This window comes from Malania oleifera, chromosome 8, assembly GCF_029873635.1.
Source record: "Malania oleifera isolate guangnan ecotype guangnan chromosome 8, ASM2987363v1, whole genome shotgun sequence".
NCBI classification, from domain to species: domain Eukaryota; kingdom Viridiplantae; phylum Streptophyta; class Magnoliopsida; order Santalales; family Ximeniaceae; genus Malania; species Malania oleifera.
In genome coordinates, this window is record NC_080424.1 from 1,475,925 (window position 1) to 1,620,103 (window position 144,179).

At 35.9% G+C, this 144,179-nt stretch overlaps 4 protein-coding genes across 7 annotated transcripts in view; 3 read left to right on the forward strand and 1 right to left on the reverse strand.

Moving 5' to 3' along the window:
• Positions 1 to 4,035: 4,035 nt before the first annotated feature.
• Positions 4,036 to 31,705, forward strand: LOC131162093 (probable LRR receptor-like serine/threonine-protein kinase At3g47570). Its single transcript, XM_058118242.1, has 4 exons — positions 4,036 to 5,226; positions 5,545 to 5,907; positions 29,120 to 31,114; positions 31,217 to 31,705. The coding sequence occupies exons 1-4, from the start codon at positions 4,314 to 4,316 to the stop codon at positions 31,594 to 31,596; spliced, it is 3,651 nt and encodes a 1,216-aa protein (XP_057974225.1). The 5' UTR covers positions 4,036 to 4,313; the 3' UTR covers positions 31,597 to 31,705.
• Positions 31,706 to 32,646: 941 nt separating this feature from the next.
• LOC131162094 (snRNA-activating protein complex subunit) lies at positions 32,647 to 93,940 on the reverse strand. Of its 3 annotated transcripts, none has more exons than XM_058118246.1 (12): positions 93,572 to 93,940; positions 93,269 to 93,430; positions 93,096 to 93,151; positions 69,615 to 69,681; positions 69,484 to 69,539; positions 63,456 to 63,633; positions 55,567 to 55,655; positions 55,388 to 55,466; positions 54,347 to 54,442; positions 34,011 to 34,136; positions 33,669 to 33,929; positions 32,647 to 33,016 (listed from the first exon to the last, which is right to left on the reverse strand). In XM_058118246.1, the coding sequence occupies exons 2-12, from the start codon at positions 93,407 to 93,409 to the stop codon at positions 32,732 to 32,734; spliced, it is 1,434 nt and encodes a 477-aa protein (XP_057974229.1). In that variant the 5' UTR covers positions 93,410 to 93,430; positions 93,572 to 93,940; the 3' UTR covers positions 32,647 to 32,731. The 3 variants fall into 3 exon arrangements, with proteins under 3 accessions (XP_057974229.1, XP_057974227.1, XP_057974226.1); XM_058118244.1 differs by having other exon boundaries at positions 54,347 to 54,481; positions 63,456 to 63,615; positions 93,572 to 93,919; XM_058118243.1 differs by having other exon boundaries at positions 54,347 to 54,481; positions 93,572 to 93,919.
• A 26,149-nt stretch (positions 93,941 to 120,089) lies between these two features.
• Positions 120,090 to 133,496, forward strand: LOC131161347 (single-stranded DNA-binding protein WHY2, mitochondrial). 2 transcript variants are annotated; one of them, XR_009138403.1, is made up of 9 exons: positions 120,183 to 120,373; positions 121,030 to 121,151; positions 121,263 to 121,360; positions 121,455 to 121,550; positions 121,750 to 121,844; positions 122,029 to 122,102; positions 132,231 to 132,319; positions 132,958 to 133,192; positions 133,283 to 133,496. XR_009138403.1 is itself a non-coding variant. In XM_058117052.1 (8 exons), the coding sequence occupies exons 1-8, from the start codon at positions 120,342 to 120,344 to the stop codon at positions 133,072 to 133,074; spliced, it is 723 nt and encodes a 240-aa protein (XP_057973035.1). In that variant the 5' UTR covers positions 120,090 to 120,341; the 3' UTR covers positions 133,075 to 133,496. The 2 variants fall into 2 exon arrangements, 1 of the variants encoding a protein (XP_057973035.1); XM_058117052.1 differs by having other exon boundaries at positions 120,090 to 120,373; positions 132,958 to 133,496.
• A 5,484-nt stretch (positions 133,497 to 138,980) lies between these two features.
• LOC131161348 (DEAD-box ATP-dependent RNA helicase 10) overlaps positions 138,981 to 144,179 on the forward strand; it is a 40,964-nt gene continuing 35,765 nt past the window's right edge. The window contains exons 1-5 of the mRNA XM_058117053.1: positions 138,981 to 139,117; positions 139,294 to 139,443; positions 139,866 to 139,995; positions 140,161 to 140,230; positions 143,006 to 143,068. Coding sequence (XP_057973036.1) covers positions 139,308 to 139,443; positions 139,866 to 139,995; positions 140,161 to 140,230; positions 143,006 to 143,068 — 399 coding nt within the window. The 5' untranslated portion in view covers positions 138,981 to 139,117; positions 139,294 to 139,307. The remainder of the gene's footprint in view (positions 139,118 to 139,293; positions 139,444 to 139,865; positions 139,996 to 140,160; positions 140,231 to 143,005; positions 143,069 to 144,179) is intronic.

A 144,179-nucleotide genomic window follows, 5' to 3' on the forward strand; every position in this document is an offset into this window, starting at 1 on the left:
AAAAAAACAAGGTATCGTATTACCAAAAAAAAATATCTTAAATACTCTTGAGAAAAGATAATTAAATATCAAAAGGGTTCTTAACTCCTCTTATAGGAGGAATAAAGCATTAGCCAAAACAGATGTCGGTTTGGTGAAAGGAGTTGTCAAGCTAAGTGAGATAGAACAACAAGTTTTGACAAAGGCTAGTCGATCAGTTCTCTAGCAATAAGTAAGTAAATTTTCATAAAGCAATGCTAATAGTAGCCAATCGGTACACCTCTACGGCAACTGCACTAAATTCAACTAGGAGTCATGTGATTGGCGACTCAAACATGAATCAACTGTATTTGTGTTAGTTAAACAACAAATCAATGCACCAAATACGCTTAATGTAACCTTTTATGTCATATATTATTTATTTTGGTTCATTTAGTATCATCGTGACCTTATCATTCGAATATAGACAGATAGTCAGAGCAAGTCATTCATATATTGAAGAAAATTCCCGAGCTCGTGCATTAGATTTGCGTGTGCTACCAACATGTGTGATGGAAAAGGCTAACTCAGAATTAGAGGCGTAGATGCAATGCGTGCACCCAAGTTTGTTCAAGTACGGTGTGTTAAATTTTTATGATGAAATTCCTTAAATAGGAAGATGTGATGCTCGATGTGGAAAAGTATAGTAAAATAATTTTCTGCAAGATTTATTTTTGGTATGATTTTATTATTTGATTAAGTGCATAATTATTATAATTGTAGTCGTCTTTATTTGTACGAATTTGTTAATCGGGGTTAAAGTATGAAATGTAATTAATGCATACCCTATTTTCTTCAAACATTTCACATTTAATTAAGCTTGTCAGCTTCAAATCAACAATTTTCATTTCAGTAGAAACCCACTCTCTTCTAAAGATGCAAATGCTCGAATAGAAACCTCAAAAGATCCCATATGTATTAAATAAATTCTATTTTTTTATGCCAAATCAAGCATCAACCTAATATATTTGTTATGAAATCTAGACGATGCACAAATTCTCATTCATTCTATTACTAGGAATAAACTAAATAATTAAAAACAATTCTTTTAAAGATTGATTTGGGAGATTAACATACAAGTTTTCATCAAAAGAAAAATTGAAATAGTTGCAACAAATCTAATATTTTATATTATCTTTTCTAGCAACTGTTCATCGCTGAGACGAATACATTCTTAAAACAAAAATTACTAGGTTGTGAGATTTGATACCAATAATTTTGAAAGGGGGTTGGGCTGAGTCAAAATCCATTTCGAATTAACTCGGTGAACTGATCCGTCGAGGTGACCCCACATCCTTCCTTTATTAATGCACCCCCCACACCACCTCCAACTTCTTAATCGCCGGCCTCTGTGCTTAGTGCTTGTGCTCGTCTGTGCCCGCCACTGGTAGAGCATGCATGAAGAAATTTCACCGCTGCGACCCCACTCCACTCCACTTCGTATTTCATTCTTCATCCACAGGTGGCGTCAATCATTCGACGAGCGTGCGCTGTGTTCCACTATATGTTGATTGAGTGAAAGAGACCGCGAGAGAGCATGCAACGATATTGGCTGCTTGCTTTATCGGGTGCAATCAGCAAAGGTTTGTTTTCTGTTTGGTTCCCGAGATTTCAATAGTGTTGTTGCTGAGTGTCTTTGTTTGCTCATGTGATTCCGAATGAAATATTGTTTTCTTTTATTTTTGGGTTGCTCTCAATTGCTTCTTCTGTGTTATATTGTCCTCGCAATATAGTTTTTTTTAATTATTGGTTTGTCAAATGAGATTTTGCACTTGACCTTAATTTTTAGCTCATTTAGCATCTTACATTACGTAAATCTAAATTCGAGGTTTTTTTTAAAAAAAAAAAAAAAATAGCAGTCCATTTGAAGCCCATACAGATAAATTTCATTTCTATTTTTACTTTAAAAATAATTATTCGTATCTATTTTATGATATTTCAGATCTTTTATTTCGATTGATTGCATTTGACCTTCAATGGACCAATTAAATGAAGTATCCAGCTCCGTTTATAAAAAAAAAACCCGGTTGGTATATCATCCATATAATTTTAATTTACTGTTGGAGATGATATGCCTGAATATTTAGATATCTAAACAAGTTGAATAGGATTCGCTTCACCCAGTCGGGGTGAAACACGCTCAATAGAACTGCCTTTGAGCATATATTCCTTTCCTCAATGGAAATTTTAATGTGGAAATTAAGGAGGGGAACAAGTATTGACATATGGGAGGATAGATTGATTTTCCATGAGCCTGTTACTTTTAAGTACTTGTTGTAAAGGTTCTTCATTTAAGCTAGTTGAAACTCATTACAAGTGGGCGAACAGAAGTAACTTCTTTCCCAATCATAGTAAAGGGGTTCTGTCATTTGGATTAAATGCACTCTTCTTCCTGGTTGATATAAACAGCAGTTGGTTGAAACCCATGACTTTATTTGTCTATTTACCATTGGAAACTTTTCGGGCATACTGCTATGACTCCCGGAAAAGGATGTTTGCTTTAATACAAAGTCCGCATAGGATGTTATCAGAGTTAAAGCTCCAAAGTTTGATTGGACAAAATGAGTTTGGAATAAATGGTTACCGAAAAAAAATTTATCTGCATGTGGAAGGCCGTTTTTAAGTGCTTAAGTGTTGATAAAAAGGTGAGAAGGATGGGGGTTTCGCTTGCTTCTGCGTATAATTGTTGTGAGATGAAGCAGTCAGAAGATATGGAGCATGTGTTAAATAAGGGAGACCTTACTACTGAGGTTTGGAGGAAGGTTTCGGTGGAGGTAAGTGTTCCTTTCCTTAGACAACAAAGTTGGAAAGAAAGAGTCTAAATGTGGTTTAATAGGGCTTCTAGATTTTCTCAATTGGGATCTTTGATGGGTTTGATTCCTTGTTTAGTTGTTTGGAGGCTGTGGAGAAGGTGATGTGCTACTAGAATGGAGGGGAAATTGAAGAGTAGTACAGATATGTGGCTGTCCATTAAGTATTGGGAGGGGGTTTTGAGCAAGAACATGACAGGAATGGCTTAGTTAAAGGATGCTGATTTTCGGATATTGCAGAATCTGGAAGTGCAAATTGTGAATAAAAGAATTAAAACAATGCAATATGTGAGATGGCTAAAACCGGGGCAAGGGAGGTTGAAACTAAATTTGGACGAGAGCGGCTTTGGAAACTCAGGGCCGACAGGTGGTGGTGGCATCCTTAAAGACCATACGGGTTCTTTTGTTTTTGGTTTTTCAAAATATTTTGATTCTTGTTCAAATAATGAAGCTGAATTGAGAGTTGTGTTGGAGGGAATAAAAATTTACAAATATTTGGATCATACTAGTATTGATATTGAATGTGATTCGAATATTGTTGTAAATTGGATAAGATCTAGTAGGCGCTCCTTGTGGTATTTGTGGAATTTTTGAGAGCAGCTGATTAGTTTATTGGAGGGAGTAGACTTTTGATAAAGCATTGGTATAAAGAAGGGAATAAAGTGGCAGATGCCTTGACTCGTCAAGGTGCTATAGGGAGGAATAGTTTGTTTACAAATAGTAATCAACTCCCTAGAGTTGTCAATGGGTTGTATAAACTGAAGAAGATGGGTACGACTTATATGAGGTATGTTTTGCTAATTTCATGTTAGTTTTGGTTTATGCTTTATGTTATTTATCTTTTGTTTGTTTTGTTACGTGAGATTTGTTTTGTAGGTCCTTGTTTTTTTTTGTTTTGCTTGGACTTGTAATCCTGTTTTGACTGGATGTTGGTATTGTTTTTTGGGAGATAATTAAAACTTTGTCTTTTGTTTCTCCCTTTGATTGTCTTGTAATCACGGTATTCTTCCGCCAAAAATGAGGGTTTATCAATAAATAAATGGAAGTGCCGCCCTTCTTTGGAAAAAAAAATCCCAAGCTCAAGGCTTTAATTTTTCTTGCGTTGGGGCAATTGTTCACTTGGCATCGTGTATTTAGTTTCATGCTTTTCTAATAATTAAATTAACATGTTTGGTATAAATTAAGTTGAACCCTTCGTCCTAATTTATTTCGAAAACTTCTTTCCAATTTTAAAGCTTGAGGCATTTATGCTTTAGGAAGCTGTTCATTGTTGACTCAAGAGTCTTCTTCAATTTTATAGTACTTTTAACTTTGAAAGAATATCAGGTGATTCTACAGAGGAATACAAAAAGCTAGGTGAGATGATGAATATAGAAACATGATGGAATCTTTTAGGTGATCTGAATTTCTAAATTTTTCTATAAACTCCTTTGTTCTTGTTTTCACAGATCACCTCAAAGAGCAATCTGAAATCTAAAGCCACATATGCTCATGGAGAAAACCCCCCCTTTCTTTTCTCTATTTATGATGTTGGTGCAATTACTTGTGACTAATGCAGTTACGAAAAATATTGCCACAGACCAATCTGCTCTCCTAGCCTTCAAAGACTCAATTACTTATGACCCTCAAGAACTCTTGGCAACCAATTGGTCCACCACCAACTCAGTATGCAGCTGGATTGGCATAACCTGCAGTGCTCGCCACCTCAGAGTCACAGCCTTGAACCTTGCTTACATGGGTCTTATTGGCACCATTCCTCAAGAGCTGGGAAATATGTCATTCCTCGTTGAGCTAGAAATGAAAAGAAACAGATTTCATGGCTCTCTGCCCAGAGAGTTGGTCCATTTGCGCAGACTAAATTATATTAACTTTGGATTCAACAACTTGACTGGAAAGATTCCATCATGGGTTGGGTCATTACCAAAACTTCAGTTCTTGAATCTATATGGTAATTGGTTTTCAGGTCCCATTCCTGGTGCCATATTCAACATATCTTCGTTACAAGTACTTGATCTCAGTGAAAATCATCTTTCTGGGGGCATTCCTTCCATAGTCAATGCAACCTCACTGCAATATTTGATTCTATATGATAATGATCTTTCAGGTTCCTTGACTTTCGGCAATCTTGGCATGTCTAATACTTTGGAATTCATTGATCTCACATACAATAGCCTATCTGGTAGCATCCCAGATGGTATGTTTAGGCTGCTTCCGAAATTAGAAGGGCTTTATCTATCTTCAAATCAGTTTTCTGGTAAACTTCCATCAAGTTTATTCTTCTGCAAACGGCTACAAATTCTGCAGCTCGCAATCAACAATTTCACTGGAAGTTTGCCTACACAAATGGGGAACTTAACCTTGCTCAGACGGTTGACTTTTGACAAGAACAATTTACAAGGTATGTTCTTTTGGCCTTGTGTTTTAAAAAATGTTAATGTACTCTTCTAGTCAGAACATAAAATGCTAAGTAGCAATAAAGGATTCATATAAACTGTATTAGTCCTCACCCCAAGTTTGGTCAAGGAGCTGTAAGTGTAATTATTTTCGTAATTTTCTTTATGATAAAGTGATGGATTATATGTTGTGTAAAAGTTCATTTTTGAAACAGGAAGCTTGTTTTTGTCTTAATGCTATGCTAATTCTTTCCTTCATTTTAATTTTTTCACAGTAACCCATCCTGAGTTACGATGAATTTTTTATGAAACTTATTCTGTAGGCACAATTCCATATGAGGTTGGTAATCTTACAAATTTGGAATTTTTGAGCCTGCAATCCAATAATTTAACGGGTACCATTCCTGCTTCTCTGTTCAATGTCACTTCTCTACAATTCATGTACTTCATGGAGAACAGTCTCTTAGGTGGCCTCCCAGACAATGTGTGTCGGCATCTTCCCGTTCTGGAATTAATAGAATTAAGTAGCAATCTACTCAGTGGTCAGCTGCCTTCTAATCTACACCAATGTAGAAAGCTTCGTTCTATCTCGCTTGATTCAAACAGACTCAGTGGAAGCTTGCCAAGAACCATTGGGAATTTGACTCATTTGACACAGCTTTATCTTAATGACAACAACTTGACTGGTATTATTTGGAATTTCCTTAATTTTGATTAATTTGTTGCTAATGATTTCTTACTCCATTTTGTATATTGCAAGGGAGTGTGATTTATGAAAATCATGTGATAAAGTTCTTACGTGAGTCATTAATCTGAACTGTTGAAATACCACTTCACCTTAAAGCTTAAGCTATTAGATTGTGGACCAATAATATATACCTTAAGACCTCCGCATGTGCAGCCCGATTGCACATGGAAATTGTGACGCCTCGATTTCCGTACAATTTTTTCTTTTATAAACAGTAAGAAATAAATATTCACTCGTCATCCATAACATTCATAAATCGGCCACGTCAACCACCCTATTACCATTCCTACAACTCGACCTGCATTGGGTACGGGGTTAAAAGTTATTTCATCATACAATCTAACAGCGGAAGACAGTATATACATATCAATCAGAATATAATACCCAGAGTATCAATATACATACATATATACATCACCATCGCATACCCAAAACAACACAATTTTAGGGAAATTACACCTCCCTAGTCCAAAAACTCACCCTGTGTGTCAGGGTCCCAGCTCCCTATGATCACAGAGCTCTACCACCAGGCCTATCTCTGTTCTCTGAAAAATTTAGATAATTTGAATGAGACACATCTCACTAAGAAGAAATAAATTATTTACAGTGTATTGCCATATGAGTTTAGTCATAACACACTTTACTTATCAAATGAACATTTCATCTGAGAAAAATATACTGATAAACATATTCTCATAATCATATAGATATACAACACAAGCTTTTATAAGCTTTAAAATCATTCCTCAAGTTTATTCGTTTCCAACACACATATTTACCCGCGAAGTTCTTGAGAATAGGGAAGATTGCCCGCCCATACAGGTAGCTTCCCTCTGCCCTAACACTTTATGCTGCTAGGAATGACCATATCTGATACCTATCAGGGCACTCACCTTACTCAATAAACCCTCAGGCAAAGAGTTTCACTTTGCCTCAATTATTTATTTTATAACACACACTCTTTCATTTTTCATAATCATTTCTCATTCTAACGCATTACATATCTATGTATACATAAATTCACATTTATGTACTTTACATAATACAATAGATCACATAATTTCAATTCTCAACACATTCACAATTTTCATACTGAGCCTACCTCCCCAACTGCATCAGTAGGAACCTCACAACACGATTTCCATACTGAACATACCTCCCCAACGGCATCAGTAGGAACTTCACCACACAATTTTCATACTAAGCATATCTCCTCAATGACATCAGTAGGAACTTTACCACACAATTTCCATATTGAGCATACCTCCCCAACAGTATCAGTAGGAACTTCACCACATAATTTTCATACTGAGCATACCTCCCCAACGGCATCAATAGGAACTTCACCACACAATTTCCATAATGAGCATACCTCCCCGACGGCATCAGTAGGAACTTCACACACACACAATCTCCATACTGAGCATACATCCCCAACGGCATTAGTAGGAAAGGAATACCACTTACCCGCAATTATTATGCGGTATTGGCATATCATCAATCATATATCACTATATCTCAATTCATTTCAATATAAATGTTCTCATCATTTTCTATACACATTTTATCATCTCATAATAATATATATCATGTTTCACGTATTTCAACGTTTCTCAAAGTACTCATATCAGTAATTCAAAAAATCTCATTTTTCAGGCAAAATATTTCTACTCACATATAAATATCATATTTCATTATTTTTCACTAATCACATCAATAATTCTCATTACAATATTTTCTCAGAAAATACTCATCGTTATATTTCATATTTTTCAACATACATCGTATGCCACACAGTTTTCATCTATTATTCATAAAATATTAATTTCACACTCCAAAATATCACAATTTAAAATTACTCAAATGTCACACAGTTTATCTTATATTTATATCATAATAATTTCCAGACAAAATATCATATGCTCATGTTCACATATTAATTGAAACAGTAATTCTAAAAATACTGCTATAATATATTCCTCTTACTTGGCTTACTAAGAGTCTCGTTAACACCGAGATCCTACGCCCTTGATGCCCGAAACTCTAATCCTGCAATTCGCATTTTTCCTAGATTAATTAACTTATTTCCCCCAAAATAATACTCAACTAACCTTCCCTAGGCTCCATACACCCCAAATTAACATTTAAACTAATATTTAACACCCCCACTTAATTTCCTAAATTATGCCTACGGGACCAAAAATTACACACGCAGTGCTCACCCGGACCCTAAATTTTAGAAATCCTACTTCAACCCAGATGCTCAATATTTTAGAATTTCTAAATTAATACTAATTAATTAAAAATAAGTCCCTTAATAACCCCCATATCCCAAATTTGGGATTTTGCTCACGACGATCCCACGAGAAATCCGTCCCGCTAGACTTGTAGAGAATCATCCCTAGATTCTCGTGGTGGTGTCCGATCGTCAATCAGACTTATAATTTGTAAGAAATTGAGAAAAAAGGGAAATTTTCTTACCCTAGGAGATACGCCTACGCGGCTCCTACCACCGATCCGCTCTGGTAGAAATGACGGTAGCGGAGAATGGAGTTCAGCGGTATCTTTTGATTTTCAATCGGGCGAAAATCCGTCATGAAACTGATGAGAGAATAAGAGAGAATGAGAGGAGAAAGAGAGACTGCGCAGGTCTCCTGCACAGAATGAAATAGAAAGGGTCTGCTTTGCCTTCTTGAAGGATCCTTCAGGAAGGTTTATAATAATAATAATAATAATAATAATAATAATAATAATAATAAAAATAATATTTAATTAATAATAATATATTTTTTATTAAAAATAAAAATAAAAAAATTAATTATTTTAATTTTTTTCTTTTTTAAAAATTTAATTAATATATATATATATATATATATTTAGAATCACTCCACTAATCTTGTATAGTCATTTCTAGGGTTATTACATTCTCCCCTCCTTATAAAAATTTCGTTCTCAAAATTTGCTATTCGTCTGCTTCTCATCCTTAAAGAGAAACACCTCAATTTTATTAATTACCTTCCCTTATGGTGGAGGAACACCATGGTTACAAAGAGGGTTCTGTGAGATTACAACTATTCAAAATTCTCCCAAAACCATTCATGTCCCAAAACTAGAAACTCTATCTATCCTACGTTACACTATACGAATAAAAATACACAATCTTATTTGCTTTACTCTAACTGGCTCAACTCTAAATGCCACTGAATAAGTGTGGATACCTCTGGCATATCTGATCCTCTAGTTCCCAGGAAGCCTCCTCAATGGCATGGTTACACCATAAAACTTTCACCAGTGGAATCCTCTTCGTGCGTAACTCATGTTCCGTCCAGTCAAGAATCTGCACTGGCACTTCCTCATAAGCTAAAGTATCTCCCAACTGCAGTGCTTCATAGCTAATCACATGATAGGGGTCTGGGACGTATTTCCTCAACATAGAAACGTGGAATACGTAGTGGATCCTAGATAGGACGAGTGGTAATGCCAATTGATAGGCAATTGGACCCACTCTTTCAAGAATCTCAAATGGTCTAATATACCTAGGGCTCAGCTTATCCTTCCTCCCGAACCTTATAACTCCCTCCATTGGCGCCACTTTCAAGAACATGTGATCTCCTACGTCAAACTCTAATTCTCACCAACGAGTATCTGCATAACTCTTCTACAAGCTCTGTGCTATTCTAATCCTGTCTCTAATGAGTCTGACTTTATCCTAAGTCTACTGTATCAGCTTTGGCCCCAATATCTGTCTCTCCCCGATCTCATCCTAGTACAACGGGGATCGGCACCTCCTGCCATACAGCGCCTTATACGGTATCATCCCAATGCTAGCCTGATAGCTGTTGTTATATGCAAACTCGACCAGTGACAAATATCATATCCAACGACCTCCAAAGTCCAACACACATGCTCGCAGCATATTTTCCAGAATCTATATCGTCCTCTCCGTTTTCCCATCTATCTGAGGATGAAAAGTTGTACTGAATGACAACTGAGAACCCATGGCCCCTTGCAGACTCTTCCAAGAACAAGATGTGAACCATAGGTTTCTGTCTGAAACTATGGATATTAGGACGCCATGGAGTCTAACTACCTCCTAGATATACAACTCGGTCAATCTTTCGATAGAGTAACTAACTTTGATCGGCAAAAAGTGAGCAATCTTTGTCAATCGATCCACCACTACCCAAATAGCGTCCTGTCCATGCAATGCCGGCGGCAATTCTGTGACGAAATCCATCACTATATGCTCCCACTTCCACTCAGGAATGTGGAGTGGCTGCAATGATCCCACCGGTCTCTGGTGCTCAGCCTTCACTTGCTGGCTCATCAAACACTGATCCACAAACTAAGCTATTTCCCTCTTCATGTTGCTCCACCAGAAGGACTCTCAAAGATCCATGTACATTTTAGTACTACTTGGATAAAAAGTATACAAGGACCAATGTGCTTCCTCCATAATGACCTTTTTGATCTTAGGATCGGCAGGAATGCATAATCTGGTACGGAACCTCAAGGCTCCATTATCTGAGATTCTAAACTCGATTTCCTGATCATCATGTACCTTCCCCATAAGCTCTACCAATTCTGCATCATTCCTCTGAGCTACTTTAATTCTCTCCTGTAGAGTGGGCTGCAAAACCAAATCAGCAATAAACGCCTGATAATCGCCCTCTACCAGCTTCACACCAAGCCTCTTTAGATCCATCTGAATCGGATGTCGAATCTCCATTGCAGACACAGATGAATCCACTGATTTCCGGCTCAAAGCATCAGCGACCACATTAGCCTTTCCTGGGTGATAGCTGATAGTGCAATCGTAATCATTTATTAGTTTCAGCCATCTCCTTTGCCTCATATTTAATTCCGTCTGCGTGAAGAAATATTTTAAACTCTTATGGTCAGTAAATATCTCACACCTACCCCTATATAGATAATGCCTCCAAATCTTTAGCGCGTAAACCACTGCCGCCAATTCTAGATCGTGGGTAGGGTAGTTCTTCTCATATTCTTTCAACTATCGTGAGGCATAGGCTATCACTCTCCCTCGCTACATCAACACGCAGCTAAGCCTCTTATGGGACGCATCACTATAAATTAGGAATCCATCTTTTCCTGAAGGAATCGTCAACACAGGCGCAATGATGAGTTGATGTTTCAATTCCTGGAAGCTCTGTTCACATTCATCAGACCACTCAAACTTCACTCCCTTCTTGGTCAATTTGGTCAGTAGGCCTGACAATCTAGAGAAGCCCTCAACAAACCTGCGATAGTACCCAGCCAATCACAGGAAACTCCTAATTTCGTGCACATTTTTTGGTCATACCCAATCTACTACCGCTTTAATCTTATTCGGATCAACAGAAATACCATCCTTGGATATAACGTGTCCAAGGAAGGTAACATGTTCCAACCAGAACTCACACTTCTTGAGCTTTGCATATAGCTTCTTCTCTCGCAACACCTGAAGCACTATCCTCAGATGTTCCTCATGCTCCACTAGCCTCTTCGAATACACCAGTATATCATCAATAAATACTATGACAAACTGATCCAAATACTGGTAAAAGACCCTGTTCATCAAATCCATAAACACTGCAGGAGCATTTGTTAACCCAAACGGCATAACCAGAAATTCATAGTGTCCATACCGTGTTCTAAATGTTGTCTTTGGAACATTTTCAGCCCTGACTTTCACCTGATGGTACCTAGAGCACAAGCCTATCTTCGAAAACATCTGTGTCCCTTGTAACTGATCAAACAAATCATCGATACACAGGAGCGAGTATTTATTCTTGATAGTTGCTTTATTTATTTCCCGGTAGTCGATGCACAATTTCATTGACTCATCCTTCTTCCTCACAAATAAAACCGATGCTCCTCAAGGCGACACACTGGGCCGAATAAACCCCTTATCTAATAGTTCCTGCAACTGCTCTTTCAATTCTTTCAACTCTACTGGTGTCATTCTATACGGTGCCTTTGAAATCAGTGTTGTCTCCAGAACCAGATCAATAACAAACTCTACCTCACGATCAAGAGGTAGTCCCTACAAATCCTTGGGGAATACATCAATAAAATCCCTCACCACTGGGATATCCTCCACCCTCAAATCCACTTCTGATACTGCCTTCACATAGGTTAAATATCCCTAACAACCTTCTAATAGCAATCCACGTGCCTGAATAGCAGAGAGTAACTAAGGTTGGGTGCACACACATTATCCCACGATCCTGTGCTCCTGTCCCTCTGGAGGTCTGAACACTACCTCTCTCTTATGGCAATCAATGCTGGCATAGTGGGCAGCTAGTCAGTCCATTCCCAAGATTACCTCAAACTCATGCATATCTAAAACCACCAAATTAGCTGACAAGGACCTCCCTTGAATACTCACTGGACAGTCTCTGAGTACCTTTCTACATATCCCTACAGCCTTAGTCGACATAGCAACAGACAGACTAATATCTAACTGGTGAGGTTCAAATTCACACAACTTTACATAATCTCGAGCGATAAAAGAATGTGTCGCCCCAGAATCAAACAGGACAGTAGCTTTAAATGACAGTATTGAAACAGTACCCATCACCACATCTCCTGCCGCCTCAGCATCTCCCGGCGTTAGTGCATACACTCGTGCCGAAGCAGTATTCCTCTGTTGTCCACCTTAAGGTGCCCGATAGCCTCCTCCGTATGGTCGAGGAACAGCTACTACCGCTTGCAGTGCCTGACAGTTCCTCGCGATATGCCTAGACTAGTGGCACTGATAGCAGACACCTCCCTCGCTCGGCACTCTATTGGGTGCCTCCTCAAACATTTAGGACAAGGAGGGGGCACCTTTCTGCCCTGTACTGCTCCATCTCCTCCTCCTCCTCCTCGTCCACCTCTGCTATCAAATCTCCTCCATGACCCCTACTGGACCCTACCTGAAAATCAAAAGGCGCGGGCCTCTTCCTCTGGCCTTGTGCTGTTGTGCCTCTATGTATGCTGCTCTCAATCACCGCAGCCCTGTCCACTATCTCTGAGAAGGTTTAAGCTCGAAAGCCTACCACCTGCTTATACAGATTCTGTCTCAGGCCCTCCTCAAACTTTCTCGCCTTCCTCTCCTCATCTGGCACCATATACGGGACAAATCGGGACAGCTCAACAAATCTCGTTGCGTACTGCTGCACCATCATAGACCCCTATGTTAGATATAGAAACTCTGATGTATTTGCGCTTTTGATCATAGTGGGAAAGTACCACTCGAAGAAAATCTCCCTGAAGCAACTCCACATCATCGCTACAGGGTCAGGCCTCTGCTCCTCAAGTAATCTCACTGACCTTCACCAGCGCTTTGCTTCCTCCGTCAACTTAAACATGGCAAATAACATCCTCTGCTCGTCTGTACATGAGAGGACTGTCAATAGATCCTCTATATCCTGAACGTAGTTCTCTGCTACTAGTGGGTCCACTCCTCCATCAAAAGATGGGGGTCGCATACACGCAACTACTCGATTGTGCAACTCCGCTCCCCCGAACTCCTAGTCATCACAACCATCACCTACTGAGTGACGCTACGCAACACTGCGTTAGGGTCTGCACCACCCATACTGGAAGGCCCTACTCCATCATCTCCCGCATTCATGTTGTTGTTTCTTGGATCCATCATGCAAAGGGAGCAACTAATCTCAGCATACAATTACTATCATGTAACTCATACACTGCAATAATTCATAAATTACCCTTCTACAACCATTTATCTCCACATCCTTAATCTCCATTTAAGATTTAGTCCTACCACTTAGAAACAAGACCCAGCGATAGTATCCATGATTTTCCTGAAATCATCACCCTAGGAAAAACACAGAAACAACCCCAGTACTCCTGCCTCTAGGCCGCAAGATAAAATCCTAAATTCTCACCTCATCCTCAAACAATCACTAACTCACATTTCATTCTACCCATCACCCATTTCCTCAAAAACCAGTCATATACTCTGGTATTGTATTCCACTATCTACTAAAGTCTACAGAACCTAGCAACCTAAGCACTGATACCAAACTGTGATGCCCCGATTTTCGTACAAATTTTTCTTTTATAAACAATAATAAATAAATATTCACTCATTATCCATAACATTCATAAATCGGTCACGTCAACCACCCTATTACCATTCCTACGACCCGACCTGCATTGGGTACTGGGTTAAAAGTTATTTCGTTATACAACCTAATAGCGGAAGACAGTATATACATATCAGTCAGAATACAATACCCAGAGTATCAACATACATACATATATACATCCCCATTGCAACCCAAAACAACATAATCCTAGGGAAATTACACCTCCCTAGTCCAAAAACTCACCCTGTGTGTCAGGGTTCTAGCTCCTATGATCACGAAACTCTATCACCTGGCCTATCCCTATTCCCTGAAAAATTTAGATAATTTGGGTGAGACACATCAGTAAGAAGGAATAAATTATTTACAGTGTGTGGTCATATGAGTTTAGTCATAACACACTTTACTTATCAAATCAACATTTCATCTGAGAAAAATATACTGATAAACATATTCTTATAATCATATAAATATACAACACAAGCTTTTATAAACTTTAAAACCATTCCTCAAGTTTATTCGTTTCCAACACACATATTTACCTGTGAAGTTCCTGAGAATAGGGAAGATTGCCCACCCATACAGGTAGCTTCCCTCTGCCCCAACACGTTATGCTGTCAGAAATGGCCACATCTAATACCTATCAGGGCACTCACCTTACTCAGTAAGCCCTCAGGTGGAAAGGTTAACTTCGCCTCAATTATTTATTTTATAACACACACTCTTTCATTTCTCATAATCATTTCTCATTCTAACTCATTACATATCTATGTATACATAAATTCACATTTATGTACTTCACATAATACAATAGATTACATAATTCCAATTCTCAACACATTCACGATTTCCATACTGAGCATACCTCCTCAATGGCATCAGTAGGAACCTCACAACACGATTTCCATACTGAGCATACCTCCCCAACGGAGTAGGAACTTCACCACACAATTTCCATATTGAGCATACCTCCCCAACGGCATCAGTAGGAACTTCACCACACAATTTCCATACTGAGCATACCTCCCCAACGTCATCAGTAGGAACTTCACACACACAATCTCCCTACTGAGCATACCTCCCCAACGACATCAGTAGGAACTTCACACACACACAATCTCCATACTGAGCATACCTCCCCAACGGCATCAGTAGGAAAGGAATACCACCTACCCGCAATTATTATGCGGTATTGGCATATCATCAATCATATATCAGTATATCTCAATTCATTTCAACATAAATGTTCTCATCATTTTCTGTGCACATTTCATCATCTCATAATAATATATATCGTGTTTCACGTATTTCAACATTTCTTAAAATACTCATATCAGTAATTCACAAAATCTCATTTTTCAGGCAAAATATTTCTACTCACATATAAATATCATATTTCATTATTTTTCACTAATTACATCAATATTTCTCATTTCAATATTTTCTCAGAAAATACTCATCGTTATATTTCATATTTTTCAACATACATCATATGCTACATAGTTTTCATCTATTATTCATAAAATATTAATTTCACACTTCAAAATATTACAATTTAAAATTACTCAAATGTCACACAGTTTATTTGATATTTATATCATAATAATTTCCAGACAAAATTCCATATGTTCATATTCACATATTAATTGAAACAGTAATTCTAAAAATACTGCTATAATTTATTTCTCTTACTTGGCTTACTAAGAGTCTCGTTAACACCGAAATCCTACGCCCTTGGCGCCCGAAACTCAAATCCTGCAATTCGCATTTTTCCTATATTAATTAACTCATTTCTCCTAAAATAATACTCAACTAACCTTCCCTAGGCTCCATACACCCCAAATTAACATTTAAACTAATATTTAACACTCCTACTTAATTTCTTAAATTATGCCTGCGGGACCCAAAATTACATCTGCGGCGCTCACCCTGATCCTAACTTTCAAAAATCCTACTTCAGCCCTAGATGCTTAATATTTTAGCATTTCTAAATTAATACTAATTAATTAAAAATAAGTCCCTTAATAACTTCCATATCCCAAATTTGGGGTTTTACCCACGACGATCCCATAAGAAATCTGTCCTACTAGACTTATAGAGAATCATTCATAGATTTTCGTGGTGGTGTCCGATCGTCAATCGTACTTATAATTTGTAAGAAATTGAGAAAAAAAGGAAAAATTTGCTTACCCCAGGAGATACGCCTACGCTGCTCCTACCACAGATCCGCTCTGGTAGAAATGAAGGCAGTAAAGAATGGAGTCCAACGGTATCTTCTGATTTTCAATGGGACGAAAATTCATCACGAAACTAAGGAGTGAAAGAGAGAGAATGAGAGGAGAGAGAGAGAGAGACTGCACAGGTCTCCTGCGCAGAATGAAATAGAAAGGGTCTGCTTTACCTTCCTAAAGGATCCTTCAGGAAGGTTTATAATAATAATAATAATAATAATAATATATTTTATTATTAAAAATAAAAATAAAAATAAATTTTAATTATTTTATTTTTTATTTTTAAATTTAATTAATTAATTAATAATTTTTAAAAAATTTTAATTTTTTTTCTTTTTAGAATCACTCCACTAATCTTGTATAGTCATTTCTAGGGTTATTACAGAAATGCTAGGGATTTAGGAATAATAATCACACACAAGCAAAATAAGCACACAAAATAAGAACACCAAATTTACGTGGTTCGGTGTAATCTTACGTACGTCCATGGAGCACACCAAATATACTATAACCTGAGAAAAAAATAAGAGGAGGAGACACACACTCAACTCAACTCTTCTCACACTTTTCTCTCTCTCACCTTCAGCACTCTCACACTCCTTGCTCACTCACTTCACTTACACACTTCACACAGCACAAATGTTCTTATTTATAGATACATAGGATAGATATAGAAGGAAAGGGGTTATCTAATGGGATAATGGGCACGTGGTATTTAATGGATTATTTTACCACGTGATAATTGTGTTTTTGATGGAATGAATTTGGTACGCGGCTGCAGCTCATCCATTTTCTCAGTTTCCATATTTTCTTCGTTTCCATTTCAGCTTAACAATCTCCCACTTGGAGACGGAGATACTATCTCAATCAGTATATGGATAATGATGTGTTCAAATCTGTTTTCAAGCATGAAGACCAACTGAAGTTGAGCACAACTTTAGCTTCTCTGTAGTCACCACCTTTGTCAACATATCTGTCGGATTCCTACTACCTTGGATTTTTTCCCGTGTCAACACTCCATCCTCTAACAAAGATTTGACGAAATGATAACGTAATCCATTTTGTTTGGTTCTGGAATGAAATGTAGAGTTCTTTGCCATATGTATATCACTCTGACTGTCGCTGTGCAAAACATTTCTTTCCTGCTTTATTTCGAGCTCTGTTAACAAACCTTGAAGTCAAATCATCTCTTTACTGGCTTCTGTCACTACTACATACTCTGCTTCTGTAGTGGATAAAATAATAATCTTCTGTATCTGTGACATCCAACTAACAGCTGTTGTACCAACAGTGAACACATATCTAGTGGTGCTTCTACGATGATCAATTTCACCTGCAAAATCGGCATCAACATATCCTCAAATTTTCAAAACATAGACACTTATCAATAGTGCCACGTAGATATCTCAAAATTCACTTCATTGCTTCCCAGTGAGTCTTCCCTTGATTTGACATAAACCTGCTGACAACTCCCACTACTTGACTAGTGTCTGGTCTGGTACCAACCATAACGTACATGAGACTTCCAATTACTGAAGCATAAGGTACCTTAGCTATAAAGTCCTTCTCTTCATTTGTCTGGGGAGCCTGATCCTTGGAGAGATGAAAGTGACTGGCCAATGGCGTATTTACTACCTTGGCGCTGCTCATGTTGAATCTCGATAAAACACAGCTAATATACTCTGACTGAGATAACCACAACGTTCCCTGTTGCTTATCTCGAGAGATCTGCATCCCAAGTATCTGCTTGGTTGAACCCAATTCCTTCATGTCAAACTCCTCTGACATTTGTTGCTTCAATTTCTTGATTTCTCCTATATTTCGTCCTGCAACTAACATGTCATCGACATATAGGAATAGTATGATATAGCTAGAATGATACCTCTTAAAGTAGTAACAATGGTTGGCATTACACTTATGAAAATCTTTTATGCGCATAAAGCTGTCAAATTTTCTGTACCATTGCCTGGGAGCTTGTTTGAGAACACACAAGCTCTTCTTCAATCTGTACACAAGATCTTCTTTACCTTTTACTGAGAATACTTCTAGTTGGCATGTAAATCTCCTCATCAAGATCACCGTGAAGAAATGTTGTCTTCACATCCAACTACTTGAGATGTAAACCCTCTGAGGCAACAATACTCAAGACTGATATGATGGTTGTTAACTTCACAACCGGGGCAAAAATGTCAGTGTAGTCAATTCCTTCATTCTGCTCGAAGCCTTTAACTACCAATCGAGCTTTGTATTTCCTGGATCCGTCATGCTCCTCTTTGATCTTGTACACCCACTTGTTGTGAAGAGTCTTTTTACCTTTGGGCAACTTAGCTAGTTCCCACATTTTGTTGGAGTTGAGTGACTTCATCTCATCCTTCATTGCAAGCTCCCACTTGCTCAAATCTCCCGTCTAACATGCTTCATCATAGCATTCGGGTTCTCCTCCATCTATAGAAGTAAATAATTCATATACCTCTTATTTGGTACATGCTACCGAGAAGATCTCCTAAGTTTCAGAGCTAGAGTAGGAGACGGTGGTGTGACAATCTGCTCCACAAGATCCTCTACCTGAGGAATCTTGGCATTTTGCTGTTGTGTCTCCTCTTCCTGAGGATTATCGGTGTTTTGTTGTTGTGTCCTGACACCTTCTAGGACATCATCCAAGTTTACATAGGTTGTTTCATTTTGAACTGGTTCTACTGGTTCTGTTGTGTGTCTGTCTTTGTACATCACATTTTCATTAAAGATCACATCTCTGCTTCTAATCACCTTCTTGTTTTCATCATCCCAAATGTGATACCCATACTCATCTTCACCATAACCGACGAAGGTGCATTTCCGAGACTTTGGATCAAGCTTGTTTCTAACATGATCATTAACATGCACATATGCTACATAACCAAAAACTTTCAAATGTAAAAGTCTCACCTCTTTTTCGCTCCATACCTCTTCTATTAGATTGTTGTCCAATGGTATTGATGGACTCCTGTTAATCAAGTATGATTTTGTATTGACTGCTTCTGCCCAGAACTACTTTGGTAAGCTTGACTGCATACACATGCTTCTGGCTCTTTAGTCATCCGCTGTGCTGAGGCATACCTGGCACAGTATTTTCCATCTTGATACCATGCTCATAGTAGAATTTCTTGAACCCAGTGTCATCATACTCACCACCGTTGTCGGTTCTCAATTTCTTAATTTTCAAACCAGTTTCATTTTCAACCATTGCTTTCCAAATCTTAAAAGCATTAAAGACATCAGATTTGTATTTCAGGAAGTAAACCCATACCTTCCGAGAATGATCGTCAATAAAGGTCACAAAGTAATTCCTTCCACCTAGGGATGAAACGGTCGTTGGTCCCTATAAATCTGAGTGGACTAGTTCAAGTCTCTCCTTCTTTGGGGTACTGGTGTATGTATGGAAACTTACTCTCTTTAGTTTCCTGAGTATACAATCCTTGCACATATCAATCTCTACTGAACGTAGATCACTCAACTTTCTCATTGAGTGCATCACCCCGAGTCCCTTCTCACTGATGTGACCAAGTCGTTGATGCCAAATGTTGCTATCGACATTTCCTATAGCAACTGAAATAGACATACATGCATTAGAAGTCACATAAAGCGTTCCACTTTTCTTACCTCATGCAATCGACAGTGCACCCTTTGAAATCTTCCATTCATCGCCAATGAATGTTGTGATGTATCCCTCATCTTCCAGTTGACCAACTGAGATCAAGTTCTTTCTCAGGTCTAGAATATATATGACATCCTTCAGCTTCCATATTGACCCGTGTTGAGCTTTGTGGAGCCTAGTTATGTTTAATCCATTGAGTGGCCCAGGCCTGGCCAAAAATACTAAGAGTCTCGCCCAAATGCTCGACCAGGAAGACCCTGAAGGGCGACCAAGTCGAGATTCTGAGATTTCCTGAAGGACGAGATCGTGCAAGTCTCGACCATCATCTCGACCAGCAAGACTTAATGGTGCGACTAGGTCGAGGATGCTGAAGTTCAAGATTCCTGATTTCCTATGAAGCTCGACCAGGTCGCAACCATGGGGAACAAAGGTAAGACTAGGTCGATGACAACGATCTTCTGTGTGAGATTTCGGCAGAACTTTCCTATTTCGAAAGTTATGATCTTGTAAACCCTAAGATATATATATTTCTAATGTTCATCTATGTGTGTAAAGCGGTATAGAGAGGTGTAGCAGCGTGGAGAGAGTGTGAGACTCTTCTATGCACGATCCAAAGGTGTTCGCTTTGGTGTTTAGGGTGTGTGCACGTTGTTTCTTCCTTGTTGAGAGTGAGAGAAACTGTAATTGCTGCACTCTGTATACTTCCCTGATAATAGTGAATTCCCTGCAACTTCGTGGACGTAGGAAAAATTGCCGAACCACGTAAATATTGTCTTGTGCGTACGTGTGATTATTTTCTTTGGCATGTGCTTGTCTCCATCTTGTTTCTCACAAGTTTTGTGTTCTAGGAATTTTTCGAGTGTTTTTTTATTCCCCCTTACAACTGGTATTAGAGCCTACGGTTAAGATTGAGTGGGAACAATGGTAGAGGAAGCGGGAAAGGTGCCTGGGATAGAAAATTTCGACAGCACAAATTTTGGATTCTGGAGAATGCAAATCAAGGATTATCTCTATGGGAAGAAGTTGCATCTACCGCTTCTAGGAGAAAAACTTGCGACTATAAAGGACGAGGAATGGACTCTCCTTGACAGATAGGTACTTGGAGTTATCAAATTAACTATGTCTAGGTCCGTTGCACACAACATTGTAAAGGAGAAGACCTCAATAGATCTGATGAAAGCTTTGTCAGGTATGTATGAAAAGCCATCTGGAAATAACAAGGTACACCTGATGAAGAAATTATTTAATTTAAAGATGGCTGAGAATGCATCGATTGCACAACATCTGAACGATTTTAACTCAATCACAAATCAATTGTCGTCTATAGAAATTGATTTTGATGATGAGATACGTGCACTGATCGTTTTGACTTCATTGCCAAATAGTTGGGAGGCCATAAGGATGGCTGTAAGTAACTTCAAGGGAAAAGAAAAACTAAAGTACAATGACATACGAGATTTAGTTTTGGCTGAGGAGATTCGTAGAAAGGATGCTGGTTTCAAGATCTAGTTCTGCCCTAAACCTTGAGACAAGAGGCAGAGGTAATGATAGAAATTCAAATAAGGGCATATCAAAATCCAGAAATTCTAATTGGAACATAAGTAAATCGAGATCTGGCCAAAAAGGACAATGTTGGAACTGTGGGAAAACGGGTCACTTTAGGAGGCAATACAAAAGTCTCAAGAAGAAGAATGAAGATGACTCTACTAATGCCGTAACAAAAGAGGTACAGGATGCATTACTTCTTGCGGTAGACAATCCACTTAATGATTGGGTTTTGGACTCTAGAGCTTCGTTTCATACCACTTCACACTAAAAAATCATACAGAACTACATTGCAAGTGATTTCAGCAAGGTGTATATGACTAATGGTACAACCTTGGATGTTGTGGGTATAGGAAACTTTTGGATGTCGTTGCCCAATGGGTCTGTTTGGTTACTAGAGAAGGTACGACATATTCCTGACCTAAGAAGGAATATGATTTCTATTGGACAACTTGATGATGAAGGGCATGCAATGTCATTTTCTGGTGGTATTTGGAAGGTTACAAAGGAACCAGAGTATTGGCTCGTGGAAAGAAGTCTGGTACTCTATACATGACTTCAAGTCCAAGAGACATGATTGCAGTTGCTGAAACAAGTATTGATACAAGTTTATGGCACCACAGACTTGGTCACATGAGTAAGAAAGTGATAAAGATGTCGCTGTCAAAAGGGAAACTACCAGAATTGAAGTCAGTTGATTTTGACTTGTGCGAAAGCTGCATCTTAGGAAAGCAAAAAATGGTGAGTTTCTTAAAAACTGGCCGGACATCAAAAGCTGAAAAATTGGATTTGGTTCACACTGATTTGTGGGGACCTTCTCCGATTTCATCCCTTGGAGGATTAAGGTATTACATCACTTTCATTGATGACTCAACTAGAAAGGTATAGGTTTGTTTTCTGAAAAATAAATATAATGTGTTTGACACTTTTAAGAAGTGGAAGGCTATGGTTGAGACTGAGACAGATTTCAAAGTAAAATGTTTGAGGTTAGACAATGGTGGAGAATACATAGATGGAGGGTTCAGAGAGTATTGTGTTGCACATGGGATCAGAAAGGAAAAGATCATTCCTGGGACACCACAACATAATGGTGTGGCTGAGGGATGAACAAAACTCTCAATGAGCGTGCTAGGAGTATGAGTTTGCATGCTGAACTACCAAAAACTTTCTGGGCTGATGCTGTTAGCACTGCAGCTTACCTAATAAACTGAGGACCTTCGGTTCCCATGCATTTCAGACTTCTTGAAGAGTTTTGGAGCAGTAAAGAGGTAAAGCTTTCTCATTTAAAAGTTTTTGATTGTGTTTCTTATGCTTATATTGATTCCGATGCTCATAGTAAACTTGATGCAAAGTCTAAAATTTGTTTTTTCATTGGCTATGGTGATGAGAAATTCGGCTATCAGTTTTAGGATGACCAAAATAAGAAAATCATCAGAAGTAGAAATGTGATATTTAACGAACAGGTTGTTTACAAGGCAGGTCAACTGTAATGTCTGATGTCACGAAAATAGATCAGAAGAAATCTGAGTTTGTTAACTTAGATGAGTTGGCTGAAAGCAATGTCCAAGAAAGGGGTGAAGAAGATAAGGAGAACGTAGAATCACAGGTAAATCAGAGTACATTTATAGCTGCGGTCCGTAGATCTTCCAGGACTATTAGACCTCCACAACATTATTCACCCGCTTTAAATTATCTCCTATTGACTGATGGTGGTGAGCCAGAGTCTTGCGATGAAGCCTTGCAGGATGAAAATTCAAGCAAGTGGGAGTTAGCCATGAAGGATGAGATGGATTCCTTGTTTGGGAACCAGATATGGGAACTGACTGAATTGTCAATAGGGAAGAAGGCTTTGCACAACAAGTGGGTATTCAGAATAAAAAATGAACATGATGGTAGCAAGCGCTACAAAGCTAGATTAGTTGTTAAAGGTTTCAGCAAATGCAGGGCATTGACTTCACAAAAATATTTTCTCCAGTAGTGAAGATGTCTACAATTAGATTGGTACTAGGAATGGTGGCTGCTGAAAGCCTACATCTTGAACAATTAGATATGAAGACGGCATTCCTTCATGGTGACTTGGAGGAAGATATTTACATGATTCAGCCGAAAGGGTTCATTATCCAAAGACAAGAGAATCTAGTCTGCAAACTAAGAAAGAGCTTGTATGGCCTAAAACAAGCTCCAAGACAGTGGTACAAGAAATTTGATAGTTTTATGCATAGAATTGAGTTTAAGATATGTGAAGCTGATCACTATTGTTATGATAAGTTCTTTGGCAATTCTGAAAACATTCTACTGTTGTATGTAGATGATATGCTCATTACAAGGTCTAGCATTAAGGAGATTAAAAATCTGAAGAAGCAATTGTCAAAGCAGTTTGCAATGAAGGATTTGGGAGCTGCAAAGCAAATCCTTGGAATGAGGATCATTAGAGACAAGCCTAACGGTACATTGAAGCTTTCACAGTTAGAGTATGTGAAAAAAGTTCTTAGCAGATTCAACATGAATGAGGCTAAACCAATGAGCACACCTTTGGGTAGCTAATTCAAACTAAGCAAAGAACAGTCATTGAAGACAGAAGAAGAAAGGGACCACATGAGCAAGGTGCCTTATGCCTCAGCTATTGGTAGCTTGATGTATGCCATGGTGTGTACAAGGCCAGACATTTCACATACAGTGGGAGTTGTGAGCAGATTCATGAGTAGGCCTAGAAAGTAGCATTGGGAGGCAGTCAAGTGGATTCTAAGATATCTTGGAGGTACATCAAATACATGTCTGTGCTTCATAGGTGCAAGTTTGAAACTGTAGGGTTATGTAGATGCTGATTTTTTTGGTGACACTGACAGTAGCAAGAGGACTACTGGGTTTGTATTTATTCTAGGTGGTACAGCTATATCTTGGGTTTCAAATCTACAAAAGATTGTTACCTTGTCTACTATAAAATCTAAGTATGTTGCAGCAATTGAAGCAAGAAAGGAAATGATTTGGCTACATGGTTTCTTAAATGAATTGGGTAAAAAGTAGAAAATGGGCATTCTACACAATGATAGTTAGAGTGTAATCTTTCTTACTAAAAATTCAGCTTTTCATTCAAAGTCGAAGCATATACAGACAAAATACCACTTTATTCGTTACCTTGTTGAAGATAAGCTGGTAATACTTGAGAAGATCTGTGGATCTAAAAACCCGGCAGACATGTTGACTAAGGGTGTCACTATTGAGAAGCTAAAGCTGTGTGCAGCTTCAGTTGGCCTTCTAACTTGAGGACAGGAGGATGAGTTGTAGGGATGAGTGATTATTCTTTCGGAGAATTGCGGTTGATGTTGGTGATTGAACTAGTCTCCAAGTGGGAGATTTGTTGGGCTTTGTGGAGCCTAGTTATGTTTAATCCATTGAGTGAAGGCCTAGCCAGAAATACTAAGAACCTCACCAAGTGCTTGACTAGGAAGACCCTAAAGGGCGACTAAGTCGAGATTATGAGATTTCTTGAAGGACGAGATCCTGCAAGTCTCGACCAGCAAGACTTAATGGTGCAACAAGGTCGAGGATGCTAAAGTTCAAGATTCTTGATTTCCCGCGAGGCTTGACTAGGTCGCAACCATGGGGAACAGGGGTGCGACTAGGTTGACGGTGACGATCTTTTGTGCGAGATTTTGGCAGAACTTTCCTATTTCAAAAGTTGTGATCTTGTAAACCCTAAGATATATATTTCTAATGTTCGTCTATGTGTGTAGAGTGGTATAGAGAGGTGTAGCAACATGAAGAGAGTGTGAGACTCTTGTGTGCACGATCCAAATATGTTCGCTTTGGTGTTTAGGGTGTGTGCACGTTGTTTCTTCCTTGTTGAGAGTGAGAGAAACTGTCATTGTTGCACTCTGTATACTTCCTTGATAATAGTGAAATCCCTGCAATTCTATGGACGTAGGCAAAATTGTCGAACCACGTAAATATTAACTTGTGTGCACGTGTGATTATTTTCTTTGGTGTGTGCTTGTCTCCATCTTGTTTCTCACAGGTTTTGTGTTCTACAAATTTTTTGCGTGGTTGTTTATTCCCCCTTACAACCCGTTCATCTTGATCTTCACAATTCTCTTGCCAATTATGTTGCAAGGTTGATCATTGTCAAGGCATACCTTACGAAGTCACCTGGTATATACTCCTCTAGGGAATCTTTACTGCAAGTGGCATGAAATGAGGCTTCAAAGTCTAAGACCCAAGACTCCTTCTTGCTTTCCAAAGAGCATATCAACATATCACCTTCTTCTGAAACAACATTTGCTTATGTCTTCGCCTCATATTCCTTTCTTTGACCTTTGCACTGGTTTTTGAAATGACCAAACTTTCCACAGTTCCAGCACTCAATGTTCTTTGTGCCCTGGGAACCTTTGGGATCGTCTGGACCTAGATCTGCCGCAATTGTTTGATCAGCCATGCCCGCTTCCTTTCCATGAATCTCTCCCTCGGCTTTCCACATTCAATGCTGAACTTGAAGTGGAAGCAGTGTTTGAGATCCTGATCTCTTCCGTCAAAATCATGTTGACGACTTCATCAAAATTCAGTTTTGATTTTCCTGCGGAACTACTAATCGCAATGACAATACCTTTCCAACTCTCAGGAAACTGACTAAGAATCAGTAATGCATGGATTTCACTATCAAACTTGATTTCAACTGAGGCGAGTTGATCCGATAGCTTGTTAAAATTATTTAGATGTCTACTAAAACTTTCACCTTCGGACATGTTCATGGTAAATAATTTCTTCATTAAGTGTACCTTATTGGCGGCTGATGGTTGCTCATACATGTTGGAGAGCGCATCCATAAGAGACTTGGTGGTCATCATATGCTTGATATTAAAGGCAACAAACTTTGCCAGTGTCATCCTGATAGCTCCGAGAGCTTTTCGATCAAACAACTTCCATTTGTCCTCCTTCATGGAATCTGGCTTTCCTTTCAATGGTAAGTGCAACTCTTTGCCACACAAGTAGTCTTCAATCTGCATCTTCTTGAAACCGAAGTTGGTGCCGTTAAACATCTCGATCTTTGAGCTATTTTCGTTCGATATCTCGATTCGTCGATCTAGAGATGGAATCAGCTCAAATGGACAGCACAAATGGATTTGGAATGACTGAAAACTTTAGAAATGGTTCAAGTCGTTCAAAACGAACTTGAAATGACTCTGCAAATCTGGTCAAAAGTTCTGGTCAAAATCGGCCAACTTTTCGTTAAACTTAACGGAATATACTCCCACTTAACAGAATATTCTATCGCCATTACTGACGACATTAATTAACACCGTTAACTAACTACTGATGTGACAGGTGGGACCTGATGATGACGTGGCACTAACGTGGCCCAATGATGATGTGGCAGTGGGACCTATTCGGACATGTTTGCTAAAGTGGCAGTGGAGCCCAGTGATGATTGTGTTAAATTACACCAGTTAAATTTTCAAGGAAGTGTGGGGTTACAATGGACCGCTTGAGTCCCACTTTCCTAGATTGAATTTTCCTTAGAGATGTAATTAGCACAATATAGCTCTTGGGACCTCCGATCTGCTCCAATTTGGAAATTTTGCTCTGATCTAGCGACTTTACTCCAACCTGGCTCTGATACTACTTGTTAGGGATCTAGGAACAATAATCACACACATAAGTAAAATAAGCACACAAAATAAGAACATCATATTTACGTGATTCGGTCTAATCTGACCTACGTTCACGGAGTACACCGAATATACTATAACCTAGGAGAAAAACAAGAGGATGAGAAACACATTCAACTTAACTCTTCTCACACTTTTCTCTCTCTCACCTTCAGCACTCTCACACTCCTCGCTCATTCACTTCACTTACACACTTCACACAACACAAATGTTCTTATTTATAGATACATAGGATAGACATAGAAGAAAATGAGTTATCTAATGGGATAATGAGCACGTGGTATTTAATGGATTATTTTAGCACATGATAATTGTCTTTTTTATGGAATGAATTTGGTACGCGGCTGCAGCTCATCCTCTTTAAAGCGTTTTCATTTCAGCTTAACAGGAGAGATAAAACAAATAATAAGCAACACACATTCCAAGGAACAATATAGGCAACCATAGTTCTAAATGTCATAATACCTCTTTATTTAAAAACTTAAGTTGTTAGGCTGTGGGCCAATAATGTACATCTAGTCGTAACATAAACAATAAATTTTCTTTTATGAAAAATCTAAAATAAAATTTCTTTTTTTTTTTCCTTCAAATTATTTTTGAAGTGGATGTCCTTTTCGTCTTATGCATAGGTTGGCAAATCAATAAAATTGTACTACTTCTTCTTGCATAATAAATGAAAATGGAAAAATGTTCTACTTTTTGCACATGCTGACTGTGATTAATATTTTCTCGAAAATAGACCTATGTTTCAAATCACTCACGAACTAGGTCTTTTTTTGAAGGGAAAAAAAAAAAAAAAACCAAATTTGTGCCACATTCTCCTTGATAAGACAAGTGGCAAATTAGTCTGACATTTTTTATTACTGCCAAATATGAATTAAAGATATTAAGAGAAGAGCCAGATCCTGAATGTTAATGATGTTAGGCAAAAAGCGGGGCTTCTGGAATAACTAGTAATTAATATTATTTTAAATATGTTGCATTTAATAGACTGAATATCATCATATTCAAGGTCAATCACTAAATTAAATATAGGAATGTTTGGTGAAGTAGCAACAAAATCCTTAAAAGATGGGCGGCCCAACTCCCAAGTACACGTTACTCTTGCTGTCCATTCCCCATCTCTTCATCCTTATCTCTATTCTTCTTCTTCTTCTTCTTCTTCTCTCTCTCTCTCTCTCACGATCACACACTCCTTAATTTTTTTTCCATTTTAGAAGTTCATTTCATTGAGTCATCATAAAAACTCGCGCTATGATTTCAACTTTAATAAATTTGATACAACTTAGGGTCTCATCTAGAGAGTTTAATATGTTTTCTACTTGAACCCACTTCATTGAAATTGCCGAAATGAAGAGGTATTAGTTCTTAGAATCTGATATAATCCATGTTTAATTTTCATTTTCACTTTTTGTCATCAATAATCCTGCTAGGATGTTCTCCTTTCGATTTTCTTGAAAATTGGCTAGAAAGAAATTTTCATATATTTGGCCTAGTTTTACATCCAACTACTTCCACAACTATCGGTGCCAATTTCATACGCTCGTCTATTAAATGCATCTTCCTCCTTCAGTGATGTCTCAAATTTCAATGGGTGCCATCCCCAAGGCTCTCCTTTTGTCCGATTATTAATTGCCGAGCTTTTGATTCCAGTGATACGTTGTCAGGGATTTCTGTCAATTGTGTTCTCTTGCTTGTTTTCATTATTTATTGTTATATATATGTTGTCCTTAAAAAGAAAATTAGATTTAGGTTGACTTTTTCATACTTAATACTTTTTGGCATATCATATATAGTTTGTAAATTTCTTCAACATTATTATTTCATTTTTTTTTTTTTTTTTTTTTTTTTTTGTGATTGATAAATCTGAGTTTGTTTTTTCATTGCTTGACATGGTATAGGAGAATTGATAATTTTTTAATCTACATTCTTTAGATTTAGCTTGTGAATGACAACTCGGGTGCTCCTATTGTGGCAGGTACAATACCAAATGAGGTCGGAGATCTTCGTAAACTGAAGCGTTTGTCACTCTCAATAAATCACTTCAATGGCCTCGTTCCGTCAAAAATTTTCAATATATCCACATTAAAATTAATTGATCTTACTGATAACCGTCTCTCAGGTGGCCTCCCAGTAAGCGTAGGCCTTGGGATTCCAAATCTAGAGTGGCTTTCTGTTGGAGGAAATAGACTTGATGGAATAATACCTCACACCATCTCCAATGCCTCCAGGCTCACAAACCTAGACATGGCTGACAACTTGTTTTCTGGCTCCATTCCCTGCTCAATCAGCACCCTACGTCACCTCCAGTGGCTCAATCTGATGTCTAACAATTTGACCATGGAGTGTCCCGCTGAAGGAGGGAGCATGCTCCCTTTCTTGGCTAACCTTAAGTATTTGAGGAACTTTATGCTATCAAATAATCCATTAAATTCAATGCTTCCCACTTCCATTGAGAACGTCTCTACTTCTCTTCAATCTCTTGAACTAAGCAATTGCAAGATATGGGGTAACATTCCCAAAGATATCGGGAACTTAAGTAGACTGGTGATTGTAAACTTATCATACAATGGATTAAGTGGATCAATTCCAGCAACAGTGGGAAGATTACATGAGCTCCAAGGTTTGTATTTCAATGACAATGACTTGCAAGGATCCATTCCGCATGAACTGTGTCAACTAGATATGGTGACTGAATTATTATTGAATAACAATCATCTCTTTGGATCTCTACCTCCGTGCTTGGGGAATCTTTCAGCCTTACGAAGTCTATCAGTTGGTTTCAACGAATTGTCTTCAACTATACCTTCTACCTTGTGGAGCCTTAAATACATCTTGCATACGAATTTGTCATCGAATTCATTCTCTGGATCTCTCCCAGACAATATTGGAAATTTAAAGGTAGCAATAAATTTAGATTTTTCGAGTAATCAGTTATCTGGCAGTGTCCCGAGCACAATAGGTGGCCTGCAAAATTTGGTCACTCTTTCCTTGGCAAACAATGCATTTCAAGGTTCTATTCCTGACACATTTGGCAACTTGCTAAGCATAGAATCCTTGGATTTGTCTAATAACAGTTTTTCTGGAGTGATTCCAAAGTCTTTGAACGTGCTCTTGCACCTCAGACATCTAAATTTATCATTCAATAGGCTAGAAGGTGAAATTCCAACCGGTGGACCTTTCACAAACTTCTCTGCTCAATCATTCATGCAGAATAGTGAACTTTGCGGAGCACCACGACTACGAGTCCCCCCATGTAGAACCAGCGGTCATCACCGACTAGCAACAATCTTGAAAATTGTCCTACCACTGGGAGTATCACTAGTGGTATTTTCAGTGGCACTTATTTTCATTTTGAAAAAACACACAGATAATGTGGAACCTGCAGAAGTGAATAGCCCTTTATCACCACTGCTAATATGGAGAAGAGTTTCATATGAAGAACTACAACAGGCCACGAATGGATTTCACGAAAACAACTTACTTGGTCGTGGGGCCTTTGGTTCGGTGTATGGAGGAACACTATTTGACGGGATTAATGTTGCAATAAAGGTTTTCAATTTGCAAGTTGAAGCAGCGTACCGGAGTTTTGATACTGAAATTGAAGTAATGGGCAACATACGCCATAGGAACCTCGTCAAAATTATCAGTTGCTGTTGTAATATTGACTTCAAAGCGTTGGTATTGGACTACATGCCTCAAGGAAGCCTTGAGAATTGGTTATATTCTCGCAACTCTTGCCTGAATTTCCTGCAACGGTTAAACATTATGATGGATGTTGTGTCAGCATTAGAATACCTTCATTACGGTTGCACAGTACCTGTTGTTCACTGTGATTTAAAGCCCAGTAATGTGCTGCTAGATGGGGACATGGTCGCACACGTCACTGACTTTGGCATTGCAAAGCTCTTGGGTGAAAATGCGTCTACGAGACAAACGATGACAGTTGCCACAGTGGGATATATGGCTCCAGGTAAAATAAATGTCATTATGTTTGAACTCATCTTTTTCCGTGGAAACGAATTAAGCCGCTGTTTTTTTCCCCAATTTATAACTGTAAAAACCTTCTGTCCAGAGTATGGATCGGAGGGAATTGTTTCGGTACGAGGAGACGTGTACAGCTTCGGTATTTTGCTAATGGAAACTTTCACAAGAAAGAAGCCAACTGATGAAATGTTCCATGAGGGGAACTCCATAAAGCAATGGGTTGCAAATTCATTGCCAAATGCTGTGATTGAAGTGATGGATGCCAGTTTACTAAGAACAGAGGAAGAAGAACAACATATAGTGATGAAGGATTGTTTGTCATCCATTATGGAATTGGCTCTAACTTGCTCTGCAGACTCACCTGAGGACAGGGCTAATACCAAAAAAATTCCCGGGGCGCTTGACAAAATCAGAAAAAAGTTTCTAGTCAAGCATAGTCAGTTCACCCCAAGTTTGGCAATACGGTAAAGGTCTGAAGGGCCCCAGCCACCCCAGGTTCATGCTCATATAAAATAAATAAATAAATAATTTTACCATGTGTAACTGCGTATTTTAGTTGGTCGTAATTTTTTTCTCATTATGCTGTGTTTGTGTGGATTGCTTTCCATTTATTTTATTCTCGTTTGTCATTGTGTGGGTCCATCCTTCTGAGATAAAGCAGCTGCGGACCATGAGAAGTCCTTTATGTCAGTCTAACCCAACTGCTTCAGTTTTAAGTTTACGTTCTATTCTCTAATTATTCATTACCACCAAATTAACCTTTATTTTCAGTTCCTATTACAACTTACTTTTACTTAAGAAAAATAAAACTGAAAAGACCACAAATTCTATTTTAGAACACCTACAGTAAAGTAGCAAATGTGCTTTTGAAATGAATGGTAGAGGGTCTGTTAAGAGAATTGAATGGGTTGAAGGTGAAGTACAAACCATTAAACGGAAGCTTAAGCACGTCTAATCAAGAATTTTATGGGATCAGGGAAAGAAGTTTAGAGTAACAAATGTCATATTATGCATGAGACTAGGAACAAGACCAATAAAAGTTGTCTATAAGGTATAGGATAAGAGCCTAATATGATGATAAACAAGAGACAAAGTGGTTAACAGCAAAAATAAATTGAAGCTGAAAAAAAAAAAAGTAACAAATAACTATCTGCCAGATGCAAATAATGTTGTGTGGAGAGAGATTAACCAAGAGAGAAGGGAGATGGGTTCAGAATGGGGCTTGGGAGGTGTCCAAAACCCAAATGCGAGGAAAGGGGAGATTTTGATTGCTGGGGTTCAAAAAGCTGTTTTTGAAATGAAGGGAAAAATTAGGGACAGCATTGGTAGGTACCAAAGAAAAATTTTTGGTTTGAGGCGTTGCCCAGTATATGCGTGAATTTTACAATCCAAATGCGTGAATCGAGAATAGTTCATCCAGGGTCCAGGAATTTCTAGGATCGATTCCAGGCACCCAAACACTAGACATTCCCACGCTTTGGGCACATCAATATCAAACAGAAATATTATGGCAAGCAGTTCCAGCTAACACTGCACACATTCTTTATAAATCAACCTAAATAACAACAGAGACCCATGTATATATATAAATACATTAGAGCAATTAGTCGTGAAAATAATCATATACTGAAAACTCATTATACAGCAGAGACCCGTCTTCCGAGTAGTGGAGGAGGAAGTAGCAATTTTCACAAAAATAACAGGGGTTCTCCCGAGCCCACTTATCATTTACTGTCACCTTTTTAGCTCTGAAAATTTTGCAAACAGAGCATTTCCGGAACCTTGATTTTTGCTGAAATGTTGCTATTGGATAAGCTGCCTGGTTGTTCACGTCCTCTGGATGAATCAACCTCATGTCTCTAATAACGATCATGTGTTTGCAGTCTCCCTGCAGAAAACAATCATTCCCGTTCAAACACCAAAACCCACCAAAATAAATAAATAAATAAGCACAAAAAAAAAAAAAAAAAACCTTCCACAAAATACAAAACAGGACAAATGTTATCCATGCGCCAAGAGTTTGAGTAATAGGGTGCTAGAGTGAGAAAATGCAAGGCAGAATAATGACCTCATGCCAATACAAATTCGGCTAGAATTTTTTATCTTTTGTTTTTTAAAACAGGACTCATAGGAAGGTTAGAACAGATTGGGAAAAATTTTACTTCACGAGGTAATGAAAGCTTTTTATATTTTTTTTTTCAGTCATAGTTGCTTGAAATGGGAATGGCATGGAGCATGAGCAAGCCAAAAAGTGGGGTGGGGGTGTTTGTCAAAGAGAGAATGATTTAAAACAAAATGAAAACACGCGGGAATTTTGAATGACGAGCATCAATAAAAAAAAATATGAAACTAAAGAAATCAACTGAGAAACTGAACCTTCAGGGTACAATTAAAGAAATTTCTAAGAGATATCAATGATTCATTATTGGGGGGAAAAGAAATAAAATTAATCAAGAATCTATGAAAAACGTGCTTGCCTAAAGCAATATCCAGCTCTCATAATTTGTTTGTAAATAAAGTGAAAATCAAGGATCAAGTACCTGGTGACAATATAGATATCCAGCACCAAGTCGAAATCTCAAGTCACAAAACCGTGTCTTCTGCATGTCAACAGATTTGAAGGAAGGCAACTGTGAGACTCTTGGTTCACCTAATATTCCCTTTTGCTTCTCTTGCAATTCACCAGTCACAATGCATCCCCATTTTGCAAGTGCTTCATCCTTGGAGTTTGTAAGCCAATCAAATATTGGTTCACTGTAGTCTATGGCAGTGGGATCTCTCAAATCATTGCAAAACACATTCTACAGAGAGCATTCAATTAGATATATTTAAAAATTATCTTTCCTTTAAAAAGGAATAGATGGATGAATTTAGACATTTACTTCAATGAGGAAATATCCAGAAGGATCATATTGCCCAGCTCTCCGCATAATCTCATCCGTTAAACAATAGATGCTGTCCCTCAGTTCAGTCAAGTTCTGCCGTCCCAAGACAAGAAACTCCTGGATCTACAAACAATTTAAAAAGAAATATCAATTGCAGGCATGTAACTGATATAGAGGGGATAAAAGATCAGGATAAAGCACAAGTGGAAGGCACACAATAATATCAGTTTTCTGTACAACAACAAAACCAAGCCTTATTCCTACTAACTGGGGTCGGCTATAATCATTTTCTGCACATTTATGCGATCATGAACCATTTCTTTTGATAGATTCAAGGATATTAAATCCTTACTCACTATCTCCTCTCAAGTTATTTTTAGTCTACCCCTACCCATCTACTGCCCCCCACAGTAACTATGTCACTCTTCCTCACAGGTGCACTATAAGGCCTACGTTACAAGTGTCCATACCATCTGAGTCGTCCCTCCTTTATCTTATCTTCTATAGAAGCTACAGCTAACTTACCACGAATATGTTCATTACTTAATTTATCTTTCAATGTTATACCACTCATCCATCTAAGCATCCTCATCTCAACAACTTTTACTTTTTGAATATTATGTTTCTTCGTCGCCCAACATTCCGATCCATATAGCATAGCTGGTCTTACAGCTGTCCTATAAAACTTCCCTTTCAATTTTAAGGGTATTCTACGATCACATAGCACACTTAAAGCACTTTTCCATTTTACCCAACCTGCTTTAACTCTATGCATAACATCATTTTCAATTTCTCTTTCAGCTTGCATAATGGATCCAAGGTATCAAAATCTGCAAGTGCTATTTATTTCTTCATCATCAAGTTTAACTTTGTCTGCAATATTCCTCCTATCATTACTAAAATTACATTTTATATATTCTGTTTTATTTCTACTTATCTTAAAGCTTCTAGATTCCAAAGCTTCTCTCCGTAATTCTAACTCAGCCTCTACTTCATCCCTAATTTCATCAATTAATACAATATCATCTGCAAACAACATACACCACAGAACCTCTTTTTGAATACTCTTAGTCAATTGGTCCATCACTAAAGAAAAAAGATAAGGGTATTCTACGATCACATAGCACACTTGAAGCACTTCTCCATTTTACCCAACCTACTTTAACTCTATGCATTACATCATTTTCAATTTCTCCTTCAGCTTGCATAATAGATCCAAGGTATCGAAATCTGTAAGTTCTATTTATTTCTTCATCATCAAGTTTAACTTTGTCTCCAATATTCCTCCTATCATTACTAAAATTACATTTCATATATTCTGTTTTATTTCTACATATCTTAAAGTTTCTAGATTCCAAAGCTTCTCTCCATAATTCTAACTCAGCCTCTACTTTGTCCCTAATTTCATCAATTAATACAATATCATCTGCAAACAACATACACCACGGAACCTCCTTTTGAGTACTCTTAGTCAATTGGTCCATCACTAAAGAAAAAAGATAAGAATATTCTACGATCACATAGCACACTTGAAGCACTTCTCCATTTTACCCAACCTGCTTTAACTCTATGCATTACATCATTTTCAATTTCTCCTTCAGCTTGCATAATAAATCCAAGGTATCGAAATCTGTAAGTGCTATTTATTTCTTCATCATCAAGTTTAACTTTGTCTCCAATATTCCTCCTATCATTACTAAAATTACATTTCATATATTCTGTTTTATTTATACATATCTTAAAGTTTCTAGATTCCAAAGCTTCTCTCCATAATTCTAACTCAGCCTCTATTTCGTCCCTAGTTTCATCAATTAATACAATATCATCTGCAAACAACATATACCACGGAACCTCCTTTTGAATACTCTTAGTCAATTGGTCCATCACTAAAGAAAAAAGATAAGGGTATTCTACGATCACATAGCACACTTGAAGCACTTCTCCATTTTACCCAACCTACTTTAACTCTATGCATTACATCATTTTCAATTTCTCCTTCAGCTTGCATAATAGATCCAAGGTATCGAAATCTGCAAGTGCTATTTATTTCTTCATCATCAAGTTTAACTTTGTCTCCAATATTCCTCCTATCATTACTAAAATTACATTTCATATATTCTGTTTTATTTCTACTTATCTTAAAGCTTCTAGATTCCAAAGCTTCTCTCCATAATTCTAACTCAGCCTCTACTTCGTCCATAGTTTCATCAATTAATACAATATCATCTGCAAACAACATACACCATGGAACCTCTTTTTGAATACTCTTAGTCAATTAGTCCATCACTAAAGCAAAAAGATAAGGACTCAAAGCAGATCCTTGATGTACACCTATGGTGATTGGAAAATATCTAGTGACTCCATCTATAGTCCTTACTCTAGTCATTACTCCATCGTACATATCCTTAATGACATCAGTATACCTACTACATGCACCCTTTTTTTCTAAAACCCATCATAGAACTTCCCTAGGCATCCTATCATATGCTTTCTCAAGGTCAATAAATATCATATGCAAATCCTTCTTTTTTTCCCTAAACTTTTCCATTAATCTTCTTAAAAGATATATAGCTTTTGTGGTAGATCTCCTAGGCATAAAACCAAATTGATTTTCTGAGACCTTCGTTTCTAACCTTAATCTTTGTTCAACTAATCTTTCTCATAGTTTCATCGTATGACTCATAAGTTTAATTCCACGATAGTTATTACAATTTTGAATATCTCCTTTATTTTTCTATATGGGTATTAAAGTGCTTTTCCTCCATTCATCTGGCATTTTTTAAATTTTTATAATTGTATTAAATAAATTAATTAACCATATAATTCCGTTATCACCTAAGCATTTCCAAACTTCATTTGGGATGTTATCTGATCCCAAAGCTTTCCCATTTTTCATCTTTTTTAGTGCAAACTTAACTTCGTTAACTCTAATTTTACGAATAAATCTCATATTTTTAATCTTTTCCTCATTTGACAATTCTAAGTTTAAGCCTTCTATTTGGTTTTCATTAAACAACTTACTAAAGTAACTTCGCCATCTTTCTTTAATATCTTCGTCCTTAACCAAGACAATATCATCCTCACTTTTTATACATTTTACATTTTCCAAGTCCTTGCTCTTCCTTTCTCTAGCTTTAGCAAGTTTAAATATATCTCTTTCCTCTTCTTTTGTATCTAATCTATCATACAAACTATTAAATGATCTATATTTAGCTTCACTAACGGCCCTTTTTGCATCTTTTCTTGCCTCCTTATATTTTTCGAAGTTATCTCTGTTTCTACATTTTTGTCACGTTTTATACCAAATTCTTTTTGTCTTTATGATTTTTTGTACATCTTTATCCCACCACCAACTTTCTTTGCTATTCGAAAATCTTCCCCTTGATTCACCTAAAATCTCTTTTGCTATCTTTTTAATAGAGCTAGCTAATCTATTCCAAAGAGTATTAGTATCTATCCCATCCTCTGAGGTCCAATCCTCATCTTTGATCATTTTATCTTTAAATTTTATTATATTTTCTCCTTTTAGGTTCCACCATCTAGTTCTCCTACACTGGTTTATTTTATCATTTTTCTTCCATTTTTTAATGCATATATCTAACACTAAGACTCTATGTTGTGTGGTTAGGCTTTCACCTAGAATAACTTTACAATCCTTGCATGATAAACGATCTACCCTCCTAGTTAAAAAAAAATCTATTTGACTTCTATTTTGTCCACTTTTAAAGGTTATTAAGTGTTCTTCTCTCTTCTTAAAGCAAGTATTCATTATACTAAAATCATATGACATAGCAAAGTCTAAAATCATCTCCCCAGACTCATTTTTGTCTCCATATCAATATCCTCTATGTATCCTCTCATAATTTTTATTATCTCTTCCAATGTGTCCATTTAGATCTCCTCCTATAAATATTTTCTCAGTCCCCGGTATGCCTTGTATAATACTATCCATATCTTCCCAAAATTGTCTCTTAAGATTTTCTGCTAAGCCAACTTGAGGACTATAAGCACTAATGATATTTATTATCTCTTGTCCTAATACCATCTTAATTTTTATAATTCTATCCCTTACTCTAGTTACATCCACAACGCTATCTTTTAAATTTTTGTCTATAATAATGCCTAATCCATTCTTATGTTTTTCTTTTCCAGTGTACCAAAGTTTAAATCATGATTTATCAATTTCTCTAACTTTCTCCCCCACCCACTTAGTTTCTTGAAAGCAAAATATATTAATTCTTCTTCTAACCATTGTATCCACAATTTCCATGCTTTTACCCGTAGGTGTCCCTATATTCCAAGTTGCTAATCTAATCCTAGTTTCCTGAACTAACGTCTTTACCTGTCCACGTCCAGAATGATGCAGGAACCCTTGCATATTTGACACCGTACCCGGGCACCGACACGGCGCGTCACTTCGGGGCAACGACCTAGCCCACCCTCGCCCACTTTTCGCTACACCCAAGTGGTTCAAGTGCAACGCATCGCTCATAGGGGACGCCCCATCAAATATTCAGTAAGGATATCTGTTTTTTGTAAATAATATTTTTTTTAAATACTTCTTTTCATGTTGATTCATTATTATAAAAATAGTGGTATTAGTGTTACATAACTCATAAGTTCTATGGGTGAAGGGACCATAATCCATATTCAACAAGAAGGAAAATACACTCTAAACCATATTTGAAGTATAATAGCAGAAAAAATGCAGCCCTCCCACAAGCTTTAGTCAAATAAAAGATCACATTTTGCTATTCATAACAGTAATAAGTAAATTCTAATCCAAGAAGGAGAAGAATTTGAAAGAGAAGAATTTGGAGCTTGGGTAACAATCTAGATTAAATTCTAGACATTATTTTAAGAAAGTCAATCATGTCTAGAGAAGAATAAAATCAAATATAGTAAAGATAAATGAACCTTCAAAAAGAAGATTGCAAGTTGCAACATGAGATTAAGCATCAAGGGGAAAACGGAAAAGTGTCGATTTATAATCTTGATTGAATTTCAGTAATATTTCAATTTAAAGGCAAGAAAAAAAACTAATGTTAAAATTCAAAACTTGACATAGAGAAACTGAATTGTTTAGACACAAAGAACCCTCATTGAGCAAGGCATTTCTTTCTAATGACTTTAAATAGAAAGATTGTCTATTTGCAAAGGTGAAGAGGTAACTCCACAAACCCAACTAAAATTGCATTAAAATCCTCTATCTAAGCCACGACAGTTTAAAGATCCCTTCAGGGCCTCCAAAGGAGTGATGGATCTCTTTGCTCATAACAGAGGTTCTTATTCTAATTCAATATGCTCTGTGGTTGTCACAATTCATGTGGATCCTCAACATCAAAACAGTGATGAACAAAGCCAAACATAATGCTTCTTTCTAAGCACTCCTTTTCATTGAAATTATTAGAGAATAAGACCTAAGGTGCCTTGACCTGTTGAAAGGCCGTGGAGTGGTGGTGTTTTGGTCAGGCAGAGTTGGCTTCTCTGATGATAGAAATGGATTAGGAATACTTAAATTGATTCAGCGCTTTATCGCTTCATAAAGTGAGCAAGAGATCCAATATTCATAGGTAGTAAGAAGAGGTTCTAAACATGTCAATTAAGTAATCATATCTTCTAGAGCTATGATCACTCCGTCTCAATCCTTCAACTCTTCTCCCAGACCTTCATCTTTATTCAACCTAGATCATTTTGACTACATGTATGAGATAGATTATGTCCCTAAAGATGATCTAGTTCTCCAAACCAAGAATCCCCAAATCACAAACCCATACTATGTCCATGACAAAACCAAGTATCCTTAGCCCTTTTCAAGATCACTAACAAGACTACTGTACCAAAAGGAGTTAAGGGATCGTTTGGAGCCACTTATTCAGAAGTGTTTTTCAGAAAAAGTCCTAAATTTAATAAGTACGATAGTAACTGCTGAATTAGGAAAGTGTTGAAAGTGATAAATGGTATTTGATGTATTTAAAATAAGTGGTATATAGATACTTACTTTTATCATAGGGTACTATATGATTATTTGTAAATATATTTTAAATAAAAAATATTAATATTTTCATTAACAATTTCATTCATAATTATTTTAACTATTTAAAATTTAAATTTAAATATTTTTATTCTAAAATAATATAAAATTATTATTTTTAATTAATAATACTCTTGTTATTAATGTATATTTATAACATATTACCATCATATTAAATTATGATAAAATAATATGACTAACTAAATTCAAAATTTTAATTTATTAAATGTTAATTTAAATTAATAAATAGTTCTTGTTCAATCCAAAATTGAATTATAATAACTAATATGTCATAATACATAGTAAAATAATATATAGTTATTTTTTAAATATATTTTAAATAATAATATTAAAAATTTTATAATTAGAAATTTAAATGATGATTATATTAATTTTTTATTTAAAATTTTAAAAATTTCTATTAACTAAAATAATATAATATTATTATATATTAATTAAAAATAATCTTGTTATTAATGTATATTTATAACATATGATTATCTCATTAATTTATGTTAAAAATAAGTATTAATAACTAAATTAATTTTTTTTGTTTATTTAATGTTAATTTAAATTTATAGATCGTTTTTTTATTCATTTCAAAATTTAATTATATTTTATTACTAATTAAGAGGTTATAATGCATAATAAAATTATATATGGTTATTTTTTAATTAATATTTAAATATTTTTATCAAGTTAAAATAATATGATATTATTTTTTGATTAACAATAATCTTGTTCTTAATTTATATTTATAACATATAATTATCATATTAATTTAATTTAAAATAATATATTATAGTTAAATTAGTATTTTTAATTTTTAACATTAATTTAATTAATAGAAGGTTCTTTTTCTTCATTCTAGATTTGAATTATGTTTCATTAATAATTAATATATTATAATACATAATAAAATAGTATACGATTATCTTCTAATGTATTTTTTAAATTATAAAATAGCCACTAAATTTTCTTATATTTATAAAATTGACCCTGCCTATGAATAGTGCCATAAGTGGCCAAAAAACTATCTTAGATTGCTTCTCAAAATTCATTTAAATAGTTCTCAAAAAAGTAGTCCTAAAACACACTTGTAATAAGTGCTTGTTATAATAAAAGTCAAATGCCACTGTTTTTTTGTAAAAGTACTTATTTTAAGTGATAAGTATTGTAAGCACTTGTTTTTAAATGCTCCCAAATGGGGGCTAAGGAGATTATTAAAGCTTCAACTTTTGATTCCAACCAACACTTAGCAACCGAAGTAGAACAGTTCGTCACCCTAGAGTTTAGTTTGGATCTTCCACAAAGGTATCACAAACTAAGATACTCCCATATTCATATAGGTGCGGTCAAGATATACCTTACCTTCCGTAGAATGAAAGGTCTCCTTGTCAGATCCAAAATTGCGCTCCTTGACTCTCCAAGTACGAGAATGCTAGCATTGCTACTATGCAAACAACACTAAATGCAGGTTTCTGCATGCACTTATCAGACCTGAATATGAGAAGTGCTCTCAAAGTTCAGGTTCAAATTGCCAAAGCACCCTAGATCTCTAATTTTGTTGCAGCCGCCCTTCATCACCGAATGGTCTACAGACTCCAAATTATTCCTTTGATTTGGCAACCTCCTGAGAAAACCCAGATGCTCTATTTGTTAATTATGATACCACCCTTGTCCCAAGCCATGTCAATATTCCAGAATAGTTACCCAGAGAAGAGCTACTCAAGCTCCTTCTAGAGTCCTTTAGATCACCAAGTACGAACAGCTACATCACATCCCCAAACCAGTTATACTTCATGACCCCCCCCCCCTCCCCTTATAAAACCATGCAAAATGGTGATGTTCACATCTCCTTCCCAAATAGTTAGGAATCTGCGACAAACTCAAATTCCTAGCATGCCTTTCCTACCATGATGATTCAACTTCATAAAAATTACCAACATCTCCAAGGATACAAAAGGTGATGATCAACCCATCCACTAGTACCATAGATCTGGCTGATCCAACATCTCTAGGGTCTCAAGTCCCAATCTTGTACTTCAAAGGATACAGCCTTCCAGTCTACAAAACCATCATCAGTGATGGCCATAAATGGTTCAATGTTGGTTACACATGTGACAAACGCCTGAAGGGCCCCATTTATGATTCTAAGGACAACAACAAAAGAAGGTGAAAAAAGAAGAAAAATGTCCAATAGAAGCTCAGAAAGACGTACGAAGTCAAAGACCCAACAGTTGGCTTGCTAGGAGAACCTTCAAAATATGATGATGATTTCCCAGCATCAGAATATGAAGATACAACGTCGAAAAATAGAACATTCCTAGAAGGTCAGATATCCAATTATCGTCAATACAGACAGATCTACTAAACAAGTTTCTCCAGCTAAGGCAACTCTTAATTGGCAATCAGAGAATGCCCTTACACAGAATAGGATGCTGCAACAAATCATTGACAACCAGAGGGAGCTCGCCAACAAAGTTGAGAATAAATTTAATATTACAATCATTCTTATTGACAAATGTTAGAATCATATATAGAGGATTCATGAAGAACTTATGCAAATGATTCAACACATGTCAGCATTCTCACTTGCATTCAGAAATAAAGAAGCAAAAATGCAACATCTTAAAGCTCAGCTAAATTATCTTAAGCAAAACCAGCAACAACAACACAGACATATAAGAATAGACCCCTTATTTCTACCATCCACTCTGGCATTTAGGGTAGCAACTCTTTTCTTCATTTGAAAAAGAGGCAACATACTCAATAGCCAACCCAAACCCAAAGGGTTGAAACAACGATAGCCTCCACAACACAGAAAAGGGACAAACAAAAGCTTGGTGAGCCAAGCATTACAAAACAAGAGCTGCACATCAGATTTTTGGAAAAAGAAAAATTCAATTTCCAAGATATTAACAGCAATGGTTGATCTTTCACAAAGACAAGAATCAAAAGAAGAAAATCTACTTCCTGCACTTCCCATCTTGATAGAGGATGAACTATCTAAGTGCTCATCTGAAGAAGAAATACAGCCCTCTAGAGCCACCATAATGACCCAACCATCTACTCACAGATCAAACTATGACAATCCCACTGACAATGAGGGAATAGATGACAACATCAATCTCTTAAGAAACACCTCATCTACCACCCCAACGCACAACTCAAATGGTTCACATAGTAACAGACCGGCCATATCCTTAGAAGGAATTCCACCAAATGAGCGAAGGAATAAAATCCTTGAGCTCCATGCTTGGTGCATAGAAAAATTGATAAAAAGAGGGATCACACTAAAGGTAGTCATAGGAAATACTGTCTTAAGTTCATAGCCAGACTCAGAATTTGGTGGATAAATCTTTGGAGGCTATCAGCAATTATAGATATCATAAGTTCCAAATCTTGATATCTTCATCTCCACAATCATTGAAGAATTATGTGAAGCATGGGAAGACCATGTTACCCAATCCAAGGAAGAATATATAAAGACCAAATCTTGTTCTTTTAAAAGAAAAGATCTTATAAGCATTATAATCTCATCTTCGAAAGATACTACACTCTCTCTGAACCAGATGATATCAATCTCAAGTAAGCATACCTTAACAGTCTACCTAATCCATTTGGAGAAGAAGTTCTCTAAAAACTTTAAATAAGTGGAAAAAGACTTGAAAATACTTTCCTCGACAAACTCTATCAAACTGCACTCATGAATCTAGATGTACTTTTGTAGAAAATATGACATGTACAAAAGAATCCAGAAAGCAGGCATAAAGATATCCAAAGAATGCAAAAGAAAATATTTCCTTATCAAATGCAAAGAGGATAAGCAGTGCTCTTGTTCAGTAAGGGAGAAAGAATATTTCTTTCATCCCAGAAAACCTAAAAGATCCAAGCATAAAGAGAAATGCTAGAAATATCTTAAAAAGAAGAAGCATAGGAAAGACCCAAAAGATCACTGATGTTACATCTGCAACCAAAAGGGGCATTACGCAAAGAAACGTCCTCAAAGACGAAAGAGTGTTAAGCTAATCGAGATGCTGCACAAAGTCTCAAACTGGGATTCAGATAATGACATTGAGTTCATTTTCTCTCTAGATGATCACCAAAACGAAAATCCATCTTGACTTTCCAGCAAAGTGAGCAATTTGACATATCGGATTCCTCAGACGAAGAAGATGAAGATTTCAGATGCTATCAAATTAATCCAAGACCAAAATGTTCCCACATTCAAGCTATTAACAATGAGTGCTATCCAATAGCATCAACAAAAGATGAAGTTCACAATCTTTGTTCCATACAAGATTCATTGTCGGCGCAATCCAAGAAAGGTGACTATGTTTCACCTTCTCCTCCAGTTTTAGTACTAGCTAATAAGTATTCAAAACCAATTAAGGTCTTTGCATTTTTTGATACAAGAGCAGCTTGCAGTTTCCTGAAACCAAGAATACTTCCAAAAGACAAATGGAAAGCAGCTAATGGAGAAAATTTTGAGATCAAATTAAAGAGTGTCCCAATTTACATTAAACTCCATCCATGTTGTCTAATTAAATCCACATTTTTTGGATCAAATCTTTCAGACAAAGATCTATCATAGGGTTCAATATTATCCAACACTTTAAACAAAGTCCAGTGGACGAAACAGGTGCCAAAATTCTGGTCGAATCTCTTGCAGTGGACCAAAACTCCCAACCTCTTCCACATCACCCAGACTTAGAAGAAGTGATAGGCCAACTGATCCACATAAGCTATGTGAACAATCACAGCGAATTCATGAAGTGTTCAAGCCCACTTTGGATGAATCCAGAATTCTTTGTCAGCCTTCCATTCAAGAAAAATGATATGGGATGAATCCAGAACACCACTACTCATAATCCCAAAGTGAATTCTCCCAACTACAAGAAGAAAGACTAATTGAGCCTACTAAGTCACAATGAGCTTGTGAGGCTTTCTACATCAACAAGAGGGCTAAGCAGACAAGAAGCAAGCTAAGAATTGTCATTAATTATCAATTGTTGAAATCCCAAGTATCTGTGGGAATATGGAGTAAATTAGGAAAGTGGGTATATGTAGAAGATTGTATATTATTCAGTAGGGAGATTGTTTCCTTGTTTAGAATATTTGATTGTATTATATATTGTAAGATTAGGATGTACATAATTCAGAATTCAATAAATATAGAAATTCCATTCGATTAAATTCCATTCTGTTTTCATGGTATCAAAGCTAGGGTTTCTAAACCTTCGTTAGCAATGGCAGACGGCGTCGTCAACAACACAGCTCCGTCATTCGATCGATTCCTCGACGTCCGCTCTCTATCCCAACCGAAAACTGTAGTCGATGGCGGCAGTGGCAACGAGCTTGACGTAGAGGACATCTTCTGGACTGGCGACGCTAGCACGTATCAGGCACACTGTCGATGTCATCGCGGGATCCCGTACGCAAATAAATCTAGCATCCTGGCCGCATTGCCTGACAATGAGTCAAGGGCGAAGGCCACATCTCCTAGATCTACGCCATCCAAGCGCCTTCACAACAAGATTGTCGGCTTCTCCACCCACCTTATGAAGCGGATCCAGAAGGGTCCCATTTGAGGTATTTCTCTGAAGCTACAAGAGGAAGAGCGCGAGAGGTGCATGGACTTCGTACCCAACATCTCTGCCATCAAGACCAACGAGATTAAAGTCGACAAGGAGACCACCGACATGCTCATCGCGCTCAACATGACGGATCTTCTCGGAGTTAGGGAGGACAAGTCAGTGGCTACGCCAGTGCCGACTGCTCTATTCGGCTATTGGGTCGGCGGACCCAGTAGGAGCATCAACTGTCGCACGGATCAAACCCCCCTCGAACCTCGCAGATACGTCTTAGTTCATGAACCAATCGAACCGATGTGCTCAAAAAGACTAGGGAGTGATTTCTCCGAACAGTCAGCGTCGCCTGCGCGTCTCGTTCGTGGTCACTGGCAACGACGGAGCGTGAGTAGGATGAGAAGGGGAAGAAATGCATTGCGTGGCCAAGAGGAGGAAGAAGAAGAAAAAAAGGAAAGACTGGAGCAAGACGTTGACAAAGAGATTGGGATTGATAAGAACATGTTGAGGCAGACAAGACCTTCTTATTACGGAGCTTCTTCTTCAAATACTTCTCCGGATTTTTTAGCCCAAAGTGGTAATTTTTTGCGAGCTTTGAATATAACCTCTAAATCCAAAACTCCTTGGATTATTGATTCTGGCGCTTCTAACCACATGACCAATGCCTATCATCTTTTTTCATCATATTCACCATGTGCTGAAAATTTTAAAGTTAAAATTGCAAATGGGTCACTCTCGTCTGTCACGGGCAAAGGGAATATCCAGCTCTCTGACTCCATCACACTAGAGTCTGTTCTTCATGTTCCTAATTTATCCTGCAACTTACTATCCATTAGCCAGTTGACTAAAAACTCCAATTGCTCTGCTAAATTTCTACCCTCTCATTGTGTTTTTCAGGGCCTATCATCTAGGAAGACAATTGGCAGTGCTACGGAGTATGAGGGACTCTACTACTAACAATGTAAAACTGCTATTTGTGATTCTACATTTGTTTCTAGTGATAGTGAAATTTTGTTATGGCATTCTAGGATGGGTCATCCAAATTTTCAATATCTAAGACGTTTATTTCCTTCCATTTTTTCAAATCAAACGTCTCCTGAATTTCAATATGAGTTTTGTGAACTTGCAAAGCATCAACGTAATTCCTTTCCTAAATCCACATACAAACCATCCAGACCCTTTACTATGATTCACAGTGATTTATGGGGGGGCCCTCACATTCTCTTAATCACACTCGCACAAGATGGTTTGTTACTTTTATTGATGATCATACTTGTATTTGTTGGGATTACTTGTTGAAAGATAAAACTGAAGTTCGTTCCATTTCGCTAGTTTCCACTCCATGATTCAAACACAATTCCAAACTCACATTCAAATTCTACGTATTGATAATGGTACGGAATATTTCAATGATATATGGGGGACATTATCTTTAAGAAAATGGAATTATTCATCAAAGTTCTTGTTTAGATACCCCTCAAAAAAATGGGGTTGCTGAACGTAAAAATAGGCATATTCTTGAAGTAGCTCGGGCATTGATGTTCACTGCAAACATGAAAAAATATTTTTGGGGTGATACCATTTTAACAGCTACACATCTTATTAATCGAATGCCTAGTCGAGTCCTTTCTTTTGCAACTCCTCTCTAGAAACTCCAGGAATGGTTACCCAACACTAGGCCCCACTCCAATTTCTCTCTGAAAATCTTTGGATGCATTGCATTTGTTCATGTTCATGCTCACAATCGGGATAAATTGGAACCCCGTGCCATTAAGTATGTTTTTATTGGTTACTCTCGTCAGAAAGGCTACAAATGTTATGATCCTATCACGAAAAAATTGTATGTTAGCCTTGATGTCACGTTCTTTGAAACCACTCCTTACTTCCCAAAGCCCTCTCTTCAAGGGGAGAAATGGAGTGAAGATCGGTTCTTTGATTTCTCTGTTGATGAATCCATGTCATACACTGAGTCTACCATTGCATCATTTCCTGAGCCTACCATTGCATCATTTCCTAACCTGTCATGCACAAAAGATCACTTAACCTCAGGGGGAGATGCAAAAAAGCAAAACAACAAAGAAATACTTGTTTACTCAAGAAAGTTGAACACAAAGAACAGACAGAATCTCATACCTAAGGCACCAAGAGCGTTGGAATCAGTGATAGCTCCGAGCAACCATGAGTCCACGCCCAATCCCGATCAGGTAATAGACGGTCATGAGCTCCCTTCTGATAAGTCTGCACCTAATAACATCAATTTACCCATTGCAGTCTGAAAACAAACCAGGTCATGTACTCAATATCCCTGGTATAAATACATGTCTTATAAAAGCTTGTCTACAGGATATCATACTTTTACCTTGAACCTGGACAGGATGAAAATTCCAAACAATATTCAGAAATCCCTAGAAATTCCTGAATGGAGGGAGGCTGTCATGGAGGAAATGTGGGCCCTAGAGAAAATTGGAACTTGGGACGTTATGAATTTTCCGAGAGGGAAGAAGTCAGTTGGTTGCAAATGGGTCTTCACAGTGAAATATAAAGCTAATGGAACAGTTGAACGATATAAAGTCAGACTTGTTGCAAAAGGATTTACACAGACTTATGGCACTGACTACACGGAGACATTTGCACCAGTGGCAAACTTGAATACAGTTCAGGTCCTCTCATCCTTGGCAGCTAACTTAGATTGGCCACCACAGCAACTCGACATTAAGAATGCATTTCTAAATGGCAAGTTAGAAGAAGTCTACATGACGATACCACCAGGTTTCAGTAAGAAAGGTGAAGAAAATAGAGTATGTAAACTCAAGAAGCCCTTGTATGTACTCAAGCAATCTCCCAGAGCATGGTTCGACAAATTTGCAAGAATAATAAAGAACCAACGATATCGACAAGGGCAATCAGATCACACTATGTTATTCCAACAGTCTGAAAGTGATAAGAGAACAATTCTAATAGTGTATGTTGATGATATAATCCTAACTGGGGATGATACAGTAGAAATGGAAAGACTAAAGAAAATCCTAGCTACTGAGTTTGAAATTAAAGATTTGAGACAAATGCGGTATTTCTTGCGAATGGAAGTTGCTAAATCAAAAAAGGGTATCAGTGTCTCTCAGCGAAAGTATATCACTGATCTCCTAACCGAAACTCGCATGCTTGGATGCAAACCTAGTGAAACCCCGATTAAAACAATAAAAAGGGCCAAAGACTGCGAAATACCAGTTGAAAAGGAGAGGTATCAGAGATTGGTTGGTAAGCTAATCTACCTATCACATACCAGACCCGATATTACATTTGCGGTAAGTGTGGCAAGCCAACACATGCATTCACCAAAAAAGACTCACCTAGATGTTGTGTACAAGATCCTCAGGTACCTTAAGGGCTCTCCGGACAAAGGACTCTTCTTCAAGAAATGTGAAAGCAAGGAAGTAGAAATTTTTACAGATGCAGATTGGGCAGTGGAAGATAGAAGGTCTACCACCGGATATTGCACCTTCGTATGGGGAAATTTGGTAAGTTAGAGAAGCAAAAAAAGAATGTAGTGGCTCGAAGTAATGCTAAAGCTGAATTCAGGGCAGTTGCACAAGGAATATGTGAAGAACTGTGGTTACAAAAACTCTTGGAAAAGCTACAGATCCGGTGAAATTTCCTATCAAACTCTATTGTGACAGCAAAGCAACCATCAGTATCTCTCTCAATCCAGTTCAACATGACAGGACTAAACATGTGGAAGTGGATCGACATTTTATCAAAGAGAAGGTTGAAGAAGGAACCATCTATATAACTTACGTACCTACCAAGGAACAAACTGCAGATATCTTTACTAAAGGGTTAGCACAACAGAACCTTAATGATTTCATTAGCAAGTTGGAGATGATTAATATCTATGATCCAACTTGAGGGGGAGTGTTGAAATCCCGAGTATCCATGGGAATATGGAGTATATTAGGAAAGTGGGTAAATATAGAAGATTGTATATTATTTTGTAGGGAGATTTTTTCCTTGTTAAGAAAATTTTATTGTATTATATATTGTAAGATTAGGATATACATAATTCAGAATTCAAGAAATACAGAAATTCCATTCTGTTTTCATCAACCCTTAACCACTTTCTAGCAAATGACAAATTTTCATTACTGAATCGAGCCAGTCTGTTTTCACAACTATCCAAGGCCCAGATCTTCTTAAAGTTTGATCTAAAGGCAGGTTTCTGGAAGTTGGGTATCCATCCAGATGATCGGCCCAAGAAGCATTTTATATCCCCAACTTCCATTATCTATAAACAATCATGCCATTTAGGCTTAAAGTGGACCCCTCTATCTTCCAAAAGGCAATCAAGATATTCTAGTCTATCCTTCACCATGCCCTGATCTATATTGATCATATTCTCCTTTTTTCAAAGGATATGGCATCACATGCGATTCTTCTGAATCAGTTCAAAGAGATAACCACACACTATGGGATTATGTTGTCTGAAAAGAAGATGATCATTAGGGTTTTACAGTCACATATTGCAACATATCTTAGCATTTCTTCAGATAGTCATATGATGACAAAGCAACTGCAACAATTTCTTGGTATAGTCAATTACATGGCAAACTTTGTCCCAGAGTTAGCAATCTACACAACACCACTCCATCAACTTTTGAAAAAGAAAGATGTACACCCCTGGGAATCAAACACACAGAAGCGGTAAAGTCGCTTAAAGATATGACGATGCAATTGTCACCATTCCAAATTCCTGACAAAGGCAGAAGAATCTTACAAACTGATGCAAGCGATAATTACAGGGGTGCAGCCTTAATTGAAAAAAAAAAGTGATGGGACTAAACATATATGTGGCCAAAAGAGTGGAGCATTCAAAGAATCAAAATTACATTATCACTCCACATTCAAAGAGATCTTGGCGCTAAAAAGAGGAATTGAAAAGTTTGAATACCATATGATTGAACATATCTTTACAGTTGAAATGGACATGTCATTTTTCCAAAGATGATACAATTCAAGCAAAAAAGATCCTCCTGCAGGGACAACTTCTTAAATGGGCAAACTAGTTCTCACAATACAAATTTGAAGTAAAACATATCAACAAAAAGCACAACGTCCTAAGTGGCTTTCTTTCAAGACCAACCAATATCCAAGTCTTCCCCATCAAAGCCTCCTCATCCTCTACAAGTTCACTCAATTTCACAAAACGAGTCCAAAGCCTTCCTGGCGAAATTCAAGACAATATCCTTTGCCACACCATTGAAAAGGGCAACAACAAAATGATCAAAGGTCTCCAATCCATCCTCCTTTCCAATTATGGATTGGTTGATGCACCATTAAAATATCTAGACCGGCATCCACTCTACCCCTACATTAATGGCCTCTAGGTTCCCATGTTGTCCTACCTAACTTTCCCAAAAGAGGCTTTCGTTCTCCTTTGGCATCTGACTAGAACATATCATATTGGTATGATTCTCCACAAGTCATGGACTCACGCATTCATAGAAAACCAAAGGCAAAGACCTCAGTAGTACAGTTACCTCAAAGACCGGTTCCTATTCTTCAAAACTAAAGACCAATGGATTGAATGGTTTAATTTCATGACCGGGTCCCCATACCTATTGGTCACTTTTCATTTCAGAGGTGAAATCCATACACATGAGGGAGATACACATGTCAATATCTTCCCTTATTGACTCTATGAGTCCGATTCCGTTTTGGTAATGACAAGTCACTTTGTATCTTACCTTTGCATTGAGCATTTGAACAGGATTAACTCTTAGCACGCACGGATGGTAAGGACACAATGGAAGCCATAAGGAACTCAAAACTCTCATCACATGATGGCATTTGAAGAGCAAAAGGAATGAAGACCAAAAATGTCAATTATGATTGCATTAAATTTTTGGGTCTGCAATAATTATATGGTCTGTAATAATGCATTGCATGCATGATAGGATTTAATGCTCAAAGACCTTAGACTGACCATAAGATCCAAAGCCCTTCAAATTAAAATGTCACAACTTATTCACACAGGGTTGAAAAAGTTTAAGGACAAAACAGGGCAAAATCTTTAATAAAGAGCCCCGGTCGACCGACCCATGCATGTTCAAAATGCCTCAACCGACCGGCTTTATTATCTGACATTTTTTATAAAAAAAAATGCCTCAGCCGACCGACCAAAAATGAAAATATATTCCTCAGTTACCTGAGCGAGGCACACAACCCCTTTAGCGTACTCAGCCGACCGGTCTTAATGACCTACGGATACCCCGGCCGACCGAACCTACGTAAGATAGGATTTCACCTCTAGCTCAGTCGACTGGCTATTTCCTCAGCCAACCGAGCCTTGAATTATTTTGAAAATTACTGAGGGGCCAGCCGACCAACCTTGTGCCCAGTCAATCGACCCTCTCGGGTCTGCTTTAAATTTCAACAGGTCGGCTTACCAACGAATCTATGGGTTGACCGAACCTCTCGAGTTCCCAAATTTTTATTGCGCTAATCAGGGTTAAATTGTTAATTAAACAATTTCTAAAATTCCCTCAGTGTCCCCAACGGTCAAAAATCTTGGGAAGTCTATAAATAGCCCATTTGTAAGCATAATTAACAACTTGATTAGCAAAAATTCTCTCTAAAACTTCTTGTGATTTTATTGCTTACATTTTTCATATTCAAGCACATTATACTCTCTCTTTTACTCTTTCTTGCTAAAATCATTCCAAGAAGAGAGCATCATTTTCATACTCTTCATTTGCAAACTAATTGCAACTTGAAGAGTCTTTGATTATTGTGGGGTTATTCATATATCTTTGTAAAGCATATACTCTCTCATATCCATTTGTTTTTGAAAATCATTCTTGAGAGTTTGCTTTAAGATTTTTCCCATATTATTTCTTATTGATAAATATTGTTGGGAAAATCTCCTCTTAACTTGTGAGTCTTTGTGCACTTTCATTGCAAGACTCAAGAGCTCAATCTATGCTTATTGCAAAAAATCTTTTGAGAGCTATTATCCAACATCTCCTACACTTCATTTTAAAATATTTTTGGAGATATTATTTTGAGCTTTAGATCTTTGAAGAGTTCTTAATATAAATTTGTTTTAAGCCAACGATCATTATCTCTCTCATTTTTTCATAAATATACCTTTGAGAGATATCTCACATAAACTCTACTAAGCATTAATCCTTATCATACTAGAGTGCATTGGTTGAATTGTTGTACATATCTGTTTGTGTAAGAAACATCTCTATTGTACACATTTATTATTAACTGTTGTACTCCAGGCATGGTCTGAGGAGGGTATTCCCCACCCTGTGAAGGAGAGGTTGTATAGGTTGGGCTCAGCCCTGTGAATGTGAGCTGGGGTATTCCTCGCCCAATAAGGAGAGGAGGTTGTAACCGGTGTCGCTCCACCCGTAAGTGAGCATTAGTGGAATCCTCGGGCTGGTTAGCTAGAGGAGGGGATGTAGGTATAGTTGCTGAACCTCGATAACATATCCTATGTCACTCTTATTATATTCTCTTTACATTCTTGCACTAGCTTGTGTATATTTACTTGTTAAGATTATTGCAGTTGCATTTAAATATTGATCTGTAGTTGATTGGGAAATATTGAAACTGTCATACTAATTTTAAATAGTTTGAAAGTTCATATATTGCTTGATTGGTATTTAATTAGACAGACCTTAGGTTGTGGAATACTATTTGCATTTTTAATTTGACCTAGAAAATTTTAAAATCTCCAATTCATCCCCCCTCTTGGGATTACATCATCCCTACATGTGAAAGGATACGTGGCTTCAAGGAAACACATTCGCAGATCCACACCTAGCAGCACCCCATTGGATCGAAACAAGGAAAAGCATGTACTATCTGAATAATGTTCTTGATCCAGAAAAATTGCCGCAAGAACTGTTCAACCCGGTCATTACCAGGACGATGGAAGAGTCAAAAACAGCCATTACAGAGTCTTGTTCCCTCATTTCTACAAAACTTAACAAGCAGACTGGCTCTTTACTATGTGGACTAGACAAGCAACAATGGGACTACCAATGACCTAGAAATAATGGCATGTTATCCTACTAAAGAAGAAGAAGAAGATTACAAGACCCTCTAACATGTCACAACAGCACCAACTTTATCTTTATCAGCCTTTATTTAATGTTGTTATTGTATTGGTGTTGTCATTGTAAGCTTTATCTAAAGTAGCTTTAGTAAAACAGCTTAGATAGAGCATCTTTAACTTTATGTCCACATCGTTGTAAGCTCTAAGCACTCTCAAGGGATAAGAAAAGAATATGCTATGGCATATTCCCTTACTTCCCCTCTATATAAGGAGTGCTCTAGCTACAGCACAAAGCAAACAGAACTAAGGGTCTCTTGTAAGAGTTCTCTTGTATTCCCCTTGTTCTTGTATCTTGTTTACTTAATGAAATATCTCTCAGTGTGTTTATGGTTCTATTCTTTCTTGATTTATTCTTTCTTGTTATCAATCCTACATTGAGTGCCCAATGTGTTTACTATTCTATTCTTTCTTAATTATCGATCTTCTCTAAGTGTGTTTACTGTTTTATTCTTTCTTGATCTATTCTTTCGTATTATCGATCCTACATCGAGTGCACAAATGGTATCAGAGACAACAAACAAGACCTAGCAGGAACTGTTGTTTCATATACAACTTTAGAGGTTCAAAGAAAAGAATAGCATACCTTTGCAAACGTTCGTCGATTGTGGTAAACCTCAACAGAGAGAACAACTTCAGGATAAGATACAGGTATGTGTTCCTGGATATTCAATGACTTCACCTGCTTTGCATTGGAAAGGGGGATCCAGACAGAGGGTAACTATAAAGCATTCAAGCATTTGGAAAGTCAAATATTTTCCATGTCTAAAAAAAATTCTTATATATATAATACACAATAAATTAATGTCCCATCAACTTGGACTGCAAAAATTAAGATCTATACTTTGTGGATGCAAGCTTAAATGGTCAGACCAAGCAATGTCCTAGATGGCTAGACCACATAAAGCAAGTGCTTGCCATTGCAGATACAAAAGCTTGAATGTCAGATCAAGTGGTCGTTTCATTATCACAACATATATATAATCAATTTCCTAAATTTATGAAGTCCCATAATAAAGAGTGCTCTTAGTCATTGTAAAAAGACAAATAATAAGCAGTAGAAATAATCGACAATAAAGGCCACATGGTCCTGCTTTGGGGACCAAACACAAAATGGGTTAATGGTATTTAAGAATGTCTTAATAAAATCAAAATGGTGCAATATGAAGTATGGATTGTACAGTAACAGTAATCAGCTTTAATCAATACAGGCTGCTCAGTAACTGTAAATCAGCTATAGCAGTTTAAAATAATTTCTCCCTTTTAAATTTATTAGAAAATAAAAAGTTAGATTTCTTTATTAAAAATTTTATTTTTTTTGGTTTGCAGTCAAACCATACTAAACCTATCTCTTAGAACCTCTTCGGTTACTTACCTTTTCCATGGTACAAGTAAGTTCAGGGTATTCAAGGAACAATGAAGGAAAATTGCAGATTGGAAAACTGGGAATTTAATGCAATACTTTATTCGGGAAAAAAAGAAAAAAGAAATTCCAAAAGCAAACAAATTATATAAAGCCCAAAACATAAGAATTCATGAACTAATGTTCATACATCATTCTCAAGGACATTTCTATACAAAGAAAAAACACCAATGACAACAAGAAGAGATTTTTTTCCCAGCATACCTTAACTTCAGAACTTGTAGACTTGAGGAATTTCGTCCCCTCAAGTTTCTCCGGAGATGAATTGATCTTGCTCCCACCACTGAAACAAAATAAAGGGCATAAAATTCATAAAGAAAATAAGTCTTCATCAGAATAGAGATGTCAATGACTGAGTTTCATCTATGAATAAAAATACACACTTGAATGAGTGCAGCCTCACTGCTGCTTTATCTTCATCTTGCTTTTGTTTCACTTTCACAAGTTGCTCCACCTTTGCAATGTAATTGTCCTGAGCATTCAACAGAAACTAACATTGTTAAAGAAGGTAAAGAATACACACAATCTGAACTAAGAAACAATAAATTAAAAATGCTCATGAACTACCTTCTGCACCTTTTCTTATTCAAAGATGGAAATATAAAGAAAAGCGGAGCACACAGTGAAAGTATGAAATTTTTGGCCTATTAATAAGAGATAACAATATCAAATTAAGGGACACAGTTTTCACAATAACATGATTGCATTCCCTGTCATCAAGCAATTCACATGCGCTCCTTGAAGCCTCCTCATCCATCATAGCATATCCTCATCACCTGGACGAACTTCCTATGGATAGTTAAGTGTACAAGCCATAAGAATTCAATCTTCCTACACGAAGTAGTTAGAATACTTGGTACTCCAATGAGTAGATCTCTCTGACTTGACTTAGATGTAACTGGTAAATCTATTGACAGCAAATTACCGTGGTATTATTGGCTCTTTTTTATACTTAATAGCTAGTAGACCAGACATACAGTACAGTGTTTGATTATGTGCTCATTTTGAGTACTGTTAAACGTGTATTCAGATATTTACTTGGTACAACAGATTTGGTTTTATGGTATCCAAAATTTACTGGATTTAATATTTTGGGATACTCTCTTGTTGACTGTAAGATTGATAGAAAGAGAACTATTGGTACCCATCAGTTTCTTGGTTTATGCTTGATTCTTGGTATAGTAGAAAACAAAAATATGTTGCGCTAAAAAGCACCCCTAAAGCTGAACATGTGATGGAAGTTGCTGTGCTCAAAATACAGTTTAGATTTCAAATTTGTTCCAATTCTTTGCAATAATACTAGTGTTAGTTGTTTATCTACGAATCCTAGTAATCACTCAAACACCAAACACTTTGAAATAAGACATCATTTCTCATGTGAACATGTTGCTAACGAAAATATTGGGGTTGATTATGTGAACATTGAAAAATAATTGCCAAATATTTCTTCTAAGGCTCTAACAAAAAAAAATTCCATTCTATGAGCTTCACCTATGCACTTTGAACGATTGAATGTTTGCTGCATATTTTCAATACGTAAAATTATCCTGTTGATCCAAATGATTGAGGAAACTTCAATATTGATAAGAAAATTAAAATTCCCCAATAGCAAGTGTGCATGCTCCAATTTTTCAAGAAGCATCTTTTCCAAAGCATTTCAAACTTCCATATTAAAGAAAAATCATTTTTCAATTTTTCTTTTCAAAATTTGGTTTTGCATACTCATTTTTGAGCTAAAAGGAAAGGGGCTTATATTACTTACTGCAACTAAGGGAAGAAATTCATTTTAAAATTTTGAAATTTATTTTCTGGCATGTGGTTAACGTAGGCAGTTTTCATCAAGTGGTCACTCCCCTTGAGAGTTATGCTCAGGCCCTGTGTGGGTTCAATCCTCGCCACTCATAAACCATCTCACTCCTGTTCATGTTCCCATGTTTCTTGATTGCTTGTAGACAATCACACCTAAGGTTTGCAAAGGAAGATTGAAGTCTTATGACTTGCCAACTTATCCATCCTCATCCAAATGACTAGAAGATGATCTCATGGACATCCCAGATGAATAGGCTTCAAGGAGCACATCTGAATAGCCTAACGAAGAAGGGATGCAATCATCAGACAATGCTCATAGGCCCCTTCTTGGTCTAAAGGTTAGAATGCCTCTATTCCCACTCCTCACAAGCGCTTCACCTAATTCTTTTTCCATGTTTATTCATGACCCCGCCCGCAATAAATTCCATACTCAATTCCTCCACTAGGAAGTTCTGGGTAGATTTTGAATATTTTAAACCTCCCTTTTTGATCATTAGGGATGGACCTCCTTTGCTAGTATTTCTGAACCTACTTATGCAAACCTAGTTAAAATGTTTTATGCTAATATGGTGACCATTGGTTCTCATTCCCACCCTTCCTTGACAAGTCTTGCTAAAAGAGTTACCATGGAGTTATCTTTGGGTAACTTACCCAGCTGGCATCTCTTCGCTGAGAGCCCTTCAGCACAAGAAAGCACTTAAAAGACTCCTTGGTAGCTCGTCTGCCAAACCAGATGCATTTTTTTTTTTTCGGTCTCTGTTGAAAACTGTGTTCTTAACCACATTATTGCACGTATTCTCCAAACTACCATGGCTCCATGACTATGTTATCAGATACCAACCTCTTGCTTCTTTTTTCTCTGCTGAAACCAATTTCATTCTTGCACACATAATTGGTGTCACAAAATGTAAGAGTTTAGCTTTACCCTATGATTGCACTCTCGTGTTCCAATCTGTTGGTCTTGACATAAAAGCGAATAATCCTTCCATGATCAGAAACCTTACACTCATGATGCTCATTCATTAGCATCCACGGCTTTACTAAACCTAATCAAGGTTGGATGAACTCCTCCAAGGCCAATCTTCTCCTCCCTTTACTGATTCTGCTCCTACTCCTACTCCCATAACCCCTTTGGTTCCCGAGCTAGTCATTCCTTTGCTGAACCCTCCTCCCTAGCCATTGATCCTCACGTGTATACTCACACTGAACACATCCAAGTATAGGACTTTTGCTCAAGAGTGTAAACAAGACTTCCTCTCTGCTATATTTGGACGCATCGAACCCCAGTTGCTAGATGTGAAAAGGGATTGCACAAGGATTTTGGAGCGTCAAGAGCTCATTTCAAATTGATCCCACTCCAGCAACCTCAACCCCTCTCTCGGAGATTCTAGTTTATTGATCGTGTTATGGTACTTGAAAAATTTGTGTTTCTTTTTTAAACTTATGAGTCATACGATAAAACTATGGGAAAAGGGTAGTTGAACAAAGATTAAGGTTAGAAACGAAGATCTCAGAAAATCAATTTGGTTTTATGCCTGGGAGATCTACCACCGAAGCTATTTATCTTTTAAGAAGATTAATGGAAAAGTTTAGGGAAAAGAAGAGGGACTTGCATATGATATTTACTGACCTTGAGAAAACATGTGATAGGATACCTAGAGAAGTTCTATGGTGGGTTTTAAAAAAACAAGGGTGTATGTTGTAGGTACACCGATGTCATTAAGGATATGTACGATGGAGTAATGACTAGTGTAAGGACTATAGATGGAGAAACTAGAGAATTCCCAATTACCATAGGTGTGCATCAAGGATCTGCTTTGAATCCTTATCTTTTTGCTTTAGTGATGGACCAATTGAATAAGAGTATTCAAAAGGAGGTTCCATGGTGTATGTTGTTTGCAAATGATATTGTATTAATTGACGACACTAGGGACGGAGTAGAAGCTGAGTTAGAATTAAGGAGAGAAGCTTTAAAATCTAGAAGCTTTAGGATAAGTAGAAATAAAACAGAATATATGAAATGTAATTTTAGTAATGATAGGAGGAATATTGGAGACAAAGTTAAACTTGATGATGAAGAAATAAATAGCACTTGTAGATTTCGATACCTTGGATCTATTATGCAAGTTGAAGAAGAAATTGAAGAGGATGTAATGCATAGAGTTAAAGCGGGTTGGGTAAAATGGAGAAGTTCTTCAAGCTATGTGATCGTAGAATACCCTTAAAATTGAAAGAGAAGTTTTATAGGACAGTTATAACCAGGTATGCTATATGGATCAAAATGTTAGGCGACGTAGAAACATAATATCCAAAAAGTAAAAGTTGCCGAGATGAGAATGCTTAGATGGATGAGTGGTATAACACTGAAAGATAAATTAAGGAATGACGGACTTGTGGTAAGTTAGGTGTAACTCCTAGAGAAGATAAAATAAAGGAGGGACGACTCAGATGGTATGGACATTTGCAACATTGGCCACATAGTGCACCTATAAGGAAGAGTGACTCAATTACTATGCGGGGCAGTCGAAGGGGTAGGGGTAGACCTAAAATAACTTGGGAGGAGATAGTGAGTAAGGATTTAATATCCTTGAATCTATCAAAAAAAATGGTCCATGATCGCATAAATTGGCGGAAAAGGATTCATGTAGCCGACCCCACTTAGTGGCACTAAGGCTTGGTTTTTTTGTTGTTGTATTTTCCTTCCTCCCACCTTACCCTTTTTTTGATCACAAAAAGGGGGAGAGTGTTGGACAATTCAAACAGTTTCGTCTCTGGCTTGGGATTTAGACTTGCTGATTACGATATGTTTGCTTGGACATTTTCTACTTTTGAGCATGGCTTAATGGTATTAGATGCTTGCTTATGTACTGGTTGATTGCTACTGGTTTTGATTCTGTTCCTTTTTCTCTGTTTCTGGCTAAATTCTAAAACTAGCTGTGAACTTGTTGAATGACAAGAATGTCTAGTGAATCTAAGTTATGTTTCTACTTCTCCACATTTTTGTTGATGGCATAAACTTAGGGGGCGCTCATCATTGAGTTATTTTTTCCTTCCCTCAAGTTTTGTTCAAGTGTTTTGGAATCATCAAAAAGAGGGAGATTGTTGAAATATCTTGTGTATTTATTTAATTTAATATATCTCTCAACAATAATATTACAAATACATGGTTATAGCCTTATAATCACCTAGAAGCTACTTATAACTAAAAATATATCTATTGGAAATATTTTACAAAATTTCTCCTATTACTTATCAAATATTCTTGAAATATAATATATTATAATTCTTTCTTTTAAAAGAATATTAAATGATTGAGGGAGAGGGTATTTGATTATGTGCAGAGATGTTGCATTTGTATTTGTCTTATCACAAAAGAGGAGTTCTTGCAAGGTATGCCTACTCAACTCCCATAGTACTAGAATAGAATCAAATCCATCCCTTGTGAATTTCAAGATTTTTTAGTGCAAATGTAAACAAATTGGGTCAACCCAGCCAGTCCTTCAGGCTTGACCGACTCAGCCCGAGTCACCCAGCTTTGGCCGGGTTGACTCTGACTTGACTAATTTCTGGGTTTAGGATGCAACTCAAACTGGAACCATGTCCAACCAGGTTGGACCAGCCGGTTCAGTCCAGTTCTTAAAATCATGATCTCGATTCTCTCTCTCTCTCCAGCAAGGCCCTCTTGGGTGTGGAGATTCATGACAAAGGAGTCACTTTGGAAAAAAAATCATTGCTTTAAACTACAACCTCAATCGTGACAGGTGGATTTCCAAAGGGCATAGGCAGTCCTATGGGGTTCGTGTTTGGAAGCCGATCAGGAATGAGTGAAGGATTTCTTCTCTCATTCACTTCTATGCTGGAAAACATCTTTTGGCAAAACAGCCAGTGCGGTTCTTGTCCTCTGAGCTATCAATTTTCCTCAAATCTTCAGTCTCGCCAACAATAAAGATGCTTTGGCGAGTATGTATGCAGACCATTCCATCAAACAGCAATCAGCAAAATCCCTCGTTAGAACTGTTCAGAATTGGGAGCTCAAATCTTTTGTTGATTTTTATCACTGCCTGCATAGAAATGCCACCAATAGGACCAGAATCCAGATGTCTTTATTGAAGCTCAATAAAAAAAATGGCTACCTTATGGTCAGCCCCTGCCACAAGAGGCTGGACAGCTGCTCTGAGGCCAGACTTCATTTCCCTTGAAAAGCTGTTTAGGGAACATTTGCACCAACCAAAATTGCTACTTTGGGGGGGATCGTTAGTAAGCTCAAGAGAATCATGAGAGATTTTTTGTGGTCTGGAGTGGGGAGTTGTAGGGACCATTTAGCGAGTTGAGCCGAGGTTTGCAGGTATAAAAAGGAATGGGGTTGGGTTTGGTAATTTGGTGTCTAAAAACACTGCTCTTTTAGCTAAATGGTTATGGTGTTCCCTTAGAAGATAATTCCAAGTGGCATAGAGTTATACAAAGTAAATTTGGTTGGATGAGAACCAGTGGGACGCCAACACTAATTTGAGATGTTCTTTGAGTCGTCCATGGAGGTCTATTTCCTAGATTTATACTCTTTTCATGCCCCACACTAAATTTGAGGCAAGGAGGGGATCCTGGATTTGTTTTTGGAAAGACCCATGGCTTAGGAATGTTTCTTTTTCCACTTATTTTCCTCATTTTTTTAGATTATGCTCTAAGCCAAATAGAGTTATTTCTTTTCTTGTTGACAATGTGAGTAGCCCTTTGGTTTCTTGGAATCTCCATCTCAAGAGACCTCAACATAAGGACATGGTGGAGTCGTCTTCCTTGTTATTCTTACTGGATAATGCAATCTATCTTTGGGAAGAGATGCTCATTCTTGGTCTCTAGATCAATCAGGTGTTTACTTAAAAATCTTTCTATGAATTCTGGAACTATTCCAATTCTTCTTTTCCTCTCTATGCTATTATTTGTAAGGTCAAGCTTCCCCCAAAAATAAAAGCTTTTACTTGGTTGGATGAACTTAACAAATTTAATACCAATAACTTGCTGCAGATTAGGAGACTTTCGAAGGCTCTCGTTTGCATGCTCTGTTATAGGAATTCCGAGACAGCACCCCACCGGTTTTTGCATTATGATTTTGCATGGAGGATATGGAACAATCTGTTTGGTATTATGGAAGCGAGTAGGGTTTGCCCCTATTCAGTGGAAGGCTTGTTGGTCATTTCATTCACTGGCTTTGGTAGAAGGAAGGAGAAGGCAGTTATGTGGAAGGGTGGTATATTTGCAATCTTATGGGGAATATGGCTGGAGCATAATGCACGAATATTTTCTGGGAAGAAGCTTAATTGGTCGCTGGGGTGGGATAAGATTCAGTATATAGCTTATTTATGGTGTGTCAGGTCTGGAATTTTTAGGGAAGCTAGCTTTCAGGACATAGAGATTGGAGGAACTGGTTGGTTTGATGTCTCTCTCTTTGTTGTTTTAGTTTTTTTCTGGTTTGAACCAGATTTTCTTTGGGAGAAATCTTATTCTCCCCATTGTAAATACTTTCACTTTTAATGAAATCACTTTTGTTAACAAAAAAACAAAAAACTTTGGGGAATATTCTTAGTCTTAATAATCTTCAGATGTGGTGCTTCACACTGGTTAATAGATGCTTTCTTTACAAAGTTGATGCTGAAACGATTGACCACTTACTGCTCCACTAGTCCTGGACCAGAATATTTTGGAATCTAGCCACTGCTCTTTTGGGACAGTTCTGGACACTGCTGCATCTGTGGGAAAGGAAATACAGGCTTAAAAGGGTATTTCTCGGAATAGAGAAAGGAAAAGAGCCTTGTCCTTGATCCCTCTCACCTTTTTCAAAATTACGTGGAGAAAAAGACCTGCTAGAGCTTATGAAAAAACCTCTACTTCTACAATCCTCAACGATAGATGGCTTTCTACTCTTTCTAGATCATTTAGAGGGCACAGTACATGCCGGGGACACATTTAACTTTTTATCTCTTCGATACACTGTCACACCGTTGATCAATCTCTTCTGTTTCCCCTCGCTTTTCTTGTTTGTAAATGGTTGGCAACCCCATGGTGCCCTTTTCATGGATCTTTTTTTCTGATTAAGAAAATGCCTTTTTTTTTAAAAAGCTTACAAATAGTCTACATTTTTTACGACATTAAATAAAATTTTCAAGGCTCATGACCATATTTTAGAAACATACTTTTTACTCAATTAAGGTTCTCAAAATTTAGATAAATGGAAATTTAATTATATAATATATCAGTTCAATATAAGGGGAAGATAAATTACTACCATACACAAAAATGTAACACAAATAAAAGTGAAGGTGCCAAATAACCTGCTTGCCCAGAGGGGCTGGCACCAAACATGCAGGATTGAATCCCTTGGGTGGAGTGTATGGGTGCATAATTGCATAAATCATTACTGTAGGACAAAAAACATATATATTTAAAATAATAAAATCGAACAAGAACATACTTCAACAGCACAATTATTCTTATTGACTTTTCGTCTCCTTTTCTTTGTCTTCCTCGAGTTGCAAGTGTTCAGCTTTCCATTGCTATCAGATCCCAAAGAAGAGCCATCCAAAGGTACAATTGCTTTTTCCAAGTTTTCCAAACATGCATTGCTTAAATTTCTACAATCATCCATTCCTCTGAAAATTAAATTAAAAATGATAAATTTTATAATATATATAAAATAGAAAGTAATAGAAAAAATAAGTTATACCCTGACTATATTAACTATAAACATATAGACCATACTAGTTTGAAGGAAAAAAAATACAAGGTGAAATTATTGGGAAAAAAAATGTTAATGCAAGGTGGACAGAAAGGATGCATCAAAATACAAAATGCATCACAAAAATATGTGAAATAGAACACTGAAACCATCCCCTTGTATCAGCCCCTAATAGGCAGAGTACCTACAAAGAACCCCATCATGAAATGGAATCCATCAAATAACAGATATAAAGAAATTCATTTCCCGAAAATTTTATAGATTTAGTGAATAGATGGAGTGACGGCCTGCACTCTAAAACCTAACATGCAGACTGCTTAAAAAAATACCAACAAAAACCAGTCAACAACTGCCAAAACTGATACAAAAAAACATAAAAACAAAGGACATTTATCCTACATCTTTTTTGTTTTTCTTATGATTTACACTCCACAAGGAAATTTTTTTATACAAAATCCCACAGAAGGGAATGGACCCTATTAACTTAAATATGGCTTAAATAAATGAGAAACTTCCCTTAAATTACCTATTTTCACCATCCACACATTTGAGACATTCCATAAGTGCACCATTAAATTTGTCAAAGAATATGGCAGACAATAGAAATAGCTTAGACCCATTTTATTTTCTTAATTTTACTAACTATCTGGAGGAGTCTGGTTCTGCTTTTTTTTTTTTTTTCCCTTTTTTAAAATTGAAAAAGAAGCTATTTTATTAAGGAGCGCAAGAAGAACAGCAAGGACTGCCAAGGAGCATATGAAATCCTCTCTTGAAGATAAAAGAACAAAAAGCAAATATATAAATATATATATGAAAAAAAAATCATAGCAGGACAGCCAGCCAATCACGCTGTAAATCTGGAAAAGAAACTCCCTGGTGCAAAAGCCCAAGAGGAGGCCAGATAATGAATCCTACCCCACTTTGAAAGCATAATTGAAGGCATCCACCTCCCGGTAAAAATTTGAGCATTCTGCTCCAACCAAATCCCCCACAAAACACACCTGCACAACTTCAAACCATCTTTACCCCTCCCGAAGCCTAAAAATGAAACAACCAAAAAAATCCTCCATCCACTCTGAACACATCCAACTCTGTCCAAATAAGCCAAAAAGATTATTCCACACCCTCCATGAAAAGGAGCAACAAAGGAACATGTGAGAAACAGATTCTGCATTGTCAAAACAAAGAGAAAAACATCCAGAGATAAAGCCATAAAAAGGCATCCAACTCTGCAACAGATTGTCGGTGCTAACTCTAATAAGAACAACCAACCAAATAAAAGCCTTAATCCTTGAGGGGATTTTAGCCTTACACATAGAACTATGAAGCGGGAAGGATAAGTTTTTATTGCTTAAATGCTCAAAAAAAGATTTCCAAAAGTACTCACACAAAGAATCAAGAATCCATGACACTAGTCTCTCCTATCACAAAGACAACTACCATTCAACAAACTTGAAAACAAAGCATGCTCCGACACCTCCCTATCATTAAAAGCCTTCCAAAAGTGGAAACCCCAAGAGAATCTCCTCATTTGAAATGAAGAATGAAGAAATAGATCCATTGTGCAAAGAGGACGGCCTACCCAAATGAGGAAAAGATGACCAAGTAAGCATCCCCTCACCTATTACCGGGAAAGCCAAATTTACTTTTGATTACTTTGTGCAAAAGGGAAGAGTCCTCTAATGTAAAGAAGTTGATACAATAATATTATTTACTCACTAAAGCGATGTTCTTATACACCAACTTACCAAGACCCAAAACCTTTTAAACCTACAAATAACCTCCCAACTAACCAAATGATATTTTTTCTCCCCTACCCCGGAACAAAGAAAATCTGCCATGATTTTCTCAGCTTTGATGGCAATCTTCACAGGAATTCTAAAGAGGGCAAGGGAAGCCTCAAAGAAAGCAATATGCCCACCTGGAGAAAATAAAGAACCTTCCCACCCATCCAACCTCTTACATACATTCTCATCCACAAGATCCCAAAACCCAACTATCCTAGGAGGTTAAGATTACCACCTAGAAGCCCACCGAACTAAGTCAATGGCAATTCAAGAACACCACACCCAACTTAAGAGGAAAACTCCAAAGATATAGAAATATAGAAAGTAATACAAACTATCCCAATCATCCCCAAATTTATTTTTCAAACTAGAGGCCCTCTCAAATAATTGCAAAATAGTAAGCACATTTAAAAGAGACTACCAATGATCTTCCAAAAGAAAATAGTACCATTCACAAAATGAAGATGAGAAACAACAACCCCCTTGCTCCACAGCCAAAACCCTATCACAAACCCCCCCTCTCTACAGCCCTGTAAAGCAAACTATTCAAAACATTTACCACAAGAATGAACAAAAACGAGAAAGAAGATCTCCTTGCCTAACCCCCATTGAAACCCTTAACCAAGATTTAGGTTCTTCATTAAAAATGACAAAAAAAGAAACATACGATAAACACCCCCTCATCCAAGACAGCTACCTTTCACCAAACCCCTTCCTCAAAAAGATTTTATCAAGAAAATTCCAACTTACTCAATCATAAGCCTATTCAAAGTCTACTTTAAAAACAACCCCCTTATCTTTCCTTCTATAAACATCCTCAACAACCTCATTTGGTACTAAAATAGAACACAATCTGCCTATTACCCCCAAAGCTTCGAGCCTCTGAAACAATATCTCCTATCACAAAACAGAGCCCACGAGCTAAAACCAATAATGTAATTAGCACCAAAGTAAGAAAGCTGAGCTAAAAATGCTTTTAACCAAAATCCCACTAAAAAAGAATTCAGTGAACATCTTGACTAAATCCCCTCTACCGCATACCAACAGTCCTAAAAGAAAGCCATACTAAAGCAATCCAAACCCAGAGCTTTATCCCAATCCATCTTAAACACAACGCCATTAAACTCACTTTCCTCAAAAGGCCATTCAAACCACCTCATCTGGTCATTACAAATGGGACTCCAATCCAACCCCTCACAACAAACATCCTACTCAGTAAACAAATTCACAAAAAAACTGTAATTTGCTTACAAATCAAAGAAAAATCAATAGTAATCTCTCCTCCCCTCAGTTCAGTTACATAATCATATTTCTGCCTTTAACTGATCCAACAACCAATCCTTATCATACTAGGACAAACTCCCAAATCATCATCAGACTCATACAAGCTTCCAATACCATTTTCATCGTCTTTCAATGAAATCTCTTTATACTGCTCATCCATTTTGCCATCCAAAGAAATAGATTTTTGCACAATAATCATCTATAAGTAGTTTGATTTCAGAGTTTTCTTCTCTTCAAATCCTTCGACACCTGTTGGGTATCATCTTCAACAACCCTTTGTAGAACATCCTTTTCATACTGTTATTGTCTGCAGGATTCAGGTCTTCTTTTTTGTAAATATGCAATTATACTTCTGCATTTAAGTGGTCCCCACCTTCCCACCATTATGCCCTACGATCAAAGTTGTTCAAGAGTTTTAAAATTTGTTCCCAATGGTTGCAAACCACCCCCTTGCCGTTGGCTATGACACTCATTGCAGAGCTGATCGAAGAGCTTCAGCATAGGAAATATTTTGCCTTCTCAGCACCATAAACACTTACTTTCCTCCATCCTTCACAGATTTGTGGACCCACAACTGGCAAAACAAAAGATCGTCCCTTCAGCATTCAAATTTCTCTCTTCTAGGCCAACAATGACCTTCAAAGTAAAGAAAATCTTCAAGCAGCTTTGAACCCTTCTGGGGGATGAACAGGGCTTGCTTGACCTCCCTCTGTACCTTTCCGAGCACAAAAATCTTCCCCAAATATTCCCAGGGTAGCTTTAGATGAAGAAAAACCCCTTCCACCCTAAGAAGTAAACCGTCAATATTCTTATCTAACCCATGAAAACCCGGCCAAAAGCCATAATCCAAATCAAGACCCACTGAAATTCTTAATTGTTCAGCACCATAGAGGACAATCAACTACCCACAAAATTGGTCATACGAATCAAGGAATTCTCCAAACTGTCAAAGTTAAATCTTTCGTTTCTACCTTGAGACAATGGTGAAACACCATGAGAAACTCAGCTTGTGGTAATATGATGCCTGGGAAAGAAATTGGATAGATGAAATTTGCTTATATATTTATTAAAGAAAATAGAAAACTAGGACAAAGAAATTAGGAAGAGTTGAAGGAAAAGATCAGGATATAATGCCGATAGGTTAAGGAAATTCAGGTGCAGCAAATCAGGCCCAATTGAAAAGGACTTCATCATAAATGTGGAAAATGACATCTAGGTTCCCCTCCAAACTGCTCCATGAAATTCACCTCTGAATGCTTTCAATCATCCTAGAAAACAAGGCTGTAATGGGGGAAAACAAGCATGGAGTAAAAGGTGAGCTGTATTAGATTCATGCTTATCAAAATCACAATCTAGGATCATACGATCCTACATTTTCAGATTTGTATGATCAACCCAGATCACATGAATCAGAATCAAGTAGGATTACAGTAGGATCACGCAATCACCATCACACTTGGGATCCTACCAATCCTATTTGTGCAACAGAGTAGAGCTTTTTTTCTGTTAAAGAGGATTTTAAAGATAAGGTCCGATATGTGTGTTTATTGGCCCAACCACCTTGCTTTTGCAGAGGCACAAAATTGGGGCCATTTAGCCCAAAGACTTCAAAAAGACACAAAATATCAAGCATCCCTGGGAATCGTTCCAAATCAAGCATGCAGCTGTGCATCTCCAGAAAGTTAACTTCCTTAAAAATCGAGAACACTCTTAAGAGATTAGAAAGTTCTCGATCAGCAGCAAAGACCAGCTGAGAGCTGTTGACAGAGAGCCTCCGTTTATTCAGGCTGGGAGTTTAAAGTTGCAAAAGCTTGAAGCAGGAATGTGTTATCTTCCTAGTGTTTTACTTTCTTCCTCTCCAAGACAAACCAAATACCTATTTTCTTTCTTCCTTTTTTTTCCCCAAAAAGCAGAGAGCAGATAACCTATTTTCTTTCTTCCTTCTTTTTTTCCCAAAGAAGAGAACAGATAGCTAAATTGTGATGACAGAGGCAGAGAAGCTTACAGCAATTCAAAAAATTAAGATAAGAAATTTCTTCTTCCTTCTTGTTCATTCTTCAAAACAAATTCATAATTATTGGATAAGCAAGCCAGTAACAGGCTGCCTTCTGCCACGCCTCTGCCTTCTGCCACGCCTATTCTAGTTCAGACTATTCAATTTTCATTTTTTTCCCAAAACTGTATGTTAATTTCTTATACTTGCCAAGGTTCTAAGCTTATTATAGTGAATTTTTTCATAAAATGCCACAGTCCTCAACCCGATCTACGATCCAATCCCATGGACCCCTTCAGTGATCCTACGTAGGATCACAATTCTGACAACCTTGAACAAGAGTTGACCTTTCCAACCTGCAAGCCCTCTCTAAAATTTCTCTTTTATCTTTGAATTTAGCCCCCAAAGAGAATCCCAAGTAGGTTAAAGGAAGAGAGCTCAAACCACATTAAATCCAAATCAATAAGATGATGGCACAATTATATGCAATGTCTTAACCAGCAGCTTATTGATCTTGCCTACAACAATTCCTTAAAAAGTCAGTTATGGAAAATGTGAACAAAAAAAAAAAAAAGGAAAAAGAAAACATAATAAAGTGTAAGAAATGAATTCCAATGGCAGGAACAAATCAAAGTTTAAAACATGAGATACTATCACATGGCAATTAATTAAAATATATGAAAGTTAAATTTAAACTTGCCTTTCATTTGGCACCTCTACTGCAATTGGCAAAACATTTTCAGCATCTGTACCACCCTGTAACAATAGCTCTAACTTATAAAGCAAACTATAGTATTGCTATACTTTCCAAAATATCATAGCGTAGCATACCTCAAATACTTGCTTAAAAGCCTCACTTACAAATTCTTCATCAGAAAAAATTTTAAGCTCATCAACCCTACACAAAAATAAAAAATGCTTCAGCTATTGGCACTTCAACGAAGAATCTTAGGAAAATTAAAATAACAAATCAACCAATTGTGTATTGAAAACAATGCTTCACATATAGTGCACGTAATGAAGAGCCATGCAATTGAAATTTGAGAATATCCTGTCTTCACTAATGGAACCTAAAATTTTACGCAAATATGTATTTCCAAATACATTAATTATAAATTTATAATGGTATGATAGTGCTTATTATTCTTTAACAAGTAAGAAGACAAAAATGAGAACGTGAATAGATCATGGAATAAAATAAAATGAGTCATAACCTACAATAGAGGGGAAACTGAATCTAGACAGAATGCATAAGTTGCGGATAATTTATTTGGAATGCCCTTGGACTAGTTTGTACATAAGCAGATAAGCCTCATCTTTCAACCTACATATTGCAATTATTTGTCGCCGATTTCCTTTACAGTTTTAGTGTGAGCAAAGATGATCTGGCTCTATGGAGGTGTGGGGCTTTCACTGTTTTTTGGGGTATTTCATTGGGGCATAATGCGCATATATTTACAGGGGAGAATATGCTTTGGCCTTTTCTCTGGTATAGGATTCAAAATTGACCTCATTATGGGATCTTTGCAGCAGGGTCTGTGTTTTTCTTCTTTCTTGTCTTTTCTTCTTTGGAGGATTTCTGATGCACCTTTTTGTACATTATTTCATCTTTAACGATATCTCTTATTCTTCTCTCCAAAAAAAAATTGAAAAGTACAACTACAAACCACACTACAGTACTCAACATGAGGCATTTAACAACAAATAAATAATAAAATACAAAACGTTTGGTGATGTGTCATATTTGAGCATTCATCAGAGAATGGGATGATAGTGTCAAAGGAAGGAAAGACATAGGAGCAAGGACATCCATAGAAGAATATAATAATTCATTTCCCCCATGTCGGGAGCCTGGAATCTGGACCTTAGATATAGATTCGTGTAGATTTCGACTCCTAAAATGTTCATGAAAATATACAACATTAAGACGTGTGATGCCATTACCTAAACCTGTGATGCAGGATCAATGTCCAACAACTTCAATGAGCTGAAAAGGAAGCTTCTCCTCTGATTCATAATAGTTAGGATCAAGGTTTGATATAACAGAGCAAACTGGCAAAGCATAGATTCACTCTTTCTCATCCTAGAATGAATTTGTTCAAACACCATTTTTTCATTTTTTCCCTTTTAAGAATCTGCTGACTTGCCAGATTGGACTCCAGTTTGGTCCGGTCCAGTCCGGTTTGACAGAACCAGTTCAAGCAAATGAAATTGACAAATTTCAAAAGTTGCTTAATTGAATAGGACTCCCATCTTCGAAAGCTTTAAGAATTTGAACGAATGTAGGGTTTCGGGGACGGCAGCTAGAGGTAGCAAGCTTATGAGCAAGGACCAGTAAGGTAGCATCAATGAACAGCAAGATGAGACTCGATGGTGACACAACAGTACTCTGAACAAGGAACATTGACAACAAAAACTGAAGTGCGAGAACCACCAGTGTTGAGAATCAAAGGTGCAAAGTTGTGGGACAAACTCAACAACAGTGACACAGTAGGGCATCAATCCAGCAACTGTTGCAAAGCTTCGGCGGCAAGGTGTGCAATGACAGTGATGGAGAAGCTTGGTTCATGCACAGAGCTAAGGCCTGCCCTACCTGATGCCCAACCACCCAAGAAATCAGATTTTGCTGTGAAGTTGCAGGTGGTTCTGGAGAATAAAGCTAGCTTTGACAACAAAGCAAAGGCTTCAAATCAGATGTCCGTTTGGGCAAGGGCTTCAAGGGAAGTTAGGGAACTAGGTGGCAGGAGTTTTTATTGGACTGTGACAGGCTCAGCCCAAACAGGTCGCTGGTAATGACGTGTGGCAGCAGATGGGGTCAAGAAGTGGTGAATGTAATCTAAATGAAACTCTCAACCCCTGTTTTGAGTAAAAAAATACGGTAAAGCCTGTCAAAAAAACATCAATAACCATGTCAGTTCAGAACCTAGCTCTGATAACACTTGATGCATGACTAATGTCTGACAATTTAATTCTCAATTCAAACTAAATGAAAACTAATAACAGGGGCCTTTTTATAGGCTTACAATATTTGGAAGATGGGGAAACTAATTAGGAAATATAAGTGAACCGAAATACTAGTTCCATAAATAATAGGACCTTAAAATCTTGTTTCCTAAACAATAATGCCCAAGACTCTTGAAAACTTTTTGTTAATAAGCACTAAAATTTATTTGATAACAAGAAGAATAGTACAACAAAGAGAAAAAGAATAAAAGGGATAAGAAAAAAGGGATTCTTTATGGGAAAAAAAAGGATTTTTTTCTCATGTTGTCTTGGTTGCAAATGGGGTGGTGGAGGATGTTTGTTATAAGAAGAATAGTGCCATTATGTTCAAATTACATTAAAAAGGCTTGCAATAGAATGGCCCCCTGCGCCCACGGGCAGGGGAGAGGAATGGGTGGGATATCCCGTTCATTTCCTTAGTTATGACTATATTGTCTTTCGTCAAGTCATAACAATGTGATTTCCTCTATTCTTATCCTTGAGAGGTGATTCCTTTTCTTGGGACTTTCATTTTATATGGGATTCGAATGATAGAGAGGTGAAGAGGCTATTATCCTTGCTCATTTTACCTAAGGCTTGCCATATCCCCAATATGAGTGGGGGTAGAATTTAATCATTGGATTCTTCAGGAGATTAATCTTGTAAATCTTTCTTTTCTCAACTAAGATTGATGTGGTTTTCCGTCTCTATCGAAGTATTTGGGAGGCTAAAGTTCCTTCTGAGATAGAGGCATTTGTTTAGCTAGCAGTCCCTACTAAAGTTAACAGCAACAATCTGATGCAAATTAGGAGGCCTTCTAAAGCTCCCTCGCTAGATATGTCCCTCATTTGTGGAACTCTTTTTGGGGTGCTTCATGAGATGTGGTCTGTCCAAAATCAGTGGAAGATCAGTCGACTATTTCCTTTGCTGGTTTTGGAAAGGTAACAATGTTAAATGATTGTAGGTAAGAACAACACTCATTGTCCCGTGTTGCGGGGAATTAGGCTGGAAAGAAATTCTATCTTTTTTGGGTTTGGGTTTGGTACTTGGCTTCTCTTTGGGCTTATAATCCAGGCTATTTAAGGGTTGCTGTTTTCAAGATGTCATCAGACACCAGAGTGCTTTATTAAAATGATGTAATTTTTTCCTTTTTCTTTTGAATGAGGACTTCTTGTTCCTCTAGGCACAAAATTCATTCTCCACGGCCTTAGTAGTTATCAGCCACTGCCTGATCTGAGTAGTGGCCATATCCCAGAGGTTTCTGGTCCAAGAGTTGTGAAGGAGGATATGTTCTACAGAATCAGCATCTTCCTCACACAAAAATCATCCGTTTAAATTTCAGAAATTTCACCAAAACTCGGGTCAAGATTAGGATTCTGGGAGGGTTTAAAAAGGAATTGGGTTTCAGTTTCTTTTTTGCAAAACTTTCTAATTTCAGAAAAGTTTCAAAAATACCAATGAGAATTTTTGGATATTAAAAGTAAAACTTGAAAAAAAAAATTTTGAAATTTTTTTATTTTGCTTCTGAATTATTCACAATAATCAATTTTAATATTTCCCCAAGTCTAAAAGCTAAAAATTTGAGATTATTCAAAAAATTACAGTTAATGAAATTAAGTTTGCATCAAAAAAGGATGAAAAATGGAAAAGCTAAAGGACTAGATATCATCCCAATTGAAGTTTGGAATGCCTAGGTGATAATAGTAATATATAGTTATCTAATTTATTTAACAAATTATAAAGACAAAGAAAATGCTAGACGAATGGAGGAAAAGCACTTTAATACCTATATAAAAAAAATAAAAGAGATATTCAAAATTGTAATAACTTCGCATAAATTGGCGGAAAAGGATTCATATAACCGACCCCACTTAGTGGGACTTAGGCTTGGTTTTGTTGTTGTTGTTGTTGTAAAATTGTAATAACTATCGTGGAACCAAACTTATAAGTTATAAGTCATAAAAATGAACCTGCGTGAAAGGGCAATTAAATATCTTTTAAGAACATTAATATAAAAGTTTTTTTTGGGCGGGGGGGGAAGAAGAGCGACTTGCATATGGTTTTTATTGACTTAGAGAAAGCCTATGATAGGGTACATAGGAAAGTTGTGGTGGATTTTAGAAAAAAAAAAATGGAGTATGTGGTATACAGATGTCATTTATGATATAATGTGAGTACACATATATATATAGAGACACACAATGGAGTATTGACTAGCGTTAGCCATTAGGCCTACGAATTTCTAATCATAATAGGTGTCCATCAAGAATCTACTTTAAGCCCTGAGGTTCCATGGTGTATGTTGTATTAAGTGATGAAACTAGGTGGAGTAGAATCTAAGTCAGAATTATGAAGAGAAGCAATCTAGCAGCTTTAGGACAAGTAGAAATAAGACAAAATATATAAAATGTAATTTCAGTCATTGTAGGAGAAATGGTGACGAAAATATTAAGCTTGATGGTCAAAAAATTAAAGGAATACTAGATTTTGATACCTTGGGTTTGTTATGCAAGCTGAAGGAGAAATCGAAGATATTATACATAAACGTATAACTTGTACAAATCTTTCCATTTTCCAATTCGTACCGATCCATTCGTTCGTAGAAGACCTCATGACAGTCAATATGGGTCCTCGCTACCCATCGATGCATGGTGTTCTCTAATAGTCTTTTATACATTCTATTTTAGTTACATATAATCAATCAATCTAAATATTAAATGAATGAAAGAAGGAATGTTTGGCGAAACACTTATCTTTGTTCTGCTATGAATTATTATAGGTTTAGTACGAAAATAAATATAAATAAATAAGATTATTTTTTTCCGTATTTTAGAGTCGAAACAAGGGGGAATGAAGAAGTGCTTTGGACATGTGTGATTGTAGAATACCTTAAAAATTAAAAAGGAAAGTTTTATAGAACGACTATAAGACTAGCTATGTTTTATGGATCAGATTGTTAGGCAACTTAGAAACAACATATCTAAAAAGTAGAAGTTGTTGAGAATACTAAGGAGGATGATTGATATAACATTAAAAGACAAATTATTTATATGGTTTTTATTGACTTAGAGAAAGCCTATGATAGGGTACATAGGAAAGTTGTGGTGGATTTTAGAAAAAAAAAAATGGAGTATGTGGTATACAGATGTCATTTATGATATAATGTGAGTACACATATATATATAGAGACACACAATGGAGTATTGACTAGCGTTAGCCATTAGGCCTACGAATTTCTAATCATAATAGGTGTCCATCAAGAATCTACTTTAAGCCCTGAGGTTCCATGGTGTATGTTGTATTAAGTGATGAAACTAGGTGGAGTAGAATCTAAGTCAGAATTATGAAGAGAAGCAATCTAGCAGCTTTAGGACAAGTAGAAATAAGACAAAATATATAAAATGTAATTTCAGTCATTGTAGGAGAAATGGTGACGAAAATATTAAGCTTGATGGTCAAAAAATTAAAGGAATACTAGATTTTGATACCTTGGGTTTGTTATGCAAGCTGAAGGAGAAATCGAAGATATTATACATAAACGTATAACTTGTACAAATCTTTCCATTTTCCAATTCGTACCGATCCATTCGTTCGTAGAAGACCTCATGACAGTCAATATGGGTCCTCACTACCCATCGATGCATGGTGTTCTCTAATAGTCTTTTATACATTCTATTTTAGTTACATATAATCAATCAATCTAAATATTAAATGAATGAAAGAAGGAATGTTTGGCGAAACACTTATCTTTGTTCTGCTATGAATTATTATAGGTTTAGTACGAAAATAAATATAAATAAATAAGATTATTTTTTTCCGTATTTTAGAGTCGAAACAAGGGGGAATGAAGAAGTGCTTTGGACATATGTGATTGTAGAATACCTTAAAAATTAAAAAGGAAAGTTTTATAGAATGACTATAAGACTAGCTATGTTTTATGGATCAGATTGTTAGGCAACTTAGAAACAACATATCTAAAAAGTAGAAGTTGTTGAGAATACTAAGGAGGATGATTGATATAACATTAAAAGACAAATTAAGGAATGAACATATTTGCAGTAATTTAGGCATAGCACTTGTAAAAGAAAATATAGGGACATGGAGGCTCAAATGGTTTGGGCATCTACAACACAGACTAAATAGCGCACAAATGAGGAGTGAGCTAGTTATTATTTTTGGCAATAAAAAGGATATGGGTACACCAAAAATAACATGAAATGAGATAGTCAATAAAGATTTAGTAGCCTCTAAATTATCGTAGGAAATTGTGCACAATCATTTAAATTTTAGCAAAAAAGGATTCATAGCCAACCTCGCCTAGTGGGATTTAAGGCTTGGTTTGTTGTTGTGATGTTCATTAACAATTTCCATTATTTATTATGAGTTTCCAATGTTTATTTAGATCGAGATCATATTGGAAATTGAACCTTTGGTAAATTGAGAGCCTCAAAATTTCCACTAAAATTGAAATTTTAGACCATGCTATTGACTAGAGACACCCCTTTATCAAAGATTGTTAATCATAAAAATCTTGCCAAGAGCTACCTCCACCGAACAAAGACAACAAAAAAACACCAAAAAAAAAACCACTTGTGGGCGCAAAGTGATTTCCATATGAGTTTCAAGGAGAAGTTGCTTCTGGTTACCATAGGAGATAGACACTTCCAGCAAAATGAGCTCACCGCTGCCAGCCCTGTCTGGCCATTTACTCAATATTGGACAGTTATTATTCAATTTATGTCCTATGCATTTACTTTTCGGTAAGATTAAAGCCAAATTTGCTATTTTTGGGCTGATTCTGGAATGCATAACATTTTTGTGTTTATATTCCCCACAGTACGGTTAGAGGTGGCAAAACGGGTTTGCGGGCTACATCTAGGCAGGTCATAAATAGGTCGAGGTTAAACGGGTCGCAATCATGCAAACCCAAACCCACGGGTTACCCGTTTAAAAATATAATTTATTTATTTTAAAATTTTTAAACATTTCATCTTTAAAAAAAAAAAAAAAAACCGTAGGCTGATCTAAAGAACACAACCATACCAAATCAAATCAAATCAAGCAGCCGAGAATCCTCAACCACAATCTCATTCCCTACCCAGTCAGACCCCAACTCGCTCCTCTTCATCTTCCCGTAAATCCTCACCGCCGATTCCACACTGTTCGCACCGAGCACCGCCCGAAGCACCTGAACAATACCCTTAGCGTCGCAAGGGGTCGACCCTAAGCCCATCGCTTCCAAATCCCATATCAGACGGTCAATTTCCTCCCACATCTGGTTCCTTGTCCGGGGAGGCCTTGTCCTTGGCGTCCTGGGACACCATGGACTAGAGCTTGTCGATGTTGAGATGGGGCAGTAGAACGTGTTTCAGAGCTTGTGGAAGTACCTTATGCCAACCTTCCCGAAGTACCTAGGGTGGTACTTGTCGAAGAGGATTCGATGGTGGTGCATGCCACCAGCGTTTCCCTGCCCTCCGGGATGCTTCCGATGTTGTCCAATCCGGCCATGGCCGACGCTCACGTGACCTCTCTTCTTCCTGTTCTTCTAGAACCTCGTCTTCATCGATACACTCTCGCTCTCTCAGCTCTGCGATGCTCCGGGATAGCATCTAGTGCGATTTATGGAGCGGAAGGATTTGCTCTCCATGACTCCTTCCCTCTTTTCTCGGTTCAATGCCATGACCAAACTTGCTCTCAAATGTGACCGTAGACCTGTTAGCATTAGCGACGATGCACTTGTTCTCATCTCGCTCCAATGTCGGAACCTCACGCGGCTCATGCTTGGTGCTTGCTGTGGCAAAGACCCCCATCACTCCACTAACGCTTCCATTGTTAATGGGTTATTGCGTTTAGGAGCCAAATAAACGGGTCACCCCCGAACCCGGGTTGACTAGTTTTAAACGGGCGGGTCACGGATCACTCGTCAAGTTCGACCCGTTTTGCCACCTCAAATTACGGTGTAACTGTACAAGCACGAATGGGCATTTAGTTGATTTCACCTAGTCCTTAACAATACAATTTATTTCAAATGCATTTATGGATTTTTTTAAGAATATTTGGGATGATTATCCATTTACCCAGGTATTGATGCCCTCCCTCAAGTGTCCTCTGTGGTAAATTCCATTTTCTCAAGTCCTCCCAAAAACCAAATATTAAAGGCACGGCCGCAGAACACATGGAAACAGGTTCTTCAACCCATTGTGAACAAAGCCCAAATTCTTTCCCCAATTCTACAAGAGGTGCCTGGAACTAATCAAGCTTTGGAGCAAAATCAAGACCCTAATCTAACAGTACAATGCTCGTCTTCGAAGCATGTTCTTGCGGACCAAAAGGTAGCAGTTTTGGGAATAGTGAAGGTAACAAGAAAAAATAAGGATTGTTAATTTCAAAAAAAAAATCAGCAGATTTCGTTGATGATTCTGCTTTCTAAAGGGAGAGTCCTCTCCCTAGAAGAGAGGATATTCAGTGAGCTGGGTTGAAAACAAGGAAGGTTTCTCAAAAATTGTTGGTTGTAGGAAAATTATACTCACAAGGAAGTAAATTCTGTTAATTATAGGGGTCATTAGGTTTATGCTCATTGAGTGGAAATGCGGATGGACTTTGAAATGGGGGGGAAATTGAAGATAATAGACATGATTCTTGTGAGAAAAATAGAAAAGTTCCTAAGAGAGATTCCGAAGGGTGTTTCTAGCAAGAGTGTTAATATGTGTAAGGAAAATAGTAGGGGGATGCTTCAAACAATGAGAGTGAAGGCATTAGTGATTTTCAATGTGATGGCAGTTTGCTATTGGATGAGATTCAGGGTGAGCACAGCTATACTTCTGAGTCTTCTTCTGATCATCTTGGGGATTTATCATATGTGCCACCACCTCCTTTGGAATGATTGGATCATATTTTTGAAACGAAAATACAATTAATAAAAAAATGGCTAATGATGGAATTTTACCCACATGAGTTGAAGAGATTTTTGGGAAGGATTTTCAAACTCCACTTTTGTTGGATAAACTGAATTTAAGATTGTCTGATTGTGAAGAAAATAAAGTACAACTTGCTGGTGATATTTCTAAGGTAAATAAAAGTCGAGGGGAAATAGAAAATTTGACATGCTTCGAGGATTATAATGGGAAGGGCTTGAAGAGGGGTTTTCTAGGTTAATTTCAGTTCTTAATTTTTTTTCTTTTTTTTATATATTTTGAGGACTTCATGTCCTTGCCAAGTTTATATATTTCCCCTCTTTTAATATTTCTTTTGTTTTTTTTCTTGATAATAAAAAAAATATGTGTATTTGATTGAGAAAGAGAAATTACAATGAAAGAGGACAAGAAATCTGCGTCAAAAAATAAAAATATAAAATACAAAAAAATATATATAAAAAGAAAAAAAAAAACAAAGATATAATAATAAAGCAAAAAAGAGCAATTAACCAAGAAAACCCATTTTCAATCCCTTTCCATCGTAATTCACTGAGCACTTAAGATTTGCTAGCTCCCTTTGACCCTTCTTTGCTTTGTACTTACCCCCAATGACACGCTTTTCCATTCCTCCAGCATCAAACATTTTTAAAAATCCAATTTATCCAATATCTTTTGGGTTTCTAAATCTCTCCTAGGAGTCACCTCCACTGGTGTATGTAAAATTCCATCACTGCACTGCAAGTTATTACCCAATCCGTTTGTTTTCAAAAATAGAAACCCCTCCAATCCTTCCAGCAGGGCTGGATGAACCTATGATAGGTCCCCGAGATCATCACAGGAATCAGGAACATAACCATATTGTTCTCGAATCTCATCCCACAACAAACCCCCATCACACTCAAACTAACTAAAGTCATCAATATCATGGTCAGAAAAATCTCTCTATTTCTTAACCTCCTTTCCTTTGCAAACTCCTTTACTTCCTAAATCCTTCCTCTTACCTAGTGCATATCTTCCAAGATACTCAACTCCCCTGCTGCAGGATCTCTCCTTCTACTCCATGGCCTTATCTCACCAGAGTGCTCTCCCTTCTCTTCATATAATTTCTTCGATTCTGCACCCCACCAGAACAGCCTTCCAACAAGCGTAGACCTTAGGGCCCTTAGATTTTTCAGAATTAAAACATGAAACATCAAATTCTGTACTCAGTCCATCTTCTGTTTTTTTATTTCTCCTGGACATACCAGCCTCTAACCCCTCTGCAAAATACAAATGAGCCACAGATCTGATGCTTATGTTATTATCGTTAATTTCTTCCCGACCTGTTCTCAAAACCATACTAAAATCATCCTGATGGCACACTGAATGCTGAGCCCCTTTTTGTTTGTCCTGAAGAACTGAAAAGCGAGTTTGGAAATCATTAATCCATCTCCTCCTTATCTGACTTCTGCATGTGGCTGAGAAATGGACCAGATTGATGATAGGATCTGTTAAATGGTTATTTAGTCATTTAGCATTATTATTATGCATTATAGTTAAGTTAGTAAACGTGAGTTAGTAAGGGTATTATGGTCATTGATATTGTATTTGATATATATTATAAATAGAGGGAGAGACCTATCATTGTAATTAGGTCTTCCATTTCGCCCAATTATTCAACATGTTATCAGAGCATGATTCTGAAACGGAAACCCTAATTGTTACAACTACCATCAAAACAAAAGCCTAAAACCCTAAATCTGCTACATGTCTACCATCATAGAAGAATTACCAGCAACACTAGAAAACAGCCAGAAGCTGCCAGAAGTCAGACCAATCGCTGGAAATTTCCTGGGTGACACTGCCAGTTTAGGAACATAAAATCTACTAGACTCTGCAAAAATAACACCATATCCACCCCCAGACACTGCTGATCACCACCCCCCCACTGAAATCTCATTGCCAGGCAGTGCTCCATGCGCACTCACATGCCGGTTGAAGGCTGCCAGGGCCAACCCCACTCTCCAGCATGTGAAGCTACTTTCAGGTGTGTTTTTGGAGTGAATTTATCCAGCAGTGCTCCAATCCCTCTATAAACATATTGATGGAATTTTTCATAATGCTTTTGTCCAAAGATCTCGCCTGTTTTAATTGTTCATGCGCGACACCTGAGGAGTAGTTGTTTGATGCTTCGCGAAGCTGTTTGTGAATGGTTATTGAGTTTATTGGGTCTGAAACAGAGGGATTTGCTGTGTCTTTTGATTCAATGTTCTAATTCTTTCCACAGACCAACATATCAAGCTGTTTAGCATGTGTTTTGCTCAAAGATCCAATCTTTGTTTTGACCATGCACTCGTGGTAACCCATTAATTGTTGTTCAGTGTTAGTGAAGGCCATTGGTGACTCTCTTGGAGCAGTGGTAGTGTTCACAAGCTGTTCTTGTGAGGCTATGGCAGTGTTATATAAGTTTGTTGTTGATTTGTCTGTGGTAGTTTCGGTGGTTCACCTCTCCAATTGTTCCAGTGCTGTGCTGGTTTCTTGGGGTTGTCTCAAAGATTATTGGTGTTGTGGCAACCTTGTTCTGATTTATTTGTGACTTGTTCAAGGCAGGTCACCTTGTTTGTGGTTGTGCTGATTGTTCTAGCAATTAATCCTGTTATCATTGGTCTAATTTTTTGAGTGTTGAGATGGAGTTTGCAAATAATAAAAAGTATGGTTCCCTCGTTAGTCACTTGTTTGAGTGAACCACGTACTGTGACTATATCAGAGGAGGATTCAAGGTTTCTACAGTATCAATCATCTCAACAAGCATCTCTTCACATTGCATCCTTTAAAAAGGTAAGCAAAATACAGTCTGTATGTCATCTGGTATCTTTCCTATTAGTCCTTGGATTATCGATTCTGCTGTCACCTACCATATAAGAGGTGCAACCAACCTCTTTTCTACCCTTTAGTATCCTAAAAATCTACACCAAGTTAGCCATGTTGATAGGTCCACTATTGTTGTTAAGGGGATAGGAACAATGAATCATATTCCTTCCATCTCTCTTTCTTCTGTTTTGTACATTTCCTAAGTCCCCTTTCAATCTCATGTGAGTTAGTAAGCTTACAAAATAACTAAATTGTCTGTCCCTTCTTTCCTGATTCTGTGGTTGATGAGAAAGGCGATTGGCACAAGACGTGAGGCTTGTGGGCTTTATTATTTTGAGTCGCTTTCTCCTACCATTGACTAGCAACTGCAACTACACCACTTAAAATCCATTGTCGCCTTGGTCGTCCATCCTTGGACAAGTTAAATTATTTATTTCCCACATTAAGTTATGTGTCTAATCTTAAGTGTGTGTCTTGTCAATTGGGAAAACATCCTCGTGTTCCCTTTGCTTCTTGGGTCGACAAATGGGTGGTTAGTCCTTTCATGCTAGTCCATTCTGATGTTTGGGGTCCTAGTTGCGTCACGTCGAAGTTGGGGTTTCGGTACTTTGTTACAGTTTTTGATAACTATTCCAAAACGACTTGGTTATATTTAAGGAAAGATCGTTCTGAGTTGTTTAATATCTATTGTGCCTTATGTTCTCAAATAAAGACTCAATTTGATATGTTAGTCAGGATACTTTGTAGTGATAATGCTAAGCAATACTTCAGCACCCAACTACCATCTACCTATATGGCTAATTCTAGTATGATCCGTCAGTCCACTTGTGCCCACAGTCCACAACAAAATGGAGTTGCAATACGAAAAAACAAACATATTCTTGAAGTCACTCGTACACTATTGTATCAAATGAATGTCCCCAATTTTTTTTTTGGAGTGATATCGTACTCAAGGCTTGCTCCCTCGTCAATAAAACGCCATCCTCTGTCCTTGGTGGTAAAATCCATATTCTAAGGCTCCTTTGTTCTCCCTTCCTCCTTGTATATTTGGTTGCGTCCTTCGTCAATCAATTAACTCTAGGAACAGATAAGCTGGATTCTTATGCTATCAATTGTATTTTTCTAGACTATTCCTATACTAAAAAGGGATATCAATGTTACAGCCCTACTTTACATTGATTCTTTGTCTCTACTGAAGTCACCTATTCTAAGTCTACATCATACTACTACGATCCTTGAGTTCTATTGACCATGATGAGTCCCTTCCTCTGCCTTGCCTTCCAGATCCCAACTGATTATTTGTGCCCAATCTTCCTACGTCTTGATCCAATTTGAGTCATTTTTGTCGCTTGGATTATCCTAATGTGCAGGCATACAAACGGCAACTAAAGGGAGGAGAGCCTCCTCCAGGTTCTACTACTGTGCCTCTAGTTCCATCGTTAGATGATCTTATTTCTCATGATGTTGATCTTCCTACAGTTGTTTGGAAATGTAAAAGCATTTGTACCTAACATTCAATCTCTAATTCCATTTATTATGATTTCTTGTCACCCTAGTCTTACTGTTTCGTTAGTATCTGTCTTTTGTTGCTCTTCCAAAATCTATTTCTGAAGGCATATCCCATTCTGGGTGGAGGACTGCAATGGTTGAAGAGATGTGTATGCTACATGATAATGATACTTGGGATTTGGTACCTCTTCCTCCTAATAAGTCTGTGGTTGGTTGTTGTTGGGTCTATAATGTGAAAATAAATCCTGATGTTTTGTGGCTCGTTTGAAAGCCCACCTTGTTGCTGAAGGATATGCTCAGGTGCACAGTTTGGATTATTCAGACACATCCTCTCCGGCTACTAAACTTGCCTCAGGTTGTCTGTTCATCTCTTTAGCCACTACTTGCCATTGGCCTTTATATCAATTGGATTGTGAAGAATACTTTCCAACATGGTATCTTGATGAGGAGGTATATATGGAGCAACAACCTGGGTTTGTTGCTCAAAGGGAGTCAAGCTCAGTGTATCAACTTAAGAAATCATTATATGGACTAAAACAATCTCCTAGAGCATGGTTTGGCCAATTTAGTGTTGTATGACTTGAGCTTGGCCTTCGACGGTGTGCAAAAGATCACTCTGTATTTTATCGTTATACTCCATTTGGAAAGATTTTGCTTATTGTGTATGTGGATGACATTGTGGTCACTAGTGACAACAATTAAGGCATCCAAGACCTAAAGCTTTTATTACAGAGTAAGTTTCAGACCAAAGAGGCAAAGACTTAGGACCATATGGAAACTACCTAGTCACAGAGAAAGCATGTTCTTGATCTTTTAGATGAGATGGGATTGCTGGGATCCAAACTTGTTGATACACACAAGGATCCCTATAGTAAGTTAGTGCTAGATATGGATAATTTGTTATCTTACCCAAGATGGTACCAGAGACTCGCTGGAAAGTTGAATTATCTCACAATCCCTCGACCTGATAAAACCTTCGGAACAAGTGTTCTGAGTCAGTTTCTCAATCCCCTGAGAACAAGTCACTGGGGTGCAGTAGTTGGCATTTTAAGATATCTCAAAGGTGCACCAAGGAGAGGTCTCATATATTAGGATCAGGGTCACACTCATATTCAAGGATATATAGATGCAAACTGGGTTGGGTCGCCTTCTGATCAGAGATCCACAATCAAATACTAACCATACTGTATCTTTGTCAAGTAGGAAACAAATTGTGGTGACCACGTCAAGAACTAAGTCAAAGTATAAGGCTATGGCGCACATTACATGTAAACTTGTTTGGTTGAAGAACGTGTTAAAAGAACTAGGTTTTCCACATTCTCAACCTGTGGAGTTGATGTGTAATAATCGAGTTGCTATTCATGTTACCTCCAACCCAATCTCCTATGAGTGGACAAAGCATATTGAAGTTGATTACCACTTTATTCAAGAAAAACTTGTACAGAAGCTCATTACAACCACTCATGTGAAGTTTGAGTTTCAACTTGCTAATTTGTTCACTAAAGCCTTGAGAGGTGCTTATGTGAAATTCATTTGAAATAAGCTAAGAGCATATGATATACATACTCCAGCTTGAGGGGGAGTATTAATGGTTATTTAGCCATTCAGCATTATTATTATGTGTTAAGAGTTGTGCCAGTAAATGTGAGTTAGTAAGGGTATTATGGTCATTGGCATTTTACTTCACATATATTATAAATATAGCGGGAGACCTATTATTGTAGTTAGATCTTCCACTTTACCCAATTATTCAACAAGATCACGGGTGGAGGGGCCTAGACTTCCATAACCCTATGTTGGGCCTCGCAAGTTTTCATAAGAAGACCATTTTTCGACTAGAAACCTGACTAAATGCCCTTCTAAATGGCCCAACTGCAATTTACCTAGCTGAATTTCTCTTCTCTAACTAGCCCAACATAGAATCAAAATTCTTTTGTTATTAAGAGTGGGGGAGAATTGGAGTCAAAAACATCGTTCCTCACGACCCCATTCAAAGAAATTCATGAAACGACAACATAATATCTTCTCGAATCACCTCTCAACTATCGGGTTCCATAATAACAGCAACACCATCTAAACCTATAGACTTATCTCTATCAATCTCAAACACTAACCCCCTCACTTCCTTAATATCAAAAGGTATTTCCAACCAAATAGCAAGGTCTTCTTGCTACTAGGACACCCGTAGAAGCCCTCTAGAATCATGCTTGGAACTCTTTGTTGGTATTACCATATTAATGTTGATTGTTTCAAATTAAAAAATATATGTATTCTGGTTTAATAAATATTATATAACAATCGTCAATTTTATTTTTCATAAAGTATACGTTAAATTTAATATATTATTTAACGTTTTTAAAATATTAACTACTACTTTAACAGTTTCATATTTATGATGCTAGAAGTTGTACTTCATTTTACCTAGATAAACTGTGATCCAGTTTCATTTCAAGACATAGTTTTTCTTCTCTGAAAAAACTTTATCTTCTACTCTTTCTTGAGATTTGTATTTTTTGGGCTAACTAAATGACACTACATCTCCTATGCCTCTGGTGTTTGTTAGTGCAGACAAAATCGAGCCAGCTAAGTGATCTCAGAGATCATGCGCATAGTGACTATATGCACCAAGAAATGTTCTCCATAGGTGCAAAAATCGGCTTTAAAAACAGTGGTTCTTCCACGCCTTAGCTTCTAATAAATATTTGTATTTTTATGTAATATTAATTTTATTAGTAAATATTTTCTTTCTATTATATTTCCAACAATCTTAAGCCAAATGCTATTATCTATTTTAGAAGGGAGAAAAAATAAATTGCATACACATTGAAAATTTTCTAATGGAAAAAAAAAAAGGAAAAAATTTTGAACATATTTTTCCCCAATTATACGATTACGTGATCTTTATAAGGCACATAAATTTATTATCATTAATTGTGGGGGTAAAAGTGTTTTGATATTTTATTCATAAGTGAAATAGACAATGGTGCATAAATATGCAATTAAATTAATATGCTTGATAATTATTATTAATATTTTTGCAAAGCAAGATAAATGCAAATGAGGCACAATCTTTGCATGAGAGCAATAGTGTGCTGATGGGGTCACCTAAAATTTAGGAGCTTTAAATGGCACAAAAAAATTAATTCGAGTATAATAATAATACACATAAATGTGTAATTTTGTGATTCATTATCCAAGTGGATAATAGACACATAGTCATAGTATTGGCTTTGGTTAGTATATATGTGGACTAACCTGAACTAATTGAATAGTCAAATTGCACTATAATTAGTGTGATCACAAAAATGTGGGGCTACCTAGTATCAATATGATCAAAATATGAGAATTGATGAACAGTTATTGATTAGTGAACTCCTTATTAAAGAGACTAGCTAAAAAGCTAATAGAAAATAAACATCAAGGGGGATGTGTCTTAAGCCCTTAACATAAACTACTAATGATGGCAAACCAACCTATATGATTGGAAATCCCATGAATTAGGTTTAATGGGTAATACCAAGTCATTGAGTAGTTTGGTGAGCACTACAGCTTGTCTTGATCATTCCTATGGTGCTTGAATGGTGCAACACTAACGACTGTAAGGTTCAGTTTATCTCTTAATAAATCTATATCCTTTGTTAGGTGATGTGTTTAGTTATAGTTAAACACTTGATGGATTTACCTATGTGAGTGTGGAAGTGGGGTCGCTTCTTATAAAAGTTTACTAAGCTAAAACTTTCTAGAGCACTCATGAATATCCAAGTATGGTGCATGGCCTATTCAAAATGACTCGCAAGAGTTGTTTCTAGAGATGTTATGTGAGTGATATATTTATAGTGTTATGCTAAAGAATTTGGTTCAAGAATTTAATATTCACCAAGTTCTTGTAACTCATAACATATTTTCTCTAAGTGCAATTCAAACCAAAAGGAATTGTCACCCAATGCATTACATCTCGTAGTTACCCAACACTGGTTTTTATCTTTCTTCGATTTTTAAATTTGAACAATGTGGGGGATTGTTGGTATTACCATATTAATGTTGGACGTTTCAAATTTTAGAAAAAATATATATATCTATTTAATAAATTATATAACAGCCGTCGATTTTATTTTTAATTAAATATAAGTTAAATTTAATATATTAATTTTAACATTTTAGAATATTAACTACTACTTTAAAGGTTTCGTATTTATGATGCTAGAAGTTATACTTAATTTTACTTATATAAACTGCAACCCAGCCTCTTTTCAAGATACGGTTTTTCTTCTTTGAAATAACTTTATCTTCTACTTTTCTTGAGATTTATATTTTGTTGGTTAACTAAATGACACTACATCGCCTATCACTCTAGTATTTGTGAGTGCACACAAAACTGAGCCAGATAAGTAATCCTAGAGGTCATGCGCGCAATGACTTTAGCACCGAGAAATGTTCTCCGTAAGTGCGAAATCGGCTTTAAGGACGGTAGTCCTTCCACGCCTCAACTTCCGATATTTGTATTTTTATTTAATATTAATTTTATTAGCAAATATTTTTCCTTCTATTATATTTCCAACACTCTTTTGCATACAAACCCCAATGAAAGTTCACAATCTCCTCTCTCATATGTTTCAAGTCACGCACCATGCCTCTCGAATCTAACTCCAATTCTTTAATAAAACTTTTCCTCGTCCTTCAATTGGGCGCCCGATGGAACAATTTGGTATTATAACCCCCTCATCACCCGCTTAACCCTAGAATTCCACCACCAACTAATGCCCCCAAAAAACAATAGATGGGCTCCCTAAATGAGGGTGTGGCAACCACATATTTTCATATCTAACGCAAGGTAAGGCCCCAATTCATGGGATTAGCATCTAACAACACTAGAGTCTTGACATTGATTCGAAACCTACCTAACAAGAACCTCCTGAGCAACATTTGGGAAAAAATCTTCCTAGACATTAGTAAATAGAAAACGAGAAATATGGGAAGAAGACACTCTATCCCCTAAAGTAACCAAGCAAAATGACCTTTACTCGATTTAATATTCCTATAGCTCGCATTCACGAATTAAAGAATCAAGCATCCTTATAGTACAAGTCAGCAAAATAGAAAACTTAGTACCCCCTTACGTGTCACTAGCAATGCAAATGGCATTAAAATCCCTTACAACCACCCATGCGGAATACAAAAAAGGAATCCCTCACGGTAGACACCGTGGGCCCATAAACACATAAACATATCACCAATCCCCCAAAACCCCTCACTTCTAGTAGCACAAAAATAGAAAAAGACCCCGCCGTACAATCCTTATGGAATACTACCTAAACATTTGAAACAATAATCTACCCCTTAGACACTCCAAAGCAAGCTAAACAGCTAGACACTCAATCTCTAATTCTCAACTCCCAAAAACTCCTCACCAAGAAACTATCCACCATTTCTACCATAGATTCCTATATGGACAAGATATCACGAGAAATTTACTCATTAAGTCTCTAACCACTATATGGTTCCTAGTGCAACCTTAACCCTGTCCAAGAGAGGAGCATCATTGATTACTTCGACCAATATCCAAATGCCTCCCTACCTTATAATTAAAGGAGGAAGCAAACCTACCCAATTCCCTACTTGATCTAGAATACTTTCTCCTAACCCACTCTACCAATCCTAATGACTTCGGCATTGTGCTTCACCATCTAACTCATCAAGAAGGTTTTGAGCCTCCCGGTTGCCCCTCTCATCACACAGTATGAAATCCCCCCTCCCCTGATTGACTCCACATAACACCAATGAGAATTAGAAGAAGTTAAATGCTTAAGAGTGGGAAGAAAACCTTTAGAACTCGCAACATTTATCAAGCAGGCCACAAGATTCATTACCTAGATTGCAAACTTCCTTTGGATAAGGCCCATTTGTTGACTTTGGGGCAATTGAAGGATATGCACGCCAATTAGAGCTTGTCTAAGGGGTTCAAAGACATTGTTTTGCTTGCTAAATTTTAATTTTTAAGGTCAGGGATATTTTTTGTATATTTAAGTCACAGACCAGCAGTAGTGTGCCAAAGCGTTGGGTTCTACTATTGGGTTTTTTACTTTAATTTGAGCCGTTTTTAATGACACTATAAGATAATAAATCCACATCTTGTTCTAATTCCTAAGAACCAGAAGGCAACTACATTTCACCACTTCAGGACTACAAGAAGTCTATGCAATACAGGCTACAAGATCATAGCAAAACTTATCGCATACCATCAAAAGCATCCTAAGAGGAGATCTATTTCCCTTGCCTAATCAGCTTTCTTGACAGGAAGAGCAATCGCTGATAATATTATCCTTGCACAGGATATCCTCCATACTTTCAAACACAAAAAAAGGTAAAGGGGTTTTCATTGGGAGTAATGATTGATCTGAGTAAAGCCTATGACAGGATGGAGTGGAGTTTTATCCAAAGCCATGAAATGCTTTGGATTTAATCAGAGATTTGTTAACCTTTTTAAGCAATGCATAGAAACCACGTCTTTCTCTGTGCTGATTAATGGGAGGGGGCCTTTAGGCTATTTTAAACCAGGAAGAGGTCTGAGGCAGGGCAACCCTTTCTCACCCTTCCTTTTTGTCATGGGAATGGAAGTCCTCTCGAGACTTATTTGCTGTGAAGAGGAAGCTAGAGAGTTATACGGAATTAAAATTGTTAGAAATTGCCTTCCTATCAGTCATATTTTATTTAAGGATGACTTATTTATCTTCTGTAGAGCTGACAGGAAAAATGTGGAACCATCTCTCAGGCTATGCAGATTTTTGAGGAATGGTTGGGACAAGAAATTAACAAAGACAAAATCAGGCATCATCTTTAGCCCAAATATAAAAAAACCCAAGCTGCCCAAATAAATAATCTGAATCTTAAGGAACTGAAAAGTAAGCTAAATTACTAACGGATCCCAATGATAACAAGGAAGCCATATAAAGCTGACCTAAATTACATACTAACAGACTTCAGGAAATTGGAAAGCAAAAGCTCTGTCTTGTGCAGCTAAATGTACATAGTTGAAATCTGTTGTTCTTGGCATGCTAGCATTTGCAATGACTGTCTTTATAATGCCAAAGATCTTATGTAGGGAGTGAGACTCACTTGATAGAAGATTTTGGTGGGGAAGTTACAAGGACGAAGGAAACTGCCCAACCCTCAAAAGTTGGGAAGCACTCAGTAATCTGTATTCCAAAACAATTTGGAGGCTTGGGATTTAGAAGAATAGAGAACATTAATAAGGCCCTGTTGTCTAAATTGAGCTGGCAGATGGCATCAGATGGTCAAGCCAGGTAGGTTTCCCTTCTCAAACAGAATTTTTTTTTTTAGTACCAAAAGAAGAGATTTCATTAGAAAGATTTTACAAAGAGGAGAATAAGACATATCCCATCAAAATTCTGGAAAAATCCAGAAAAAAAAAAAAAAAAAAAAAAAAATAAAAATAAAAAAAAAAAAAAAAATACTTTGAAATATCAAACCAAAAAATTTCTCCAATCTTCCAGAATTTCCTAAAAGCTCGCTCCCTGGAAGAAACCAGAGACAACGCACCATAAAGAAACCAAATAATTAATCTTCTCCCAAACCAGCTGCCTGTTCAATTTTTATCCCTGAAAAAATCCATGCACTGCACTTTAACCATAAACCCCACAGCACAGCAATATTCCACACTTCCACAGAGCAGTCGTATCCTTTCTTCTTCCGAAGCCCTCAAAAGAGATAGCCAACATTCCATCAACCGTCGCTGGACAAACCCAAGCTTCTCCCATATGCCAAATAATTTATTCCATATGCTCCAAGAAAAAAGACAGTGTAAGAGCAAACGAGGAGCTGACTCAGAATTAAAATAACAAAGCATACAAACATCTAGAGATAAGGCCTTCAAAGGTCTCCTAATTCGCAACAGCTTATTACCTATTGATTCTATTAAACACAGTCAGCCAACTGAAAGCCTTAATCTTTGGGGGGAGCTTTGCCTTCCAAATAATGCAGAAGAAACAACTTTATGAAGGTGGAAGAAATGCAAAATGATTTCTTTATTTGGAAAACAATTCTAGAGGGGAGGGATATCATCAAGAAGGGTCTTTGACACTCAGTAAGCTCAGGAGAAGATATCAATATATAATGATCCTTGGATCCCTGGTGTTCCTGAATATACAGCCACTCCTAATCACCCTGAGCCAGATAATCTGTCTATCTGGGTGAATGAACTCTTGGACACATATACAACTGACTAGGATCATCAAAAAATTGAGGGAACCTTTGATGGAATCAACTGTAACCTTGTTCAACAGATTCCAATACCAATTAATCAGCGCAAGGATTCTATAATCTGAACTCATAACTCAACCCCAATGGGAAATTTTCAGTTAAATCAGCTTCCTGGGTGGATCAAGCAAACAGACATGCCTATATCCCATCATCTGCTTTTCCATGGAAGAAAATGTGGAAGTTGAAAATGAATGACAGACTTAAATTGATGCTTTGAAGAGTTGTCTGATGCCATTCCTATAAGATCATCATTGGCACTAAATGGATAATTCCAGATCTTGGCTACCCACTTTGTGGGAATAATTATGAAACATCTCCACATTTATTCTTCAAATTTCAGCTTGCAAGAATGCTTTGGTTTTCCTCAATTAAAATGGATCAGGTTTAGGTTAATTCTCCGATGCAACGGATTGAATTATGTTTCCAACCCAAAACCAGTTTTGGTTTTGACCGTCTCCTTGGAGAAAAATAGCCCCTGTTTACAGCCATTCTTATGGAAAAATTTTGCGCTTTCAGAAATCAATGCTTATTCTCAAATCACCCAGCTTGTCAAAACAAGATGAGACAGTGCATTTCTCCACGCCTTATCAGAACATTCATCGATCATTGGTCACTGATCTTCAATCTCCCAGATCTTCTCAGAAAAACAGTAACCTCTTGGTGGCAAAATTCTAATACATATTCAGTAAAGATGAACTTTGATGTTACTTTTCAATCCTCCTTCTCTATGGCTTATGCAGCAGGGCTAGAAGTAGTAGGGGTACAGTTATAAAGCCTGGGTTAAACCTTTCCCAGCATCTGATGCCATGATTGAGGAAGCTCTTGCTGCCTGATTTGCCGTTTCAAAAGCTGCTGCTGAAGGTTTCTCTGATGTTTTTATGAAGTATGATGTAAAAGTAATTGTAAATGGCAAAGGTTGAGACAATGTTAATCGGACATCAACTACCTCATTCAAGATATAAAGGAAATTCTTCGTGACATCCAGCTGTCTTCTCCTCTGCTCCCAGGGAAGCAAATAAAACAGCTCACTCCCTTGCTGCTTGGGTGGAAAGCAGGCTAGTAACTAAGGAGGTCTCTTCCACCAATGAACTCCCCCCCCCCCCCCCCTTCCCGGTTCCATGAGCATGCAGTGTTCCGGGACACTGCAGGTTTGGCTGAGTTTTCTTCTACGGCTCTGGTTTTCTCATTTATTTTGGTTAACATACCGACAGCAACCCAAAAAACAAAAAGTCCAAATCTTGATTGACTTTTTGGTCTCCAAGAACACCACTCAGTAATCTATATAGAAAGGAGTACGAATTTGTTTTAAAACAATAGATTCAGAAAATTCCCTGCATCGTGACTTTCCTAGAGGGTGCAATTGCTCTCACCAAAGTGGGATCGCTCGACTGCAGATACAGTTGCCAAGGCCTATCCTTATCCCTCTTCCATAGTTCTCTTCAGCTTATTATTCTCTATTATTTGCTAAGCCCTTTATAACAAATCTGACCCATAAGCAAAAAACATTTCCTAACTCAATAATAACCATCCTCGGCCAACACCTTGCAAACCCCAACTTCAATTCCAATAATGCAAGTTGAGTAAGATCCTGACCGGTATAACTTTCCAATAACAAATGTTTTTACAGGGTTGCATTTTTGGCATAAACGATGAGAGAATGTTCAAATATTTAATTAAAAGAACAGCCATCCTCCACCCAATCCATAAGCATAACCACCTTCTACTGAAGAAAATAACAAGAAAATCAGGTCAGCTGAAATTCTCGAAAGAAAAAACTTACGAAATATCTTCTTCACATGCGTGAGACATGTGTGAACAAACTTCTGCTCTCAAATTCTGCAAAATATTAAAATGAAACAAATAACCGATTATGGTTTTCAAAGCAGCATCAGAAAAACCACAAAAAAACAGGAATTATGACCAACACAAATATGAATTCTTAGTCACTCATACCTGGAGATGTTCAACTACAGAAGCCCGGAAGTCAGAAACTCCAGTAAGGGGACTGATGAAATCAGACACATATATTGGCCCTCCCCGAGGTACGGAAACATTGGTATCTTCCCCTTCAACATGGGACTCGACTATCTCCATTATCGTCACTATTGATTTTCTCTATTGTCATTATTTAAAGAGCCAAATATAAAAATCAAAACGCATATCAATATTGTTTGAATACCACATATTGCACAGTGATACGCTGATGCATCACAAAATGATTATCAAAAAAAAAATGACAACATAAAAATATAGTACCGCTCCAGTGATGACCACAACAAAATGACGACGAACAACCCCAAAGAAAAAGGAAATCTGCGCGAGAGAGAGGAAAAATTGAATTGAGAGCCCCAATTCTAAACGATTCCTCCCGATGTGCTAATCTGCAGACCCACCAAGTCTAATCGGAGCTCCATCGGGCGACAGCTCCATTCGTCTCCCCCTGTCAAACGCAGCACACGTTCCCCATCCCACGACCACGCGTTCGAATTCTTCCGAGATAGAAGCCCGCCAACACATGAACGTGCCAAAATCATACAGGCTACAGCAACATGCGTTTGATTTCCAGAAAAATAAATTCGAAAAAGCCTACGTAAATATAAAACAATGAATCTTAAAATCAATGGTAAAACCCTAAATAATTATATATATATATATATATATATATATATATATTCGGGTCTAATATTTTAAGTTCTTTATCATGCCTGTTTATCTATTTAATCACCTAAGGACACTGATTTTGAACCAAAACAATCGGGGGAACAAATTGCATTCGGGTTTCTTAATCGCTCAAGATTCTTCATAAACCAACTATAATAATGCGACGTTGTTTCATGGTCTAGAGCTAAATTGGCCTACCATAACATTATCAACATCCACAAAACACATGGATACATGCATGCACAACAAGTCAGCTATAAAATTCTTTCATATATATACCTATCATTGTATCTTCAACGTAAATAGATATATAGGGTGAGCATAATTTGATTTCAATTGAACATAATTCGGTTTTAATTGAATTAAACGATCGGTTCGGTCGAGTTAATTTATAATTCGATTTGATTCAGTTTCAAAATAGGATAAATTCGGGTATTCAATTTTCGATTCGACTACGTAGAAAATGTAATTCTGCTAACTGAATTATCCAAATTTTAATTAATTAATAATTAAATATAAATTATTAAATTATATGATTTTAGGGTAGGAAGCAAACTTCCAATGTTCCATTTGGTCATTCTCATTTCGTCCTACAAATTACACATTCATATTTTTTTCTATAATTAATTTTAACTTTATTCGATTAAATTCAGTTAACCGAATTACCTGACAATTCGGTTCGGTCGGGTACAATTCGATTAAAGAGCTCAATTCGGTCGATTCAATTATGGAGTGAGATTAATCGAAAAAATTCAATTAATTCAGTTAATTGGCCAAAATGACCGAATCGACTGACTACACACCCCTAATTACTTGTCCACTCGCAATTAGATTGCAAAATGATATGATGAAAGTTGAAGTCCATTGCATGCCTACCCATTCCTATTATGCACATTTACACTTAAGAACAATGAAACTACTGCGTCTTTGGGTAGTGCAAATGTGCACTATATGTGTCCCGGAGAAAACAAGCTATGTAACAAACACTATTTTGTTGACAACCTTTGGTTATTTCCTACCTTTTTTTTTCTTGCAAAAACTACTGCATGTAAATATTGCAACTAATGTATCACTGAACTAAGTTCTCGTCTATTTCATTTCGATATGTCTTCTTTATATGTAATTGTAAGTGTGGCTTTTTCTTGTTCGCAATGAAAGCTCACTCTTCGCCAATTTTCAAACATCAAGTTCAATCTCCATCAATATTTTAAATTACAAATTATTTTTCTATATATTATTCTATGATTGTTGCTTTACTTTAACAAAATATAGTACATGATCTTTGTTATATCTATAATGAATCCATTTGTTTTACGACATATTTGCATAGATAAATTTGTTTTTACCAAAATCCATTTGCTCCATTTAAGTTCACGATTCTTTGTTTCTCTTCTTCATTTTGTCCTCCATTTGCTTACTATTTGTGATTTTTGGTTGTTGCCATATAGTTAGAGCTATTTAAATTTCATTTTGCTTTTTCATACTCTATTCCTTCCCTCTGTCGTCCCTTTCCTCGTTCCATGTTCCTTCTACCTTGCTTCTAATGTGATTCTAGGAGTGGCTATGATTTATGCACACTGTTCTTGCAACACAAAGCCGGTGAATTTTTTTTTTCCCGATTATTGCCATTTGATTTTTCTAAATCTTGCTGAGAATGGAAACTATTAGGTGGATTCTGTAAGGACCTTGTGAGCATTCAGATCAAAGTAACACCAAAAAATTTACATGATTCGGTCAATAACGACCTACGTCCACGGAGCACGCACCAACTATTCAATAACTTGCCGAAAAATGTTACAATTCTAGTTTTCTCTCTCTCTCTTTCTCCCTTCTTCCTCTCAGCTCTCTCTGCACTCTCTGTGCTCTCTCTGCACTGTGTTGTGCTATCTCTACACTGCTATGTAAAACATCTTCCACAGCCCTCTTTTTATAGGCTCGGAAGTTTAAATGATAATCAAATACAAATTGGAAGTTTAAAATTGAGATTAATGGAGAATAAATTGAGGGATAATTCCACCGCGTTTTCTGACTCAGCAACGCGTCATCTCCAGCTGTCTCTTGGCTCCATCTCTAACAGATTCTAGCACACAACCAAAGTGGGAGGAGCCTTCACCTTCGACTCAAAACGTTGTTTTAGTGTGGGTGTTATGCTCATTGACTTTGTTCTTACGAAGGCAAGTCATACTCTAAGTCTTCTTCACTTTGTTGTGACATTTATTTTTCCATAAAATTGCTTCTTGTTCATGATTGTGAGATTTATATTTCATCAAATTGTGCATAAAATTTTATGTGCAGCTAGAAAAGTATTCATTCGTCACATGATTTGTATTTGCTCAAATTTTTGTTTATTTTCTTCTTTATTTCCTATATTTTTATTAGTTGCCTCCATCTTATTTTGAAGTTTCAAACATCAAGTCTAAATAAGCAGTTCCATAAGTGTTAGAAATTAATCAATATCTTTATATAGTACCATCATGTGCGTGGCTTTGTCGTTTAAACTTTTTGATTTTTGTTATTATGTTAGCTTTGTGAATTGGTGCATATATAATGTAATTTGCTATATGTTTGTTAGATTTTTTCGATTAGAAAGTAGTAGGCTATTCAAAATTTGTCAACATATTTAAAAGTGTGTACTTTTAACTCTAAAATAAATCCTAAAGATGGAGAGGCTATGTGGCACTATTAGCCCTAGTGGCTAAGGCTCTTATTTCCAGTTTGTTTTGATGATAACAACTCATTAGTAGGTCTTAGGTTAGCTAACATTTTTCCTCAAATTCGGATAGACATGACAATATCAAAGCAAGCATAAGGGTCAAACGTTTATCAAATAAACAATGAGCAAAGGGTCATAACCAAGGCACATACATGGAACACCCAAAGCACAACCAACCGGAGCATTTACGAAAGCTTGTATTCTTTACATACTTGTTGGGTTATGTGTGAAGTAGGATTTATGTTGTAACTCTTGTGTGTATGATGTGTATGAGAATATCTTGCAAAAGCTTAGCAATTGCATATGCATTTAGTTCATATTAGTTTAAAACATTAAAACTAAGTTTTACACATACATATTGAGTCACGTAATTGCATAAGACATCAAAGCGGCTTTTACACATATTTTATCAATCAAGACATATTATACTTGGTCAAAATTACTTTTGAACAAGATTGGATTTTAATTAGAACAAAACCACTTTGCTTAAACTTGTCCTAAGTACATTGAGGCCTTTTTTAAGTAGTGAAACAAAGGGACTTGTCGATGAGAACAGGGGACTCGTCGACTAGTTCATGAAGGAGACTCGTCAACGTGAACAGGGGAATCATCAACAAAGAGTTATCGAGGCCTATATGAGATTATAGAAAGACTCGTTGACTAAAGTATGAACGTGACTCGTCGACGTGAACAGGGGAATCGTCGACAAAGAGTTACCGAGACCTGCCTGAGATTGCAAAGGTGACTCATTGATGAGAACAGAGGATTCGTCGACCAGTGTATGAAGATGGTTCATCGACGTGTATAGGGGACTCATCGACGAATAGATACCAAGACCTATCTGAACCTGCAGAGAATATTCGTCGATGAGAATAGGGCACTCGTCGACTAATGCACGTGTATGACTCGTCGACTAGTCCATGGACTCGTCGACGAGTGGGCTCGAGCATACTGCATTAAATGTGCGATAACGACTAGTTTTTGCCTTATCTCTTCTCCATCAATATCCAACGGCTAGCTAGCAATGTGCTCTTATTCTTGGCAATAATATACCTCATGCATTCATTTTACACTGGATTAAGCATTGGTTGTTGAGGATATTGATTATGCATTCACTCTAGGTTTCACATTTTGCTCTCAAGCTCTCTTGCCCTCTATTCTAGTTATACATCACTTGAGAGTAGTGTGAGGTTTACACTTGTAACATCAGCTCAAGAAGGAGCATTTCATATTGTATCTACTTGAATTGATTCATTGTATTTGGAGGTTCGTTGTGAGCCATTGGAAGGTACTTCTTGGTGAACACCTTGTTGTAGCTCTTGGTGAGCAGCTGGGTTGTGTACCCTTATTGTAAAGGCTTATCAGGCTTGAAAGGAGATTCTTTAGTGGATTTGGGAATCCTTGACTTGGTGTTAAGGCATGGACGTAGGCTTTGAGCCGAACCACATTAAATCGTTGTGTTGTGTCTCTCTCTCCCTCATCTTGTTATTTGTTGTGATTATTTGTTGTCTTTCATTGTGATATTTTTCACTTGCTTCTTGCCAAAGTTTTTATTTTTAAACTTGGGAAGGTAAATAAGTTAGTTTAAGAGATTGTGATTAAATTAGCAACTTGAAATATAGGGACACCTACACATAAAAGCATGCAAATTGTGTACACAACGATTATAAGAAAAATTAATCTAATTTGCCTTCAAGAAACAAAGAGGGTGAGGGATAGAGTTAGAGAAATTGATAAATTAGAATTTAAATTTTGGTACACTGAAAAAGATAAACTAAAGAATAAGGTAGAAATTATTGCATATAAAAAAACTTAAAAGACGGCGCTGTGGATGTAAAAAAAGTAAGGGATCAAATTATAAAAATAAAGATAGTCTAAGGCGAAGAGATAATAAATATCATTAGTATTCATGCTCTTCAATTATGTTTAGCAAAAAACGTTAAAAGACAATATTGGGAAGATGTAGATACAATTATGCAAGATATATCAAGAATGAAACAAAAATATTTAGAGAGTATATCCGAATTGACACTTTGGAAGGGATAATAAAGTTTATGAGAGGATACATGGAAGATATGGATATGGTGAAAAAAAATGAGCCTTAAAGATGATCTTAGATTTCATTTTGTCATATGATTTTATTATAATGAATACTTACTTTAAAAAAAATACACATTTAATAATTCTGGCAATTAGAATGATAGATCGTTTATCGTGTAAGTATTATAAAGTTATCTTGGGTAAGGGTGAGTACAATTTGGTGAAAATAGAATTACCTGAATTAATAAAGCCAATTTAGTTGGTTCACACTTGCATGGCAGAAAAAATGCATGACCAAAGATTGGTTCAACCTTAGATGATGAAGCCTTCTGCCCAATGAATTGTAAATGTATATATAGCTATTTAGTTTGGGTTATTATCGGCTGATTTGGATTAAGTTGTCCTTGAACAAGATCAGCCCGGATTTGACTCGAATTTTGAGGATCGATTTGCATAAGCCATTCTAAAGGGCAAGGCGGCTCGAAAAATTGGGACAACTCGGATGAAGTCATTAAGATGATAGATTGGCCATGATTTTGAGGGTCAGCTTAGGTTATGGAAAATCCAACTTGAATGAAGGTGTTAGGATAATATCTAGCTCACACGTTGAAAATTCATATTGAATTGAGCCATTTGATGATATCTGTAACGACCCGAAGAATAATGGTATTTAAATAATAAAAAGAAAAGGAAATGGAAACCGGAAATAGAAGGAGGCAGTCGACTTCGTCGACGAACGTTTCGCGTTCGTCAACGACATTGCATTTTGGAAAGGATAAGTCCCAAGAATTTTTCAGCTCCTCGTCGATGAATACAGGGGACTCGTCGACGAGGGTATAACAGAAGCTCGTAGACAAGGATTGGATTCGTCGACAAAAATATAATTGGACTCGTCGACGAGGTGACGTGGCTCATCGACGAGGAAATACCAAGGGGATGATTTTTGGGTTTCTGAATTTCTTTGACGAAGGAGAGAGTTCATCGACAAATTTTCTACTGGCCTCAACGATGAGTCGACGAAGGCCTATGAATAAATATGCTAAAATTGGGTTTTTCTGCAGAAAATTCGCGAGAAACCCCTTCTCTCTCTAGATTTTCGGTTCCTCCTCCTTCTCTCTTTAATTTTGAGCCGAATTTCCGCCGGTTCAAGGATCTGAAGCCACCACGACGCTCCTGGAAAAGTTCTCTGCAAGTCTACCGAAGCGGATTGTCGGTGGGACTGAGGTGGAAACCATCCCAAATCTAGGGTAAGGGTTTCTACTCAATATTTGGATTTTTAACAGTTGCAGAAAGTGTTATACGCGTAGAAAATACTGAACTTTAGTTATGGGGAATGTTATTTTCAGGGTGTTGAATGAGGAATCCTATGGGTGCGGGGCAAATTTTCTTTGAGGCTTTTCAAGAATCAGGTAAGGGGATAAACTAAGCTAGTATTTTATGAAAAATATGTATATCGTTATAGCATTTGGTTTTAGGAAAATAAATATATTTATATATGATTTACATTTGAGAAAATACTGTTAAAATGATGGTATGTTGATATGTGAAAAACCTGTCAGTGTGGCTTGAGTAGAAATTGTTATGAAATACTGTTTTTTGGAAATGTGATTATGATACGGATTTTTACAATGGAAAACCGGTGTACGGGCCGAGTTTTGATGTATGATTTGCCAGCGTACGTGCTGAGCTATGTGTTATGATTTGCCGGCGTACGGGCTGAGCTATGTGTTATGATTTGCCAGCATATGGGCTGAGCTATGGATATATTTTGCCGGCGTACGGGCCGTGCTATGGATGTGATTTGCCAGCGTACGAACTGTGCTATGATTTGCTGGCGTACGGGCCAAGCTATGCATATGATTTGCCAGTATATGGGCCGAACTATGGATGTGATTTACCAACACACAGGCTATGCTATGATTTGTCGGTATACGGGCAGAGCTATGATAAAATGTGTAATACCGGTATACGGGCCGATGATTTTCATGATATACGTATATATATGCAAAATTATATGATTGATCTGATAATTAATGATATGAGATATCCATGTATCACAGTTTCAGTATATGTTATATGATATCAGAACCTGATTGGCTTGGTCTAGGCTAGCACTTGCACGGTACCGTTGCTTTTTGTCCATGGTCTTCGTGATCATGATATTTGTGTTAACACCGTTGTATGAAGTGGTGTGAGATTGGATGGTCGATGTGGTTTTTAAGAAGTGTGTGAGCGTCCCTAATGTACGGACCAGGTCAGGCAGACCCATTAGACTTATAGACTGTACTTTTGACTTGGCAGTGGTTGGCCAACCATTGTCAGGTCCCGCCTTCGAGCTACACAACCCAGTCATGTGGGGGTAATACATAACAACAACCAACTAACCTATCAGGAATGTTTTTGTATTATTATTATTATATGAGATGAAATATGTTTATGAAAATGCAGTATGTTCTGCCATGTTTTGATGATATATATGTTTTTCCAGATTTGACAAAATAGTTATTGAATATGTTCTGTATGATATATGTATAACACAAAATACTCATGTTACCACACATTGGTATTAGTTGATTTTCCTTACTGAGAGGTGTCTCACCCCAAAATTTTATATACTTTTCAGGAGCCCCTGATAGGAGAGTGGGTAAAGCCCTATTGATCTAGTACGGTAGATCTGCCCTTCCAGAAGGGTAAATATTTTGATAGTGTCGGATGTATTTTGTGGAAATGGCCCTAAGACATCTTTTTGGGTTGAGTGTTGCGCATATATGTGTATAGTGATTGTAGTTACTCTGGTATTGTAATGTATGGTATAATGAGATGTATTTGATTGTTTATTTCCTGCTGCTTAGGCTTCCGTTTTATGTTCTGATGTATCCGTGGTACCCATGGATCCAGGTGGATTATGATCTGCTGAGCTGAGATTTGTGATATTGAATTTATTATATTATGAAAAAAAAATGTAGAAATTAAGCAAGTCGTCACAATATTGACTCGAGCCAAGAGCGGGTAGCTCAAATAAAATCACTCAGTGATGAGATAGACATGGATGGAGCTATTCCTAGTAGAAGATAATCTCAAAGTCACTTTAACCAACTTCAGGTCCATATAAACAACTCGATTAAGCCATTTTCAAAGGAAATTCACTTAAACTCTCTCGGTTGGCTCTGGTAGAGCCACGTCCATTAAAGAATATGACTTAACTTGAGTCTCATAATAATAAAATGACTTATAGTAAATGTAATATACTTTCGAGTAAAAAAGGTAACTCTAAAACTCGAGAATGAGGGGACAATTGATATAATCTAAAAAAGAGACCCAAACATTAAACACGACATTAATTTACATAAGACCATAAAAGGAAAAGACATCAAAGGATGAATAAACAAAAGATAGTGTCCATTAATTAAATCAAGTGGATAGCACACAAATCTTTACTCCCTAATAACATATTCATAGCCAAAATGTAACCCTTATGATCCAAAGAAAAGTGTTGATTTTGGTGTAATCCCAAGAGGGGGGTGAATTGGGTATTTTAAATTCTTTCAAACTTATTTACCAATTAATCCCTACTTCTATATTTAACTAATTAATGATAGGGATTTGAAGCTGATTTAAATTACTATATCAATGACTCCCTTTTTACCCAATTAAGTGTGTGTGAAGTTATTCAACATACACAAGCAAGCTAGATATTGAAATGCAATGCGGAAAATAAAGAGATAAGGGAAAAGAGAATGCAAATGCAGTTTTTACGAGATTCAGCTAACCCAACTTATGTCCTCGCCTTGAGCAATCCGCTCAAGGATTCCACTATAATCTTTGCTCCTAAATTTGGGATGAAACTTCCCTTACAATCCGCTGCTTACAAAAGATACAACTTACTCCTAATTCGCTACTTACAAGAGATACAACTCTCTCCTCAAACCCCGTTCACAACCCGAATCGTGAATACAATGAAATCTGTAAAACACTCAAAATTGCTTCCAACAAAAGCTAGTGAGTACAATTCAACTTCCTAATACATAATCATATGATGAAATTTGAAGTTCGGAATGTATGAAACGATACAATCATTTAATGAATGATATATGCTTCAACAACCAATTCCCCTTTTTACCAAAACTCTCAAGTGATGATATAATTAAAAACTTTGTAGAAAATTTGGGTTATAGTTCACTTTGCGAAAATGCATGAATATCTAATGTGAACTTATTCAAAAAACTTTGTCTTGAATATTAGATCATTCAAAATCAACAACTTTTTTTCAAATATTCAATCACACAATGATCTTTATAATATGCCAATACATATATATAATATGATTTCCAAAATTCACAAACTAAATATAATGTTTTCCAGAAGATATCCCTCAATAAAATAAACAATTTTGAACACTAAGGATATTCAATCAAGTGTTTTAATATATCTAAATAATAAATCCTTTAACTTAACACACACTTGATGTAATAACCCGAAAAAAATAAAAAAAAAATAATTAATTAAAATTATTAATTAATTAAGTGGTTAAACACTATTAAATTAATGTATTAAATACACAAATAAAAAATAAATAGTATGAAAAAAAATTAATTAATTAATTAATAAATTAAATGTTATTAAATTAAAATAAATAAATAAATAAATAGTAAAAAATAAAATATATATATATGTATATATATAAAAGTTAAAGTATAAGTTATATATATCTTATAAGTTAAGTAAGTAAGGTAAGTTAAGAAAAAAAAAAAAAAGGAAAAGAAGATAAGAAAGCTGAGCTTCCAGCGCAGAGAAGAAGGAGAGTTCAGGCTCTCCGTCGCCGTCTTCATTTCCGTCTCCATCTCCTCTCTCTCTTTCCTCATTTTTTGACGAATATTCAACCGATCGGGAAACAGAAGGTGTCGTTGGGTTCCTAACTCCGCCACCGACATTTCTACTGGAGCAGATTTTTCATAAGAACGACTTAGACACTGCTTCTAGAGAAAAGTAATTTTTCCCCAATTTCTCAATTTCTGTTTAAATCTGCTCTTGAATCGACGATCAGGCACCACCACGGGGTCCTAAACGTCGTTGTCGTCATTTTGACGTAGGTAATTTTTTAATTGGGTTTTCTAGGCCCTACTCCAAAGCGAAAGTGGGATTTGAGAAATTTGGCAATTTGACTAAATTTAAGGGTATATTTATTTATTTAGGAATTATAGCCCTAGGAAATATTTAAATAATATTTTATTCAGTAATAATTTATTGGAGTTAGGAAATTTTGATTCAGGGTCTGGGTGAGCGCCACAGGTATTTTTCAGAGTCCTTATTGGCGTAATTCAAGAAACTAGGTAAGGGGAAAAATATATATTAAATCATAATTTTTATGAATTTAATGGAAAAATAAATTGTGTTATATGTACGTGTATATGTTTTGGTATGGGTAAAATGCCAACTGTTTAAATTATTTTTTTTTCGAGTTTAGGGCTATTTATTAAATATGTATATGCAAAAATGAACTGATAAAAGTGGGAAATATTTCCAGGATAATTAAGTAAGAAATGAAAGGTATTTTTAGTATATAAACATTAAATGTTGGTTGGCTTATTTTACAGGCAGTGTATGAATTTTATTACTAAATTGTGTGGCATGAGATTTTGTGCAAATATATGTTAAATGTATGATATGCAGGCTAAGTAAGTAAAGCAATGAAAATAAAATATGATATGGACAATGTTGCCTGTGTATGTTAAATGCAACCATGTAAATGTAAGACAGCTGAAAGACAGCCATGTTAGCAGATCTAGCACACTTCTGTGTAGACTAACTGATGACAGCTAAAAGGAGCTGTGTTAGCAGATCTAGCACGTTTCTACGTAGACTAACTGATGACAGCTAAAAGGAGCTGTGTTAGCAGATCTAGCACGTTTCTACGTAGACTAACTGATGATGGCTAAAGACCAGCTGTAGTATGAAGTAATGAAATGAAATGTTATGCAATGAAATGACGAAGAAATGACAATGAAATGAAATGACAAAGGTAAATGATGTAAATAGGAAATAGTCATTTAAAGTGAAACGAAATGCAAAGCTAAGTTATGAACATGAATGAATGTGCATGAATGTATAATGACAGAAAAGAATGATGTATTATGATATTAGAAGTATGTATGTACGTAGAACATGTTACGATTGGGCGAGGCATATCTTTCGCCTGAGGGCTTGCTGAGTAAGGCGAGTGCACTAATAGCTTCAGATGTGGCAGTGGCTGCATAACGCACTAGGGCAGAGGGAACCTACTTGTATGGGCGGGTAGAATTCCCTATCCTTAGGGCCTTTGCTGGTAAACTATTGTTGAATGCATGAGTACGGGATTAATTTAACACTTGAGGGCTTACTGAGTAAGGTAAGTCCCCTGGTATGCTTAAACTGTGACCTTCGGGTTGCTAAATGTATTAGAGCAAAGGGATGCTACTTGTATGGGCGGGTAATCACCCCTATTCTCAGGTAATCTCGTGGGTTAAACATTTGTTTGTGTTTGTTTAGGATCAGAAAATGACTTTCAGTATTATGTTAATGATTTGCAAATATTATAAAATGATATGTATAATCTCATGATGGCGAGACGCTGAGTTTAATATATTATTTATTCCTTTACTGAGATGTGTCTCACCCGAATATGAATTCTTTTTTTTTCAAGATTTCTCAGGATCGAACTTTGAGAGCTTGAGATTTTATAACATTTTTGGAAGATATAAGAAAAATGGTACATTTTTATGTTAATTCTTATATGTATATTTTATGTTTTATATCTTTATGTTTTAACTCAGTTATGAAAGGATAGTTGTGAAACATACTAGTATTAGTGGATAATGTTTTGGAGACATGTATATATTTGAATACTAGTGGATGATTAATTTATTATGGTTGGTAGTTAGAATTAGTTAACTCTAGTATTATGTTATATGGAGATTATGATTATATTTCCGCTGAATATATTATGGATTATGGATTATCAGGGATTTTATCAAGTATAACGCGTCGGACCCAGGTTTAAAGGTTCGGGGCGTTACACTTGAATCAAAACTGGTTAACCTATGGCAAAAACCTTTCTTAAGTAGTGATCTTATTTAAATAACCTATACATAAATGCACTCAAGATCAATCAATCAACTTATGTTCAATAACTGATTTAGATATGAAAAGTTCTTTGCAAGATATATATATCAAAAGACAATCTAGCAATCATTGTGCACTCCTTTTTCATGTTTATTCTCATAAGAGTTTTTCATATATACTGATTTGCTTATTGATATATATATAACGAGGTAGTCTTAGTTCAGATTCGATGTAAGAACTTGAAATCCCAATCTAAAGTTTCAGCGGTGTGTTCAAGTTGAGATAGACGTGCAATCTCCTCAAGCGAGTGCCAAAGGTTTGTTCTCCTCTATTCTCAATGATCTTAGCTTACGCACTAGGGTTTAGATGTTCAATATATAGGTGTCTTACCCTTAGAATTAATCTTGACCGTTTGATCAAAAAATATCTCGTGAGTTCTCTTATTAAAAATTAAAATTTTAAGTTTTCCCGCGAGTTTAAACGACTAAGGTCAAAAGCCCAAATGACTGAAGTTCCTTAAAGTTTCAAAAAAATAACCTAGACACAGGGTCAAACGATTGAAATGTTCAGACGACTAAAGTGTCGGGTTTAGATGACTGAAGTCTGAGTTCAGTCTTCTAAGGTGCTTTTGTCAGGTTTTGTATTTCACCATTAATTCTTCAGGCGACTGAACTTAATCTTCGGTCTTCTGAAAAAATGCTTCAGATGACTAAGGTTATCTTCAGTCTTCTGAAATGGCAATTTCAGGCGACTGACTGCTGAGTTCGGTCGTCTAAAGTACCTCTTTCCTGAATTTTTTTTTATACTTTGAAAAATTGATTTCCTCTCTTTCTTGGCTCTTTTATAAAAATATTTTTTGAAATTTTAAAAATATTTCTAAGTCCATGAATGTCGCCTAATGGTGTACATGAAATGCATGAGTCATAAGGTCATTCTAGATTATGATTTGAGCTTCAAATTAAATCATAGAAAAATATAAATGCACGAGTTCTAAGTATCCATTCCCATGACGCTCTTGAACTTGTTGCTTACATTTTCATTCTTGTACTCTTTAAGTTCCATGGATTTTGCGAAGATATGTATGTTTTATTCTTTATGGCTTCTGTGACTTGTTATCATTTCGTGCATGTTTAATATAGGTCATGTTCACTATCTCAATGCACATATCAAATACCAAGTGATTTGATATTGTCAAAATAAGATTGAACTAATAGAGTCAACAAATAAAAAAATCAATAAAGAGGTATATTGAATGGTTATAAAAAGGGACCCCATTAGGAAGACAAGACATCTCATTCACACTCATTCCTTTATTATTATGATCACATAATCCTTCCCAATCTTTTGACTTAGGCATCAAAGTAAACTCTTGGAGTATACCTCGGGTCCTTTAAGTTGTCTTTATCTCATTATTGACAGGTGATCGAAGTCGTGATTTATCCAAACTCTATCGAACAAATTTTGGCAACAACGACGAATGAAATTTATTTTAAAATTTATAAATGTTGAACATCTCTTGTTTGGGAGTTGACTATAATTTTTAAAATTAACTTGATTACTTGAATATTTAATTTTCAAATTTGATTGCGGCATCGTGTGTGTAAAAAATTATCATATCCCTTGTATTTGTTCAACATTTATATTTTGCTACAGAAAGGAAAAATGAAAATATTCAACCAATAAAAGTTTATTCTAAAATTTAGGAGTTTTCAAAAAAATCCATACTTAGGAAAGAACGTGGCTACATATTTTTTGAAATTTACTTGACTGCCATATCTTTTAATTTTCAAAATTGTCTTGATTCTCGTCAAATTTAGTACTGCACATTTTATTATTTATATTTAAAACACATTTTAATGATAATTAGTCAACAAAACAGGAAAATAAAATTTTAAGTGAATAAAAATCTAATTTAAAAATTTAAAGATTAAAAAATATTTGGTTTGTAAAATATCCCAATTACCTTTATTTTTTGAAATTAATTTCATTTAATGTTCAAAATTGACTAAATTCTCGACCAAATCAACTGAATCGAATCGATATTATTTATTTTTGGCTAACTTTAGCATTATATAGTGGCAATTACATTAATATTATTTTTAAAAATAAATGTAATAATAAATAGTCAATAGAATAGAAAACTAAAATTTGTCAAATAAAAATTTACTTAGTTAAAAAATGTCAAAATTCATGTTTATGAAAGATCATGGTAGCCTTTGAGTTTCGAAACTAAATCCATATTTCGTGTAACAAGAAATAGCCAATAATGATTTAAAAGTCATATGATTAATTATTCAAATTCCAAATTCATGTTAATTATGCAAAAAATTTTATCTAACAAAATTAATAGTTAATAATATCTTACAACTTTGAGATATTCGCTCTAGTCAAAAAATAAATATAGTTAATATGGATATATTTGACAATAATAGTCTCATTAATAAAAAACTAATTGTGCATAGCTCCGGATGTAGTGATCCAAAAAGAAAAATAAAAATAAAAAAAAATAATTAAATAAAATTAAAAATTAAAAAATTAATTAAAAAATAATATTTATTAATTAAATAATATAATATAATATATTGTAATAAAAGATTATATATATATAAAAATATGTAAAGGATGCTGACGCCACTCCTCCGTCTCTCTTCTTTCTTTCCTTAATTTCTCGACGGATATTCGGCATATCGGGAAATGGAAGGTGTCATTGGATTCCTAATTCTACCATCGATATTTCTATTTGAGCGGATTTGTCATGGGAGCGGCTTAGGCACTACTTCTAAAGACCCGAAAGATTAAAATAATTAAGAGAAAAAAATATATAATTAATTAATTAATTAAAATTACTAATTAACTAATTAGTTACACATTATTAAATTGATGTATTAAATAAATAAATAAAAAGAATAATAATAATAATTGAAATAAGAGATATATATAAATATATATATATAAAAGTTATGTAAAAGTTAAAGTTTAAAATATATATATATATATATATATATATATATATATGTATGTTTGAAGATATCATAGATGGATAAGTAAAAGTTAAAGTTTAATATATATATATATATATATATATATATATATATATATATGTTTGAAGATATCCTGAAGCAAAAGCTTCAGAAGAAAGAAAGATTTTTTTTTTCTCTAGAGAGGAGCGTCGCTTGAGAGTTTTTCCTGCGCCCTCCGCTTGCTCTCCGTTTTCGTCTCTCATTCTCTCAATTTCTCGACGAATTTGCAGCAGATCGGAAAACGGAATGTGCCGTTGGATTTCTGATTCTACTGCCGACATTTCTATTAGAGTAGATTGGTCGTGGGAACGACTTAGACACTGCTCTTGTGGAAAGGTACTATTTTCTCATTTTCTCAATTTTGCTTTAAATCTACTGTTAAATCGGCGAACGGGTACCACTACATGGTTCTAATCGTCGTCGCCGTCATTTTGACGTAGGTAATTTTTCAATTGTGATTTTCTAAACCCTACTCCAAAGCGAGAGTGAGATTTGAGAAATTTGACAAATTAATTAAATTTGCGGGTATAACTGTAAATTGAAAATTATGATCCTAGAAAATATTTAAATAGTACGTTATTTAAAAATAATTTAAATGGAATTAGGATTTTTGAATCAGGGACCGAGTAAGCGCCGCGGGTGTAATTTTGGGCCCCGCAAACATAATTTAGAAAATTAAGTAGGAGTATTAAATATTAGTTTAAATGTTAATTTTAGGTGTGTGGAGCCTAGGGAAGGCTAGATTGGGTAGTATTTTGGGGAAATAAATTAATTAATTTAGGAAATTTGGTAATTTGGTTATATTTAAGGATATATTTATTTATTTAGAATTTATGGGCCTATAAAATATTAAAATGATATTTTGTTCGGGATTAATTACATGGGATTAGAATTTTTGATTCAGGATCCGAGTGAGCACCGCAGGTATTTTTTCGGAGTCCCTGTCGGTGTAGTTCAAGAAACAAGGTAAGGAATAAATTTATATATTAAATTAGGTTTTTCATGAATTAAAAATGAACATGTGTTATTTATGTATATATGTTTTTTTATGTGGGTTTAAAATGTTAGCCATGAAATTTATATTTTCTGAACTTAGGATTGTTGATATAGTTATGTATGTGTGAAAGTAAACAAATGAAAGTGAAAGAAATTTTTTAAGGAATTATGTAAGAAATGAAGTGTATTTTGAGCATGTAAATGTTAAATGTGGGTTGACTTATTTTATGAGAAATATGCATGAATTTTACTGCTAAATTGTGTGGCATGAGAATCTGTGCAAATTTTATATTAAATGTATGAGATGCAGGTTAAGTAAGTAAAACAATGAGAATAAAATATGATATAGACAATGTTGCCTGTGTATGTTAAATGCAACCATGTAAATGTAAGACAGCTGAAAGACAGTCATGTTAGCAGATCTAGCACACTTCTGTGTAGACTAACTGATGACAGTTAAAAGGAGCTGTGTTAGTAGATCTAGCACGTTTCTACGTAGACTAACTGATGATGGCTAAAGACCAGCTGTAGTACGAAGTAATAAAATGAAATGTTATGCAATGCAATGACGATGAAAAGACAATGAAATGAAATGACAAAGGTAAATGATGTAAATGGGAAAAAGTCACTTAAAATGAAACGAAATGCAAATTTAAGTTATGAACAGGAATGAATGTGCATGAATGTATAATGACAGAAAATAATGATGTATAATAATATTAGAAGTATGTATGTACATAGAACATGTTACGATTGGGCGAGACGTACTCTTCGTCTGAGGGCTTGCTGAGTAAGGCGAGTGCACTAGTAGTTTCAGATGTGGCTGCAGCTGCATAACGCACTAGAGCAAAGGGAACCTACTTGTATGGGCGGGTAGATTTCCCTATCCTTAGGACCTTTGCCGGTAAGCTATTGTTGAACAGTGTGAGTACAAGAATAATTTATCACTTGAGGGCTTACTGAGTAAGGTGAGTGCCCTAATATGCTTTAACTGTGACCTTTGGGTTGTCAAAAATATCAGAGCAAAGGGGTGCTACTTGTATGGGCGGGTAATCACCCTTATCCTCAGGTAATCTCGTAGGTTAAACATTTGCATGTGTTTGATTAGGTTCAGGAAATGATTTCATAAATTACGTTAACGATTTTCAAATGTTAAATAATATGTCATATATAAACTCATGTTGGCCACACACTGTTTTAAAATATGGTTTCTTCCCTTACTGAGATGTGTCTCACCCGAATAAGAATTTATTTTTTTTTCAGGATTTCTTCGAGATTGAGCTTAGAGAGTTCGAGATTTTTATCGCATTATTGGGAGATATAAGAAAAAGGGTATAAGTATTTTAATGATGTTTTCACAGAAAGTAAATATCTAAATTTTATGTCTTTATGTTTTAAGACTATTGAGTAAGGAATTGTTGTGAAAATACTGAAATGCTTTTAGAGATGTATGTATATATGGAAATGCAGGTATTGGATGGATACTTTGGATTATAAATAGAAATTAGTAAACTCTTGTAATAACCTGAGAAAAAAAAATTAAAATAATAAAAATAATTAATTAATTAATTGGTTAAACACTATTAAATTAATGTATTAAATAAATAAATAAAAATAAATAGTATAATACTAATAATAATTATTAATTAATTAATGAATTAATTAAATGTTATTAAATTAAATAAATAAATAGTAAAAAATAAGGAATAAAGATATATACATATATATATATATGTAATATATATATATATAAATATATATGTAAGCTTAATATATATATATATATATAAAGTATAAAATATAAGTTTTATATATATATATATATATATATATATATATATATATATATGTTAAGTAAAGTTAAGTTAAGGTAAGTTAAAGAAAGAAAAAAAAAAAGAAAAAAAAAAAAAAAAACAAGATAAAGAAGCTTGCTGAAGCTTCTTCTGCAAATGGGAATTGTAGAGAGCTTTAGCTCTCTCTCGTCGTCTCGCCTCTCCATCTTCATCTCTCTCTCTTTCCTCATTTCTTAACGAGTTTGCGGCGAATTGGGAAACGGAAGGTGTCGTTGGGTTCCTAACTCTGCCACCGACATTTCTATTGGAACAGATTTTTCATAAGAATGACTAAGGCACTACTCTTGGGGAAAGGTAATTTTTCCTCAATTTCTCAATTTCTGGTTAAATCTGTTGTTGAGTTGACGATCAGGTACCACCACGGTGTCCTAATCGTCGTTGTCGTCATTTTGACATAGGTAATTTTTCAATTGGGGTTTTCTAAACCCTACTCTAAAGCGAGAGTGAGATTTAGGAAATTTGGCAATTTGACTAAATTTAAGGGTATATTTATTTATTTAAAAATTATGGCCCTAGGAAATATTTAAATAATATTTTATTCAAGAATAATTTATCGAACTAGGAATTTAATTTCAGGGTCCGGGTGAGCGCCGCAGGTATTTTTTGGAGTCCTTGTTGGCGTAGTTCAAGAAATCAGGTAAGGGAAAAAATATATATTAAATCAGAATTTTTATGAATTTAATGGAAAAATAAATTGTGTTATATGTACGTGTATATGTTTCAGTATGAGTAAAATGTCAACTGTTTAAATTATATTTTTTTGAGTTTAGGGCTGTTTATTAGATATGTATATGCAAAAATGAACTGATGAAAGTGGAAAATATTTTCAGGATAATTAAGTAAGAAATGAAAGGTATTTTTAGTATATAAACATTAAATGTTGGTTGGCTTATTTTACAGGCAGTGTATGAATTTTATTACTAAATTGTGTGGCATGAGATTCTGTGCAAATATATGTTAAATGTATGAGATGCAGGCTAAGTAAGTAAAGCAATGAAAATAAAATATGATATGGACAATGTTGCCTGTGTATGTTAAATGCAACCATGTAAATGTAAGACAGCTGAAAGACAGTCATGTTAGCAGATCTAGCACATTTCTGTGTAGACTAACTGATGACAGCTAAAAGGAGTTGTGTTAGCAGATCTAGCACGTTTCTACGTAGACTAACTGATGATGGCCAAAGACCAGCTGTAGTACAAAGGAATGAAATGAAAATGTTATGAAATGAAATGACGATAAAATGGCAATGAAATGAAATGACGAAGGTAAATTATGTAAATGGGAAAGAGTCACTTAAAGTGAAACGAAATGTAAAGTTAAGTTATGAATATGAATGAATGTGCATGAATGTATAATGATAGAAAAGAATGATGTATTATGATATTAGAAGTATGTATGTACGTAGAACATGTTACGAATGGGCGAGGAGTACCTTTCGCCTGAGGGCTTGCTAAGTAAGACGAGTGCACTGGTAGCTACAGATGTGGCAGTAGCTGCATAACGTACTAGGGCAAAGGGAACCTACTTGTATAGGCGGGTAGATTTCCCTATCCTTAGGGCCTTTACTGGTAAACTATTGTTGAACACATGAGTACGAGATCAGTTTAACACTTGAGGGCTTACTGAGTAAGGTGAGTGCCCTGGTATGCTTAAATCGTGACCTTCGGGTTGCTAAATGTATTAGAGCAGAGGGGTGCTACTTGTATGGGCAGGTAATCACCCCTATTCTCAGGTGATCTCGTGGGTTAAACATTTGCATGTGTTTGTTTAATATCAGAAAATGACTTTCAGTATTATGTTAATGATTTGCAAATATTATAAAATGATATGTATAATCTAATGATGGTCACACGCTGAGTTTCATATATTGTTTCTTCCCTTACTGAGATGTGTCTCACCCGAATATGAATTCATTTTTTTCAGGATTTCTCAGGATCGAGCTTTGAGAGCTCGAGATTTTATAACATTTTTTGGAAGATATAAGAAAAAAGGATATATTTTTATGTTAATTTTGATATATATATTTTGTGTTTTATAATTTATGTTTTATGTTTTATAAGATATGGATGGTTGTAAAACTTACTGGTATTAGCGGATAATGTTTTGGAGATATGTATATATTTGAATACTGGTGGATGATTAATTTATTATGGTTGGTAGTTAGAATTAGTAAACTCTTGTATTATGTTATGTGGAGATTATGGTTATATTTTCTGCTACATATATTATGGATTATGGATTATCAGGGATTTTATCAGGTATAACGCACCGGACCCGGGAATAAGGGTTCGGGGCGTTACAACTCTGGTATTGTGTTATATAAAGATTTTATTTATATTTTCCGCTGCATATGATATTGATTATGGATTATCGAGGTTTGTCACGTATAACGTGCCGGACCCGGGATTAAGGGTTCGGGGTGTTACACTACTCATGGGGAAAGGTAACTTTTCCCCATTTCCCTAATTTCTCCTTAAATATGCCGTTAAATCGACGATCGGGCACCACCACATGGTCTTAGTCGTAATAGTTATCATTTTGGCGTGAGTAAATTTTCAATTAGGGTTTTCTAGGCCACACTCCAAAGCGAGAGTTAAATTTGGGAAATAAGTAAATTGACTATATTTGAGGGTATAATAATTAATTTAGAATTTATGGGCTTAGAAAATATTAAAATAGTATTTTATTTAAGGTTAATTTAATGGAACTAGAATTTTTATGTCAGGGCTCGGTTGAGCACTGTAGGTATCTTTTCGAGGTCCCTATTGGCGTAGTTCAAGAAACTAGGTAAGGGGAAAATATATATATTAAACCAGAATTTTTATGAATTTAATGAAAAATGAATTGTGTTATATATACGTGTATATGTTTCAGTTTGGGTTTAAAATGTCAACCTTTTAAATTATGTTTTCCGAGCCTTTAGCTATTTTATTAGATACTTATATGTGAAATTGAACTAATTAAAGTGAAATATTTTTCAGAATAATTATGTAAGAAATTAAAGGTATTTTTTTTTCTAGTATGTGAATGCTAAATGTGGATTGACTTATTTTATGGGAAATATATATGAATTTTACTGCTAAATGCTGTGAAATGAGTAAATAGGAATGTTGTGTGGAAATATGTTATATGTATGAGATACAGGATATGCATGAAATGAACTGAGCATAAAAATGTTTTATGAAATATGCTGCATGTGAGTGTTAATGCAACCATGTAAAACAACTGAAAGATGTTGGGTATGAAAATAGAAATGAAATGTGAAATATGAACAATGTAAAATGGGAAAGAGTCACGTAAAGTGAAATGAAATGAAAAGTAAAAGATGAAAACATGAACAGTTGATAAATGTAGAATAATGACAAACAAAATAATGTATTATGGTATTATCAGTATTTATGCTGGTAGAACATGTTACGTTTGGGCGAGACAAACTCTTCGCCTGAGGGCTTGCTAAGAAAGGCTAGTGCCCTGGTTGTATCAAATGTAGCAGTAGGCTACATAACGTTGTAGGGCAGAGGGAAACTACTTGTATGGGCGGGTAGATTTCCCTATTATTGGGAGCCTTCGCAGGTAAACTTTTGGTATGAACTATGTGAGTGCGAGATTAATCTATCACTTGAGGACTTACTGAGTAAGGTGAGTGTCCTGATATGCTTTTGCTGTGACCTTTGGGTTGCCTAATGTATCAGAGCAGATGGGTGCTACTTATATGGGCAGGTAAGCACCTTTATCCTTAGGTAATCTCGTGGGTAAAATACCTTACATGTATTTGAATAGGATCAGAAAATGATTTCATAAATTATCTTAATGATTTACAAATGATGAATAATATGTTATATACAAACCTCGTGTTGGCCACACACTGTTTTATTATATTGTTTCTTTCCTTACTAAGATGTGTCTCACCCGAATATGAACTTATCTTTTTCATGACCTCCACGAGATTGAGCTTAGAGAACTTGAGCTATTATAGCACTTTTGAGGAAAATGGTATAATTTTGATAATATTTTAGGATGTAAATATTTTATATTTTAAGTCTTCTGAAAAATGGATGGTTATCCAACATACTGTGTTTGTGAATACTGGAAGTGTATGTTATGTTTTGGAGATATGTATATATGTGAATACAGGTGGAAGCATGGTTTATTATGGTGTGTAGATAGATTTAGAAAACTCTAGTATTATATTTGTTGGAAGATTATATTTATGATTTATGCTGCATAAATGATATTAGAATGTGGATTATCAGATAAATGAATGGATTGGTAGCACTCTAGGCCCACGTAGAGGGTCGAGGCGTTACATCGGATCCCTATTTAAATAAAGAAACTACTCTACATACAAATTTGTATGGTATATCTTTGCTACTCCATACAAAAATGCACCCAAACCGATCAATGGATTCTATCTTACATGTATTCAAAAATTAGATTGAGATGATTGGAAAAAGAAAGGAATAATTTTTAATTTTATTTATAGTTAAAATGAAAGCCGGTGTCAAACATAGCAAACAACTTCGTCAACTTACAACTTCAAAGAATCAATATCTTGGGACATTCGAAAGATGGCTAAAAAGCTATTATCTTAGATTTATTTATTTATTTTTTGATAACTTGGGGACTCTAGCCACCATCGCGCCACTTTGTACTCTATGGTGCAGCACCAAACTTGGGGGGGGGGGGGGTAAAAGCCGTCCGCCCATTGACGCACCCTTGGTAATTCATTGAGGTATACTCTTAAGGGGGAATCAAACCCGTGACCTTGGGGTCACCAAAGTCACCAGTTGCCCTTACCACTTGAATGAACCTGACTGGGCATTAGATTTATTATTTGGCTTAGACAATGTCCAAGCTCCAATTGTCTATGTAACAACCCGGGATTCTTACACAAGGCCTCATTGACGAACATAGGGAATTCATTAATGAGTGCATAAGGGGACCTTGTCGACAAAGCCACGCCTCGTCGACGAGAAGATACCAAGAAGGATTTTTGGGACAGTCTGAAATTCATCGACGAGAGAGAAAGTTCGTCGACGAAATCATTGAAGGACTCGTCGACGAGATGACGTGTCTCGTCAACTAATCTAGCCCTAGAAATAGCTAAAACTCAAATTTTAATCAAAACCTTTTCTCTCTCTCTCTCTCTCTCCTACGACTCCAGCAACCCTTTTCTCTCTCTCTCCTACGACTCCCTCCCCTTATCTCTTCGATCTTGGCCCCATTTCTCATCGGATTGAAGATCCGAGGACACCACGACGCTCCACACGAAGTTCTTTGCAAGTCTGCCGGAACAGATCGTGAGGAAAGTTGATTTGAAATTCATTCCAAATCCAGGGTAAGGTGTTTTATTACGATTATGCCTTCCTTGTAGTTATGAGAAATGTTGTAGGTAAGGAAATACTGATATTTTGCTCTGGGGGATATTGTTTTCAGGATATTGAGTTAAGAATCCTGCGGGTATAGGGTCAGAATTTAATAGGGGCTTTTCAGAGTTAAGGTAAGGGAAATATGCTATGCTAGCAATTTTTATTATGTATACAGAAGATTATGAATGAATGTTTCAAGTATGTATATCAGATTATTTTCCAAAGAATTATGAATATTATTTTTATAGCAGAAATTATAGAAATTGAGCATGAGACTACATTTATTCAAATGTGTGGCATGAGTTATTATAGTACCCTACATATATAGATTTTACAGTATTTCAGATATACAGATATTCATATATTTTAAAATATTAGAAATGAATGAGACTTACAGTATTTTCAGAGAAAAACATGATTTTTAGACCATAACACTCAGATAGATTATACAGTGATAGTATCAAGATGTTACAGCAGATATACAGAGTACATAGATATTATATACAGAGCATAGAGATATTATATACAGAGCATACATATATTATATACAAAGCATACATATATTATATACATAGCACACGGATATTATATACAGAATTACAGAGCATACAGATATTATATACAGAGCATACAAATATTATATACAGAACACACATATATTATATACAGAACATACAAATATTATATACAGAGCATACAGATAATATAGCTCAGAAATATAGTGTTATGGTTGTTTTTGAAATCATGTTAAAAGCTGCAAGATGAGTATATATTTATTTATATATATAGTATTACACGATATCAGATCCCTGTGGAAATTACAGACAGATATAATTACAGCAGAGCACAGTACCGTTGCTAATTTCAGACACGTGCAACCACATGACTCATATAGTATGTGGATTCCGTTTAACCGTGTTAGGAGAGATTTGCAGTCTCCCCAGCATGCTGGGTTGAGGTAGCCGGTTAGACAATGATAGAGGTTTGAGATAGCCCGGAGTGATTGCAGTGGGCCAGGATCTACATAGATCATTACATAGTGGTAGATGATAGAGATTGACTTACTTGGAGGGCCGACCAGAGTAAGTCCAGCTTACGGGCCGCACAACCCTATCATGAGGGGATATATCATGATATACAGATCCCAGGGTATAGCAGAAGTTCTTATGTACAGATATATCACATAGCAGCAATTTATATTATTATACTAGCAGTACCTTCAAATAGCAAACTCAGATACACAGTCATATTTTAAAGATTACATGATAGATAAATATATTATGTACAGTTTATCAATTTTCTCAAATTACAGTATTATTTCAGTATTTTAATTATTTAACTCAGCCGCCACACACTAGTAATATCATATTTCCATTTAGTGAGCGTTTGTCTCATCCCAGTGACTTACCATTTTTCAGGAAATTCAGTTAGGCGAGCGGATTAGACTCGCGAGTAAAGATTGACTTGAGCTTTCCTTGTGGGAAGGATAAGTATTTTTGAGATAACAATATTTTTGGGATAGTCTTCATATTGTAGTGACGTCACTGGGTATTTTGTATTGTAAATGTATTGCAGAGCAGTATAGTTTTTTAGTACTTTGTATTGTATATAGCAGTTCCCAGTTTGTATGTACCGCTGCATAGATATGTATGATAGACAGAGTTTCCTCAGTGCTCTTGAGCCTAAGATGTTATTTTCAGTATTTCAGACAGACGACATTTATTATGTTTAGAAAAACAAAATATTGAATAAATAGCAGGTCGTTTCAGTCTAGTCAACGTTTAATTTATAAATATTGTTCAATTATTAAAGATTATTATGTTGTTACTATAAATTATTGAACACTTTAGTATCCATTAGATAGATTGCTCAAGTAATTTTTGTAATAATATTGTTGCATATAAAAAATATCTTTTGCCCACAAGGCTCATGCATTCACCAATAGTATTAAAAATGATTTCAAAAAAAAAAAAAAAATGATTTCAAAAAATTAAAAAAGGTATTATTGACATTATGAAATTTGTCCCATTAAAATATTTTTAGGAGTGGTATTTCATTATAAATTTGATCAAAAAAAGATTAATCTAGTAATATTTTATGTCTATGTATTTCATGTTATTGAATATGATATTCAACACAACTCAGAAAAATAAACTTGGCTTCAAGTTTGATTAATTGATCGATCCCAATTGATTTTTCAAACTAAGTTTTTCCGTTACATTCTAAATTTTTAGTACATTTGAAAAAAGTAACAATGATTTTAGTGTCATATATATATAACAGTTCATTACTAACTACAAATCCCTAAAAAAAAATTTAACCAGATATTACTTGATTTTAGAATTTAACTATGCACTTCGAGTTTTTAGAAACATAAATCACATATAAGTGAAATAGATAACACGTATTTTGATAATTATCAATTAATTAGATTACTTAGTTTGCAGGCCTATAATCGATTTACTTTTTGACAAAGAGTGAATGTCGTGTTTTATAATATAACAAATTTCAAAATATTATAATTTACTGATTAATTTTCTTAATTTAATTTATGAAATTGGAGTTTTATTTTTTAATTTATTTTGTCACAATTTTACAAAAAATGATAAAATTGTTATTGAAAAAACTCAAATGCTGCATTTAGGGACGTAATCTTAAATTTTAAATTTAAATTTAGATAATTTTAAATAAAGATTAATATAATTTTATATTGTATTTTATTAAAATTCAACCCAAATTCATACAAGAAAAGCATTATAAATTTTGCCCCTAGGGCGTTGTTTAGTTGGTTAAGTGAATTCTGAGAGTGCCTCTCACGAGGTTAGCGAGTTTCCCCCTCCTGGGTTCGATTTAACTCCTGGGCTCCTGAAAATTTACGCTCTCTAGGGACTGTGGAGCCAGCCACATAGGACGTGAGATTAGTCATGGACGTAAAATGGTCATGAATACCAAGGACGTACCTAAAAAAGAAAAGCGTTATAAATTTTACCATAAAAATATTACCTAGACATGGCAAATTGCGCCAAGGCGAGCACCGATAGCTTAACTCACGGAGGCACAAAAACTTCGTGAGTCCGGATAGAAAAGGCCAAAAGGGCCAAGCAACGCAAGCTCCATCAGGGTGCACCAAAAATACGTGCAACACCTATCCCTGTCCCTGCGCTCCCCCTCGGGTGTTCCCGACAATAACCCCGAAAACGACTCCCAAAACCTCTCGACTCCCCACAAAACCAGAGCCCCAAATTCTCTCTCTCGCGGTCTGGGCGAGGAAAGATGATGAAGGTATCACGCTTCTTGCAGTCAAGGTATGACTTCAAGCTAAAACCCTTGTTATACCCTTTGTTTCGCACTGAGTTTCTGTCATTTGTTGCACTCCAAAGCGATTGAGACACACCACAATCTTTTTGGCTTATCATTTAATTTGTACGCACAGAAATTACTTCTGGGGTAACGCAGTTTCGGGCATCAATGGATGCATTTTTCCTGGTTTTCATTATTCCTTTCATTGTTTTGGCATTGTCGCAAATGGCTCGAGGGAATTTTTTTTCCCACTGGAAAACTGACCGGGTGTGGTAGTTTCTAGATGATGTTTGACAATGGAAGAGGGAATAGGCAAATACGTATTGTAATATGGTAAAACACATGACGCATTTAGGCGCTCTTCAGTGTTTACTGCTTATCCTGTGAAAAAGTAGGAAGGTACAGTTTAGCTGCTTCACTTTGATTTTGCACCCCGCCCCCCTCCCTTTTTTTTTCTTTTTTTTCAGATTAAGGAATGCTATATTCGTGTGTTTAAAATATAGATTGGTTGATATTATAACATATTGCGCATGCACTTCTCTCTCTTTCAGTCACCTGAACTGTTATCAGGTCGTACCTCTGCTGCATTCACCCACTTTTACTTTTAAATGTTTCTTGTTTTAGTTTCTTAAGTCTATCATTACTTTATTTTTTGAAATAGGACCCAGATGTCTAAACAACTAGTATTTGGGAGAACTTACGAAATTCATGATGCTTTACGGGTACATGGTTTTGCATCCCAGACTGGAATTTCCACTGCCGGAGAGAATTTTCCTCTTAATGGTATCACTAAGTGATGTTTTCGCTGTACTCTAATTTATTTGTTTAATAATTTATTTTTGTTAGTATTAACCTTCAACCTATTACTTTGTCTTTTTGTTATTGATCTTGCAGTAAATTACTCAGATCGAATATTTGCACCTTATTCTATTTATAAGGGCAAAGCTGCTCTTTCTGCTATCCCTGTTCTGCCCACATTCGCTAAATTGGATGTATGCGTATTCCTGTTGATGTTATACTTTATGAAATATACTCTTCCTATGCAGTTCAGAAATACTCACCTTGATTCGTATTTGTTCTGGATAGTCTGGCAGTGGTCTGAAAGTTGATCGTCGTGGTGTTATGATGTTGAAGTTCTGGCCTGCTGTTGGGGAGCGCAAATACGATTGGGAACGGAGGCAGGTAATGTTGCTCATTTGATTCTTGCCCTCAATAGTAAAATCATAAGTTATGTTTTTTGTACTTTATTCTATGCGCATGAAAGAAGGTATTAAGGTTATCATGTCGTTTAGTTGCTTTTGAGATGCAAATGCAAGAATGCTAACTCATTTTAGCTGTGTGTGTGTGTAGCTTGACTGACCAATTTAGTGTACTGTTTCAGATGTTTGCTTTGTCACCAACAGAGGTTGGGTCTCTGCTAAGTTTAGGTCCCCATGATTCTTGTGAATTCTTCCATGACCCGGCAATGAAAACAAGGTTAATTCTATTATTTTGTTGAAGCATATGTTGTCTCTAGACTCAACATGTGGTGGCAAGTTTGTTTAACTTGCAAAAGAATTACATTTTTTAGGCCTAAAGCATCTCCCCCCTCCCCCTTATTGTGTGGGCTTTCTGGTTCAAATAATGAATGTTGTATATGACATTGCAATCATTGCTGCAGTAATGCTGGCCAAGTGAGGAAGAGCTTATCAGTTAAGCCATATCCAGATGGTACTGGATATTTCATGTCTTTGAGTAAGTACTCCATTCATTTATATTCGTGTTAATATTAGTACCATCTTCCTAGTGCGTGTATGCACACATTTCCATCAACCGGTTTCATCAATAAGGTTTTGTTTAATGTTTCTGAGCTTTTAATTGTAAACAAGCACTGCTGTGATAGAGTTATTTCTCTGGAACTGCAGAAATTATATAAATTGTTTTGCTGTAATTAGAACTGCACAACTGTTAAATTATTTTTGTTACTTGTTTAATTCGTCAAGACACAATTGATGCTGCATTTTTTTTCATTTTGTATTGTTATGGAAGTCTCACTATGCTGTATTCTGAAATTCAATGTTATCTGCAATTATTGCTGCTAAAAGTTGTAACAACCAGGAAAGTACAAATATTTTAGGCATTAACTTAGTGGGATGGTTATGGAGTAGGATCTGTAAGGCAGGTAACTAAGCTACTTTTCTTACATATTATGATATAATAAGATTTTGCCTACCTGTTAGTGATTTGTTGTAGCTTGGGTTATTCCATTCAGTGCTTGAGTCCTCTATTTTAGTTTCTGGAGGCTCAATGATTATGAGTGAAGTATGAAAAAGGTGTGGGATTATCTCTACACTATATTTGTTGCATTTGGAGGGAAAGAAACAGGAGAGTACTTAAGGTGGAGGAGCTTTACATCCAGAATTAAAGGCTATTATTTTGCATACACTTATTTTTTTGAGCTGTAGAAATTTTATACAAGATCTCTATGCTTGGGCTGGAATTTTTGATCTATAACTTTGCACAGTTCATCTGAAGCCTTTGTAAAGGGGCTGGCAGTCATGTGGTGCCCTTGAAGGTTGTTTGGTATTGTTTCTATTTTTCTTTTTTCTCTTTCTGTTGTAGCATGATCTAGAAGTGGAGAAGAATTGAAAATAGTATTTCTTGTCACTTTTAAAATAAGGTACAATCTGAATGTCTTATAGACTATAAGGATAATCTAAAAGGAAAGAATAATAAAGGAAAGAATAACAAAAGGAAAGAAAGACAATTGCTAACAAATCTCCTAGAATATCTCCTAAGAATATATCCTTGAATATCTCCTTAGAATATTTACATAATTACAGAAATTTCTCCTATAATCAAGGAGAGTTGACTGGATAAATTTGGAAACTTTCCAACACTCCCCCTCAAGCTGGTTTGAAGATGCATTCCATAGTCAGCTTGCTGATCAAATTTTCAAATTGCTTCTTTGGTAGTCCTTTTGTAAGTATATCTGCTACTTGTTCAATAGTAGAGATATAGGGTAAACAAATCAGACCACTGTGCAGCTTCTCCTTTATAAAATGCTTGTCGACCTCAACATATTTTGTTCTATCGTGAAGCACTGGATTGTGAGCAATGGCTGTGGCAGATTTGTTATCGCAATACAGTCTCATGGGTAGTGGATTAGTGACTTTCAATTCTTCCAATAATTTTTTAATCCACAACACTTCACAAATTCCATGAGCAACTGCTCTAAATTCTGCCTCTGCACTACTCCTAGCTACCACATTTTATTTTTTGCTTCGCCATGTAACCAAATTTCCACCAACAGAGGCACCGGTTATACTCCCACGCTAATCAGCATCAGTGTGTACCTCAACTTGTAGATGTCTATGGTCTTCAACCAATAGACCTTTTCTTGGAGTTCCCTTTAAATATCTCAGGATTCTATAACTGCATCAAAGTGGTCAGGCACTGGTGAGTGCCTGAATTGGCTTACCATACTGATAGCAAAGGCTATCTCAGGACGTGCATGTGATAGATAAAGTAGCCTTCCAACCAATCTTTGGTACTGATCTCCATTGGTTATTTCTTCATGCTTGGCAGGTTGTAGTTTAAGATTAGGCTTTATAGGTGTCTCAGCTGCTTTACACCCTAGTAAACTTGTTTCTCCAAGCAAGTCAAGCACATATTTTCTTTGTGAAACAAAAATACCTTTTCTCGACCTTGTAAATTCCATACTAGAAAATACTTCAAGTCACTGAAGTCTTTAGTCTCAAATTCATAGACAAGCATTTGTTTTAATTTCTCAATTTCCTTGCTGTCATTACCTGTCAAGATAATGTTGTCAACATAGACAACTAGAATAGCAACCTTCCCTTCACTTGAGTGCTTATAGAACATGGTGTGATGAGCTTGACCTTGGCTGTAACCATGACCCTTTACAGCCTTTCCAAAGCGTTCAAACCAAGCTCTCGGAGATTGCTTGAGCCCATACAATGATTTTTTCAATTTACACACCTTTTCTCAGCCAATATTACCTTCAAAATCTGGTGGTAAATCCATAAACACTTCATCCTCTAGATCTCCATTTAAAAAAGCATTCTTTACATCCAACTGGTGTAAGGGCTAGTTAGAATGTGCAGCTAAGGAGAGTAACACTCGGATTGAGTTTATCTTGGCCACTAGAGCAAAATTTTTTGATAGTCAATTCCGTATGTTTTTGTAAACCCTTTTGCGATGAGTCTCACCTTGTGTCTCTCTATATTGCCATCAACCTTGCATTTAACTGTAAACACCCACTTGCAACCTACAATTTTCTTTCCGTAGTGCATTCATCTCTTCAAGAACTGCTAACTTCCAATATGGATGATCCATGGCTTCTTGAATGATCCTTGGAACAAATAAGTGAGAAATATTGGATGTAAAGGCCTTATGATTATGAGAGAGTATATGGTATGATAAATATTTGGCAATGGGGTGTGTGGTACAGGTTCTAACTCCTTTCCTAATGGCTATAAGTACATCAAGGTCAGTAGATTGATCAACTGTAATTGTAGTAGAAGGATTACCTGGGATTTCCAAATGACTAGTTTTTGGAGGCGATGATTGATTCTGCTATGAAATTGTGGGATGATCCTTGGTATTAGAATGATTCTTGCCTCTAGTATAAACACGAAGCTCAGAAGAGGGATTATTATGTAGCAATTCTCCCCCTGTTTGTGATTCCCTTATGCTTTGTACAAGCAGATTGGGATTTCCATTTTTTTCACTGTTTAAAATTTCAGTTCCTTGAATGTTTTGTGGAGGGATGTCAATGTCAAAGAAAACATTAGGGATTGGTATAGAAGTTTGCCAAAACTAATCTTCACTACTCCCCCCCCTCGAGGTGAAGATAAGTTTGGTTAAGGTAAGATTGATTTTCAAAATGACATCCATACTGATGTGAATTTTTTTTGTTTTTGGATTCAAACATTTGTACCCTCTCTTAGTGGGAGCATATCCAAGAAACACACATTTTTCAGCCCTAGGATCAAGTTTAGATATAAGATGAGCTAGTATATGAACAAAAATAGTGCATCTAAATACCTTTAGAGGCAAATAAGAAATTATCCTATTATCAGGAAAGGAATTTTTTAGGCATGCTAAGGGAGTGATATACTGCAGCACACATGTAGGCATTCTATTAATAAGGTAACAAGAAGTTAGAATAACACCCCCCCCCCCCACCCCACAAATATTTTGGAATATGCATAGAAAACATTATAGTCTGTGCAATCTCAAGTAAATGACGATTTTTTCTTTCAGCGATGCCATTTTGTTGTGGGGTGTCACGACACGTGGATTGATGTTGAATCCCTCTTTATTTCAAAAAATTTCCCAAAACTTGGTTGAAATATTCTATACCATTATCCATACGAAGTATGCTCATTTTTGTGAGAAATTGATTTTCGATCATACTATAAAAATTCTTGAATAATATTTCAACTTCAGATTTTCCATTCATCAAATACACCCAACAAATCTGAGTATGATCATCTATAAAAGTCACAAACCATTTTTTCCTGGGTAAGGTAGTAACCTTAGAGGGACCCCAAACATCACTATGAATCAAATAAAAAAGTTTTGATGCACGGTAGCCTTTTGAATTATAAGGAACTTGATGACTTTTTGATAAATGACAAACATCACAATGAAGAGAAGTACAATCCAAATTTTTCAACAGACTAGGCAACAAATATTTTAAATAAGAAAAGCTAGGACGCCCTAATCTAAGTTGCCAAAGCATTATTTGATCACGTATAGGGATTGAAGTAGACTACCACTCAAGCCCTGAGCTTGTTTATTGCTAAATAGGGTATCATCAAAATAATAAAGGCCCCGAGTTCTGGTCCTGAAATTCACTGTGAGAATCAAAGAATATGATACCAACAATTAGAATCACGGGATAATCTACTAATAGATAGAAGATTGCAAGTAAGTTTAGGAACATGAAGGACATATTTAATTCTATTTTCTCGGAGATTCTAATTGAACCTGCACCTGCAATGGATGAAAGACTCCCATCTGCAATCCTCACCTTTTTATTACCTGGACAAGAATAATACGATTGAAACAATTGAGATATACTGGTCATATGGTCGGATGCACTTGAATCAATAATCCGTGGTGCAAAGGCTAAAGAATTGGAATAGGCACTCGACATATTATCTGTTTGGGTCAAGGAACCAATAGAAGTACCGGATATCGGATTGGATTTCAGCAGTTGAAGAAGTTGATCCATCTGCTCTGAACTTAGAAGATTGGTTTGGGCTTCATTTGCTCTAGGAATCACTTGGTTGTTTCCAGGTCCAGGTTTGCTGCTCTTCCATTTTGCTGGTTTTCCATGTAGTTTCTAGCAGATTTTTTCGGTATGACGTGGCTTATTACAATAGTCACACCATACTCGAGATTTTTGATTGGGATATGACCGCTGTATAGAGGCATTAGCAGTAGCCAAAACAGTAGGATTAGCAACAACCAAAGCTGAGTTCTTCACTGTTCCATGAGCCCCTTTTTTCTTTAGCATAACATTCCAATGACAATCTTCACGTCTCACTTCAGAAATACCTCTCCAATTGGAGGTAGAGGTTGTCTACCAATAATCCTCCGCCCAACCTCATCAAACTCATCATTGAGTCCAACCAAGAATTTAAAAATTCTTGCATTTTCCACCCTCTTCTTGTTGTAGTTGCAATCATCAGGGGTCTTCCATTCATAATCATTGAATAGATCCAAGTCCTGCCATGGTCCCTTAAGGACATTAAAATATTTAGTCACACTGTCTTCCCCTTGTTGGGTCTTGCCAATTTTTTGTTGCAATTCATAAATCCGAGAATTTTCCAAGGTCAGAATACATCTGACTAACATTAACCCAAAGTTCTTTTGTAGTAGGATAGCACATGTAATTAGCACTAATATCTTCATTCATTGCATTCACAAGCCAAGCCATAATCATGGAATTTTGAGCATCCCATATAGCATATGATGGGTTTGCTCTATCAGGGACTTTGGTTTCACCAGTAAGGTACCCAATCTTACCTCTCCCACGGATGTGCATTTGAACTGACTGAGACCATCTCAAGAAGTTGGCTTCATTGAGACGGATATTTGTGATTTGGACTGAATGGGGTTCGGTATGGGCTACTTTGGTTTCAGTTTTGGTATTGACCACAGGTTCAGGTCTGGCCATGGTCTTAAATTTTCACGGAATTGTCGAAATTTCCAATTTCCGTCACCCTAGAAATCAAAATGGTGGGCGATTTTTGACTTGTATAATTTCCATCGAAATCTCAACGAATGAACTGAAATTTATTGAAATCTCGAAATTTTAGGGAAATTTGTCAAAATTTTAACTATAAAATGAACTTTCATCGGAATTCAAATGAGAGATTTAGGAGTGAAGTGAAATTTCTCTTTTAATTTAATTTATTTTATTTTATCGAAACAAAAGATCATTACAAGTGTTTTTGAAATTATATAAAAAAATAAACTTACAGTAACATTTTATTTAGCTATTTATGTCTAAATTATCATTATTTTTATAATAAATAATATTTAAATGATTTATGAATTTCATTTGTATTAATTAAATATGTTGTACATTATCTTACAAATGTGTTTGATACACATACTATTTTACAACTTTTCCCCCTAATACGAAACGTAGGTGTATTTAATTTGAAATATATTAGTCCTAAAACTTGTATTATTATGTTTGTTAACCATTTCTAAAGTTTCACAAAGAATTCCATGATTTACTACTAATTTCCGTTATTTTTTTCAAATCCAAATCGAAATCGACATTGAAATCGAAATTCCTGTCAAAATTTTTGTACTTTTAGAGCTTCGAAATTTGAGTCGAAATCGAAATTTAAGACCTTGGGTCTGGCCATGGTGGAAGTTTCAGAAATTTCAGACATAATGGAAGCTGAACAGGGTTAAGGCAATAAGGCCTAGGTTTTAGAGGCTATAACTGCCGAAAGCAAAAGAAAACTAGGCTCTAATACCATCTAGAAGTGGAGAAGAATTGAAATATTATTTCTTATTATTTTAAAATAAGGTACAAATGTACAATCTGAATGTCTTATAGACTACCAGGATAATCTAAAAGGAAAGATTAATAAAGGAAAGAATAACAAAAATTTCTAGCAAATCTCCTAAGAATCTATCCTAGAATATCTCCTAAGAATATTTACATAATTACAGAAATTTCTCCTATAATCAGAGTGAGAGTTGACTGGATAAATTTGGAAACTTTCCAACACATGATAAAGAAACTAGTGGCAACATGTATGTGTGTGTTGCTAGTTTTTAGTTTATGTTGTTGGTTTTTGGCTGTCGTGGTGACAATTGTCTGGTTTTCAGTTGTTGACACAACTTGTTGACATAGTATTTTAATATTTGGAATTCACTTCCGTGGATTAAATTATTATATGAACAGATTTTTTAATGAAAAATTAAAATAAACTTGCCATGTGAATTTAAAATAAAATAAATAAATTCTAAAAATTTAAAGGTTATAAAAATCATTCAAAAATATCAGCAATTTTTATCTTTCATATACAATAGTATTATTCTCGGAGAATTAGAAAGGGAGTTAAATTTTTCTCATGATGCAACTCTTCTCTCCTCTCCCTTTCTGATGTGCTTTAGTGTTATCTTCCTCAGCCTTATTGTGACTATGATGGAGCAGGATATCCAGAGGATAGTGCCTTTTATTTAAGATAGGAAAAAGTCAGGAAAGGGGCATTTTGTTTAGGTTAGAGTGCAACCTAAGTCACAATCAGTATATCTTCATGGGCAGCAAAGTTGTTTTCATTTGAGATTTTGTTGGTCTTTGGTAGGTAAGGAGGTTTTTCAGTTGCACTAAAAAATTGGTGGGAGCTGTATTGATGGTGATCAGGCTTACGAAGATGGGAAAATCCTTGGAGTTAAGGTTGGGTTGGAACATCAAGAGATTTTCAGTTTTTGTTCTGGGAGGGCTAAAGGGAAAACGGTGGAGAGGGTTTGTGCAAATGTTTTGCATGCTAGCTATTTCAATGAACCCATGAGTTGATGGCACACAAACTGAGCAATTTACTTGTTCATGAAGTGAGGCAGTGCACCAGCCTGCCTTTTATTTTTTATTTTTTATTTTTAAAAGGAAGTGAGGTAGTCTTGGTGAGACAGAATACTTAGTGCTCATGGTGTGGTGGTGCAATGCGCATGGAGAAGGAGAAGCAGGCTCTTCACATCACGCAGGTAAACATAACTGGTTTTGCAGGGAGTACATTTCCAGGTTCAGAGGTGACTAGGTTTTGTGTGTGTGTGTGTGTGTGTGTGTACGACTGTATGTATATTATTGAGCGCAAAGAATCATAGAGATAAAAAACAGCAATATTGTAGAAGACAAAAGTTCAAAGAAAATAAAAAAAAAGATTAAAACAGAAAGGTAGCAAGTTGAAGGACAGTTTATCCTAGAATCAAATTTGCCGCCACTTCGATGTAGGGGGTGTGACATTTGATCATTTGGATTTGACAGACAAGCCAACTGACAAGCTGCCACATAACTAATGTCTGTGAACTCAGCCTAATTTTGAATTAAGTGCAAAGCTAAAAGATATTGGGGGAGAAAATAAAGACACCTATATATAGTTCTAGGAAGAGGTAACTGCTGGCTCAAATTAAATCCAGATATAAATATAGAAAATAAATTGAAAAACTGACAAATGAAACCAAAATTAACCAAAAATTGAATGGAATTAATAAATCATTGCTGCGATAATAGTTTCAATTGACGATGAAGAAAGAAAATTCTTGGTTCAGTTCTCCACCTTGACGACAGAAAAAAAGGATTGGTCAAATTCTATTGAGTCTGATCCATAATGATCGTTTATCAAGGAATGACTTTGGTTATCAAATGATTGAACAACCGGGAGCAATTTACTTACGATACTACATTCATAAAAAGTATCTAATGAATTATGAGTTCAACACATCTTGTTTAGTAGAAAGACGGATATTCCTCGCTCATTATCAGACAATCACTTATTCACAAACTTCGTGTGGGGCTAATAGTTTTCATTTCCCACATCATGTAAAACCCTTTTCGCTTCGCTTAGCCCTATCCCCCTCTAGGGGTATTTTAGTGATAGGTTCTATAGGAATTGGATGATCCTATTTGGTCAAATACCTAGCGACATACTCCTATGCTCCTTTCATTATGGTATTTCTGAACAAGTTAGAAGAAAATATAAAAGAAAGATGCAAAGTTATTTTATTAAATGATGTAATAAAACCAGGTAGAAGGCTCAAACTTCAAATAACGAACGAGGAAAATGCTAAAAATTTTGAGATTTATCTATTGGATCAGATGACATCCCAATAGAAGTTCAGAAATGCTTGGGAGATAACAAAATAATATGATTAACTTGTTTAAAATTATTAGGACTAGGAAGATGCTTGATGAATGAAGGAAAAACACTTTAATACATGTATACAACAATAAAGGAGATGCTCAAATTTACGATAACTGCTGTTGAATTGAATTATAATTTATAATGAGAATTTTGGAAGAGGGTCGAACAAAGGCTAAGGTTAGAAATGAGGGATTTTCAAGATCAGTTTGGTTTTTGGCCCATGAGATCAACTGTTGAAGCTATATACCTTTAAGAAGATTATTAAGAAAGGGAAAAGAAGAGGGATTTGCGCTTGGTTTTTGTTATCCTAGAGAAGGAAAGATCTATGGTGGGTTCTAGAAATTAAAATAAAATAAAATGAAGCATGTAGTTGATATATTGATGTCATTTAGGGTATATGCAGTGGGTTATGATCAGTCTTAGGATTAGAGTTAGAGAGTTTAGGGAATCCAATCACAATATGTGGACATTGAGGATCTGCTTTGAGTCATAATATTTTTGCATTAGTCATGGATGAACTTACTAGGAATATCCAAAAGGAGGTTTTGTGATGTACGCCATAAAATCTCGAGATTTTAAGATAAGTTAGTTGTAAGACAGAATACATTAATTGCAATTTTATTTATTTTGCAAGGAATATTGGAGAAAATATGAACTTGATGGTCAAGAATTTCTTAGCGCTAGTGGATTTAGGTGTCATGGATCTATTATGCAAACTGATGGAGAGTGCATGGAGCTAGAAGTGGAGAAAATAGAGAAGCCCTCCAAGCTTGTGTGATTGTAAAATGCTGGTAAATTTGAAGCAAAGTTCATGACTAATAAATTATGTTATGTAGGTCATAGTGGAAGACAACTAAGAATCAAGATAATCAAGATGTAAATGTAGTTAGAGAATGCTAAGGTGGATGAGAGGTACGGTACTAGATTATTTAAGAAATGAGCACATCCGTGATAAGCTAGGCGAACCAGCTATAGAAGTTAAGGGTGAAGTGTAAGTATCGATAAGATGGTTTGGACACTTGCGTTGTAGACCGAACAATGCACAAATAAGGAAGAATGGGTGAGTTAGCAGTAGTAGGATGGGGAGAAGCAGACATAGTAAGGATTTGATTGCACAACATTGTTTGGAGGATGTTGTACTAGATCATGTGGAATGGTTGACACAGATTCATGCAGCTGGCCCACGAGGCTTGTTTGTTCTTTGTTGTTGCCTCCTGTTTTCCTTGTAGATGGTCAGTTGAAAAGTTGATATAAGCCATTTCGTGTGGAATTTGTTGGCATTCTTGGTTTCATTCATGATCATGTACAAGCTTCTAAATTTCTTTTTTGCATAAAATAATTTGTGGTTTTCTTTCATTGTGTAAAGAGTTATGGTACATATTGATTCGATGAATGTATGCTTTAGCTACTACTTGCTTATTTTAACCAATTTTTTGACCACCTTTATGCAACATTTTTTCAGCCGTTGCCAACAATATCCAGAAAACAAATGATCGACTTACAGTTCCTGTGACAACTGCCGAATTTGCAGTGATGCGCGCAGCTTTCAGTGTATGAAATTATGTACACTTATGTCTTCCTCATTTTTTTCAATGATCCTTTTTATATCATCATTTATAGTGAAATATTAGATGTTGCTAGCCTTAAGTTGTGATATGGCCTTCCAAGAGACCCTCGCCTTGAAAATAAATGCCTCTTCTCTTATATCAAGGCAGTATTTGACAAAGTTCTGCCTTTCATTTCTTTCAAAATTGAAAAATGGGACATGTACAGTGCAAAATGAAGAAGAGACGGAATTAATTTTATTTTATTTTTTGAGGATGGGAGATGGGTGAGGGAGGAAAATCCAATCTTCTTGGTGTGAAGTTGGACATATTGCTCTCAGATAGGATTGTTTTATGCATCCTCTTCAGGGATGACTAGTGCATACTGAAGATCTTTAGTAGGATATGGTTTGTCGTGATTCAGATATTGTTTTAGGAGTGCAATACCTGGCGAGTAAAGATTTCATGAAGTATGGATATATTCTGAAGTTTGAAATCTAACAGTATAGATTTCAGGTTTCTATCGTCTACATTTTGCCTATGCGGTCTCGACTGCTGTGTGAATTGACACAACTCATTCTATTTCTAGTATCACAACTTCTATATGCACGTAATAAAATAAAAAAAGATTTCCATCGTTTGCAGTATGCCTTGCCTCGACTCATGGGTTGGGACTATTACGGCACTAAGCCGCCAAGCAGCAGCGTGGGGAAGCCATCGAAGGTGGATCCACAACACTTAGACTTGGAATGGGATAGATGAAGTAATGATGCTGTGCACATATTAAACATCGAGATGGAAGTTTTTGGTTTTGACTGATGAGGATGGCAGATATTTGAACATTTTTTTTGCCAGTATGATCAATGCTACATGGATATTGGTATGTAGCAAAAATGACCAACTCTATGCTTGTGGGTGGGTGTTGTACTGTATTTTATGCCAATTAACATAGTTTAATTGTGAAAAATAGTTTTTATTTTGCGGTCGTTTTGTTGAATCAAGCTTGAAGACTACACATTAAATCTAGAATAATAACAAGGAGGCAACAATTCAACATTGTATATGATATCTTGCATGGGGAAAGCACAAGAGACTTTGGGTGAGATCGTGTCGAGCAATGTGTTGCAGAGAACAATTTGGGATGCTTATTTGAAGCTAGTTATGTAACATTTGATGTTCTTTTTTATGTGGGTGGTGTTTTACTTTTGTTTACTAATGAAATTAACCCTTCGCCGTACCCTTTTCCTTTATATAAAAGGAGTCACAGTAATATAATGTGTTTCTAGGATAGACATTATGCATACTATCATTCAATTTCTATATATTTGTGAAGGATCGTGCAACGATGTTTTGGAGGAATTGAAAATAGAATAAAATGTCAAAGGAAATTATGATTTGGAGGATGAATTATGAATATATTGGAGATGCTTTCCATAGGTAGTTTTCTGGCACCCATCCATGGGCTTCAACTACTTTTGGTAAGGTAAGTTCGAAGAATAAGAGGGAAAAAAGTTATATAGGTTTAGTGACTGGATTAGTGTTGTGATTGAAGATGCATTGATTTGGGAGTTATGATTGAAGATCAATGATTAGCTGATGAAGATATAGAGACTATGTATGATTAAAAGGCACAAGACAATGATAAAAATTGAATCCGATTGAATGCTAACGGTTTCTTTGCTGTTGCAGATAATGAAAAAAAAGAAGAAGAGTGAAAATCATTTTCAGTTAGTTTTACTTTATAATTATTAGCTTTATTTGAGATTGATATTTTGTGAGTTGTATTTTTTCTTGTTGAATGAACTTGTTGAGATTCACTATGTCTCAATCCTCATTCAAATTTTGGATGTGTATCATCAATGCAATCTTTAATTTAACATTATGAACATATATATATATATATATATATATCTTTCATGTTTGGCCATCAATTAAGGAAAGTGACAGAAAATAAAACATAATTTTTTATTTTATTTTATTTTCATTTCTTCAAATAAAATCCTCAACCCAAATAAATTTTTATTCCTTAAAATTTGTTAGATTCATATATTTTAATGTATTTTTTTTGCAAAATAGTGGCATTCCATTTTGTTGTTGTATTTATTTACTGTCAAACAAGAGAATGGAAGTGAGAATGGAATGTCCATTCCATATTAATTGGAATTGTATGTTTGCATCCAAATAATGGAATGTGAGAATGCTCATCCCATTCTATTCTCTATTCCATTTCATTACTTCTTCATTTCATTGCTACGTACCAAACATAGCATTAACCTAGTGACTGACTATAGATACAATTCCAAAATGAAATTATGTATGTACTACAATGTAAGTGATTATACCCGAAGGTGGTATTTATATTATACAGTCAAAACATACACAATCTCGTTAAGGTCTTACACAATATGGGAGTGTGGTTGCTAGATGTGGTCAACATGCTTATTTTATGGATTGGTCCAAGCATCTACTCAAGACGCTTAAACTTCAAAGAAGCTCATCCCAAATAAAATGAAATGTCTAGATAAAAAACAAAATGCGATTGGACAAAAATATTTCTAATGATTTGAGCATCCATCAAGATGCATACACTTCACAGAAATTAATCAAGACTATAATATTAAAATGTCTCTAAAACACATCATAATGAAACTAAGAAACAAAATGTCTTAGCCCCCATGGGCATGGTACAGTGGAAAGGCATCAACATATAAGAATGAGCATTGGGGGTTCAATTTTTAGTAGATACACAATGTGTGTCTTGGGTTTAGGATTGACCAAACGTCCACCTGGTGCATGGAAGCCGTGTCCGCATCCGGACTTTACCCTGATCAGTGAGATCTAGGGGCGAGGACATTGATTTGTGGATTTGGTGCTGCACCGGGGGGGTCTGAAGGGCTCGTCGGTGGCTGGAGTTCCCACGTCATCAGAAGAAAAAAAAGAAGAAACAAAATGTCTTAATACTTTCAAAATGAAGTCAGATCAAAATGCCTTAACAATTTATAATGTGATCATAATCATATTTACATAAGTGCATGCATAGCACAATAAATAACAATAAAATTGATAAATCCACATAATTCTTGAGAATGACATAATTACCAAAAAACAAAGTTTGCATATGCCAAATGATGTACTCCCACCAACCAAAAAACATTAATGGGATTGAATTAAACATATACTAGTTACATGTTAGTCGAATAGTGATTATTTGCTTGGTTGGAATGTGCTATATTAATCATGAATCTTCTCTTTAACAAACAAAAACTTTATGTCTATGTTTTGAGCATGAAAGAACTCTTGTTATTCTGAGAGAGGTTAACAGCAATAGTATTGTCACAATATAACAATGACACTCTTGCAATGGAATCAACAACACAAAGTCGTGTGATAAAATTGTACCAAAATATATGACATGTAGCCTCCTAGCAAGCCATAAAGTCTACCTCCATAGTTATGATAGTTGTATGATTTTGTTTAAAACTATTCCAAGACATAATTCTTACCATAAAAACATAACATGAATTTTTTTATACCTCAAATAGAAGGGGCATCATAAAAATCCTTCATATCAAATTGTCATGACAATATTTGTTTTGTTTCATCCAAAAGACTACCATTATTGTTGGCAAACAATATATCATCAAAATTGAGTACAAAAATTACAAATACACGATCTTGATCTACTATGCAACAACAATTTGCTCTACTAATGATGTCACCATTTCTAAATGTAGAATTGAAAGTATTGTAGCAACAACATGTTCCTCTCAATAAGTCAATACTACATGACTATGAATTTACACTAAGATATCGTTTCAATGAAAATAGCTAGATCTGACTCAATCACTCTAATAGAGTGGGAAAAACAACAAAATTGGGAACTAGTGTAATAACTACTAACGCTTTAAGATCAAGCTTCTTTACTCGTGGCTTGTACGGTCTCACTTTAGTTTTTCCGCCCTAAAAAAAAAAAAAAAAGCCTCAAAACTAGGTTTCTTACTTGATCAAATCGTAGTTGTGCTAGACACTTGATTCTAAGTTTATAGATCAATCTTCAATGTACTACCCAATAGAATTTTTGGCAATTTTAAGTGAATAATTATGCATCTTGCCTTATCTATAAAAGTGTTATTCCAATGCTCTAGGTAGTTCCAATCACGGTATATTGGACTTCTATACCACTTTTTCTAGAGGAACTTAGCAAAATGTTCAGGTTTCTACTAGTCTTATCATACTTTCCATAATACTATCATCCTTTGGTTGATCTCACAATCTTGATGCTCTTCCTTATATTAACCTCAACTATGGCTTTGAATGCCATAGGTGATAAAGGTGAGTCAGATTTTTCATAAACTAGTTCAACAAAGTCATAACTGAAAAAGTCATCAATAAAGGTGAAAAATTATCTATTACCATCCAACATGAGTGAGTGTACCATTAATATATATATGAATTAATGTTAGAATATGTTGACTTCTGCTAGCTCTTTTGTTTCTAGCCCTACATGTAAGTTTTCCTTTTATATAGTCAACACAAATTCCAAAAATAAAATAAAAAAGTCTAAATAATCTAGAACACCCCTCCTTAATCAATACTCCCATTATCTCTCTTGAAACGTGCCTAGCCATTTGTGCCATAATATAGAAAATTTATCATTTAATTTACCATTCTTACAACCAACAATAACATTCATCACGGAGAAAGAAAAAATTTAAAAAACACAAGATCCAAATTAACTTTCTATAAACCAACATAAAGAGATCCAGAACCAATCACAAAAAAGTTGAAGCTCAAAACAACTTTTTTATCACTAAAATGAAAAGAGTGATTATACTAGTCTAAAAGTGAAATGGAAATCAAATTCCTCTTTTTGGAGGGTATATAAGTAGTTGTGATACTCTGTAAAAGAAAGACTTAAAATGATTAGATGTTACTATCCATATCAACAAGATGCATATTTCTTTTCAGAAACCTTCCCCTAAGAACTCTATGATTAAGCGTGCTTGACTTGGAGTAATCTTAGGATGGGTGACATTTTGGGAAGTTTTCTCATGAAGTGTGTGAGTGAGGACAAAAAACACTGAAAAAAACACATGTTGGTCTATGGGGCTAGTCATTAGTCCGATAAGGTTCGTTTCCCTATTGTCTAGTCCAGGTAGAGGAGGAGAGACGCAGTACTCCCTGATAGACCTAGGTTGGGACGTTACAGTAGCGCTCTTTAATTCTAATACATGACCAAAAACTAACTAAATCCTAAAAATTCCCATCTACTTTTATTTTGACATTAACTTCATTTCCCATGCTTATTTTCAACACCTTATTTTGAATCTATTGGCTTTTAAATTCCCATAAGAATTTCATAAGATTAATTATAGTGTGAGTATCCAACGACCAATAGTTTGAAGGTACATTAAAAATGTTTACTCATTATAGTTAAATCTAGAGGGTGCCTTCTTTCATACAAATTCTTGAATTTCAAATAGTTGACGTTATTATGCTCGACAAAAATTGCATTTCCTCTCAAAGCCATATGCCTTGAGGAGGTTTCTCATAATCTTTCTTTTTCTTTGGAGCTCAATAATTACTCCTATAATTCTTGTCAAATTTTTTCTTCTCACCAATGAGAAACAACCTAAACATGGTTCATTTTGCCTTTCCTCATAATATGTTCCTCTTGACTACAATTCCAATCATTAATTTACTACTTCATTCATCTACAACTCTAATCATTTAAATCTTTAGTTTACTAATTCATTAGTTCACAAAAGCACATTAAAATTTTATTTTAACTAAGCATTCCAAATAGTTATTATAAAATATAGTATAAAATAATAAAATTAGTGTGAAAATTGCCACATGATAGATGGAGTGTTCTGTCATTTTTTTATTTCAATACAATGCTTTGAAAATATACACAAAAAATAACCTTTTCATACGAAGTGAAAAGTTATTTCAATACAATGTTTTGAAAATATTTAAATTGTGCCAAATATTTTTTTTTTATTTTTTTATTTTAAAAAATTATAAATATCATGACTTATTTTTTTAAGATTCACACTGAAAAAAAAGAAATAAAGAGTTTGTTTAGTTATATATAATAATTTTTTTATTTTTATTTTTACATTTCAAACTAATTAAGCAAGAAAACTTATTTTTTTTAATTTTTTAAAATATATAAGCTAGTATATGAAATTATGAATTTTTGGATTTGAATATACAATTTGTATAAATTTAAAAGAAATTCAAGTACATAATCTAAAAAAATAGAGTTTAAAAATCAAATTTCACAGTGCGAAAAATAAAAAGGTTAGAAATTTAGAAAATAAAAAAAATATTTTTAAAATTATATATATAAATTTAAAAAATTAACAAACACAATGATATTTTTATAATTATATAATTAGAAATAAACAATAAAAATAAATAATGTTAATTTTATTATTATTTATTTTATATTAAATTGGAAAGTTAACTATATTTTCATTTTTCTAAAAATTAGAATTCAAAAAATAATAAAATTAAAACGAAAAAATAATTTTGACTAAATTTCCTGTTTTAATAAAATAGAAAACAAATTAATTGCTCATATATATTTTTTATTTTAGCAAATTTGTTTTTAAAAAAAAAGGAGAATTCAAATGCGGCTGAAGTCCTAAAGCCCATTGGACTCGATCGTTTAAGGGCTTAAGAGCTCGATGCTTTCAGGTTTCGCTCTTTCCGCTGCGACCAACTCCTCTCCTCGCTCTTTTCTGCCGGCGGCCACCGCCTCCTCTCCTCTCTCTTTTGTGCCGGCGGCCACCGTCTGGTCTCTCTCTCTCTCTCTCTCTCTCATGCCCATTGGGCTTGGGGACTTCATTCAATTAAAGGCCACATTCCTTTTTTTGTGCATTGATTTTGCGCTTTGAACGAATATTTTTTTGGATAATTATCTTTTTCCGGTTATAAGTTTGAATCTCATGGTGCGTTTATATTCTTTTGTAGAGGAATTGCTTATAATGGCGGATGAAGTTGAAGAATCGAAGTCATTTAAAGCGTTGGGAATCTGTGAGCAGTTGGTGGAGGCTTGCCATAATTTGGGTTGGAGAAACCCATCCAAGATTCAGGCTGAAGCAATTCCTCATGCACTTGAGGGTACATTGATTTATTTCTCTTATGCTTGAAGCATCTTTTCAGTTGATTTCGTGCTTTACAGGCAGTTTTTCTGGATACTTATTTTTTGTATTGATCAATGAATTTGAGTTGACACAAAATTTGGATTAAAAAAAAAGGTTGTAATTTGGAGTATTTTTCCAAATTCAGGGGATTTCGGAGTTGAGAAATAAATGTTTGTTTACTTTATTATTAATTCAACTTAAACTTCTTGATTAATTTAAATTTTAGTCATAAGTTTGGTCTAATAAGAAAATTTATGAATATAGACTGTTCAAGTTTTGTAAAAATTAAAAGCTTATTTGAGTTTGGATTTATAATGCCTTTCTAAGTTGAATTTTTAGTTCATGGCTTGAAAACCATGATTTGACATGCTGATCTACTTTATTGATTTTTGTATTTAGGGAAGGACTTGATTGGGCTGGCACAGACGGGATCTGGAAAAACTGGCGCTTTTGCTCTTCCTATACTTCAAGCTTTGTTAGAAGCTACACGTCCACATGCATTCTTTGCATGTGTGCTCTCTCCAACACGGTATGTTCTCTGATTTGTTGGCTTACTTTTTTGTAAAAAAAGCTAGTCAATTGAGCTTCTTTTGGCATAGGCAAAAGTTTATTCAAGTTTTTCCTTTTATAATTTTTATTTTTATTTTTATTATTTTGCTGTATTCTCTCTCCTACACCCTTGCTCAAACTCCAGGGAACTTGCAATTCAGATTGCTGAACAATTTGAAGCTTTGGGATGTGGAATTGGTTTAAAGTGTGCAGTGGTGAGTTTTTGCTAATTAGTTTGAAATTAAAGTCTGAGCTTTACTCCTTATTAAATATTGGTCAAAGGCTAGCACCTAGAGGCATTATTTTATAGGCACAAAATCGGCTAAAGGATGCAAAAGTGGTGTCAGTTTCACTATTGGGAGGGTTATGTAAAAAAAGAAGCAAATAGAACCATGAGGAAGCCACATTCCCTAAAAGTTTGACCAAGAATCAAAAGAAGAAAGTGATAGAATATTGCATCCAAATGCTTCATGATAAGTAGGACTTAGACATATTTTAATTATGGGATAGGAAATGATGGAATACTTATAAATAGTGATGGTCAAAAAGTACCTACAATGATCTATTTCAATAATTAGAATCCATAAAGATGGAGGAATGGAAGATGATAGCACATAGGATTAAACTAGGTTGGTTGAAATGGAAAAGCATTTCTGGGAGATTATGTGTTTGTAGATTGCTTATCAGTTGAAGGGGGAGCTCTATTGGATGATTATAATTCTGGTCATTTTGTATGGATATAGGCAATTAAGAAAACATATGTTTAGAAATTAGGGAATTAAATTTAAATGAAATGAAATGTTGAGATGGATGAAGGGCATTTCTAAAATTTTTCTATGACTTCCAAAAATTTGCTTGATTGTACTGAGATGGAAAAGAGGAGTTAGTTTTGTCTTTGCACAAATTTGCTTGAAATTTATAGAGTGCTAGCAATTTTCTAGACTTCTTGGAATATTGTATATATTGAAGAGATGTGGATGATATTTTCCTCATTTTTTATAGGCTTTCCTTTTTGGATGATTTCTTCCTTTTATGCTTCATTCGGGGATGGGATTTTTGAAGACTTCCATTTTCGTAGTCCTTTAATCATAGGGAGGTGTTGAAGCCTTCTTCTCTGTAGTGTTTGTTGGAAGATAGTTGTCCTTCTAGGAGGAGTGACTATTGGTCGTGGGTTCTTGACTATTTAGGGGGATACTGCCTTTTGAGGCTTTATCTGGATGTAGTTTTGTTATGTTTTTTGAAATTTAAGAATCTGCTCTTACTTGCTTGCTCATCATTCTTTATCATAGAGGGTCAGGAACAAATTACTTGGAGTTTTTAGAGAGAGTTGGGTTTGCCTGAAGTTGATAGAGGAGTTGTTATCTATTTTGTTTAAAGATTTTGGAAAGAGTAGAGATGGTTTTCCACTTTGTGAAGGCGTGGGTTTTTCGTTGTCTTGTGGGGCATTTTGTTGGAGAGGAATGCATGTATTTTTCTCTGGGCAGAGGCTATCTGGCGCTTTGATGCAGGATAGGATTCAGTATTTAGCTTTCCCAGCTGGTTGCTTTAAAGTGGTATCCTTTTGATGTTTTTTCTGCTCTTTTTTTTTTTCCAAGGATGATTTTTATGCTTCTTATTGTATTTTCTATTCTCTTTTGATAAAATTTATTCTTTTTCTCATTCACATTTTTCGGCCAATTCACACGATCCAGGGTATTTTCCTCAGTTAGCTTAAGAGCTATTAGATTCTTTCTCACTACCTTATTCCAAGTTATTTTAGGTCTACCTCTAACACTTCATTGCAATCTATATTTATATTTAATCAGTAAATGTGTTTTATTAACTGTTGTGCAGTGAAAATAATTTTTTTGATCAGTAAAATGAAAATTGATTAAAAGGGCAAGTCCCAGTACAAGAAAAGAGTTTGTAAGATAAAAAAATGTTAAATCAGATATGACACAAGGGAATCCAAAAAAAAGTCTTTCTGGCGTATAGAGTCTGCTAAACCAAAGCTCTTGTGTTAATTTCTCTGCACAGAACTCAAAAAAGTTTTCATTGAGGTAAACAAGTATTTTTCCTCTCACTGTTCATAGAATTACCCTTCTGGGCTCAGTTCTCCTTTTCTACTTTATCAGCTGTAGCTCTGTGCTGGCTAGTCAGAGCAGTGGCCAGGTTCCACAGATTTCTTGTCCAGGGGCAGTGAAGCAAAATGTGGTCCACAGATATAGCATAATTTTTGCATTAGAAGCATCTGTTAACCAAAGCATACCCTTTTTTATCTGGAGGTTATTAACAGTGAGAATCTTCTGCAAAGTTGCCTCTCAAACAAAAAAAGCAACTTTGGTTGGTGCTAGAGTTTTCCATATAGCCTTCCTGAGGAAGCAGTGCTGGGTTCAAGTCTCATTATCTGTGTTTACCCCCATTATGCCTATGAGTGATTGTGTTTCTGTGAGTGGTTATGCATCTTCCTACATACTTATATTGTTTTTGGAAACATGGATTGTGGGAATATTGAGTTTTGTCCAATGCCACGCAATACCAATCTGGGCCCCAATTTCATACTCTCAAAACAGCTTTATATTGCTAATATACATGTTAATTCTTTTTAGCAGACAAACCTTTACTTTCTAAGAAGTAAACCTTCATTCTAAATTTGTATATCTTGCTCTTACTAATTGTAATGTGCTGCTGGACTTGCTACGTCCACGTCCCATTTTGGGCTCTATTTAGCAGTGACTGCATGCCTTAAAGCTCAAGTAATAGACAAGTTTGACACCTAGATGCATATCCACACTTCACACTCCTACTTGAGTCTAAGCAATATAGGTACAAGTGATGCAGGCAATTGGTAACTTTGAGGGAGGTAAGTTCTTGGTCATATAAGTTTAGAAAGGAAAATCACTATGGAATGACTGTATAGAGGTTGGAATTTCACATTCAGTTGCTTTTGCTGTTGATAATTTTTACCTGGGTTAGATGTTACCATGGAGTGACTGCTAAATTTTCTGTAGGTTGTTGGAGGCGTAGACCATGTTCAACAAGCAATAGCCCTCGCAAAGCGGCCACATATTGTTGTAAGTATTAATTTTTCCACCATTGTTGTTTTTAAACTCTAGAAAAAAAATTTGCGCAGAAATGGGTTTAGACTTTAGAGAATCATTTTATATCTGCTTTTTTCATGTTTGACTATAGTTTACCGTGAGAAGAAACTTTCAATCCTTTCCTTGGTTCTAGCTTCAAAATTTTGTTTAAGTTGTTTATCATGGCTGCAGTTGGTGCTTGGGCTTAAATTCTGTCTTGCCTTAAATTTTAGTTGTCTAATGATATTTTTTCCTTGGTGAATGCACGAGGTCTTAAAAATTTTCCATTCACCCTGTTACAACTTGTCATTGCTAAGTTACGGGAAATGTATGTATGTTATTTACTCAAACAAGAAGGAGTTGGCACTGTTGGAAAGAAACTTCCAGCTAGAAGCACCAAAGATTTTAATACACCTAGAAAACTAGAGGTGTTTCAGCTAAGATAGTCAAACTTGGATGTATAAAGATTGGGGCCTTGTTTACTGAATCGTCTTCCTTAGGAGTAGAGAGTTTTCGCGACTCCTGGATTGTATTTTAGGAAAACAAAAGACTAGTTTCTATCATTAAGGATGCAGAGATGGAAAAGGAAGGGGATGTTTTGAGTGTGTAGGGTGGAGGGGCAAAGTAAGATTTCAAGATGAGGGTTATTAACTTGAATGTTCGGTAGTTGTGGGGATTCTTTAACCGTCATAAAATTAAGTAGGTTATTTGCAAGGCATATTGTAATATTGTTATGTTATTGAAATCTAAAGTAGAAGATATGGATGGTTTATTAATTATTAGTATTTGGGACTCTTGGTTTAAGGATACATGTTAGATGTTGAGGCAGCAGTCTGTGGCGTTTTACTTCAGTTTATGGGCTTACTGTCTAACGCTTATGGAGGTTTTTGTGCGAGAAACTATTTGCAATGTATGGTTTATGTTCTTCTAATTGGTGTTAAGGGGGAAATTTTAATGTTATTTGAACCTTTGATGAGAAGTTGGTGATTGTTGGATTATGACCAACTTGAAGGGTTTTGATATGTTTATTGGAGCGTGTGATCTGGATAATGCCCCTCTTTCAGTCTTTCTTATTCACAGTTCACTTGGTTTGTTTGTGATGGTA

Coding starts and splice junctions, on each gene's coding strand:
- LOC131162093 (XM_058118242.1), top strand. CDS start 4,314: ATGCTCATGGAGAAAACCCCCCCTTTCTTTTCTCTATTTATGATGTTG. Junction 5,227..5,544: donor TGACAAGAACAATTTACAAG/GTATGTTCTTTT, acceptor CTTATTCTGTAG/GCACAATTCCATATGAGGTT. Junction 5,908..29,119: donor TAATGACAACAACTTGACTG/GTATTATTTGGA, acceptor CTATTGTGGCAG/GTACAATACCAAATGAGGTC.
- LOC131162094 (XM_058118243.1), bottom strand. CDS start 93,409: ATGGAGATAGTCGAGTCCCATGTTGAAGGGGAAGATACCAATGTTTCC. Junction 93,152..93,268: donor CTGTAGTTGAACATCTCCAG/GTATGAGTGACT, acceptor AATATTTTGCAG/AATTTGAGAGCAGAAGTTTG. Junction 69,682..93,095: donor GCATGTGAAGAAGATATTTC/GTAAGTTTTTTC, acceptor ATTTTTGTGTAG/GGTTGATGAGCTTAAAATTT.
- LOC131161347 (XM_058117052.1), top strand. CDS start 120,342: ATGATGAAGGTATCACGCTTCTTGCAGTCAAG. Junction 121,152..121,262: donor AGAGAATTTTCCTCTTAATG/GTATCACTAAGT, acceptor TTGATCTTGCAG/TAAATTACTCAGATCGAATA. Junction 121,845..122,028: donor GACCCGGCAATGAAAACAAG/GTTAATTCTATT, acceptor TCATTGCTGCAG/TAATGCTGGCCAAGTGAGGA.